The sequence below is a fragment of the Apteryx rowi genome, unplaced genomic scaffold (assembly GCF_003343035.1).
Source record: "Apteryx rowi isolate R43461 unplaced genomic scaffold, aptRow1 scaffold_9, whole genome shotgun sequence".
Taxonomy (NCBI): domain Eukaryota; kingdom Metazoa; phylum Chordata; class Aves; order Apterygiformes; family Apterygidae; genus Apteryx; species Apteryx rowi.
The window spans coordinates 6944398-7088576 of record NW_020451204.1 but is presented as its reverse complement, the minus strand read 5'-3'; the positions used below and the strand labels follow the sequence as shown (position 1 = coordinate 7088576).

General features: G+C 43.4%; 1 protein-coding gene across 4 annotated transcripts; it reads left to right on the top strand.

Annotated features, from left to right (window-relative positions):
- Positions 1 to 69439: 69439 nt before the first annotated feature.
- On the top strand, positions 69440 to 132110 carry FAM107B (family with sequence similarity 107 member B). Of its 4 annotated transcripts, XM_026091258.1 has the most exons (5): positions 69457 to 69512; positions 71473 to 71591; positions 121715 to 121898; positions 126737 to 126890; positions 128914 to 132110. In XM_026091258.1, the coding sequence occupies exons 3-5, from the start codon at positions 121771 to 121773 to the stop codon at positions 129028 to 129030; spliced, it is 399 nt and encodes a 132-aa protein (XP_025947043.1). In that variant the 5' UTR covers positions 69457 to 69512; positions 71473 to 71591; positions 121715 to 121770; the 3' UTR covers positions 129031 to 132110. The 4 variants fall into 4 exon arrangements, with proteins under 4 accessions (XP_025947044.1, XP_025947043.1, XP_025947047.1 ...); XM_026091259.1 differs by lacking the exon at positions 71473 to 71591 and having other exon boundaries at positions 69440 to 69512; XM_026091262.1 differs by lacking the exons at positions 69457 to 69512; positions 71473 to 71591 and adding an exon at positions 103725 to 103974.
- The last annotated feature ends 12069 nt before the right edge of the window (positions 132111 to 144179 follow it).

Here is a 144179-nt window from a genome sequence, read left to right as displayed (position 1 = left end):
CATATTGCTCAAGGAATCCAGATTGCAGTTCTCTCAGTGGCTGTGTCCTAAAGTCATGCATAGCATGGAGGGGACCCATGGGTGCGCAGACAGACACAGCAGATGCAAAAGTTGGTGGGTGCTCTGCAGGCTCTGTGTCCACAGAGACCATCCTCCTGCAGCTCTGGGTTACAGTCACCTTGGACATGGGGTATGTGTGAAGGTGAGCCCACTACCAGGTGCACGTTGCTTTTGAAAAATCCAACTTGGAAATTTAACAAGCAATTCCTTTTGCCCCTTTCCTAGAATAGCCAAAGTGCAAGATTAATGAGGCATACCCCTGTGAGAAAACTGAGAGAAAAGAGCCCAAGGAGTAGCGCTGCTGCTGCCTCAGGCAGATCTCCCCACCATGGGGAGTCCCTCTCGTTCTGCCCCACGCAACCCGCCTCACAGTTGGCCGGGCAGGTTCATTCTTTGCATGCTGCTTTTGACAGCTGCATTATTCTACCACTTTCCAAATCTTGCTTCTGAGTCACTGAGATCTCGGTTAGAATTTTTTTCTGTTTTCTGGTCTCATCAATGAGCACAGCATAAATGACTCCATGTCATTTCCCACCCCATCTTTGCACTGAGAAGAGAATCCTGGAAAATTACTTTTCATTACTTGGCTAATTTTACCAAAACAAAATAAATGCCAAAGGCCAATATAGAGGTTGGAGGCTAATCTATAAATTATCTTGTTTCTTTGGATGCATCAAAGAATTTGTAAAGGCATTTGGTAATGTCAATATTAACTATGTGAATAATTGTGGACTCTTCTTGAGTTTCCACTTGCAAGCTGACTCCAAGTTTCTCTTCCAGAAAGTAATCTTTTTTCATGAATAATAAAAAAGTAGTTATATGAATGCAGTCAGCTCAGAAACAGCTTTATCTTACATTATGCAATCAAAAATTATTTCAATGCTGGTCATTCTGCATATCTTGCTTTCTACACCAGACAACCACACCTCTATGGAGATAGTTTAGCACTAACAGCTATTCCTTCAGAAATCCTAAGATTTGTTTTGTCTGACTAACATTTTTGATATTTATGGAGGGCCAAGTTCTGCCACCTTCTGCTACTTGAGTGGTGGAATTTTTACTTATTCTTAAAACTTTGCAAGAGTGACATTCTGCTATCTTAGCACATAACCCATTCCCTTTGGCATTACACGCTTGAGGCATGTGTTTCTCTTTGCTTCTGCTCTTCTTATTTATCTCATAGCCTTAGGCTGAGGACTATTGCACACAGAGATACTGTAATACCTAATACACTGAATATTCTGAGGCGAGGTGATAGCACAAAATATATATCTGAAAGGCGCTGGCCTGACGGCAGCAGTCCAGCTCTACAGTGATACAAGCATTCAGCCTCTCTCCAGCAAACCTGCCTAAATAATCTAAATACCTTTAGAAAAGTCCATAGAAAAGTCCACTAGCTTAGAAAAGTCAAAGCCATAAGAATAAGAAGGAAGTTCTTATTTCTTGATTATTTTAAAAGGAAGTGCAGTGGCGGAAGCCAGATCATCTGGTCCATTAGGTCCCTTAATGAAACAACTGGGCATAGTCAGACCCACGTGTTTGAAGTGGCGTGTCCATCCCAAGAGTACTGTCCTTGATTTCAGTGCCACAGCGTCAGGCACAAAGTGCTGTTGTTTGAACTTTACAGGCTTCAGAACATGCACATGGAGCTATACTTTGGGTACGGAGTCTACACGGAGACTAAAACCTTTCCAAGAATAATGGCAGGTTCCTTTCATTTGGTGCCAACTATACATTTGCAATGGAGCCCTGTTCTGTCACCCTCTTTGCCAGACACCAGCGGTCACAGCTCTCCAGCTGCTCTGTTTGAATTAGTGCCTTCTTGTAACTCTTTAATTAAGCAGAAGAACACCACAACAAAAACAGAAGGGATTCTTAGCTTTGTTGCCTTGACACAAAGCAGACATATGCCTTGACTAACAAAACGATGCCTTCTTTGGGGACAGGATGGACTTTCGCCCATACAGCTGCCTATAGTTCTGTTGTTGTACTGGTTCCGAGAAAAGAAGTTATGCAAAGGCATATAACGGAGTCAGCAAATAACTTAGCAGGTAAAAGCTGCTGAATAATATTGTATAGATTCACATGTCATAAAACATGCATTCCTTGCTCCACAATTTAAGATCATAATGGCTGGGCTGGGTAAAAAGGTCTCTCTTTCTTTTATCTGACCCATTCTGTCACAGAATTTGTGTCTGTCCTTTGGCATCTTATTAAAAATAGTAGCTGGCGCCAGAAGATTCAATTCATTCTTAGGTACTTAAACTGAAACTTGGACACATATTTAGAAGTGCTGAGGAATGTTAGCCCTTCACTCAGCATCTGTAGAAAACAAACCCAAGGTAACCAAAATTGGGCCTCTAAAAGTAGTAACAGTAGAGGACCCTGTTTCAGCTTCAGACCTAAATTACATTCCAGAACCAACTAACAAAAAGTCAGGGTTCACGTTTTAGTTCTTCCAAAGCCCTAGAAGGCTCAGCTTATGGACCCTTTGGGGAACAAACAAAGAGTAATTAAATGCAGTGTGACAGTGCTGGCCACGTTTCAGCTCAGTGAGATTCCACACGGCTCACTAACTGATGTCTTCAACAGGAAAAGCAAGCACTGACATAAATCAGCATCAATACCAGCGCTGCAAGGGGCCCGTCCACAGCCAGAGCAAGGCCATTCCCAACGGCACTGGCTGGCTCAAAGGGGTGACAGCGTTTGCAGGATACTTTTCAGGCTCAGATTTCCTTGGGTGGATACAAACTTGTCTGTCCTGATGACCCGTGAGCATGGCCGTGCATGCTAGCCGTGCCCAAATCCCACCTGACCGTGACTCTGCTCCACATCCCCCTCCCTTGTACCTGAACCGTTCAGCCCTGCTCTCCCCACGAGTCCCACGGTGCTGCATTTCTGTAATGCCGCGCCAGCATGGGAGGCTGGACGCATTCGCCTGTTCTGGGTGGCTTTCTGTGCCGATCCTTTTCCAATATAAAGCCAAACTCTTTCTCTGCTTCAACAATCATGTCTAAAAGCTCTTCTGCCTGGTGCCAGCTTCCTCTGGGGATCTGCCAGTCTTCGACAGACCTCCCCGCTTTTATATGCAAAAACCTCTTGGTTTAGCTGTCTTTCTGCTGGGCATTTATGTGGCCTTCTAGAGGTTAAAAGTAAACATAAGTCTTACATTGTAAAAAACAGTTTCAGTTCAGCTTCTCTTTACTGAATTTCAAAAACTGAAGTGAACTTCAGTCCTTCATGTTGCATTTTTCTCTGCTATTGAATCCATACATAAGAATTTTTCTTCCAGTTTTGTTCCTATTATTCAATCAGATTTGATCCACATACATATATCTCTTTGATAGGAGCATCTAATATTCATTATATTGTTCGCATACAATTCCCATTATACACAACCTTCACCCTTTACAGCTTTTCTTAATTGTGACATTTGCAAATTAATAATTAAAAAACCCAGAAGAGATTTTTCTTCTTTCAACCAAATATAATCATGTACATAATTTCAAAATGTTGTAATCTCATAATTTCAAGACAAGTCTGTTTTCATTGCACAAGAATTCTACAATATATTATTTGGTATTATAGCTTTGTTTTACAGAAAAGTGAGTGAAATCAAGACCCAGATCTTGAAATCCTCTGGTCTGAAATCATTTACAATGTAAGGAAGGAAAGAGTGGCAATCTCATCTCTTGGGAAGTTCAAACAATAAACTGAAGCAATAAATGAAAATTATTTATACCGAACCATCATTCACTGGCAGAAAAGGAATGGCAGTAGGATTGGGTCTTTTTGCATGTGACTCAGAATGCTGAAATAAATAGATAAGTATTTAAGATCCAAAAATATTCAGAAGGTGATACATGATGGTAGATTTATAGCAGAGGTAGGAGAGGGGAAGAAGAGGAGAATTTCTGTGTCCCCGGGATCCTCTCCGGAAGTCACGATCACAATGCTAACATACCTCCTAACGTGATACTTGTTTGCTGGAGATGATTGGTATTTCTGGGCATCTTTCTGTAGCTTAGAAAAGGGGTAGAAAACAAAGAACTATTACCTCGGAAGATTCTCCTTCCTCTGGTTCTCCCCTGCCAAGGTTTAGCTGGCCCAAATTCGATAGCAGACATCATCCACCATCATGGCATGTCTGGACAGTTCTTAGGCTCTTTTCAAATACCGCTGTGGCCCTTCTTGTCTCCCCGTCAGGTTAAACCAATCCTGCTCAGAAGCCTAGAAGGGATCAAGCAGTCGCTTCCACTGGATGACCCAGCCTTTTGAGTTCATCTTTCCTGCCAAGGGCGTTCGTGTCTCCTCCTCTCCACCTCCACTTGCATTTGCCCCCACAAAAGGGGGGCAAAATACTATCTTCTTCTGGGCAACCCCCACCTCTTGTACCCGTGCGGGTTCGTCCCCGTTGCGGCCCTGGATAGAGGCCGAGGTGGGCTGGGGCCCTCTCGCTGACGGCATGTTGGAGACTGGCAGAGAACGCCTACGACTCACACGACCTCTGTAACCCATAAATAACCTCTTCTGCTCCTCACCTTTACCTCTGATTGCTTTTTTTCTTATATGATTTCTGGCATTTCTTGTGGCAAAGAGAATAATCACAGGTAGAAATTACCAGGTTTCAGGAATCCCACTTTGGATCCCGGGTTTGACTCTCTTGTGCTTTTCGTCTCCTGCCCTCAGTAGGCTGGAACGGGAGGTGTAACCATGATGGGCAGCATACAAGAGAGGGCTTGTGCACCCGAGAGCTCATCTTTTCTCCCCCACGCACCGCAGCTGATTTAATAAAAGCTATTACATCTCTCTACAAACCTCCCTTTGTCCTTAGGCCATCGCAGCTACAACAAAACCACAGCTACCACCTTGTTGAGACAGATCTTGTGTTTGCTCCCCGAGCCGGTCACCGATTTGGCTGCTTGCCCCTCGCTGCGAGATGTAGCGGGCCACTTTGTCTTCACTCACTCCTGTTTCCTCTGCAGGGGTTTTGCTGGGCTTGCGTCCCTGTCTTTGCCCTCCCTATCTAATCTGAGATCATTTACGGCTGTCAGTCATGCCTGATGTTAAGCCAGCTCCCAAGGGAGCTGATGGAGGGGGAGGCAGAGGCGCTGAGCCTCGGCCCTTCGACACAGATGGCCTGAGATCCTGGGATTTCCCTCGGTGTCCCCGGGCGGCTGTGATAGCCACAGATGCCCACACAAACCCACAGCTTTCCTCCGCAGACTCCAAGCCAAGCTGAGCTCTTTTACCTGCAGTGAAGCCAGCTCCCATGATTTTATCCTGTCCCACACTTTTGGGGGGGTTTTCTTAATGTCCTGGTGGTAGCAAGAAAATCCTTATTGTCTTTTAAACCCATAATGTGTTTCTAGTCCTCACAGATGCTGAGAAAAGCTGGAACACCCTAGAGGCTCCAAACACAAATAAAATTAACAGTACTTTAGTATCAAAGCAAATATCATTATTCTGAGCACGTCTGGCTTCTGATTTGAGGGTCCCTGGAGCCTCTCTCACACGCACATGTGCACCGGGCAGCATTTAAAGGCTTCCCAGGAGGGCAGGCAACGCTGCATCTTGCCGCCCCGGCCCTCCCGAGATGGGCAGAGGGGAGGGCAGGCCGTGGAAGACGGCTGTGCAGCCCCCGGTGCCGCTCCGCAGCCGCGAGGCGATGGCAGAGGGCACCAGCCCTGCCGGCAGCACCTGCCAGCCCTCCTGCCCTGAGGCGGTTCTGGGGCAGCAGGGTCGCGGCTATTTTGCACCCCCAAAATCCGTGGCCTCAGGCAACGCCCTGCTTTTCCCATGCTTGGAGTCTGCTCCTGCAGCTTTAATTTTTGGGAGGTTCTCCAGGTTCGTGAGGGATTTGTCCTTTCCGTAGGAGGTTTTTCTTAGAGGGCCTCGCCTGTAGTGTAGGGAAGAAGGCTGACGCCAGCAGATTTTAATTAAACCTTTCTTTCAGTTCCCCAGGCTAGCATGATTTAACTGTTTCTCAGAGATAATGTTAACACTTACATCGTTTTTATCATCATTAGTTTTGTTTGAAGAACTGCATTAGAGAGGACCCCCCCCCCGATGCAAATGCTCTTTGAACCCCAGTATGTCAGTTCCCTTCAGCCCTTAGCCGTTATTTCTCAGACCAAACGTTACCAGCAACGGGAAGGAGCTTGGCTTTCCAAAAAAATCACCAGAATTGCACACACACAGAACTGGCATAATGTCTCAATAAGATCTGTCTGGTTAGAGGTGTCATTTGTCAATAAAATGAAAAAAAAAAACAGAAAACAGGTATATCTGGCTGAAGGGAGTGAAAGGGGAGACCTGGAAATCAGTGGCATCAACCGTGGCAAAAAAACAGAGCAATGCAAAGTGGAGACGTGGTGAGGTGGAAGGGAGCCCTCTTCTCCCTCGCGGTCAACAGCATTAAGTCTCATCTCACCCACTTGTCAGTTCATTAGCAGCCCTGATTGCCATCAGAAGCAGTAAAATAAACACCATCACAAGTGGAATACTCTCGGATTAGCTGCTCAGGGCTCTCAGGATATGAGCTCATACTTTACTCAGCTCTAGAGAAAAGGCAGATAGATAACAAAGTATGGATTTAGTGTGTTTGTTTATCGTATTGCCCTCTAATTTGCGGAGGCTTCGCTATTGCATTTCAGAGGTTCACCCTTCGCTGCAAGAACAGTGCAAGACAGTGAGAATGTGGTAGCTCTCGTGAAGATGTTTGCAAAGCTTAGTTAGGTCTTAAGCCCGGAACGGGAGGAATGCATATATTAAGATGTAAAGAAGCATCTGGAGCCTAGCTTGCTGTAATGCAGTGCCTAGGAGAATTACTTCGGGTGCTAGACAAAGCTACAATCGTTTTGGTAGTTTACACTGACATTATAAAGTGGTGTCTCTCTCAGCCCATATGGGCATGTAACTGTAGAAGCTGTGCTGTCACTTCTCCATTTTACAAGGGGAAATTGGTGCGCCGTTCGCAAGCGAGCCTTGCAGGGCTCAAGGGTGCGCTTGCACCCTTGGGATCCTGCTCCGAAGGGCGGTCGGAGCAGCAAGGTCTGCCCATTGGAGGAAGAGCTGGGGAGCCAGGATTCCTGCGGTCATTTACCATTTCCTCACTGAAAATAGTCATTTGGTAGGTTGATTTCCTGATCGTGTACCCACCCGAGCCTGCCCTGTGTCCCCACTGCCTGCGCACAGCCACGCTCCAGCAGGGAAGGGGGAACAGTCGAGTCCATTCCGAGTTTTAGCATACCTATTTTAGGGCTTTTGCCAGTATAAGGAGTTTGTAAAAGAAAGGCAAAATCCTAAGCAGGTGGCGTACTAGAAAGCAGCTCTAGTTGCAGAAAACAGTCCCATCCGCGCTGAGCGACCGTATCGCGCAACGGGCAGCAGGACTGCGAGCGACCGACACCAGCGCGGCGGGCTGAATCCCGTTCTCCACGTTGGGTGTCTCCTGGGGAGGAGAACAGGTCACATCCACGCAGGGGGACCAAGGGGAAAAGCGGTGTCTCCACAACCTGGTCCCCGGACAGGGGGCTGAGGTGCAGGCAAAGTTGGTTTGTGGTGGCAGCCGAGACCAGGTGCCCTCTGCGTGCCAGCTCCGTGCACCGGCTCCGTGTGTGGGGCGCGTTATTCTCCCCACGGTGGGCGGGAGGGGACGGGCTTGCCATGCAACTGAGAGGCTCGCTGTTTCGGGGCGACGAGCCTCCTCGCTCGCAAGCCGTGCTGCTCAGAGTGAGTAACAGCTTTTTTTCCACTGGTAGAGCTATGGTGGGGACAGAGACATTACGATTGAAGTGCTGTTGTATGATGGTAACTGTAGCTGTGTTAATAATATAGATTATTTAAAAAAACTGTGCTGTTTTCTAGGATGCGCCAAGACATTAGAGGAAAGAAATCTGTATAATCTAATGCTTATTAAGTGTTTCTTTTCTATCCTGTAGTGTCACGGTGAGCCTGGCCCATCTATCCTTTCGCACACACCTTGCCTTCACGCCCTCGGCAGGCCTGCCTTTCATCTTTCATTTCTTCAAGATTCTGCTTTAAGCACATTTGCTTCAAAATAGTAATAAATCCTAACCTGGCCATCAAAATGCATTAGCAAAGCCTGTAGGATATCTAACAAGAAACGCTAAACACAGTATCTGGAGCAGTACAACTACTGGTATATTGTAGCCCCCCTCCCTGCAGAGGTGGCGAGGCCAGAGGTGCAGCACGAGCGTTGCATTAATTCACGCCTTGCAGAGCAAGGAGCACGTCTGCGAGGGGAAGCGCTCGCTGGAAGCTCTTTCCGTTCCGAGCGCGCACCCGGAGCCGGGCAGGGCTCCCCATCGCTCCCCGCGTGAGGGCATTTCCTCTTAAGCGATCTAGGAAATCCCGCAGAGGGAACTGCTTTGGAAGCATATTGAAAGAAGAAGTGAGCGGTCAAAACCCGTATTTGCAGTGGGACTGGGGAGATGGAGGGTGCTGGTGGTGGCCTCTGGGCAAGGTTCGGCACTCCCAGGGAGGCTGCGGAGCTGCACCTGCCCCGGACCGGCTCAGCTTCCTAAACGGGCAGGACGTTTCTCATTCTTTCAACCTGATGAATTTTCTGGGTTTAGTGAGGCAAACGACGCAGCCGCCGCTTGCAGCAAATAACTAACCATGTCCACATCCAGCACGCCCGTGCTAAGGGCTCCATGTCATGATTTCTCCCGGGGTTAACCTTGCCCTCCTGTGCCGCGGGTTGCTGCCTCCCTCGGCACACGGCCGATCGTAGGGCCGTGCTCTAAACTGCATCTGTGAAATGACCTGGAAAAACCCCGCTGCCACTTAAGACTTGCAGTTGTTGTTGCGTTTAGCCTGGGTCATTTCACAGATGTGGTTTCAGCTCAGTTCGGCTGGCGCAGCCGCGGGGGCGGCAAACTGCTGTGGGAAGGCGAGGACTGAGAACGAGGATACGTGTAGAGGGACACGACTCTCCCAGCCGAGCTCGTCACCCAAGAAATCGAAGCCTGCGAGCACGGCCAGAGGAGAGGCAAGCAAGGGGGAGGGAGGAGAGACGCCTAACGCTGAAAAACTGGGAACTAGGCAAGTCGTGCGAGGTTGCCGAAACTGGTCCTGCTCCTGCTCCTCTCACGTTCACACCAGGGATTTCCAGGGATTTTAACAGGAACAGTGCTGAGCTCTGGATATATTTTTTGCAGTTTCTGATTTTTTATTCATTCCCCAAAATAAAAGAATACGTTGCCTGAAATGATTTCTGTCTCTGCTAAAAACTTTTTTGTTGTTTTGGCAAACAAAACAAAACAAAAGCCAAGACAGAAACTTTTGATCGGCTCTAATGAGATTATTAATAGTCACCACAGCCGTGCATCGGGAAGCTATAGTTTCCTAACATGGTTTCCTAAAGTATTGTTGCTGGATATCAGTATGAATATTTCAGTTCTCATCTTAAGTCTTTCCTGGTTGTATCTTAAAACGTATCAAAACATTATGACACCTGCTAACCTCTAGAAATACCCAACCATAATGATGCTGGTGACTTTCTGTAAATGATCACTTCAAAAGCTTTTAGTGTATTTTGGACTTCAGTCATTATGGATTTATGGAGATGGCAAAGAGTAAAAAGATAAAGGATATACATTTTCGGCTGATATGCCTCACTCATAAATATACTGCCAGCCTGGTTTGTGCAGGTGGAGCTGGAGGGCAAGTACATGGTGCAGTTAAATTCCATGTTGGGTTTGGATGTGGAATAATAAGGAGCAGCTTAGCAGAGTTACTGACCTGCTAGAGGAATTTGGCATCATGTAGGCTTTCTTCTTACCTAAGGGAATGCGGTGAACATGTGCTATTAATGTTCTGGGTCTTTCAGGGGACAAGGGTAATCTAATAGGGCCCAGGTAAACTTTTTTTCAGGAATAAATTAGAGGTGAGCTACTCCGCTTTCCCTTTCACCTCTTCTTTATCCTTGCTCTTTGGCTGGCTCGAAGACGCGTGGGGGATGTGTGGGAAGGGATCCCTGCGTGCAAACAGCAGCGGTAAAAGCTACACACGTCACCTCATCACCGCTTCGTCTTTCATGCCCCTGTGGAAGTGTTACTAAGGCAATCCCAGTTTTCAAGGCAAAGCTCCTGCACTTTAGAAATGCACACGATCAGATATTTTGGAAAGCACTAACTGGAACCGCCGCGGTTTTGGGGAACTGGCTGGGTGCCCTTTCGTACAAGAATGTCTCCCAGGGCTTCTTCACGCACAAAACTGTGCTGCTTTAATTATAACAGCGAGCAGCTCTGCTAGTGTGGAGCAGTTTAAAAGGAGTTTTCCAGGCCGGCTGAACCTCCATCCCTGGCTCTCGCGGAGCCCCTCTCCGAGGCTGGTGCCCTGCAGCCGTGTCCCCGCACAAGGAGCCCCCCGAGAAGAGCAGGGAGGTGTTCGGCCGGTGGAGACCCCCCTGAATCGCCCAGACCCTGCTGCGGCCACGTGGTGCCCCGTCCACATGGGCAGCGCGTCGCAGCCGGGCGCGCGGACCCCCCACGCTGGGAGGCCCGACGCCGGCCGGCGGCGGCTTTGCACTGGCAGCCCTTCGGGGAGCAGCCCGGCACCTGGCGCGGGTGCTCGTGTCTCCAGCACGGCTGCGGTCTCCGAAGGCAAAGCGGGAGCCCCGTGGGAGCTCTTTGCTGGATAACGTGGGTGCAGGGACCTGGTGCAGGTCTTTCTTTATCGCCCGTGGTATCGTGTCAGCCTCGCTGTCAAGAGACTAGTGCGGGTCTGTGACTGATACCTTCTAGGGTCGGCTTAGAAACCCCTGGAAGTTCATCTCTGATTTCAGAGGGAGCGTGCTGGAGACATTTAGGTAATAATCCTTTGCACAGGAATGCAGAGGGGAGACGTCTCTCCTCCGAGGGACTGACAGATTTATTGCCCTGGTATCTGCCGGGAGCTCGGGCAGCTGTGGGGTCCCGTTTACTTGCCCGCAGAAGGCATTAACATGGTGTCAGCGCTTCCTTGCGGAGCGAAGCAAATGGTCGCAGCCTCCTCCTCCTCCTCCTCCTCCTCCTCCCAGCAGCTCGCCTCCCTTTCCCTTTCCCCCTTTCCTCCCCCTTGCCTCCACGTGACAGAGCTCTTGGTAACCTCCCCCTCCAGAAGTCAAAGCCCCCAAACCCAACAGCTTCATCCGCCTCCTGAGCAGCCTTTCCTGTCTTCTTGCTTCAGGGAGGTTCCTTAAACAGCCTCCTGCCTTTTGTGCACAACAAAGTCTTCTACAGCCTCTCTTTCCGCTCTGCAACTTCAGCGCTCCCAGCCTGTGCTCTACTGCCTAGGGTGACCGTTCCTTCCGGCATACGAGCTCTGCCTAGCTGACCCAGGCTTTCGCACCTTTACTGCAAGGATAAACTTTCTTCCGCTTTGTGACAGGCTCCTTTTTAACCCAAATTTCTCAAACCAGCGTAGGCAAATTGCATGAGCTTCAAATCTCAGCAGCTCCTTAGCCTTCCCTCCTGTCCAGCAGACATGTCAGAGCCTTCCTCCCCTCCAGGGCTCTCTGTTGCAGGCTGAGGACCTCAGGATACCCTAAGCATACTGTAAGGATAAGAAGGCATCCTATCCTAAAACAGTGGGGAGGAATGGCTTCACTATCTCTCTCTGCCAAGTACAGAGCAACCAGTAATGACTGGTGGGATCTGGGATGAATCCCACCCACACAGGAGGACTGGTCCATCCTTTTATTTCTGCCTTAATCCAGGATATGCTCTGGCAGGCAGTCTCCAGGTTCAGATGATCCTGTTGGCTTCAATCCCACGCTTGCATAAATTCTGCAAGGAAGTCTGTCAATATTAAAGCACCCAAGCAATGAATTTGTAGCAAATCCCTTTGATCTCTCGTGAGATATTTGCCTTTGAAATCGGACCATTGTTGGCTATTAAAGGTTTGCCCACTTCGTGTTCTTGAGACAGGAACTGCCTTCCTGTCTACATTTTGTACATTGGGAGCCTCTGACTTATGGCACTCATGTCCCTGAGGGATAAAATCAGTCATTTCTGCTGGCATGGACATACAAAATCCTCTGCAGAATTAGAAATCGCTGACTTTCTTCAGAATTTTGATGTAATAAAAACAAGGCACTCTAAAAGAAATACGTATGACAAAACGAATAGACTTTAAGGGCAGTAGGAACCTTTATGCATATCTAATCTAATTTCCCAAAGAGCAGAGCCACTGACTGTTGTATAGCAATATGCCTACAAAGATCAACAAGAAAATTCATCAGCATTTCAGCTTGTCTTTGCAAGAGATGTCCGCTTTACTCCACTGGTTTTGTGAGGGGCATTGTGTAAAGCTAAGAAGCGTGGTTCTCATCTCTGCTACTGGGAAAAAAAAAAAGGAAAAAAAAAGGAGGTGACCTTCTTGTCTGGGCTTATGGCTGAATTTATTTTTCTTCCTGGTCCAAATTCTGCAGCTTTTAGCCCCTTGTGGGCATTTTTGCTTGCTTAACTCCGACTCTTGACAGGAGTTTATGAATTGGTCTTTGGGAATGAAGGATGATTTGTTCGCAGCATCCTAATCAACACATTCCTGATGCGACTTTGAACCCATGGGAAGGAAACACCTTCCTTTTCTGGAAGACAGTTCTCTTGAACTGCAAGCAGTTGATGGGTGTTTGTGCTTGGAAAGTAGAATATGTTTGACAGGAATGCAACTGCTTATTCCCAGCCAAAAATCACACCTGTAAGCCTTTGATTCAGGGAATCCTATTGTGATGAAAAAGGATTTGTAAAACAGCAGTATGCTCTCCCCCTGCGAAATAAAAGATTAAATCTTGATCATTCTGCTGTTGACTCAACTGTTAGCAGTTGAAATATTATTTGCTCAACTCGGTTATGATCTGCAGAAAGGTGCTGTTGTTAGAAAGTCTCCAAAACACAATGAAGCTTAAAAATTTTCCCATTAAAAGAGAATTACTCTTATTTACCAAAGGGAAAATTAAGAGCAGGTTTTATGAACAGTTCAAGCCAATCCATTGCATGTCTGACAAAAGGGGCAGTCCTGCCTCCCCCTATTCCATCCCATCCCATCCCATCCCATCCCGTCCCATCCCATCCCATCCCATCCAAGCCATGCATTCCTGCCACCACCATTGTGCTAGACTAGCAGGTGTGAAACCACACAGTGAGTCAGGTCAGCCTGTTCATCTGGCTGAAAAATGATGCACCGAGCTGATCTGACTCGCTGCAGAGCTGCAGAACAGGTTGTGCTGACATAAGGGAGTGAACAGGAACTTGTGGCCAGGGCAGGGAGCAGACAGGACCACACCATTTGATGGCAACATGGTCTTAGATTGGCTTACACTGATTGTGAACCGCAGACATAGATGGAGGGATGTACCAGTGTTGGTCCTGGTCCAGGACAGTGAGGTCTCATTTCCCTCAGAGGGCTTACAAACAGAGTCTGAGACCACAAAATGTACCAGCAAGGGCGAGAGAAGGGCCTAAGCTGACTGTAACCAGAGCATGGAGAACATGGGCTGAGTGCGATGGGACCCAAACCCAGCAGCCTGGCCAGCGCCCAAGCGTGAGAGCACGTCCCCAGCTCCACAGCTGCCGAGGTTTCTCAAGGCCAGCAGCTGGTTTATAAAAGCCTAACCCTTTGCACTCGTATTGCTAGGAAGTTGTAAATGCACATGACAGCCTGTGCGAGAGGCATTGCTGTCTCCTGTGCAGACGGGCAGTGATGGGCTTGCGGGAACGGACACAGGGAACCCCCGAGCCCTTTTCCTCTCCTGAACTCCCTGTTGTCCTGCACACAGACACCAGAGGTGGATTTCCTGGGGAAATAAAGGGGGTGGTAAACCCCTCCCCATTAGCACTACCTAGTGTAACTTGCATTTTACGAGTCATGCAATGGTAGCAATTCTGTTCCCGCTGCAGCTGTATCCTCCCCCACTATGCATGTTGTATGGGCTGTTCCCGGCTCGCAGGCTTTAATACATCCTCAGCATGGGAATGGCTTTCTCCAGATATCGTTTCTGTGGTCTGTATTTTGCATGCTTCATACTGTGATGCATGCTGAACTTGGTCTCTAGCTCTGCAGCTGATGTATAGCTTAGGCCCCCCACCCCCCCATATGCCACCTGCACAGACAGGGGTTCCAGGAAAGTTGGAAAAAAATCACTAAGAGGAAGGAGCGTGCCTGTAAATGAGGGATGTGACAAACCCCTGTGCTAAGATGTCATAGAGCTGTGCATGTTGATTGCATTGTATTAAAGAGGAACATTTTCAGACCATATTTCTACCAACACCTGTGATGATTAGAGATGAAAGAGTTTTCCATCACCAGCTGAGAAGGACAGCCTGTCTGACCTGGGTGCAAAGGGTCCAGTGACTCCAGGCCACCACTGCTGCACCCTAATTCTGTGCCTGCCACGGCTGTGGGGACAGGGCTAGGACTAGGCAAGGGAATAGGCAGAGTGGCTGAGGCCCAGAAACCATCTTTCAGGGCTTCCACAGCATAAATTCAAGATTATTTTTGTTGTAGACCAGCACTGCCACCGAAAACGGCAGTCCATACTCTACCCGATTCTGGCTTCCCCTTCCTCTCCCTGCCTTGCCCTCCTCTCTGTGCCGGCATGAATGCTGCTGCGTTTACGCTGTGACCAGGAACGGGGACCTGTTCTGGGTTAGCACCGTTAGAGGGTTGCAATGCTGACGCTGTAAAGGTAGCAGAGAAAAGCTTCACCTTACCCCAGGTTGTTATTCAGGAGCTCACCTTGTTTAAGCACGCCTGGCTTTTGGGGCTTGCACTGGTCTAGAGGGGAAACAGCACATCCATCTTGCACTTAAGCCACCCCTCTCTGGAGCCCTCCCTCTTCCCCAGATTGTGTGGATCACTGGGTTTCGTGGATCGCGAGACCACGCAGTACCCGGATGTTGTCCTTGCCCCGTGCTGTGCTGTGTCACAGGCTGTAGTGCTGCTCTTGGCTTTCCACAGCATTCCTGCTGAGTGGCCTGACCACATTTATTATGCAGCTCTGGCTGCTCGTAGGGAGAGGATGAGCAACAGTCTAAAGAGTAAGACACACCATGGCAGCTGATTTCAATGCCTTTATATTGAACACTGCTTTGGAGACTCCACTTTTCCGCAGTAAAATTGTGACAGTGCTGACTCCTAGCAAGTGGGTTCAAGCCCCTTCCACTGATGTGTTATTATTGTTCTTAGGGGATCCAACCCAAAACTCATTCAGATCAAACTTTTCATCAGTTTTGACCTATCCTGTTTAAAAGGCTCTACTGTGAGCTTTCCATAGGATTTTTCTGCTAGGCACCATATTTGTTGTCAGAACTTTTAAAGCTGCTTTGCTGATACAGATCTCATCTCTCCTCCCCCTGAAATCTCCACCAAGTTCCAACAGAAGCAAAGCCTGGGCATAGAGGCTGCTGCCATTTTGCTCTTGGCGGGCCCATACCTCAATGTATGGTTGCTCTGGTTGCTGGGGGCAATTGCTCGATGATTCAAGAGGGTCTTTGCCGCTTGATGTTCCCACGTTCCTCTGCCGTCTGCAGGGACTCCGTTTGGTAGGTCCCTCCATATCTCACCTCTAACCAGCCATACAAGATCACTGGTTCCTTCTGAACTGAGGGGGCAAACTGCATTTTCTGTAGGACTCTTTCCATGATGGGGGCTGAGCTGAACTTTGTCAGGCTCTACAGAAGTAGACCATCCTACAAACTGGAAAGAAGAGAAAAAGGTGTTGGGGAAAGTACATGAGGGTTTTAATAATGCATGTGCCAAACACACCGATGCGCGTAAAAAGCCTGACTTCTTATTGCTGTTTTCATCTGATAGTCTCCAAGAGCTTCCCCTGCCCAAGAGGGCTGGCCCACATTTTCAGGCTTTGGAACCTGTGAACCTTGATCTGTCTTCTGTACTTCAGCAGCAGCAGACAGAGTTTACAGTGGAGAGTATGATCTGGAGGGAAATGGGGACACTTATTAAAGTGGTTTCAATTTGATAGTAGCCACACTTTCACAACAAGAACAGAGCACATCAGAGAAATCTTTATCCATAAGATCATAACACATTTAAAGCAAGTCAGTTTGGGGACAGAGTACAGTGAACCCTATCTAAGTGACTACCTAATAGCCCAGCACTGCAGTCATTAATTAATTGATAGCCTAGCACCAGTCATGAAAGAAAAATAATCGCCTTTCAGAGACCTTTATCTGCTCATTGTAAAGTTGCATGACTAGCTTGTACGTTCGAGCAGGCCAAATTGGGTATTAATCTAAGTCTAGTTTATGGCACTATGCACTTTTTCCAGAATTTAGTCCAATTCCAGCTTTTCAGCATTAATAGACATTTATGATTGCAGAAGTGAAGTTGAAAAGTAAACTGGAGACTTCAGAATGCTCTTTATCCTGAAAGTTTGGTGACTTGTGCAGGCCAGACAGATTTATGTATTTCCCCTTGTAAAGGTCACATATTTCTAGCTCACAGATAATTTGTGAGTTGTAGAAGAACCTGAATCACTGCACTCTGAAACAAAAATATCTGGAGACTTTTTAAGGTTAATTCTGGTGGCTAGGTCTCTTGCTTTGTTTTTTTAATTATTCTATCAATAGTGCATCACTGAGTGCATATGTTAGATCTAGACCTTGAAAACAAAAACAACACAGAGGCGTGTGGGTAAACACAAGTGTTTAAATAAGTTGGTAGCGTGGTGTTGGGGAAGGACTGTGCAGGGACCGAGCTTGCATCTCGGCCTAGCCCTGCACGCAGGGAGGAGAGGAAAAGTGGTGGTGCAAATACCAGCCCAACACCAACCACCTGGATTGCCCTGGTTTCCCCAGCCTGGAGATGTACGTCACTGCCATGACCTTCACTGCACAGGGCAGAGAAGGAAGGGGAATAGCCTTTCCTGCCTGTCAGAAGAGGGGTGAAAGGGCCAAGGCAGGGTTATCAGAGGCTGTGAGTTCGAGACATGTGCCACTTTCTGGTGTCTTCTCTGTATCTGGGTTTCCAGGCTCATGGGAGGTATGAAAATAACCCTGCTCCAAGGAATCACCAGGGAGAACCAAGTCTGCCTCTCTTCATCTCTGAATATACCTCCACTTACTACCACTAAAGTCCGGAGAGGCACGTGTGATGACTATCCCCTCTTCTCTGAATACGCTGTTCACAAGTGGGCTGCCCACGGCAGAGGACTTTAAGGCAACTGTATTTCACTGCACTGCAATGCTCTGGCTGAAAGGGGCTAAAAACCTTCTCTGCCCTGCAGTGACACCAGGAAACACCACCCTGTGGGCCAAACCTTCAGGGTGGTTTGGGCCAGTGTCATCTGAGCCTAGACCCAAGCGATAGTTAGCCTGTAATGAAAAGTTAGGAACCCCAAGAAGTTCACATGCTGTGACATCTTGTCCAGAGGCCATCCTGCCATCTTTTTTGCTAGTAATATTGCTGCAATACTTTTTGACCTGAATGATGTCTGGATTACTGTGTCACATGAGGACTCCTACTGCACCAGGTGTCTCGGTGGCAAGTCCAAAAAGTAATAAAGACTCAGGCTGAAAATATTCTCCAATAAAGTCCAGTTGGCTGTAGCATCTACTTTTCCTCTTATGTTGCTCTATAATGCTAATATACTCACTGGAAAGGCTTCTGCCTCTCTTTACAGCCTGCTAAGCAATGTGTAACCACGCTCACATCCAAGTACAGGATTAATCTTGGTTTAGATCAGCCTTTGGGCTGCTCTGATTACCCTGGGAGCTGAACCAGTCCCCAGCAACCCCCGGGTACTGCTGTCAGCGCTCTCCCTACTGCTTGGGTCCTGTGCTGGAGACAGCGTGGCAGGGCACGAGGAGAGAGTCCCCGTGCTGTGAAGCAGCGTGAGGCTCATCCCCTGTCCTGGCTGGCCTGCCCTCGCATGGATGCCCCTCCGGCAAAGGGGCACGTGAGGCTGAATCACGGCGAGCAGGAACCAAAATGCACGGAGCCGCTCTGCCGCGTTGCAGTTCCGCTTGCAGGACACACGCACGTATTTCTCCTTCACCATCCCGGAGCAGCATTCTTTCCATTACTGTAGCCCGAGGGAGATCCGCTGAGTGTTACAAAGGGGAAAATGAAAAGAAAAATCTCTCGCCCGTTCCACTGCTCTATGGGAGCACAATAACAGCTGCACGTGGGTTTAGCTCCTACCTTCTGGAAAAGGACTTAACGAGAAATGGTAAACATTTCTCAGCACTTTAAAACCCATCACGAGGCAGTTAGGAGGAATAACAGTGCTGCAGACTTCAAGCACTGCTTTTATAATCTGATTAAATTCTGCAGGATTTCTCTAGGAGAGGCCATGAAAGCAAACTACCTGTGTGCCCTTGGCTAAGTCAGGTCCTCCCGCACCTGGCACTAATACTGCCACTCGTCTGTGGGTGACTTCAGATCCTATAAGGTCTTAATTCCTGCCAGTGGGAAAATGACTGATTTGACTTTTCTAACAATTTTCAAATAGTTTCCTCCACGCTCACCTGTAATTCTCTGAAACCTCTGAGTTCGCTATCAAAATGTGAAGTGTAATATTGCTCCCCTCCACCCATTTCTTCCTTTTTATAGCAATATATATAACATATAGCATTATAATTATATAAGATATGTAATTTTATAGCAATGTATATAGCAATATATAATAGCAAAATGGAGGGCAGGAAGGAGAAGGAGAAATGTATGGGAGATTTCTTTGTTTTTTAAATAAACTCTAATTAAACCCTAATTAAAAAATAAGGGAGAGAACTCAGCTTTGTCACCACCTCTTCCCCCACTTCTATCAATCAATCAGCTCTGCTTGAAAACATCCCTCTTAACCAAGCGTCCAAGCTCTATTAAGCCAGTAAATCTTGCATAATCAGGGCTAGGGGAGCTTGCTGGCTGCGAGGGGTCTTTCAGCGCATCGCCTGTTGTCCCCGCGGAGCAGCTGTGCCGCAGACCCCCGGTGACTCCCCAGCCGCGAGGTGCCGGTGGTCTGAGATCGTACTCCTTCAGTTGTTTCTCATTGCATATTCTGGTCCCGTTTAAAACTAATAAACACAGAAGGAACGTGATTTGGCACAGAACATGTGTTCCTTTGTTCCCACACCTTTCATGTTCCTCCGCTTATCCGCTGGGTTTAAACGGCCGGGATTTCCCGCTTGCAGCTGATATGGGGACCGAAGGCGTGATTCATCAGCATGAATGCGCCGGGGGGTAAAAGCTAGCAGAAGCCCACGGTGGTTTGGCTGCTGCTGTCGAAGGAGGCGAACTACGCACCACGTGCACAGCCAGCCCCCGGCCCGGACCTTGCTCCGCGGGCTCAGGGCTCGTCAGAGGAGGGGCAGAAGGGGTGAGGGTGTGAGGGCAGCAGCGTGCCCCAGCGTGGGCAAAGCTCCCCCTGCCCCGCTCTGCCGTGGACAGGGAAGGTCCCTGACAGCTCCTTGCTGTAGGCGTCTCCTGCGAGTTTGGAGAACTGCCTGCAACCTGTGCCGGGGTGTCAGGCCAGGCGCCGGAGATTAGGCACGTGTGGCCTTGGCATGGGACCCTTTTCAGTCTTGGGTGTTCAGCTGCTCTCCTTAAACACAAAACCCAGCAGCTTCTGCTTTCTAAATCCTCACTGCAAAGCCCTTTGTAGAATTGCACAACTTGGCCACACGTCTCAGTCATCTGGCAGTATTGTATAAAGCATAAATATATGCAGGAGGATTTGCTGAGGGTTTCCTTTCTTTCCCTCCTCCTCCTCCCTCTCTGCTTTCAACTCTGTTGTTCGTTTTAGGCAAAGTCACTAAAGGAGCTGGTGTCATTTAACTGTCGTAGATACAATGGCAGCCTGTGCTCCTTAGGCGAGTACGATGGTTTTCTGTGAATGAGGCTGAATTTCCTTTTATGCTGATATCCAGTTAAAGGCTTTTTGGAAGCCGCTTCATTCCTGGAATCTGTGAGCTCTCCCGACACGGTCTGTGTCCAAGTCCGTAACAAATCCGGTTCCACGAGTAATATAAATCTTGGCGCAGGAGGGAAGCCAGCATAGGAACAATTTCTTGCACCTTGGTCCTTCCACTAGAGATTACCTCAGCCGCAGCTAAGGGAAGGATATAAACATGAAGTGGGGAGGCTGCTGACGGTGGTCTCAGCTGGAAATGCAGCAGAGGGACGGACGTGCTGAGCACAGCTTGCGCTCCAGCTGAATTTTCCCTCTGCACCAAAGCTGCCGCTACTCACGCACCAAGGGTGAGGGAAGAAAGGAATATATTTGTTTGAACACATTGTGTTCTAGAATACGTTTGTTAAATATCAAATCTTCTCTTACTGGCATGACAGCCCACTGGCAGAATCACCAGAAGTGATGTGGGAACCAACAGAAACTATCCCCAGAAACCGAACACCCCCAGGAGAAGATTTTAAGATAATTTTACTGAAAGTCTTAAGCCAGGAACACAAGTAAAGAATAATGCAACACAAGTATTCCATAGAAAAGATAGATATAGAATATAATAGAAAGAAAAAAAGCCCTTAATATTTAAAATTTTGCATTCTGAGAGTCTAATAAATGCTAATAGATAGCTAGCCTGTTAGAGATTGACCTTATCATGCTTCAGAGACTGAGGAGCTCTTCAAACATCCTTAGGTGACAAACTCAGCATGAGTGGTAGTTTAGTCTTAGAGAAATGAGAGCACAACCTTCTTAAAAGACCTGTTTACTAAGGTAAAGCTGCACTAACCTAAATGTGGCAAGCAGCTGTACCAGTTTTGCTGTCCTATGGTCTGAGTTGGTCAAACTGGCCTGAGTTTGTATGCTGTGGTTAAGAGAGATCAGGTTATTATTGTTGAAAATTTATTGCTTCTAAAATTTCTTGCTGGAGATCACTTCCCTTGTTCTACGTCCTGTGACAGCTTTTCTCCCCTAATTTTGACTAGTGGCTGATGTCTAGTGGCTGACGTAGCCCATGGAGCCTCACAAAACCCATTAAAGGCCTATTCAACTGAAGGACAAGAGTCTATCGACTTCTGGGTGCTTCTTTAGCACAGATGGGAAAGGATAATGTTTTTGAATTGGCAATTGCTGTTCAAAGGCTTCCTGATGGGCTCCAGTGTCTTTCCAAAAAGATAAATTTATCCTGCCTGTGTTTCTAGCCCAGAATGCTTATACTTCTCTGCGTGGAAACAGGAAGAAGGTAAATCGACTTATAGTGACTATCTATAAGCTTATTTAATATGAAGTAGGAACTGGTGCTTGGGGATGTGGAGGGAAGCCTGCATGACTTGTTCTTTGAGAAAAATCTGTATAAATATCATTATCGTGACAAATCTGATCTATTTTTAGCTCCTCTGTATAGAAAAGTATTTGTGTCTCTGCTACGCTCAGGTAGGGAGACCTAGTTCATGTCTTTGCCAATGTCCAGCTCCCATCTTAAATTTCTTCTTCCCTTTGCCCAGAAGCTCTGGTGCAATGGCTGCGCTGACATTTTGCTGCCAGTGTATAGACAGATCTGCTCTGCTCCGTCTCTGCCCCGCTCCTTTAAGCAGAGAAGGCTTTTACCAGACTCCTCAGTGACAAACTTTTGGTCATGTCTCACAGCCTCATTTTGCTTGACCTGTTTGCAACGTGTAATGCAGTGGATTACTGTCTCCTCGTTGGCACTGGACCCACTGTTGATTTTCGTGGAGCTTTATCCTCCCTTTCTGATTTGGGGAAAATTCATGACAGTTCTGTAAATGCCTTAGAAAAGGAATACAAAGTGATTTCCCTTTTGCATGAATCTTAAGCAATACCTTCCATTCTAGCCTCCTCTCTTCTTAACTTCTCAAGTTAATGACACACAACTTGTATCTCTCCAACACCTGCTACTCTCTTCACTGCTTTGGCCACTGCATCGTTACAAAAGACCTGGCAATTCCAGCGTATTGTCAGAAAATTCTGTCTTTGGGGAGCTGGATTAGCCCTTATCCAGTAGTTCTTGTGTGTCTTTCTGGTTTGCTTATAGAAGCAAATATTGCAGGACAAGCAGAAACTATGATAACAAAAAATACAGAAATCAACAAGTTGAGCCAGGGAACGTGCTGTGTCTTAGGAACAAGTTAGTTACAGATGAGCTGTCTGAAAATCAGTCTTTCTTGTAGATGTTTTTTCCTTTAAAAATAAAAATAAGCAAAATTTGATTTTGCTCTGAACTGGACCAACAGCAAGAGTTTTCAAAAATTTCCACAAACATATCCTGCGACAAGCCTCTAAAATGCCAAATCCCCAGAAGCTCCAGGAAGGTTTTACTGTGGATAACCCGGGTCCTTTTGAAATAACATACACTCCTTGGCCGTCAGAGCTGTTCCCCGGCACTCACTTCCCTGTCAGCTTCCCACTGCTGAGGTACTGCCATGTACCCCCGTGTGGTTGCCCTGGTCTCCACCAAGGTTGCTCAGACCTGTGGGTGGTGGAGCCATTTCGGGGCTCCCAGTTGGCTGCGCAGCCCCGTGGCAAGCTCAGGAGCTGAGGAGGGTTAGAGGGGCCAGCAGGTCTTCTCGGCTGGTGGCCCAGGGGCCTGGGGCACTTGTCCCCAGGAGGTCAGAAATGCAGAGCAGGGCTTCACAAACTGCCCAGAACCCCCCAGAAAATCCAAACTCTCCAGCCCTGGTCCAGGTAGGTCAGCTGGATGCTGCCCTGATCTTTGCCAAATCCAGCTCAATATATTCTCAGCTAACCTTCCAGATTTAACCAATTTCTCACTAGGAGCATTTCCCAGAATTACTGCTCTTTTGGGTGAGAAAGTGGGCCCGGAGGTAGGGTGCCAGCCTGACTTCCTACGTCAGCCTTAGCAAGTCACCAGTTCTCAAGGATTCAGTTCCCTCATTGCACAAAATAACACTTTTATGTTGTGTGCACACATATTTGTTGCAGCAGGTGATGTGTTCAGGTACAGTGAGAAGTGTGGAAGGGAAAGGACCCCTCTCTCTCACTGCGGGCACCGCGTGTACTTGTAACTTACCCCTTTGCAAGAAGCAAGGCTCCATGCAGCTGACGTCCTTTCAGTGCTTCTCTGGTTGAACAAGGACTGCTAGACTCAACCATAGAGATGCTGATTGATTCTGCTTTTTTTTTCCCTTTTCCTCTATTCATTAGGAGACCAGACACCTCTCTCTGCTCCTTGATTCAGTTTGAATCTACAGACTCCTCAGTTTAGAAAGAAACACAAAAATTGTAGACCCATCCTGCTTCGAGGGGCTGCCCTTGCAACCTGGAGGGTGAAAGACTAGGAATGATTTTCTGTTTTGACAAAAAAGATGGAAACTGGAATATGATCCCAGGCTGAAACATTAGTGTTAAGTGTTTGAGAGGCCTCTTCTATCTTGAGGTGGAATTAAAATTTGTTGATGCATTCAGAGCATTTTAATACAATCAAGAGGCTTAGAGACATCCAGAGTGAGGCTTTTATTTCAGCTGGAATGGTTTCTGCTCAAAGAAATTGTGAGAAAATGTTTCTGTAAGGAGACAAAGAGGTTTTCCAGACAGAAAGTACAAAAGCTGTTTATATGGCTTGTGCATTTGATCACAAAGCCCAGAGCAAGGTTTGAGAGAGCTAGTGACAAAGCTTTCTTGCTTGAAGAAAACCAGCAAGGGAGCAAACTACAGGAAGAGATCAGGTGAATCCAGTCTGACTAGCTTTAAAAGCCCCTAACAAGCCTCCCCTCTTTGTAAAAAGCCTTTCTACCATAAAGATGACACTTTGCAATGTTGGCATTCCCACTAACCTCATAACTCTGCCAGCTAAAAAATAAATGAGGTGGGGATGGAATCATCTCCAAACCAGAAGACTTACTCCAAAACCAATTTTGAGGAATATTATGTATTTTTCTATCTATCTATAAATATGTGTATTAAAAAAAGAGAGGGAAGCAACCAAGAGTCCAGAAAATTCCCCAGTAACTGTTCTTGCTCTTGATTTTATGTGGGAAGAGCTCAGATCCAATAGCAATGGGCAGCAGTATATATAACCCATAACACATCTGGAAGCTTCTTCTAGGACTGAAAATCAAGCGCCAAGAACAGTCTCTGGCTCCCACATGCCTTTTTTTGGGCTATGCGACTTACATTGTTTAAAGAAAAATGTGTCAGCCTTCGACCCGCACACTAAGTTAGACTCAAGGGGATTCTCTGCTTTTCAAGGATTTCTGGCCCGGGTGAGAGAAGGATGCAATGCAGGCAGGTGGCTGTTTTCTGACCTTGAGATCAGGCTGGAGGCTTTGAAAAAGACAGCACATGGGACTCAGTGTTGGTGGCAGACCACATACGTAATGTCTTCAGAGCAATTTTCCCACCATCAGGAGACTGCACGGTTGCCAGCGCACAAAGGCTGAATGCAGGATCAAGGAAGATAGCCACATGTGTCCCGGACAGTTTCCTTTAGAAGCAGAGGTGTAAGGAGGTGTCATTCAATGCCAGCACCACCCACTTCTGCACAAGAGACAGGGCCAAGCAATACCTTCTACTACTTCTAAGTGGACTGGAGACCTCTGAGAGGAGGAGATGGGGGACCAGATAGACCAGCACCTATTCTTGTTTTAAACACCTGGTGGTGTAGGTGAAAACTGTGATCTCTAGTGGGTATCATAACATACTGGAATGCCGTCCTTAACCTCTTTGCAAAAGAAGGTAAGAACCCGCTGTCATGGTTAAAGTCAATGGCTCAGCAGTCCTGGAAATCAGATTCATTTAGGAGGCCACCTCTGCACTATGAAGACCATCTTGAATTGCACAAAATTGATTTTTTAATTAGTCTTCTTCTGTAGAGGTACAAAACACTGCAAGGGTGGCTAATGCCCGAGTGTGCCAGTGTTGTTAGCTGCTTATAAGCCCTTGCACAATGCAACAGTCATGATGTCTCTCCTGTTTTTAACATATTTCCCCCCCTCATTTCTACATGTTTTAGGATTTCTTTCAAACTCACTTGTCAAGGCTCCTTAAGTTGCTTGATGGGAGGCCAAAGTGAAGAGTGTTTCCTAAAAAAATTTCAAGACTTTTTTGTTGAGGGAAAATATGGGAATTCTTTCAGTTTATATCAATTTATATATGTGTATCAATAAACTCAGTTATGACTAGCTCAGTAAATCCAGCTGTATTGTTCATCATGTTTAGGATAGTGTGTTTATTGTTCATTGATAGTCATAAATTCAGCTCTGATGTGACCTAGGCAAGAAGGGAAGGAACTTCACACAGGTGTGACGGTATTTTCCTTGGCAGAGTACGTGTGTTAATAACCCACTGCATGAATTGCAATAACCCATCAGCATGAATTGAATGTCTGGTCAAGCCTACAAACACCAGTCTCTGGCTAGCCAAATGCATACTTCTCATGGGTACAGCTTGACCCCCACATTCTCAAGGACCCATTAAAACCAGTTCTATCCCTGACCAAATCAAATTCTTGCACACATGTTTATCAGGGTCAATCATACAGAGAGCTCCAGTCTGGATGAATTGGAGATACTCAACTCTCCACCGCTTTGAAGGTGGGAGATTACATCTGACATCCAGAATGAGCCTGTTCCTATACCTTTTCTTAGCCTGTGGCAACCTGAGCAGCAGATTCCCAAAGGTCTATAGGCATTTCCCATTAAATCAGCAGGCGTTAGGCCTTTTTTGGTGCTGGCCTTAAGTGCCTGAAGCTCAGCGGTGACACCTACTAACAGTGAACTCCATTTGGGGCATCTGAATTTGGGTGATGCAGGGCTTCAAGCAGTTCACTTGGCTATCATTGAACCTAACTCCAGACATACTATTGAGGACTTCACTGTAGTGTTCTCCACACTTTATCGGAATGATGAAAAAAATCCAGAAAACAGCCAGATCTGGCCAGGTAGGTTTCCTACCCCTCTCTTCATCCCTTACCCCTTTCTTTGTGGAAATATTCAGATGATGGTGAGCCAATGTAAACAGCTGGTGCTATGCCTCACCTACTGGGTCCTGGGTTAGGGAGCATGGCTCTGCTTTTAGACACTTGTTGTGTGGTCCTTTGGGGCCCAATTCAATTGGCATGGACAAGAGTGATTCAACTAGTCTAAATTATTTGGAGGTCGGTGTAGCGATGATCTGTGCTGTAAACTAGGGATCCAGAATCACCTTCACAGTGGCATCTTCTTGCCACTCCAAGGACCGTGTCCATGAAGGGGCGAATCTGAGTCTGTCTGTGTCAGGCTTCACGGGTTTGGTCAGGAAGAGCCAGAAGGTCCATTCTCCTCTGGAGGAATAATTCTGTCAGCTCTCAAAGGAGGATGGGGACATTTTCAGGGCAGCTACTAATCTCCAGGCATCCATGTGAAAGGGCAGTGCGGTTCTGTGCTGGGATTTATGAGAGCCTGGGAGAGGAAGTTAGGAAGTGTGAGTGGGTGTGATATCCCCCTTTGCTTGTTCAGACTGAAGAAAATCAGCTGTCAGAACAAGTGTTCGCTGCTGGCCTGGTAGGCAGTTAAAAGATACAACAGACAGCATGTATGTGAACACCCATCCTCCAGCCTTTCTATGCCTTCCATTATCAACAGCTATTTCCGGATCCCCAAACTTTCTCCAAGCTTTACTTTTACCCCTGGAGATGTTTTTTTTGCTCTGTGTCAGAGACAAACTTCCTCTGAATAAGTAACCAAAGGGATACAATCTGTCAGAGAGAAACAAAAGCAGGTTTTCTGCTAAGGGGAAATGGCTGTGGCCTGTCCCTGAGCAGCAGTAGCACCTCAGAAAGAGATGGTGATAGAAGCTGAATCTGGCCAGAGCCATAGTCCTCGTTATCTGTCTGCGTTCTCTTGACATGGGCTCAGAGGAATGAATTATGAAGGTTTAGCAATCATTTGTTTGAGCTTAATGAAGGGTTATTCTTCTACCAGTAACTACATCCTGATGCGCCTTTTTCAACATGCATGACCTACGTGTGCCTTCCACAACATTGGTCCTATTTCTGGCAGAGACCTGATGGGTCTCATGTGCCTTGTTGCATCCAAGTATTTCTGAGCTACTCATGGAGAATAATATTTGAAAAGTGGAAAGGAAGATACTTTATCTGTGGAGGAAAAGTGCTGATACCTTCTAACCCAAAGGAAAATTCATTTGGGTTGAGGGATCTTTTGTCTTTGAAGAGAAACTGTCAACAGTGTAACTAAAAAAAAGAAAAACAGTTGCAAGATATGAGCATCCCCCCTAATCCGTTATACAAACTTTCCCTAATGTTTTGCTCTCTTAGCACTCCGTAACAAATCATAGGTAACTATTGCTTTCTTTTGGTGAATAATCAGGGTTGTGCTTCCTTCTGCTAGTTCCTTCTGCTAGCCATACCATACCAGGGAGCTCTCAACTTGAAGGAGCAGTCCAAGTGAAAGGACTCCCCCAGACCTACTATTTGTCTTAATTCCTTAGGTGCTCTTTCTCCCCTGCATGTTTGTCACTTTTTTTGCAGATCCAGCCAATAAATTGAGCTGATGGAGGGTTTTGGTAAATGTATGCATTGCAGAGCTGGGGTAAACACAGACAGATAGGTGCCTATATGTGGCAAGAACCATGGGATCTTCTGATTTGACCTCTAGGACAGGCCTAGGACTTTTAAAAAGATACTTCTTATTGTGTCTAAAAGGGACTGGTGAGACCAGCACCTCTCCAGTGACTAGTACCAGTGTCTAATTATCTCACAGCCAGAGCATCAGGCTTCATCACCAAATTGAATTTATCCAGCCTCAGCTTCTGATCTCTGAATCTTATTGTGTCTTTGTCCATGAGAGTGAAATGTTCCCAAACCTGAGCTGGGCAGAGGGGCACGGCCCTCATGTGACTGGGGGAAGAGTGGACAACAATAAGGCTGTTGCCACATTGCATAGTGCCAAGGAACAGCCATAACAGAGCTACAGAGTGACAGTGGGAAGAGAACTAAACCTAATGCTCCCCACTCAGTAAGCCCTCTGCCTGTGATGTTTTCCCCAGGCATTTTTTTCTCTGACCAGCCTCCTCACCTCCTTTTTTTGGGTTGAGCTGAACAGCTTAAGTTTTTTATCCCAAGGCTTACTTCTGGTCCGCAGGACCCTATCATTTTCACATCCTTCTTGGTGGGTAGGTACAGAGAGACCTACAACTAGGTGACCCTACTGGCCATCCTAGAAATATGGTGTACAGGGGTAGCATCACTCTCCTTTTTCTGCTAGGTATTGCCCTGTTCTGTAGATCTACAGGTCCTGTGTTAGCCGCTGCATGGTTTGTGCAGCTCAGGATAAGATGCCCATTTACCTTAGCTTTGCTAGGTTGAAATCTGCAGGGCTGATTTTGCAAACCCAGCTGAGCTGACCTCCAGTTGCCGTTTCATAGACTCCAGTCTTGCCAGGCAACCCGTCTCCTCCACCCCCAGGCTCGGCTGCCTCCTCTCTCCCCTTCCAGTGGTTCCCATGAAGGCCCATGTTGTTGCGGTTGGCAGGCACCGTGCCCACATCGCGCTGACAGTGGTGTCACTCCTCTCCCTGGGCACTTCATTGTCTCTCCTCCATCCTGGGGGGCTAAATGTGGGGACCAGCTGAGGCATCTGCATTGAATCTGGTCCCTCATGCAAAACCCAGAGTCTGACACAGCCTGAGGAGTTTTGTTGGAAAGAACATTATCCCAGTTTGTACGTGCATACGCACGCACATCAGCTGCCATCTCTCGGCACGTTACCTCTGGGAGATAGGAAGCTCTTGTAATGGAAAACACACACTGATCTGCTGCATGAGAACGGAGACAAGCCCTCACTGGTGAGCTCCTCCATCTGTTCAGCATGTAGCTTTGTGCCCCGCTAATTCTGCGCTCTCTGTTTGGACAGACAGAGGATAGCATGTCTGGCAGCATTAGGAGCAGATCCACAGTGAGTTTTGGTGTCTGCAGCTGAAACTCCTGCCTTTTGTAGGCTCCAGGAATCCACCAGGCTGAAGGGTTTCCTAAAACCAGATGCTGCTGCTTTCAAACCCAGATTCCTGAAAGTGAATTGCTTGAATCCACACGAAAGTGCTCAGATAAAAGTCAGACTACTTTCCTCTTTCCTCAGAGGTGCTAAGTCAATATTTTGTTTTACTCCTGAAAAATCAGATCACATTCATTTAAATCTTCCCCTATCTACCTTTGCACCTGTCCTGCTATGTACACAGATACCGTCATACACTCTCCAGTAGGTCTGTAACAGGAAAGCTGAGAGAAGAATTATTTTACTTTTCCACCTCTTATAGCTCCATGTTATACACAGATACATTACACTCATGCTAACACACAGGGAAGGGATCATTTACTTCATGTGTCAGCTTCAAAGGATCAGATAAGCTGTTGACAACCAAAGAGAAGGAAGTCCACTGTCCAAGCTTGACCCTGAGGTTGTAGATTTGCTGGAAGGTCTCCCTTGACTGTAGTTTTGGATTTAATCCACAGTTATGAGAGGCAGCTGAAGACACTCCCCCAAGCAGAGCATTTCCAGTCTCTCTATTTCTGTGGGACCAGTTCACAAGGGGCAGAGAGCTCTCCTCTTTGGGCTCTCACCTTACTTCATGTCTCTGTCCAAATGTTCAATGAGTTCCAGTTGCGTTGGAGCCCCTAGGAGAGGGATGGAGATGATGAATGCCTATTGGATAGATCCCCAAATTACTCTCATACGAGAAGGGTGCCATTGATCTGAGCAGAATTTAAACCAGGTGGTGTGAAACCAGAGTGGTTTACTAGAGGAGGTGCGTCAGGAGAGGAGAGGGGAGAGCAAAATGGCCAATCCTGATGTGAGAGAAGCTGCATCCCATTGCCAGGACTGTGGTGTACTCTCAACTATGTCATGTAAATCGAGTACAAGCTCTCCATGAGGGTGGTATAGCTGCACATTCTGTGGGGCTGAGGAGAAACACAAAAGGATCAGTTGTAACTGATTACAACCCAAATTACACAATGGAATAAGCTGATCATTTAGCTTGTTTCTCTGTCATAGTTGGCATATGAACCAAATACATGCATTTCTAAGGATTATGGGCCAGAAATGCAGATATTTTAAATCCTCTTATCTATCCCAGAAGGCCTGTAAGAAAACCTTTTCTTTTTATCTTAGAAGTGCTGAAATATATATGAAATGTTACTCACCCCCTGCACCCATAAATATGGCTCTTGCCTATCACTGCGTTTTCATTCAAGACATTATTTCATCCCTTCGGCATGTTGTTAACCACCCAGTTCCCTCCTTATCAGTCCACTTCAAACACGGAGGAGTGCTCATGTAATGCTGGGCCTCCTTCGTTTTTTGATCCGTTTGAGTTACGTATGTGCTCCAAGTTTCCCATGTCGTGGCAGATGCAGGCGTGAAGCCCCTGGTCCCACAGCGCAGAGCGGGCAGGGCATGGCAGGAGTCAAAGCGTACTGCTGTGAAGGATTAGGTGCTCTCCTGTTACTGATAGGCCCTGAAAGACTCACTGCAGCTGCTCCCCAGGAGCATCCAGCACCTTTTTCTCTGGCATATTTTCTGCCCTCCGCTGTTAGTGTGAAGGCAGCCAGCTGCAGATCCTGGCTTTAGAGAGAGTTGTCTTCTTCAAAGGCAACTGTGCACCTGGAAAGGCCTGCCTCTACAAAGCAATAGGCAGGGTTCAGTGCTTTCAGCCTCTAGAGTCTTCGATTCACTGAGAAACTTTATCTGGGGCCCCAGGCCAGGCTAAACCTTTACTCAGCGCAAGCATCAGCATAAGCATGGGAGCGTGAGCATTTTGCTCTATCTCAGACAGGTCCTTGGACCAGACCCTAAGCTGGCATTGGGAAGACGTTCACAGCGCTTGCTGGCCAGGGACTAGGTTAATCCATTTAGCTTCTCTCCTAGCTTCCCATAATTGCCTGAGGCAGCTGCTTTTCCAATAGATACAAAAAGTATTCTGCAAAAATAGAAAAAGTGACAGTCTCCCCTTGGATCTGCCCAGCGGCTCCTGACTAATAAGTCCTACATTGCTCTTAACTCCCACCAGCACTGTGATCCCACTGACAGTGGAAGACAAATGATGTGTGAAGCAGCCATAGAAAATAACAAGGAGGAAGGGCTTTTCCCGGCTGAGTGACACCGCACACTGTGACTGGGGTACTTTGCCCTACAGTACCAGTGAAGTGAATGGGGAAAGTCATGCAAGACCAGTCTGCTCATTCCTAGAAAGTAGCTTTTTGGTTTCAAATGTGTAGATGTGTGCTCATATGTAAGCAGCTTTGCCAGGAATCAATTATTCTTTTCATATGTTGTTGAAGTTGCATCTCCAGCAACATTTTCATGTATATAGCAGCAGCAGTGGAAAGCACAAAGGGGTATTTCTGGCCTCACTTGCAATTAGCTTCTTGCTGAGAGCTAACATGATGGTAGTCTCTTAATGATCCCAGACATAAACCAGAAGAGAAGGGATTTTGTCTCCTTGGGATGGCCCAATGCAACCTTTTAGGGTATTTGAAGAGGCTGGTTTGTGGTATAGCTTCAGTGCTAGTGCATGGAAGGTATGAAGTGCTAATTTTAGAGATTAAATAGCAGGGCCTGTAAATGCTACCAAGTTCCCTGGTTACTCCTTTGTTTTAAATACTTTACTGCTAGACACTGCATGTGAATCTACGCAGATACTATTTCTTTGGTGCAATATAAATTGAAATTTTTACTTAGCCATAACTTGTTAAATCCTGGAGCATAAAACTGCCCGTGTCTTTCTGGGGTTTTTAAGAACGTAGAGTGTAAGAAAGTCCATGCTGGTGTCAGACAGATGTTCGTCCAGCCCTGTATCCTCTCTCTAGCAGTGGCCACACACAGGCTCAGAGAAGAGTAAGAATAGGGCAAGCATATACGATATTTCCCATGTGCTCCCCTAACCTCCAGCTACAGTCAGCTCAGGGGACTTCCTGAGCTGGAGGTGGTTTTGTGTATAAGATAACCCCCTGTCCACTTCTTCCCGTGTATTTGTCTAATGGCCCCTTGAGCCCACGTGAAGCCACCCGTCCTTTGTATCATTCTCATTGACCTTCTCTGAACCATTTCCAATCCTGATATGAAAATATAAAATAGAAAACTTCTTCCATTCCTTCATAAAAAGGAAGTACTCTGTCAATCTGAGATATGTGAGATGGATTAAATTTAGCCAGTACAAGGTGGTGGGTGTATTTAGTGGTAAGCCATGTTTGTTCAGATGCCTTGACATGACATCTAGTTCCCATATAAAATGTCATGTGCTACAACTACAAGAAATGTCTCCCTAACCATGTATGCTCTGCTTTAGGGCTTTGGTTTTTTTACAACATTTGATGAATATTGTTATTGGTTTTCATTTTCTCCCCAAATAAAAAATTTTCCCCAGGTGATCTTTCTACAGGGAAAATGCCCTGCTCACTTCTCTCTCAGCCTTAGCTCAAATTGCAGCGAGTTAACTGTGTGGTCATTCAGGTGGCGAGGCAGCTATCAGGCAGCTGCTCTGGGGATGAAGGACGAGGGGGGGTGACGCAGTGGGGTCACGCACTAAGTGCAGGATCTCTGCCTGCAGATAATGCAGCTGTCCGCCTGTCCTTTTCCGTTGTGCTGGACACCATCAGCTTTAGTCGATTAAAGTCAGCGTGGCCAAGAAATGTTGCAGCAGGTGAAATTCAGCAGGCTGCACAGTAGACACAGCAGTGGGACCCAGGCAGATGCGGGAGAGAGCGTCTCCCTGGAGTAACCCAGGTCAAGTCATCACCCAGCAGTACCCCAGCAGTGTCACTCCCTCTTCCTAGCCTTTGTTTCTGCTGGCATTTCCTCTCCTCCACCCACATAATTGCCCCCTTCACTTCTCTCCCCTTCCTGCTCTGCCTCAGTAAACTGCTTTTCCTAAGAAAATGCAAGGCTTAATTCTCATTCATGGTCATATTTCCCTACTGCGCGATTATAAACAAACCTCCAAGCGGACGTAACTGTTCACTCCTTGCCCCTTGTGCAGTTGCTTTGTGTAGTTGCTGTCAAAACAATGCTGAATAGCAGCAAACTGTTCACAGACTTGTCACTCGAGAGGTTGTTGTTGTCAACAGGTTCTCCATAACCGCCTCATCCCTCCTCCTGCTACATTTGGTGGCTTGTGTGTGTGACAGATTTGCAATCTACACTGCATTTTTAATGAACCTGTTCTCCCTCTTTGGGTGTCAAAGGAGTCATTCTGAAAGCGAATCTCAGCATCTGACCTCTCTGAGCTTCCCTCTTATATTTAATCTGGAAATACTACTCTGAAAGCTAAATATAATCTCCTGCTCGCTTTATGCTCTGACAGCTCTTCCTTCACTTGCCAGCAGCTGCATTACATCTTGTCATTCCCAGTGCAGAGTCCTCTGGGCTGAATCACTTACACTTATTTCCATGGCCAGTTCACCACCAAATATCCCGACAGAGGTGTATGCAGGATGTGGAGCTTGCAACAGGGCTGTTGTTTCTTGTTTGTGGGTAGGAAACAGGCATGGAGAGACAAAGTGGTTTAGCCTGGTGTCACAGAGGAAGTCCGAGAAAGGGGGTGAAATCTGGTGCTTGAAGTCTGTAGGCCAACCACTGGAGCATGCTGCGCTTAGTAAAATAAGCTGGCGTGATATGTGATCCATGCTATATTCTTTTGCTGTTGCTGCTGAGAAAGCTTGGCTGCCGGTACTTTTGTCCAACTTGATAGATCGTATGAAATCCTACCTGTTTGCATTTCTTTCTGAATATCTGTCTGGCTGTATTTGCTGCATAAAGTCAAGCTGTCTGTGCCATGGGCTGTAATGAGGCCAAGCAAAGCAAAAATTGCACTTGTTATTTTAAATACAAGAAAATGATTTACCAAGGAAGGGGTACTGGCTGTGTTGCCAACACTGTTCTGAGTTCCTCAGAACAACATTCTTTTTCCAAAGTTGCAGCATGAAACCTGCTTCCATCTCACACTCAAATCTCAGTCCAGATCTCTCAAACCTGTTCCTCCTTTTCCTATTTTAAAGCACTTGGACAATTCTGACAAGGCATTATCCAAAGATCAGTTGAGAGTGCTGAGAGCAAATCTGAATTTCAATTGTCCTTCACTAAGGTAATTGCAAATTAGTTTTCATTGTATCTGGCTGTGGTCTTGCATTTGTGTGGCATCCATTCACTTCTCAGCACTGAACACATTTGTCTCACAATAGATGGCAGGGCCCATCTGATCTTACTGAAGTCATCTGGCAGCTGGCAGTCTGGCTCATGATAATCTCCAGTGTTCATCCTAAACTGCATCTCCAGGTTCACCTCACCTATCTTAGGTGATTCTCTCAGATGGGCTGGATCACCAGTTGGAGGTGCCTCTCTGTCACCAATGGCCAGAAGGAGCCTACAGGGCAAACTTAAAGTAGACTCCAAGAAGATTAAACCAAGGTGAAAGGAATCTGCCCTGGACCAACTTGCCCCAAACATGCAAGAAGGCAGTTGTGGAGCTAGGGACTTGCACTGCCACCTCCATAGCCTATGGTGATCCTGCATTCCCAGTCCCACCTTGGCCCCATTCTGCAAAGCATTATAACAAGGCTATTTCCATTCCGTTGAATGCAGCCGTATGTGTACTGAGCAGCCAGGATCGGAGTCCATCAGGTTACATAATTACTAATACGAACCCATTTATGGGAAATACTGGGTTCCTTTTCTCCACCAAACTTTAGGAGATCACAGGTCAGAAGTTTGGCTGTGACTGGATTTTTCCTCTGAATGCTGAAAACATTTGCTTCCCAAGGAGCAAATTCTCAGTAGAAAAAAACAATTGTGCCTGTTGCTTTGTTCTTCATTTGGTGTCAATGGGATTTTCAAATGAATGGAGTTAGTATTTTAATAAGGAGAAGCTGAATAATTCTAGTAAGACTTTGTTTTTCTTCTGAAATGGACAGAGCAGCGTAATGTCCTCAGCTGGAATGTGAGACAGGCAATACTAGGTTTTAATGCCAAGATTAAATCTTGGATTTTAATCTCAAGCCAACTCTACCATTCAAATGCTGGGTGGGTTTAGTGAAGTTTCACATGATTTCTGAGCTTCACATTCTCCATCTGTGTTAGTGGCATCATGGGGAAGTGACATCTGATACAGAGCTGTTAGGAGGCTTCCTTTAATGCTAGGCATGAATTACAAGACTGTTTGATGAAAGATCTTTTTGATGTAGTTTCACATTTCTATTTGTTATTAGTACTATTCATAATTCCCTGTCTCTTTTTGACAAACAGTATAATGATTTGCATTTTATCTCTTTTTTTTCTGATTTCTCTTTGGAAATGCAACATAATAGGAACAAGAAGAAGACGAGGAGTCACAGAAGGAGTTGGATTTGCCAGTCTTGGAAAATGAGCCTTTATCAGGTATAAGTGACATATATAGCTTGCTTCCTATCTGTGGTGCAAATTAAATCCTGTCTTTTCTAAATTAGCATGAGCCAGGATAATGTGATGATTTGTGATGTGATCATGGCAAATGAAAGAGACATATATCTACACTAGCAGACCTGTAATGCTGGGACCAGGGCTAATCCACCTACTACATGTCAAATAACCATAGAAGTAGCATCAAGTAGTTACCCTGCATTTACATGGCTTTCAGCAAAACTTGGAGGAAGCTAGAACAGGTCCAGCCATAACGTTCTTCTGTTTCCCATTTTGCCGTGACCTTCAGTGCTATATGAGAAGTGAATGCACTTTTCATCATTCTGATGTTCTTCTGAGTTGACACAGTCAGCTTTTGTCTTGCTTCCTCATCTTTATTCTGCAGGAATCATAATACTCAACCTGCAACTTATGGTAATTTTTGGAGAGACAGTTGTCTCTGACTCATCCAAAGACACCCAATTCACCAATACTAGTATGACAATTAGATCCTGTCTTTGTCAAAATTAAACAAGGTACATTACAGGATTTGACTCTGTTAGGTAACTAGATACACCGCATAGATCACAGATCACTTTATTGACATACGGCTACCAACATAAGGATATATCAGACCACACTGGGACTTGTTACATATCTATTATAGCCTCTCAGTTGTCTTGGGGTTTTTTCAACTTGTTAGCCCAGTGATTCTGTGGTTCCATAACAACAGGACAACCACTTGCAGCTAATGTAATTAAAAATGGCTTTGGCCTCATCCCTTGTAAAAGATAGTGGCTGTGGATACATGCAGTATTTGTTCTCTCCTGCAGTCCGTATACCCTAGAGGCATGTCCTTACACAGGGAATGAAGAGGAATTTGTCCATTTCCCCAACTTAAAAAAATAACAAGAAATGATGGGCCATGGAATCTCTGTATAAAGTTTTGGATATGAATCACAGCTGGGCTGAAGGTTGTTCATTGCAGTTTGGTTGAGCTGGTTGTTAAAATCATTGTCTGTTCCCAAAATATCTGTTAGAAAGATACCCAGCAATGTCTGTTCTCTGCCACTCCAAGTTTGTTTTGGTGGGAAGCTCCTCCTTCTCCTACTCTTGCCTACAGACTTGTTTCTGGAAGTCTTGTGCACCTCCCAGATGCTCTGGGAGAGTGGACTCCTGCTATTCCCTAAAAAGAGGAGGCTTCTAGCCTGCTAAGAGAGGTTCCATCATAAATACTACTGTCACTTGTCAGGTCCTGCTGTTGCATCTGTTTTATAGAGTCAAAATTCAGAGGGATAATTAGTCTGGTCCTGTGAACAACACAGGCCAGCTTGCATTTAAATTTGGGGTGATTTGGTAAAACTGTATGAATTCTGTTAGTCACACTTGATGTAACAGCTCACTCTGTGGAAGGAAATCTCAGTTAAACGACCTCCTCCTCTGAGACAAAGACTCCACCTGCCAACAGCGAGAGGGATGAGATCCTAAATAAATGTGACCCCAGATAAGTAGTTTTGGACACTCATGTTTCTCATATGGACTCTGACTCGCCAACCCTATGCACGTCCCATTATCTTTACAAGTGCAGAACACATGTTGATGTGGGAGCTCTGCCTGTGCTGGGTCCAGAGACATTATATCTTACCCTTATGGCTTTCTAGTTGAGGCAAAACAAACAAGAGGCCAACGCACATTTCAGCTGTTTATGGTCTCCTCCTCCTTTTCCTCCCTGTGTGGTTTGCTGTGAGTATAGTTATAAAATATAATGTTCTCAGCAAATCTGTGATTATATGCTCAAGTGGGGCCGGTGTTTAACACAGGCCCACCCAGAGTGCAAGCCAGAGATCATTGCTGGAAAAGAACCCTGGAAAAAGCTGCGGATGTCTCTATTTAGAGTTTTTAAAACTTTCTGGGCAAATGAATCAATTGGTTTATAACATCCAGTGCTGGAACGTAGATGAGCTCTAACCTGAACCCCAGTTTGTTGTTTTTAAATACAAGCCCTTGCCTAAATGGTTGCGACAAGCCACAGGAAAGGAACGGCCCCTTCTTAAGTCCTGTGACTGACAGAGAGGGGGAAGTTCTGCCGTGCTGATTCCTCAGTCGCTGTAAGTACTGTAAGCTGCCTGCTGTGCAGCGGGCGTCGAAGCCCCTGTATTGGGGCTGCCTACGGCCTTTCGGTGCAGAGCAGAGGGACAAGGCTGCTAAGGGCTGGTATTGGCAGCAATGTGGAAAAAGCGTAGGAACTGGCGATTTAACACCGTATTGTACTCAGGGCTGAAATCAAATGGTCCAGGCAAGCACAAGTTTGTCCATTCCTGCTCGCCAGTACCTAGCTTTGCTCCCTCAGCACCCCTCCTTGCATCCAGGGGGTTCGCCCTGAGTGCAGGGGTGTCTTCCTCACTCTGCAGTCTCCCCCAGCAGCCGAGGGAGCCGGAGAGGACGCAGCACCGTGCAGCGATGAGGGACGTGTCCTCCTTTGGCCCCAACACCAGCCCAGGGCCTGTCCCCACTGCGAGGTCTGATTCAAGGTAACACGGCGTGCAAGGAAACGACTGAGGGCTCTGGCCTCATGTCAGTGCTGGGTCTGCCCTGCCTTAACACGAAGGGTTTTGTGTGCGACGTCTGTACCACCTCTTGAAGGCAGCTTTGTGACGAACTGGGGATGGAATGAAACACTTTTGCCAGCATAATTTTTATCCTCCGTCAGCCGAAATCAGTTTCAAGGTTCCTTTTATTTTTTGTGGCTGACAAAAAAAAAAAAAAAAAAAAGGAAGCCTCCCAGCTCTTATTATTGCAATCCAACAGGCAAAATAGTGAGCAGGGATCCTCTGCGTAGCACAGAGCTCTGGGACTGTTGCATGAGGAGTCAACTGGAGATCAATACTGAGCTGAAGAGTTGCCCTTTGGATTGTGATATATCTACGTTCCACAAAAGAGATAATCTAAGCAAGACTTACTTAATTTTCTGGGCAAAAGAATAGCAAATATTTTCCACACAGTCTGAAAAGATCAGAAAATACTCTGTTACTGTTTTTAACATTGCTCACAGGAATGTGTCATTTTTTTAAAAATGAAAAACTGCATATTTTCCTGGCTTAAAAACAGGAAAGCATTGAAAGAAATGCAAGTTTGTGGAGAAAATACTCTTTAAAAAACAACAAAAGGGTTGTTTTTCGTAAATCTCTGAGCATAAACTAGTTAAGAACCAGCAAGATGCCAAGAGGAACTGGGAAGAGAGACTGAAGCTCTGACTGAACCACTTTTGATATCCAGCTGCTATCCATATCCATCTGTGAATGAGTGAAACACAGAATATCCTTTTCCCACCCAGACCGTCTGTGAGACGGGACATGAGGCTGATTTGAAGCTGTTAGGAAATACGCTGGATGGCTGTGGGGCTGCTTTCTGGGCCCTTCATGCTGTGTAGGTAGGATAGGAAGACTGTAATGAAGCTGAAGATCTCAGCCCCTGTCTTCTAGGTTGCAACAGTGGCTTTATTAAGGGACAATTAGTTCCTCTTAAGCACCAGTGTCAGGAGAAGAATAAACCATTACAAGCCTGAACCATATCCCACTAAAATGGAGTTTTCCCCTTTGCAGTTCCTTAGACTTACCTCTGGCTCTCCAGTGACAGGTCTGTTCTTAACTCTAAGCCATAGTTTAAATGTTTATGACCTAAGGATCAGTGCTAATAGCTTTGGCATAAGCCCCGTGCAATGTAAACAGCATGTTTCACTGGCCTTCTTTGCATCGTTTTGCAATTGCATCTTACTCACAACCCCCATCACGGAACGCTTTTCCCCAGCGCAGGCGTCAGGAGTATTGCCAGCGCTGGCTGTCAGTACCGAAGGAATGTGGTGTCCAGAGAAAGGTAAACACCACAGACCAGGCTAAAACCACCCATCCCACCTCTGTTAACCTTGAAAGCAAGTCAGAAGTAGGAAACCAAGGAAAACAAAGAAAAACAACATTCTGGCTTTTTGCTAAAGCAAATCCACAGGGTGGCTCCTCTCTTCTTGGTGCAGTGGTGTGGTTACACACTGCACCACGAGCAAACTGGTCCTGATCCAAACAAAGCACCGCAGAGTCCTGCTGCAGAAAGCTCATGTCTGAGCAGAACTCAAAGAGTTCACAGGTAGCAGGCAGGAGAAAGAAACTGCAATGTGTATGTATCAGCACGTGTGTGTGTGTGTGTGGAGGGGGGCAATATGATTAATTATTGCATATCATTTCCTCGTATGGTAATGCGTTCAGGAGCCAAGACACCAGGATTTCTGCAGCCACAGTGAAGCCTCTATCACACAATGGATGTAGCTACAATGGTTTAAAATATTAAGGGCTCCAATTGGACACTCCACACATCTGCCAGAGATTACCGCTTCTGTAACAGGGTTGGAGAATGAAGACACTTAATTTAATTTATACCAACTAAGGAGGTAGAAATACAAATGCTGGATGGTGAACTGCAGAGTAAGACATGGGAATATTTCTGCTAATTTTTAGTCCAGCCTGTGCTGCCTGTGGCATTAAAGCAAACATTTGCACCATGCTGTATAAAACGGAAATTACTCCCTACACCATGTATGTTATTAAGCATTTCAGAATGATTTTTTTAAAAATTCTTTCCTTAAGCACTGTCAAGACTTCCTTCAACTGCTGCAAGATCAGGTCACGGGTATTTTTAATCCGTGCTGAACCAACTGAATTGCAATTGCTCAGCTGTAAAACAGAGGCCGTTCTCCTGGCAGCTGTGGGTCAGCTGGTCTGTAGGCAGCTCATGACTTTCTACTGCTTGCAGGACTTCTCTTTGAAGCCACAGCTTCCTTTTTCAGTTACTGTGGAATGAAGTGTTTTGTCATCTGGGACTTCTTCCTTTTCTGAGGTAGCAACTTACCTGAGGATAACCTAAAATGACCAGGATACTTATATCCTTGGCAAGAAAGCTGCTTCAGGAGAAGGGGAGCCACGGGTTAAAGAGTGACAAGTGGAGCAGGGTCTAAAAAGTATATTGCTGAAATAACCCACTGGTGCCCAGCAGAGTTCAACCAGAGATGCATTTGGGTCTCGGGAATTGGAGAATTCATCATGTTTCAGATTTATCTACCTTCCACTTCTTCCAAGCATTTGCTACGTTTTCCTTGTGCGTGAAGGGGACCGTGTGACCAGCGCAGTGTTACTGATGTAAGAGCCAGTCGTGAGCTTGTAACAAAAGCGTGAGGCTGCAGGCAGGAAGACTTGGATTCTGTTTCCATCTTTTTCGCACAACATCCACATCTTTAGGGCCCAGTATGTTTGTCTCTCTGAAATGTCACATACAAACTGAAAACTGAAAATCAGAGAAAGTGCTGGAAACGAAGGGGGAGAAAGGGTGCAGAGTGTGGGGGTGTTTTTTTAAAAAGAACTGAACTCAGCATGGCTTAACCTGCACTAGCAAAAATTGAGCATTTTTTGCTCTAAGCATCGGCAGCATCACAATCATTCTTCCAAACTACGGCCCACTTGTTTATGTTGAGATAAAAATAAAAAAATTTTAAAAACCCTCTTTCTACAGAGTATGCAAATATACACCACACAGCTTGAACATGGCTTAAAAAAAGAAAAAAAGAACACGGCACTCGCGACATGATCCGAAATACAAATACCACGTAACACACCACATAACTGCTCAGAAAGCAGTTTCTTTACATGACTGGCAGCAGAGCTGTCCCCTGTCCTGGCCGTCCCGAGAGCTAGCGCCTTGATAACAGCTCATCCGAACGTGAGCAGATGGAGGAAGGGGTTTCCCTGGCGACGCAGCCAGATGGAAGCGCTGCCGGCAGCGGCTGGAACTCCTCCTTTCCGGGGTCCCTTTCCATCGTCCTCCTCTGCTGTCATGGAGAAGGTGCAAAGCATGAAGCCGCCGGCCGGCGCGGGAGCGAACCGCCTCGTGTCCCCCGCTCCGAACAGAGAGGATGGTTTGCAAAGTGCCCAGGTTGCACCATCTCCCTTCAGTTTGGCTGATAACCGAACAGGAGTCGGGGGATTTATTTGTGTTTCTTGAAGTGGCCAAATGGAGCTGGAAATCTTGAGGGATTTCTGGTATTTCCTACTTCTGGTCAGGCTAAATATACTCAAGGATGACCGTTATTTTGATATCTGAACCCTACTCTTCTAATCCTGATGTGAAAAACCAAACCCAAGAGGTTCCTGGAAATGTGAGATAAAAAAGGTGCTGGTCCATCTTTTTTCCATCTCTGGAAAGGGAACGCAGTCATTAAGAGGTTTGGCAGTTCAACCTGGTTATAATTTTATTCCATATAAACCCAGACCTCTTTAATTTTACTCAGTGAAGATTTCCTCACCTCCTGCTTTTTTATAAAAAGTATAAATCTTTTTTTTTTTTTTCAATTCCTTCAGGACCAAAAATCTCCCCACCCCAGCTCCCTAGATTTTTCTTACTGGTGAATCTGACACTCTCAGTTAAAATTCTAATATCCATGAAACAGAGTCAGTAAAACTTCTGACTGCTTAAAACTTTTACAGACTCCAGGGGAGCAATCTGTTGTCAGAATGGCCTTTAGGTAATATTCAACCTTTGGCAGACCTACTAGATAGAAATCCTCTTCTGGAAGATCCTCCAAGAATGGTCTTCCTTTGGCCTTTTGTACCTCATACATTCTTCCTTTCTAGAAATAGGTTTTCCCCTGGTTCAACAGGGAAATCAGCCCTTTTGCCACTATGGGACGTGGTCCATGTACCTATCTCTCACTTTGCATTCTCCAGCTCCAAGATAGCAGCATGGTTCCTAGAAAAACATTTTTTTTAACTAGGAGTTTTTGTATTAAAAATATTGTATGCCATGATATAATCTATAATTCAGTTCTCCCACTGGAGAGCGGGACTTTTGACACGTTCTTTGTGCCTGTCTGCCAGAGGCTCTGCCAAGCGATTGGCCACATCCCAGCAAACGTTGTTTCCTGGTTTCATTAGGGCCCTCTGGAATTCACTCTACCAATATCTTACTATTATCAGTGTTTTATTTTTTCCTCTAACCACCTCCTTTCTTTTAATTCATGCCATCAAGTACTATATATTAAGAAGACAAATTGATGCTCATATAACGTTTGTAGAAATTTGACAGAAATTTCTCAAATTCTTCAGTCCTGAGTGCCTAATTTTTTTCATCTGGAGATACAGGACTTGTATGAGACCAGTTATGGCAGGAAAGGCATAAAAAGACCTAATTTAAGGATTTTTAAAAGTAATCAACACTTCTGGAAGAGAAATATAATCCTCATAGTTAAGGCATATGCTCATCTGCTTTTGAAGCCGCTGGTGTTGGTCTTGGAGATGGGCTACTGAACTAACTGGACTTCGTAGCTGATCAAGTTTAGTGAGTCTCATGCTCCTTTTTAGTCTGCGTATGACAGTCTTTCCTGCTGAACTTTTCATTATGAGTCAGGTTTGCACCTACATTGGGTCTGGCCCAGTCTCTCTCTCCTTAAAATACCAGTCTGTAAACTGAGAGCGTGAGAAGCAGAAAACCTATGTACTCTGTGACTAAAAAACATAGTCTGCAGAGGAGGTTTAAGGCTTGACCCTGTAGCATTAGCTAAAGCAGCTGCTATGAGGAGAAGGGAGTTTCAGCCTAGGCCTGCCGCAGCTCAGCAGGACCATGTGGAAATCCCTCATCTCCGTAGCTTTGCCATACCTGTTTGGACAGCAGGTTTTTAAAAGCAAAGCCGCAGCTACGCTTCAGTCCCAGGTGGGGGTTTCAGCTGCTGCTGGAAAGCAAATTACAAGAAGAAGGAGCCATTTGCAAGCAGTCAGGGGATTTTGCAGTTGCTCTCACCCAAGTCAGCAGAAAAGAACGTCATTATCTTCCAGACTTCAAACGCTGTTTTTCAAGTTGTGGAGGTGGGACTGCGTGTATTAGTCAGCACTGGCTTTATTTTGAAAGGGGAACTGCAAACAAAGCTACAGCTCTTTTCTTTGGGAGTGAGGGAGACTGAATTTCCTGCCGGGAGGAAACTGGATAGGTGGTGAAAACTTCATGGAAAGATTTGTTTGCCAGCTGTGGCGAGGTGGGATACCTCCCAAACACCCCACCCTGCGGTGTCTGCTGCTTGTCGCTACATAGAGATTAAAACGTAAAGCCTCTCCAGGTCTGTACGGACTAGAAGGTGCCTCCCTAGGGCCAGAGAGATTAGAGTATTTCCTCCATCCACCCTGCAGAAAGCGTGTTGTCTCAGTCCAGCAGCACAGCTCCTCTTAAGGTCAAGGAAAAACAGTGAAAAATGCTGAGAGGTTACACAGAGTCCAAGAGTAATACTGAAAACTACTAAGAACCAGAAACTGCGAAATAGCTGTGATATCAGGACTGAGGGGACCAGAGAAAGCTCAATTTATATATTTTCTGTTATAGAGAGTTTAACACTTTCCACAGCACCCAGGCACCTCTCCCTTGAGCACAGGGCCAGAGCGCCAGCTTGTCTCCCAGTTATTCACTGCACATTAGCCCCCGCAGGGACGAAGGCTCCTGGTGCTCCGGGGGCCAGAGCAGGCAGGACCTCCATGTGCAGGACTGCTGCTGACAGGATTGGCGTGGCCAGGTTAAACAGTCCTGCACAAGATTTTTTGTGTCTTTTTCTCCAACCCTTTATCTGATTTCAGTGATAAGAGTGGGACGGGGCAAACACGATGCTGAGAGAAGTACCTGCAAGTTATCAAACAGCACTGATGTAGGAGTAAATAAAAGAGCAGGTGAATTCAGGTGTTGGGTTTTCCAGCTCATGCAGTGAGAGATGGTTTTTTCCTCAACAGTCTGTTGGAGAAAGGCCTCTCCTTGCTAATGGCTGGAACTGCATGAAGCCTCCAAATCCCGGGCTCTGCCTAGAGCGCGGTAAATGATATGCTCTGTAAAATATGGTCAGGTTTCGGTATTAGATCAGCTAAACATGCTTCTGAGGCAGCAGGGTCTTCTCTGTGCTAGACTTTACTGGTGCCTTTAAAGTAGCACCTACAGTTCAGCAAAAACTGCTTCCTGCTCTAGCTAAGGGCTCTCCAATCTGTCTGCTCAGGCTGGCAAAACCCAACAGCAAGAAGCAATAAGTCACAGAACCGTCTGGCTCCAAAACGCCTGCGCAGGGCAAAGCAGGGGCAAGTCCATGCGTCCAACGCAAAGGAGTAAGAACAAGAGTGATCCACCAAGGCTGATCTGTAGCTACTGTACTCCAGCAGAGCCCATATAAGGTGGCCACAAAGCAGGTCTACGCTTGCTCTAGTGGAGAATACCCCAGGGCATGCAGAAGGGAAGGAGAGGTAATGAGGCATCACGTCATCCTAGCTAACCATAGGAATATTAAAACTCAGAATACAAGTAAAAATAGCACTCAGCACTGTTGTGATCTGCCCCAAGGAGAACCAATCTCTGTGCCATGAGCCTCAGGCTGAGGAAGAGACAAACCCTCTCTCCTTTGCCTCTTTCTCAGACTCAGCACTCGTGCAGGGATGGATTTGGGCCCGGTTGCCTGCAAGGAGCACCAGGAGGAGCAAAATAAGACTTATATTTTCCTCTTTCCTGTGAGAGAAGTTCTTGCTGTGGCAGGTCAAATAGATCATGACTCTGCACTGATTTATTTAAAAATTTTCCTACATCAAGCAATAAAGTGAAAATCCTAGGCCAGTGGAAAGGAAGGGGCATAGGGTGGGATAGGTCCCTAGGTCCAAGGATTAGGAAAACAACCTGGAGACCTGTGTTCAGGTTTTTGGTCTGCCACAGTCTCTGTATGATTTAGGACTACTCTGGCAGCTAAACACAAACTGGAGCCAGATCTCCAGACCAAACTGACTCCAGTGTGGACCTACATACCGGGGCCACTCCTGCCCGAGTGCTGGAGACTTCCTCATGCCTTAGCCTGGGCCTGAAACAAGTGGACAGAACAGGCACATGCGGAGGGCCAGGTGCCTTTGTATCCAACACATGTCCCAAGCTTAGTATTTCCTAAGCACAAGAACACACACAGAAGGCACATGGGTTGTGAAGCTCAGCATACCTGAACCTCATCAGGCAATTTGTGTCTCAGTGGCCCAGCGTTAATGGAAGGCAATACCACTTTCCTTGCTGACAGCGACGTAGCGGGAGAAAGATATGCGTTGTTCCAGTAAGAGTACTTGACATAGCTAACACATAGAAGCTGAAGGTGCAGAATAAATCAAACCTAGTGGCAATTTATCTGATGCTTTCTCACATTTCCACTTGGCTTCCTCTTCTGCCACAACCCAGCTCTCCACCCCTTCACTGAATATCTCAGCCTGATTTCCCAGCTGGTAATCCTCAACTCCCTCCACATCCCCTCTGAATTTTGTCTAGACGGTCTAACTGTGTGTAATCCTGGAGCTATACTGAACACACCACATTCAGTCCTGCAATTCCCTGCACGCCAGGGATTTATTTACACTAGTCTTTGCCGGGCATTCAGAGCACGTCTTGTTAAGCAGAATGTCGGAGATTAAAAGGTCAGGGTGAGGGTGAAGATGCAAGCACACTCCTTCACAATGTTTGATAAGCAACTTTGGGTTGTAGTGATTTTTGCCTATGAAACACAAATGTTCAAGAAAGTCATGGCGTTATCGCAGAATATTTTGGTCTTGCTCTGTCATGATTCTTAACTTTGCACACTCTGCCTGCCTTGCTGAGGGCTGCGGTTGGGTACTTTATGGATGCAATTCAAAGCTGCCTTCTTATCTTCAGCTTTAGGAACTGTAATTTTTTTTAATTACAACCTCTTTCCCCTTTTTGTCTCCTACTCCTTGTTGATGAGGGGAGTGGATCTTCAGTAGGGCCATACCGAGATCGTACTGGGAGACCCAAGCTGAAGAGCTGACCTCTGAAGTGACAGCCCATCCTCTGCAGAAATAGTGTTAGACTAGGTGTTGTATGAAATTCCGGTAAGGGAACACGCTCTTGCATTTTGCACAAAGAAAACCTCCCTGGTATTTTGCTTAACACAGGCTATTTTTAATCAGTCTCAAGAGCTTGGCAGCGTGCAAGTTTCAAGTTTTGGAAAGTGTGAAAAAGAGCTGAATGAAATGAGGAAGACAACTTATCTGGCTTCGGGACAAAACACAGAGGCCAGATGCCTAGAGGTTACTGGGAAAAGAGGTTTTAAATGACAAACATTTATCTTTCAGTGCTCATAAGCATTCTTTGTCAGGAGGGATGGGTTGGGAAGAATAAGATGTTTTTATATCCTTAGAAGCCTTAGGAAAAGAGAGACATCGTTGTTAAGGAAAACAAACCTGCAAGACTTTACAGCCTCCTGCAGCGAGGAAGTGCTGGCAAAGAGGATGAGCAACTGAGAGAGTTTCTTGGCTGCTGTGAGTTGGCAGAAAGTTTCAGGGGAGCAACGCTGACGGGTAGCGTTGGAGGAGCTGGGCCCCAAAAGCACATAAAGGCTGAACGTGAACACCAGGTGTCCCGGCGTAAAGCAGCACAGCTCCATGCAAGTCCAGGGAGAGGGCGGAAAAGGGCTGAGCTAGTCTCCGGGCTGGGCTGCTCGAGCGCAACGGAGAAAGTGCTAGAGTCATCCTACCCAGGTGACAAGCCTTTAGGGACCCGTAAGTATCAGGAATGACTAAACCATGTCTCCTTCTGTAGAGAGGACGTCCTGGAGTAGATTTATGAAGTAGAGAAAGGCAGGCAATAAGGAACTCTCTGTAGCTGTAATATTGAGCTGTAACATAGAGTGAAAGGACAGCCAGGACATGCTCATGAGAGAGCTGAATCCTCACTCTTGACATGCACAGTAATTGAAATATTCCTGGTAAAGGTAAAGACGAGTTTCACTTTTTCCTTCCCTTTCCTGACTTTTTTTTTTTTATTTTTCTTTGCTATACCCAAAGTAAACATATTCTTCCTTTGACTCTTGCCCTGACGCAGCAAGTTGAGTTTGGTTTAATAGCAACCCATGTTTTTAAAACTCCAACAGATGAAGTGTGAAGAACTTCCAGGCCTGCTTTCAGGCTCACTCCTGGAAGGGTTAGCAGCTGGTGTGCGGAGCAATGCATTTCCTGCTCCATGGCAGCGAACGAGAGACGAATGGAGGAAACAGATGTGGAAATTCCCCCCTAGCCTGTCACTCAAAAGGAGCCAAGAGCAGATTCAGTCTCTCTTCCGGTGTGCTGCTAACTACTGCTTAGTTTTGCTAATGGAGAAGGGCTGCTAATCCTGAGAGTGGGGTTATCATGTTGCCATGCAAACAAGCAAAGGAGGAGGAAAACAGATTTTGTTTTGTTCTCTTATTATTTTTCCGGCTTGCCATCAGTCAGGTAAAGCCTTCACAAAACGCCTCAGTGGGTTTCCTAGATGCAGTCAATGGATGTACTGTACTGTTGTACCACTGACTACAGTGGCTGAATGTGACTACTGTTACTTGCCTCCTGGCTCCTAGCAATGACTGCTAAAAGGCTACGAGTTAGGTTCAGCCATCTGAAGTGAGCGGAAGCAGGTTTTATCATCAACAGAGGTGAACATTCATTGCAGTCATTTTGCATTGTCAACAGCTCAGCTCCCTAGAAGGGAATAAATACACCACTTGCAGATGCAGCGATTGCCTAAAGCCCAAGCCTGTAAATTGTGAAACCCTCATTGAACTCACCGAGGTTTCCACTGTAAATGAAGTTTGACAGGATTAAGCCTTTTGCATGCAAATTTCTTAAAGAAAGGGACTGCATTTTGTGCCACTCTGATCAGACGTTTGCTGATGCTTAGTAAATAGTATCTTATATGTTAAAACATATGCACATACTGTTCCTCTCCTAATGTGTAACATCTATCCAGGAAAAGCAACAGTCGAAATTCCTGCTATTCCTAGCTATACAGTTATATTTGGTTTTTATTTGTATTGTATCAGGAAGAGAAATCTGATAAGGGTTTGGGAGAGGATTTACATTGATCAAAATATTTTATAGAGAATAACAACACGAGGGAATATATAATGATTTCTGTTTGTCATATTAGAAGGATGGTGGTGAAGATTACTGCTGCTCCTAAAGGGCTAACCAGGATCCGAGCTCCCCTGTACGGATACAAATTAGGAGAAAATCCTGAAGATCTCACTGTCTAGTAAGAAAGGAAAGAGCAATCAACCCATTTTCCCAATGGCAAGTTCAGTCAGATGGAGAATAACAGAGAGACCCACAGACTGTAACATTCATTTGTGCAATACCTACAAAATACACAAATGCCTGAGGGATTAGGACCCAAAACTTGGGCCAGCCATTTTGCACACTTGGAGAAGTCATTTCTGCAGGGATCTATTTGGTTAAAACTTAGTTTGCAGGAAAACCTAAATGGGTAGAAAAGTCCTATGTAAGTCTCTTGGTTAAATATATGTGCGTGATCCCAAAGTACCCGCGTAGCTCTTGCTTTTGGTGAATTTCCCAGAGAAATCCGTATTAGTTGCTGTAATCTAGCCCAAATGCCTGGAATGCCAGAACTCTCCCAAGCAGTCGCTATTATGGCAGCCTTCCTTCCTCTTCTCTTTGCATTCACTATAGATAGGAGTTTTGTAAGCCAAAATGTAAGTGCCAGGGCCAATGGAGCTGGAATCCGCTGGAACTGCTGCCTGGCTCAGGCTACCAAACCGATAAATAATTACAAAACAAATTGTAAGCTCTGCTCTAGCTATCAAACCAGTGGAAATTTTATCTTTGATTTCATAGGAAACTGGATAGGCCCCTTAATCTTTGTTACTTAGGGAGGGATAACGGTGGGAAAACATGGCTTTTGTTAAGGAAAAGAAAAAGATGCAGATAATATGTAGCGTTTTTGTCAGGCCCTTAATTGTTGTTGCCAAGGAAATGTATCCTCTTGGGTCAGGGACAGTCTAATGACAAAATGCAAACAGCTTGATTCATGTTTACAGAGAGACGGTGCCAAATTCATCCCTGGTGCAACTGGGTCGAAAAGTGGAGATAGATTTGGCTTGTTATCTAGCTAGCAGTCCTATATTGACATGTTCTCCCGAGCTATTTTACAAACAACACCTAATATATTAAAAGAGAAAGTTTAGGAAATGTATTTTTCATGATTTATTGCTACTTGCCTGCCAGTTGATTGAACAAGGACTCCACCAGTCTGTTCTTTTTTGCATTTTTATGTGCTAAAACAAATGCTCTAGCTTTGGGATTTTGAATCTGCCTCAGAAAGCTTTTAAATCAACAGCAGTAATCCTTTCACCCTTGATTATCACTTATTTTTGCATATTTTTTACAAGACAACATTTCTAAAATAATCAGCAATTATTAAACTCCCCGTCACAATATTGCACTGAATATCTCAAAATACGTGAATACTTTTACTACTAGTTTGCAGTAAATCATCACTGTAAAATATAGTTACATTTTTCAAGCAAGGAGGTGTAATTAAAATACTCGTGAAGCTCTCGTGCATGAAATGTGTTTTCAGTCCCAGTTCATTCATGCCCTCATCCTACATAGAAAAGACCAATGGGCGCTTTGCCACGCGTGTAGGACCACGTACGCTGATCCAAGTCACGATCGTGAAATACGCTCCAGGTCTCTGGGCCTGCACAGGATCCTCTCGGACTTCGGTGTAGCCGCAGTCATGATTTAGTTCTTTTTTGTGTTTTCTTTGCTTCAGTGCTGGGTGTCTTTGCACTGAATTCCTCTTCTTTTGCTACACAAAGTGGGAAAATAGGAGCACACAGACAGCAGAGGCAAATGATGAAATGAAAATGATCCAATTCTAAATAGACATATTTTGATTCTTTGGGTTTACAATGAGCTCCAGAAATGCCTGTAGAGGAAACATTTGGTGCAGCAGTTAACAGGCTGGATTCTTACAACTCACATTGAGTCTTGATACAGAAACTGTTGAGATGGCTGTCCTCTGAAATGCTGGAGATGAAGCAGCTGAGGAAGAAGAGAGGGAGAGGGACGAACAGATCATTCTTCATGGAGAGCTTTTAGCTGTGAAATGAACTTGCAGTGCAGTTAGGGCTGAGCCTGCCTGCTATCTTTAGGAGTCAGGAAACTGGGAAGATTAATCTTAATCTTCCAAAAGGCCGTGCTGCCCCAGCAAAAAATGATACTGATTGATTGCTGCAAACTTGACATTCACTACTAATTGCCTCCACCAAAAAAGTCCATAATATTCTTGTAAAAGTTACAACTGGAAGCAAAACTAAAAAAAATCCGTAAAATAATCAAGATACACAAAAATAAGCTAAAGACTCCAATAAGTTCACTGGATACCTTTACATTTGCTTTATATTTAATGTGAAAGATGCTTACATGGTATAGAACCTGATGGCAGGTGAAAATCCTGAAAGATGGATGTGGTTTCCTGAAAGATGGATCTACCAGCTCTGTTCAGGATATCTTGGCTTGCAGCACAGTTGTTGTTTTACAGAGTTTAAGGAATCTGAATGTCACTGGAGTTTTTTTTACAGCTGAAGGGCATTTATAACCAAAGCTGGGAATTGTTGCTGACCTGTCCTTCATAATCACTGCAGAGATATTTTTTGCCCGGATGACCCTGATGCTGTGGTTTTTAAGCTGTTGTTTACCGTTGTGTGTTGCACAGGAACACTGGAAAAGTAAAATTTGAAACACTTGGCAGTTTTAAATAATTTGGGAAACCCAGCAGAGATCTTATTTTAGCAGTTTTGTTTTCAGTTTCAAGAAGCTGTTACATTTTGTAGGCATGTAATACCATATTTAAAAAAAATCCAAGATCAAATTAGGTTGGTCAGGGGCAAACCTAACAAAGTTTTTCTACTTCCTGTCAGACACACAGACTGTTCTGCTCAGGAATTTGTGCCTTTCAGTCCACATTTAATTTCATTTGCTGCCTGACTTCTATTTATAATGCACAGAGCAATATTATTTGCCAGTAATACTTTAAACAATGCCAGCAATATACTGCAATGTGAGCAGTACAGGAAAGAGGAGAAGGCATTCCTAAATAAGTTAGCTGACTGAATTTCTGTCTCATTTGGATGCTCAGGGAACCACAGGAATGAATTAAAAGTATTCAAGATTTGCAATGGAGCCTGACAATTCTGAGTTAATAAGAGGTTGTGGAATAAAGATTCTGTTAATCATGTGGTGGCAAGGAGGGGGGCTCCTTTTAAAAAGGGACCTTGTTTCCCTTAGTTTTCAGCATTCTTATGGTCTGTGACTTTTCTTAATTCTATGTGCACACTTGAATCAAACTATTGCAAACTGGGCTCAAACCAACCTAAATCACCGAGCATTAAGGTTTTTTTTTTTTTCTCCCTCCATCCCACTGTCATCTCCATCTACTGCTGCACTGTTGCACATGTGCTGTCTCCAGATCTCTTTAGAACCACTTATCCTCCCTCTTGCACAGCTGTTTTCCCGTCCTTTTGCAATATGGCCCTATACCTGCTTTCAAGCTTCCTCCCATTATTTGAGCATCCAAACATTTGTTGTGTGCCTCAAGGGTTACACAGGTAAAAACAAAGTTTCTGCTTTTGAAAGCTTATGACTAAATATCCAGGTCTTCAGGTGAACTCATCTCCAGCAGATCTTTCAGACACATTGATTCTTTCCCTCCTGGGAGCTAAACTTCAGATTTGGTTAGTGGTCAGAGGTGAACATAAAATGGGCAGCTAGATCTCTGCATCTGGTCTCAAGTACTTCATTCTGTCAATTAAACTGTGCTACAATGTGCACTTAAGAGAATCACCAAAATACCATTTAGCCAGTATAGTGCTAGACAAAAAGAGCAAGTACCAAACGAACAAAAGGAAGCAGCTCCTTATGCAACGTTCAGTCGAGCTGTGGAACTCATTCCTGCAGGCTCTGGGCTGCCAGCAGTTTCCATGAGTTCATTAATGGACAGATTCATAAAAGAGAAACCACTGAAGATCATTAAAATACAGACACCATCTATGGCTCAGCACATTCTTGTGCCATAACTTGTTGAAGACTGAGAAAGTATTCTGAGGAGGGAGCACTACTGCCTTGCCCTGCTCCTACACGCTTGCATATACCTTCACTGTTGGCTATTGCTGGAGACACACAATACACTAGAAATAATGACCAGTCTCATCTTTTTATGAAATATAATTGAAAAATACACATGGACTTCATTAAACAAAGCGTCATATTTTCCACATCCTCAGAAATATGAGGTTAAAGCAGTGGCATTTTACACAGGAGAACCATCCATCTTTGTTGATCTCTTAGGTTTAATGTTCAACAAAGTTACAGTAATTTGGAGCAGAGATGCTCACAGTCCAAAGCAATTAGCTCTTAGCCAGGAATTTCCCCCAATGTCAAGAGCGTAAATCTTCCAGCCCACGCAGAGTTTAACATTCCCAAAGCACATGGGGCCCATTAATGCTACTCGCAGCCCTCAGGAAGGGTAATGCTGGAGCTGCTTGACTCCAGTGCCTTTCAAATGCTATTTCTGCTCTGCTTGCCCATGGTCTCTTTGGGGCTATTTGAGTAGCTTTGCTCTTTCTGTGCTCCCAGCTGCATAGGTGCAGCCAGCAGGGAGCTTTGACCAAGGGAGCTGCAGGGTCTCACAGCCATGAAGGGACTGGCGGGTTGAGCACCAGCGTACCCCTGTGCTTGGGCATGAGTGTGTGTTATGCCCAGTTACAGTGGGGGTTTGAACCCAGCCATCAGCACCAAACCACAGACATCCACTGCTTTGGATAAATGAATTGCTTGAATCTAAAAATAACCATCACTTTCCTACTTTGACCTCTTGCAAAATACGAGCTGTAGAAATGCACAGTGTGCTCCTCTATTTGTTAGTGTATCTAGACCAAACCCATCAGCTAGTCTTAGCTGTCTTTGCTGGAAGGTATCTGTGCTACATCCAGTCTAATCACCTAAAGAGGACCAGGGCTAAAACCAAGCACCGTCTCCGGATTGCCTACGCTGTTTAAGCGTTAGCACGCTCCCTGGCACAGCTATGCCCCTGCCAGCTAGTAGGCTCCCTGGCACTGCTGAGGCACATCTGGGTATCACCCAAACAACCCCAGGGAACAAAGCCGCTTAGGGAGAAAAGCGGAAGGTTGATTCTCAGGGTGAAAAGAGGCCTTTTTTAAGGCCAGATGCTGTATCATGATGACAGACTCCTTGGAAAAGTGTTAGTGGGTCTTCTGCACTGACCCCAAGCCAGTGCCACAGGCTGGAGGAGGGGCTGGTAGCTCCTTTACTTTGCTACCTTTGAGGACAGCCACTGCGTTGAAGAGCTGAGCAATGCCAGCAAAGCCTGCGATTTTGCCTCATTATGTTCTAATAAAGCAGGGTGTGATGGAGATCTGATTTAGTGCTGTTCTTTTTCCAACAAGGCTGGCAGAGAAATGCCGTATTTCACTGAGAGAAGCAGCTCTGAGGAGCACTACACTAAGTAGTGTCCTGATTTAGATTCAGCCTGTTCAGATTAGTTCTTTAGATGAAAGCGGCTCTTACCACAAAAAAAAAGTCCTTCTGCACTTCTCACCCTTTTCACCAAAGCTCATCATGGTATTTGCAAATGGGCCAGGCCTAGTCTCCACTTTCACAGTGGGGGAAAGTGCTCTGATATCCAATCTTGGCCACCGAGTAGCACTCTTGAATCTAAGATCAGACATCCATGATGAGGGACCTGCGTGAGCAAAACCGTGTAAGAAACATCCTTCACCCCCTGCCTTGTCCTCATCTCCACACCTCAGTTGTGCGGCAGGGTGGGAGCAGGGGCACAGGGGAAGAAGGAGCACAGAGCAGAGGGGCAGACATCTCTTTATAGGTCTTGGTCACCAGATTTCCTGCAGCTATAGCTGGTCAGAGGTCATCTGTCGGAGCCCAGGCCAGCTTGGTTTCTTCACACGTTATATAACTACAGTCTTCTAGGAAGAGGGAAATGGATTGTAAAAGATAGGCACTGTTTTCTCACATGATAAAAAATGCATGCATGTATCCTTCTACTGAAAGAAATTAGGCAGATATGGACCACAGCCCCACTGCCTGTATATCTGGGCCTGCCCAGACTAAGCCTGCATGAATTTCAAGGTTATATACATTTATTACCACCCCTTTAAAGAAACAACACTAGCAAAGCTTTCTTTTCCTTTTTTCTCAAGCAGGTGGGATGTAGGGAGTGATGCGTAATAGGTGCAGAGTTTTAAAAGTTTCACTTTCAGCCTGAAGGGTTTGCTCTGAAGCCAGGCCTGTGGGCTTTGCCTGAGGACAGTTTCTCTAGGTACCTGCACAAGCTGTAAAGACTATTGGGAGCCTCTCTGCTCAGGGTGAACCCCTCCAAAGCAAATACCCAGAGGGAGACGATCGCCTGGAACCTCAACCTCATTTATGGTTGGCCAGAAAGCCTTGGACATGCACTGTTCAGGACTTTGCCCTGTCTAAATCAAGATCCAGAGGTGACCCGCAGTCTTTTATAGACTTAATAAGTCCTGTGACTACTGAGGCAGAGTCAGCTGGACTTCCTTCAGTTGAGTGAATATTTCAGGTGAGACAATTTCAACCAAAGACACTGAAAATCAGAATCAGTTATGTGTTCTGAATTACGCAAAGCAAGATATGACATTGGCTCCCACATCGTAAGTAAATGCTCTAAACTCCGAATTCTTGCCATTCTGAGGTGGGAAAAGCTGACTATGATGTTGTGTGTTTTTTCTCAGAAATCTTTCTTTGTTGAAACTGGTGTGAACACTCCCACAAAAAATCTCAGCTCAGGTAGATCAGGCTTCCCCCCACCCCCCAACAAAAAGCCAGCTCACTGGAAAATTCCCAATCTTCTCTAAGCGTTATCCTTATAATTTGACCCATGTATACATAATTGCAGGTGTCCTTTGCTGTCCGCAACTGGGCACAAATGAAGCAATGCCTGAAGTTTTGTTAAGCTTGCTGACTTGTATAACTGGTGACACAAAATCATGCCCACAATAATTTTCAGGTGCAAAAAAAAAAAAAAAAAAAGAAGAAGAAGAAGAAGAAAATTAATATGAAGCACCACTGAAATTCAGGATCTCAGCGGTTTGGCAGAAAGTGATTCTACTTTGATTTACACCCAGTTAATTTTTCATGAGGTGTCAGTCTGCGCAACAGCTGGCCATTTTGATTTGAACTGTGAAACACTGGCTCTGCTCAAACTGAAGCATGAAGCCCTCCTGGCCGGTCCCCATCATCAGCCTCTCCTGCAATGCTAACGTTTATTCTGGCACATCGCGTCACAGCTGCACGGCCGGGTTTAGCCCTCGTGTTCTCCCGCTGTGCATGCTCCCAGCGGAGTTCATCAGAGCAGAACTGCAACCGGGACAAGACCGTGGTTGGAGAAGCCAAAGGCCTTGTCGCAGGGCAGGGACCTATGTCTGCTAGGGTCAAATGCGCATTCAGAGTGTAAAAGGGCACAGTGGAATGAAAAGAGATGTGGGTGGGAAAGAGAAGCAGCTTCGTAAGTACCATGGGGAATCTAAAGGCATGTCAGGAAAGCAGGAAAGTGGGCAGAAAGAGGAAAGCAGGCTGACAAGATAAAAACATGGTGTGGGGGGTGGCGCAAGCTGATTAATGAACTCATTGTTGTTGATGTTTGCTAGTGACCAGAGAGGTCACAAGAACTTCCTACAGCTGAGCCTTTGTGCCTAGAGCAATTAAGTCAGATTTACTGTCTCTTTAGGTTTCTTTTGTTCTACTAAAATTTCCACTCCTTTTGACTCGTGACTTTTCCAATTTTGGGAAGCCCAGCTCCTGCATGACTAGCAAAGAATACATGTACTAGTCCCATGTGAACAGAGATGTGGAGTTTGACCTGAAGTGTACAGACTAAATCCAAGGTGGAGAAATCTATGATTGTATCATCGCATGTTCTTCCACACCTGTGCGAGTTTATATAAAAGGACTTATTTTGCTTTTGGGTTAGATAACTTGCATGAATTGTGCCCCACTCCAAACCGCTTAAGGACATGAGAAATGCGCTCCTGCTCAGATCAATAGTCCAGTCACAGGTCTTCCTCCTCCACCTTCTTCAGGTTCTAAAATGGGAATCCAATAGGCACAATAGGAGATACTAGCTAGAGAGAGCACATGAGCATGAACACTTTCTGCAATCCATTTCCCTCTCACTCTCCAGCATCCACAGCTACTGTTTTGGGATTTTAGAGGAGAACTCCCTGCCTCTTCTCCTTACTATCTCATTTTGGACCTGTTGTCTGTGAATTATTCTATCTCCTTTCAAACTTGCTGAGACCGTCTGCTTTTGTAACCTTCTGTGGCAACAACTTTCAGAATTTCACTGCCTGCTGTGTAAAGAGGTGGTTTCTTTTGTTTTGAACCCATCTTCTGCTAGTTTCACTGAGTGCTGTTCTAGCTCTAGGACTGAGGGATTGGTGAATATCCTAGCCCCTTGCATCTTACCCATTTCCTCTGTGAGCTGTCCAACCTCACTCATATACCTTCTCAGCTGCTATTTCTCCAAATTGAAGAGTCCCAGCCTTTTAGGTCTCTCCTTGCAAGGCAGCTGCTCCATCTGCTTGACTTCATTTGCCCTTCTCTGTACCTTCTCCAATTCCACTATGTCCTCCAGTGTTTTTGATACGCAAAAGCTTTCAGTTCACCACTGAAACAAACTGGGCTGTTTTTAAGTCCTGCAGAGCCATCTGACCTGTGTGACCAAGTTACACTGTACAAATTATGACCGCCACACAATCCTGGTTGAGACAATTTGAAGACCAAGAATTATCTCTAGGAAAAATGCAAATCAATTCTTCTAGTAATGAGCAAGCATTTTATTGTTTATCACTGTTTTAATTTTGCAATCTGTTCATGGACAGTTTATGAAATTGAATGGCACAAAAGAAATTATATGCTTGAAGTTATCTGCTCAGCTTTATGTTCACCGTGAGTTTCCTGCCCTTGTTTTAGTTAATTTCTCAGTTCATTTTAATTTTGTGAGTGTTCCTTGCTTTTAATCACAACCTTGTAAGAATCCCATGGAAATACATAGTTTACCATCCCTAGCAAACAGATCAGCTTGCAGCTGGGTTTAAGAACACTTGACGAGAAAAGCATTTCACTCTTTTGTCTAACTAACCCCTTCTCTTTGTTTTCTTCCACTGTGAATTTGCTAGTTAGCAGATTATTTCCTATAGCAAAAGAGAGAGCCATGAGGCCTTTGGTAATGCTCCAGCTCTGCTAGGTAAGCCGCTGTGCTGATGGACTGAACACTTTCAACTCCACCCTTTTCCTCAGTCCTTTTTTTGCCATCACTTCAGCACATTCCCATGATCCCAGGGACCCAAGTGGATTTGCAGACCTAAGTCCTGTATCCTGTAGTCAGACATAGAACCATACCAGGGGATTTATATATCCAGTAATTCCTTTAGATGCTGGTTTATTAAGGAAATTGGCTGAAACTATTGCATCATATACAAAAATATGCCAACCTCCTAACCCATGTAAGCAATTTCTTAATGATTGTTGAGATTAAATGAAATAAAGTGACAATATAGATAGATATTCATGCTCTGGAGGTCTGAATGATCTAAAATGCAGAAGCACTGAAATTTAGTCTGCTTCTGTAGTTCTAAATAGCTCAGGATTGTTATAATTGGGTTATGTATTTAGTTTAAATGAGCATGAGATGGCTCTAAGCAGTCACTGAATAATAGGATTAATGTGGGAGATGGACTGAAACCAGAACCATTTATCTAACTCTTCCCAGTCAGGGAGTTTTGATTAGACCCCTCATCCCTCAAAGTTCCCACTTTGGATTTTGTAAAACAAAGCTCATCCAGCACAGTATGTCCTATGCAAACAGGGTTTCAGATACGCTGCTTGGACTGGTAAAATCACATTCATGTGCAAGACATGGCATGTCCTAGGAGGGCTGGTGACACACTGTAAACTCCGTTTGTCCTCTCTGATCCCTTGATATTATGGTCAGGGAAATGAAATATGCTTTGGGCCAAACTTTTGCCAGCCTTTTCCCATCCACTTTATTACTAACAAAAATGTGTCTTCGCTCTGGATGCTGTAAGACCAGAATTATGAAATTAGTGGACAAAACCAGTGCACCATGAGTAAATGCTACGGAGCTTCCCTCGCCTCCCCAAGATCTGTAACACATACACAAGCAAAAATCAATGATTTTCTATTCAGTCTCTTGTGTGAAGGGACATATGGTAAAACACTGTGGCAAGCTGGTCACAGGAGATGAATGAAAAATCCCTCCATTGCCCATTAAGTCCAGGGGATACAGACAATGAGATGCTCACAGGGGAGGAGCTGGTTTTAAAGGCAACTCATATGCCACTTGTCCAGGGCTTAATGCATGGGAGGGTCCCATAAGCTACCCATAAGGAAAAACGAGGTGAGAATGACCCGTGTTACAAGGTCTGCCCAGGATCATTATAGGTCTAACATCAGCTTTTGTAGAAGAATATTGGTATTGCCAAAAAAAGTTTTTTTCCAGAAATGGCTTTTTAGACTAAATGGAAACATTTGTAGATAATATCTATATTTGTTAAAGGTTTTAGGAAGGCATGTGTTTTTTTGGTTAATAAATGGACAAACCCTGAGAAATGTTTCATTTTAACTGAAACAAAATTGTTTTCAAGTTTCCATTTAAATATTTTGCCAGGAAACCAAAAATTCTGCCTAAACAGCTCCTTTTATCAGACCAGAATCAGCTTGAGAAGCATATGTGTATTAATAAAGACATATATTTGCAACTCTGTAAAACAGGGCAGAGGAGTTTATATAAACAACTGGTAAAAAAAACCCAGCATGGTAACTATGCCCATCAAAGTGGTGCACTTTCCCCTTGTGATTTTCTCAATACAATGACATTTAGTCTGAGTAAAGATTAAGGACCAAGTGTTTTCTGCAGGGCCATGATGGTGATCGAATGTACTGGGAAAACTGCATTCCTCTCTAAAGGCAAGATGTTTACTGTTGCAGTTCCAGGACCGTATTTCTGTAAGGGTCCTTTTCTGATGTTTTCTAACTGCACTTTATTTCCATAGGACACTTCAGAAGTGAATTATTTCATTTCTATGCTTCCAGGAAAAGCTAGCAGGAAGCTTTTTGTTTCCCTTTCTTCCTCTTTTGTGCTTATGGGGATTTATTTAATACAGCTGGGAGGCCAGGGCCCCCTGAGATCTGTTTGTGTGTAACTCCACAACTGACTTGCATTATAAAAGAATGCAAATGCAACACATATTGACTATATGGGTCATAGTGACATGTCTAGTTCAGGGAAAGACTGAAGTTGTCTACAAATAATACATAAATAACAGAGTCCTCTTCATTAAAGTCTACTGTATTTACAGGCTAGTGCTGCGTTAGTTAATAGCTCAATAGAAAATAGCTGATCAAAACCAGAATACAACTGGTATAAATTTGAGGGAACTATAAGAAGATCATCCGGATTTAGATCCTTTGATAAAAAGGACCACAATATAGCTAGATGAGGGCTGTAGCCACGTAAATGAGAACAGAGCTTTTTATTGGAGCTATCTGTTTCTATAATTGTTTCTAGCATGGCAGCCCAACTCACCATTCATTAGCATTCATCCTTTCACGTTTCTGTAAGAAACACTCTGTAGCTTTTTTGAAATGAAATCAACTTTGTGACAGATTTGTCTAGAAACCAGAGGAGCATTGCAAACCCAGAGCTGTGTTTAAGGGCACTGGCTACTGAGAGGAGGTTAAACCTCACTTTGACTGAGTTTTAATTTTGAAAGAGACTGTAAGTATTTGGAATCACTTTTCTGGCAGGTAGGAATTGTGGGCCTAACTAAAATCAAGAGAGACTCTCTTGTTGATTTTAGGGGACATGGGTTAGACCGTATTGCTTAGATCCTGCACCAGAGAAGCCTGAAGAAGTTTGCCTTTATTGACTGTAGGATCGTGTTTCCTCTGGGGAAGATTGTACTAAGTGCTAGTGATTAATATTTACACAACGCATTTCTTACCATTGGTAGCAGAGTATCCTCTCCTGTGAGAAGACTATTGAACTTTGGAATTTCTTGCCAAAAGATATTGCAAAAGCTTACATGAATTTAAAGGGAGATTGGACAAGTTCATGGGAAAGAGATCTGTCTTGTCTGATCGGAGTTACCAAATTCATAGAAATCTATATCCAGCTCAGGAAGATGCAAGTGGCAAAAGGCTGTGAGAGTACCGGGGTATCAGATGTCTTTACCCTTTTCTTATTCTCTTCCCTGGGCATCTGCTTTTGTTCACCACTGGAGATGGCTCTAGCCAGATTTGTAATCCGAACAGGGCAGACTACAGGAATCTTATGGGCTTTTTGTATCCTCATACATGACCTATCAGAAGGAAGTGCAAGAAAAGAGGTCTCCAAGAGGAGTCCCTTGTAAAGATCTCAACATCTGATACTGCTTCACTAGGAAAGATGGTGGGGGATGCGGGAACGGGGGGAAGAAGGTAGGGCTTACTTCCTTTCAGAAAGAAGCCATAGGACTGCACCTGAAGGATCAGTGGATTGCTCCCTTTCCCATTTTCTGTAAAGGTGGCAGCATGCACTCATGCTTATGGGATAGCTTCCTAGGATCCTTCCTAAGATCCTCTGAGGCCTGTCTGTCAGGACAGACAGCACTTCCTTGGACTGGTAATGTAGGCCAGGACTGAGGAAGAATGATCCTGTGTAGTCCCACCGTGTCCTCACACGAGTGCTTCTCCTGACATCCCGAGCTGTCTTGCCCTCCTTAGTACAAGTTAATGATCTAATGAATAGCACACACGGATGTTAGCAGTGACAAGACAGCTTGTTCTTTTTCCATCAGAGAGGGCAAACTTCACTCCATATTTGGAGCTGGGTGAACAATAAGATCCTCTTAGACAGAAAGAAATGCTGTGGAATAAACGTAATCTGGGTTTTTAAAGCACAATTAGAATAATTCCTTAGAGTTACATTCAGTCAAACTGTCATATAACTCTTGGCTTGGGTTCACAGGCTCCATTAATTTGTTTGCCAGAGGCAAATTTGCCCCCTGAATGAAATAAATCCTTCTGTTTCTTTTTATTTATCCAGATGGGAATACAAAGCTGTAAATAAAAATAAGCTATCTACTAGTGCTGAAACATAGTGGTTACATTTGTGTTAAAGCAACAAGCAGCTTAACACTCTCTCCAATGAAAGGCTGCTCACAAAAGGTGAGGTTCAAGGAAAGCTACAGTTCAGGCAGGACCCTGGGAAGTTGTACATTTGTGTTATTATGTGCGGGGAAGGCAACTGTTAGACCTTGCAGCAGGTACGGATCCAACAGGAGGGCTAACAGGCCTTTTACTCAGTCAGGCAGTAGGGTGTGAGATGTTTTGCAGCTTTGCAGTTGCACAGTCCTCTCTTTCAGCTCTGGACTGGATCTGTTTACTTCACGGAGCTGTAAACTGGGCTAACTCATCCCCATCAGCACCGATGTATCCAATTCACCCTCTAACCCAAGATGTAAATTATCTGTCCAAGGTGCAAAAATGTCAAAATAAGCTTGTTCCTTTTCCATTTGCTTTCTGACATTCATTGGTCTTACAATCAAAAACAAGCAAAGTATTTTTCATGTATTTTGTATGGAGTATTTGTCTGGTATTTGTATGGAGTATTTGTCTGGAGATAAGACATCTCCCAAGGCTTTCTATTGCAGATCGGAGAGCCTAAAGCAAGTGATTTATACAGTACATTTTCTAAGGTGGTCACCTGAATTGTCACACACATGATTCTTGCAGACAAAAATACTTACAAGTTTTCTATTGACAGGTGTACGGACATCAATTTTTTAACTCATTTTTGTGGTGAAATAACAGTCAATATTAATAGGAGTGGTGATATGTTATTCAATTGGAAACCACATGGATATCAGAAGGAGACTGGTCTGGAGATGCTTAGCCACACTCTTGAGCATTCATGTTTATCCTACTTGGAATAGTTTATCTCATTTCAGGTTCACTAGGGAAGCCACTTCTTGTATTGTAGTCTCCAATAATTGAAGAGACATGCAGGATTAGATCAGGTTTTATAATGAGGGGAGAGCAGCCCTGAGGCAGATGCTCTTAAGCAGAGCTATAATTTACTGGCAACCTTATCTAAGATATGGTCAGTCAATAAGAAAGCCTCAGAGGACTTCAGGGTAGCCACAGCCTCAATCAACCTGCTGATTTCTTTCTAAGGAATGCCAGCTGGTTACTAAACCACAGGGGGTGGAAAACAAAAATGAAGAATTAGGGACAGAATAATAACTTATATCAGTGGGAAATCAGGAAAAATGTTGAAAACCTGTTTTTGTTAATCATTCATGTTTGTGTCATTACTTTTTCTTATGATTTGTATTAGAATTGGCGATTGGAGACTTGTCTGACATTGGGAGTCTATTGTGGTCACATGGTATCTTCACTACCCACTGTTGAAGGCTCTGATATGGTGTTTCCCATAGTCTCCTTGATTGTAGACAAGACACTGTTATCTGATTTTGAAGGCACAGCTAGAAGTATGGGTTACAGCCAAGGTTTCTGCTTTCCCTTGGGATGCTAACTTTACTTTGTCTCTTCAGTTTCTTCCCACATATTTTCTCATGTGTCTAGAAGAACAAGTCAAGTTCTCCCATGATTAATGACTCACTAAGAAAGAATCAGAGAGACTTTGAACTTATTTTAGCACAATTTCCCCAGGAAGAATGCCCCCAGAAGTCCTAGTGGCATGCAGGGCTAGATATCATGCAGGCAGAAGTTTGCAGTTCAACAGCTTAAGACATTTCTGAGCTAGCCAGAGTTGTTGCACACAGATGACAGTCACCGGAATCAATTCTGTCATGAGACAAACTCAAGTGTGCAATGTACCTGTTACTTAGACAATGAGAACCAGCAGCTCTGAATCTTACTCCCAGCATTGCTACCAGTGTGTTGACTCGGGCATCTCTATCACTTCTTTAAGTCATCTGCCATCCTGGGGCTTTTTCTGCATTTCTAGAACTTTATGGAAAAACAAAACATCTTGGCTGAGGTTAAGGATTTGTGGGTGCTCAGCAGCACAACTACTGTTGCAGTATCATAAGGTGAGTTGATCTGTGCACGCAAAGGGAGCCAGACACTCTCACAACTCGAATGCCCCCATTGATTCTGCAGAGCTTACTGCAAACTCCGGGATGTTGAGCTTGCACCAGGCTCACTGCTGTGTACAGCAACGATCCATGCTCGTGGATTTCTGCATAGGAAATCCTCCATAGGGATATATAGCAAACTCAACACTTAAGAGGTCAAACTCTCTGCTTTTTAAATACCAAATGCTAGCAGGTATGTTGTTGTTGTTGTTGTTGTTGTTGTTTTCAGATTTGGTGGATTCTAAGGCTTCCATTAACTTCCCTGTAACTGGAGTTGACAGTTCTTTGAAAATGAAGATCTTCCGTTTCCTCATCTCTAAAATATACATGCTTGTATATTCTGGTGCTTATATATTCTAGGCATGCTGGAAATGGCATAGTTAGAAGGGCCACTATTGATTTCTTAGGGTTGTTGAGTTTAACAAGCACTTTGCGATCCTGTGATGGAAAATGCTGTAAAGTCTTCATCTGTGCACATGTTTCTCTGCAAGTGTCTATGTGGCCCATGGAAAGTCATTGGAGTGCAATCATTACTACAGGACGGACAAAAAAAAAGCTGCCTGACATTTGCAATTTGCATGTACTTTATGGTTTAGAGCATGGAGGGTATCTTGTCTGTCTTTCCTTTCATGGGGAAAAGAGCACTTGATTATTTGCTATAGCGGGAAACGACAGGAGATTGCTGTAACCGTTGTAAGGCCACCCCCTGCACAATCAGCTAACAGCCTGTCATGTCTGGCAAACAAAACAGCAAGGAAATGAACAAAATAGCCCAGCCTGTGTTGCAGTCCAGATGTGTCCTGGCTGGAGGTGGGGACAGACCTCCTCGAAGGCTTTGTCTCACGCTTTTCTGCCTCTCCAGCTATTACAGCTGTATATTTATAGATTTTTCTGTGTCATCCCTGGGAAGACAGCTGGGCATGTCTTTATAGGCCCAGTCTAAGCAAAATTCCTTGTGATCTCCATGGGAGCAGGAGCAGCTTCCAAGCCTTCATCAGGGCTTGTTGCTTCATCTCATCTAGGAGGAAACCAGAAATGAGTGTTCAATCTAAATCTAAAGGCTGTGGCAATTTTAGCAATGGCAATTTAGCAAATCAGCTTTGGATAAGGCTTTCAGTGGCAGACCTGACTCTAGAGAACTCATGGAGAAATTCTGTTATTATTAATCACTGTACCTCAAGGGTTTCAACTCTATAGCAAATGCCAGAGACATGTTGTTTGAATCCGTTGTATGTTTTACATTACAATTCTGAGCCCACCTACTACCACATGTTTGAGGATCTGATTTCCCTAGAAAAGTGCCATGTAGTGTTATGCACTGTGTATTTGTAATATATGGGATGCACATTAGGTCCGTAGAAAGGCTGTGCGCCTTCAGGATCAAACTGACAGATCAGCTCAGAAATCTGGATTTCTTTGTACAAATGCCTGCTTCTCTCTGCCAGGCCTACCAATAAAATTTATGGTATTAGAATGATATAAAATTACTATAATACCATGAGAAGGCAAGCACAGTCTATGTACAGAGTTGCAAGATAAGGGGAGAAGGTGGCCAGAAAACCATGAGCCAAATGCAGGTATCATTTTCTGACCTAATCCTGTGAAACCTCTAGATTCTAGAGGACAATCTGTAATTTTCTCTAGAGATGAACCTCCTGTTTAGTGTCTTCTATCTGCAGATTTCAAATTGCATCAGCAAGGAAGTCAGTTATTTTCCCTGTTTTACTGGAGCAGAAACTGAGACAAAATTACATATTTCAGGTTGCCCAACCAGCCAGTAGCAGAGGCAATAAGAGAAGCTGGATCTTAAGAGTCCTAGTTCAGGAAGTACAGAGCAGTTTTTCAAAGGGCAATCTATAGGCAGGGATAAAATCAGTCTCTAAAAGAGCAATCAAATGAAATTCTGCTGTTGGAAGGTAAACAGAATCCCTCTTTTTTTCTGCAGCCTGTGGAATGAGCATATTTTGGATCCAACTGTGCAACATTAATCACAATATGGAATATTTGAGCCAAAGGTCAGCCACAGGGGGCCAGCTATTAACATATGGGATTTATCTGTCTCCTTCTTCCATAAAGATGCAGCACACTGGGTAACTAAACTTTGGAGTGCCGGTGTGGAGTGTATTCTGTTTTTTCTACTGCTCTTTGTGATTTGATCCAGAACTATTTCCTTTCACTGTATGCTCAGAAGAGGAAGCAAAGGTGGCATCCTGATCTTCATTATTAATACACAGCAAAACTTAGAGGAAATCCCTTTCATGCCCCTGGCTTTGTGTAAAGAAAATCCTGCAAACTCAAATGTCGTATTGTTCAGCTCCTATATTTATTTACACCTCTACGTGGATAGCAGATGTTTCTTCAGATACTTACCTGATGTCTCTGCAGAATTATGGTATGGAAAAATCTTTAGAGCAACCTACATTCTGGTTATTTACATTTATTAAATTAAAAATTAAAAAAAAAATTTTTAATTGGTATATTTGAACAAAAAAAAACACATTCCCATATGGTGCAAGTCAGTGCTTCTCCATGTTATCTGGAATAACAACACTGGTATACTATCTGGGCAGTGCTCATCTCATGTTTACAAAGGCAAGCAGGTAATGGGGAGGCATTTTGCCAGTTTGGAAAAAGGAGTTACATATAGCTCAAGAATTTCTAAGGAAGGCATCTAGCTGAAGCTTGTCAGAAACTGCCTTTTATAACCAGCAGAAGCACTTAGCCAATTCTGATACAGACACCTAAGGTAGGACGCCTGAATCTCCCTCTGACGGTACCTACCTCCCCCCACCCTACATGACCTGCTTAGACGAGACATCTATTTTCAGACAGCTAAAATTAAGCAAGGGGAATCCCGCAGTAGCTGACTCTCTACTCCACTTTGTTTCTGTCAAAAAAAGTTATTATTTAAGGTTATATTATGGTAACACTCAAAGGCTGGATATGGTCCAGACACAGAGTAATATGCAATCCCTACACCCACGAAGACAACAACCCAAGTAATTAAAGGATGATCTTGCTTTTAATTCTGAAGTTTGACTGAAAAGAAATATAAATGCCGACAGGCAATTAAAATAGATAATATGAAGATCTGATTCATAAGACATCAGAATGCCAAACTACTTACATCCCATGATGCTTAGACAATAGCATGACTATATACTTTTGGCTATAATGTTAATAAAAAAAGGATTTATCTTGTTAAGTATCTCCAGTACATCATTCTGTCTGAGAGCTGTTCTAAAGTGCAGCCAGTTTATTCGTAGTTTGGATTCCAATATATTGCTTTTCATTGAAAATAAAATGATAACATCTTATGCAGTGCTTTTCATCTAGAAAGATCCTTGAGGCTTCCTCAAGTGCTTTTTGGAATTTCAGCATCCACAGCACTGGCGGAAGAAGGCTTGTCATGAGTATAATGCAGCGGTGGCCAAATTTCCTTATGACATGAACCACGTACGATAATTTTCATATGGTCAGGAGCCATAAGGCACATACTACGTGCCTAAAAGAAGTAAGGGGAACTCCAGGAATTTGAGTGGTCCATGGAGGGGAGACAGTACAATCCTCAAGTGCCCCCTTTCCTCACTGTGGGATGGAGCTGGGCTGGACCCATGGGTAGCAACCCTTACTCACTCACTTCCTCCCCACCCAGAGATTTGGGACACATAGCAGCTCTTGTGCCAGCACAGGCCCACTGGCAACCAAATGCCACAGCCCCGTCCCTTAAACTGCTTGTGAGAGGTTTGACTCAGAGCTATCATTTGACCACTGAGTAAGGAAGTTAGACACCAGGATTGATCTCAGCCATCACTGATCCTCAAATGCGTTCTTGGTGAGTGCTTTGAACTTTCTGCCTCTCTCTGTCTTTCTCACTTATGTACAGCAATAGTTTTCAATTCCGTATACAACCATGGGGGTTGCAAGGCATTACAGTCATTTCATGCAGCACAGGCTGATGGTATGCGTGGGGAGGGACTTTGTTAAATCTGCACCTGGCATGGTCAGCAATACTACATAACTACACATGTAACTGAACGTAACACTGATACAAAGCAGCTATCACCATCAAAAATGCCTGTGCTCCTTTGACAAGCCATGGCAAGATACCCAGAAATTTTAGGTAACTTCAGCAAAGTGTTACATTCCATTTAAAGGTGTGGATATGCAGTATCTGCTGGAGGAGACAGTACATATCACAGCAAAAAAAAGCTGTCTAAGATCAGGAAGGGTTGGGAAACACTGATGTAGAGTGTCAGATTTCAGAGCAGGGACAACTGCGTGCGCAGCGTCTAATGCAATGGAGATAAAAAACTTGATTAGTTCTAAAGTCTCTTTAGAAGACAAATGGTTATGTACAGAAACGATATGGAGAGGTCAGTAAGGTCAAGAATGCAAAAGATAGGGAAAGCCAGTGTTCCAGCTGGCCTTGCAGCTCCTTTTCTTTGTTCGCTGTTCACAATTCTCTGACCATATACACTGTTGGCCCCCCGCAAGCTTCAGACAGAGGGCTGCTCACAGACCAGGGAGCCCTTCAATATTTATACTCCTCATTCATCTAGGCACATCATTTTACCGCATTTAATAAAAAATAATCAATTTTTATGAGGTTTTTCTCTCCATAGTATCCATGCGCTCCACATACAGGAACAAATATATCTCGCAACACTCCTGTGAAGGAAAGTGCGTCTGGGGAATGAGGCTGGCCGTAACCAAGGCTGCCACTGCGCACATTGACCGTGCAAGTGGGTGCCCAACTTGTGATGCTGCTAGTTACTTTTTGAGGCGCATGTAGCATTTTATAGCACTGTGCTTGTTCACAGCATAGCTCTGATTGCATCTGTTGGCGCTTGGCATCTGTAAATGTGATCCCCAACTGACTTAAACTGAGCCAGAACAGAGAGTGGCCACGCACGCTTTGGCTTTCATCCATGTGCTAGGTTTCACACAGGTATTTTGTCCTTGCCCCTTTTCCTAGCGATAACACAGCCTCACAGAAAGACCTGGGCAGGCTTAAATACATGCCAGTGCCCAGGATTTCTGCCTCACCCCACAGAAAACAGTAATTCTCTGGAAATAGCACCACCTGCTGAGCACCCAACATGCCTCCCACGGAGGCTCCTCGGGGTTGGGGTTTTTGGAGGGACGGGTCCACCTCCCAAGGCGAAGCGATGCTGGATGCTCGCACTGCTGAGCCCCCCAAGCCCAAGGGTCCAGCGTGTTTCCATCCCGGAGATGCGTAAAGACGCCGCTGTCACTTCGCTGTGACACAGCTCATCTGCTCCGAGGAAACTCGGAATAATCCTTGGGATAAATACACAAAAGAAGCTGATTAAATCCAAGTATGTGCAGGAACATATAAACATACATTTCATGCCCCAAAGGCCTTTTTGGGGCTCATTCCCAAAGCCGCCGCGCGTTTCCCCGTCGTTGCTCCCTTGCTACGAAACAGGTTTCGGGGCATCTCAGCGCCTCCACTTCGGACCGAGGGCCGAACCCGCTCGGACGGGCCCGGCTGCGGCGCGGGGCCCCCAGCGGGCGTTTCGTGGCCGGTGGAGACGTCCGCAGGGGACAGCGCGGAGCCACGACGGGGGGGGCGGGCGGTGAAAAGAGAGAGAAACACGGGAAAGCGTGAGATTTCTGACAGGAAGAAAGAGAAGAAGGAGGCACTTTTGCAGGTGGAGGAGGTCGGGCGCCCCGGCATGGGGGGGTTGGGGGGGGGGGGCTCCCTTCCTCCCCGCTTTCCGCACCGTCGCGCACCGCCGCGCCGGGCCGCGCCGGGCCGCCGGCGCGGTGACTCAGCGGCGGCCCCGCCCCCGCCCCGCCCCGCCGCTCCCTCGCGGAGCCGGAGCCGGAGCTGGAGCCGGGGCCGGCGCGGCGCGTGCGGCGGGGCCGCGCCACAAGTCAGTCAGTCAGTCAGGCAGACGGCGAGCGAGCGAGCGAGCGGGCAGCTGCCGCCCTCCCTGCTGCCCTCGCTGCTTCCCGCCTCGCCTCGCCTCGGGGCGCCGCCTGCCCTCGTCCCCCGCGAGGTAGGTGCCGCGCGCGGGTCTCCCGGCACACAAAGGAGCGGGGGGGACGGCGGCGGGCGAGGGGGCTCCCCGCCGGGGGGTCCCCCCCGCTGCACCCCCCCGCTGCACCCCGCGGCCTCGGCGCTGGGCGGGGGGGGGGGACCCGGGCGCTGGCGGCCGGTCCTTCAGTTTCTACCTTGCGGAAAGGGTGAAAACCGCAACAATGGAGCCCCGATCCTTCCCTCGGCGAGAGGAAGCACCGAGGATGCGCCGTGCCGGGCTGCACCCCGCGGCGGCCGGAGCTGAGGCTGCTCGGCGGCTCCCGCCAGGCAGGCGCTTAAATCCGCGCCTGGACGGGGGGTTTTTTGCAGATAATGGAAGTTTTTTTTTCTTCCTTTCTTTTTTCCCCCTCTCTCCGCTTTTGGCTCGCAAGTGCGGCGGAGCCGGCGGGGTGTTTTTGTTTGCCAGTCCGCGCAGCAACTTTTGTTCCCCGGTTCGGGGGCGGTTTTGGGGGTCTCCGCTGCGCGGGCGGGCGGGACTCGGCGCCTCCGTCGCGGCCTTTCCCCGGTGCCCGCCGCGGCCCGGCCTCGGGGCGAAACGGGAGGTGAAAGGGGAAAACGCGTTACTTTGGCACCGCGGAATTATTCCCTGTGTTTTCCGTCCCGTGAAACGTGAATTCGGAGCGGCGGCCGCAGCCGAGCGTCCGATGCGCGGAGGAGCGCGGAGGGTGGATGTTTCCTGACGAGACTTTAGTGAAGAAGTAGGAACTGGCCGTGGTGCGAGGCCCGGGGACCGGCCCTGTCTCTCCAGGCGTCCGCTCCCGCAACCGCCATCCTGTCAAAGTTTCCCCAGACGGCCCCGAGAGTTCAAACGTCCAGATTTTCCTATGCGCTGGCCGGTATAACTGCGTGGATTGGGAAAATCTGGGTGTTCGCTAGGGCTGGGGCTGCAACGCAGAAGGTCTGTGTAACTTAAATACTTGCTTGCTGCTTCCACTTACTTATTTATTGCAGCTGAATGAGCTCTGGCATATGTCAGTACTGTGTGAATGCTGTACACGGCCTTGGCTGGCGTCAGCGCGGAGTCTGATCGGGTAAATTCGGCGCGTGCTTGTAGCAAACTCGAGAGTGCAACAGGAACGTGCGAACTTTCAGTTTTCATTGAGAATTTGCAGGCAAACACAGGCAACAAAATGAGGAAAAAGTACTTCTGAGCGAGCATAATATGGTTGCCGCGTGTAGTTTGTGGTGGGAGTACTGTTGCATAACTTTCTGGCAGCAGTGCTGTTCTGCACTGGGATATACGTTTTTGCACCAAATCCCGTAGCACCAACTGGGATATTGAACTTTCATTGACTTGGCAGAGAAGTAGCAGCATGGAAGAACATTGTTAAAATGGGACCATTTGCTTGTGGATCTTGCAGGCGATTTGAGATGCAGTTAAACTGTCTTTAATCTGCTCTTGATAGGAACAGGACACTGAAAATCTCTTTCTTTATTGGTGGTTGTTTTCCTAGCAATATATGGACAGACAGCATGTACTACGAATGTGATAGCTGCTTGCTTACTGTCAGTGATATTTGCTCAGTAACAATAAACAATTGTTTGCTAGGCTTTATTAAAAACAACCGTGAATGTCCTGTATCTTCTAACACAAAACCTTTATTGTCTTAAAGCAACCATGGGCCGATTTCATGCTTGGTGTAGTTCCCCTGATGTCAGTGGAGTTTCGCCAGGGATGACTTTGGCAGGTGAAGTGTCGCTAGTGTATTTCAGAGTCCACAATATTTAAGAATAACGTTGCTATTTTATCTCCGGCACTTTAGTATTGTTAATTAAAACGTTGTGCTGGTAGGCCTGAAAGTAGGGCGTAGCGGTGGGAGAGTCGTCTGATCAGATCATCTAAATACTCTCTGCACTTACTTTCTCCTCTCTGTTTCAGTTCTTATGTCCCTTAATTTACGATCTTGCTTCTTTTTCAGTCTTGGCATCTTTTTTCTCTCTTCAAAGTTAAGAAGAAGTTTCTCTGAACTCGCCTGGGCCATTTAAAGTTTTGAGATTAGCTGTATTGAACTGTCCCACGGTAACAGTCCAGCAGTAGGTAAGTGAAGAACTGTGCGGCAGGTGCAGTTCTGAGGTCTTTCCTTCCTCGCACGTGCTCACGCCTCTTTACAAGCTCCTTTGGGTGGTAACCGCGCTCAGTGCGTTTGCTGAAGTGGCAGGTTGTTTGACAGAGTCGCATAGTGCAACAGCCAGGCTTGAGATAGATGGAGTAGATCGGGGTGGGCGTGGAGAAATTCACTGAATTTTTACATAGTGCCACACTCATGATGTTGAGAAACAGAAATGTTTTGGAGTGTGCCCCTTCATCATGTCAGTGAAGAAGGAAGAAACATCTAAAAAAAAGTGGAGCAGAAGAAAAACTGGTAAAGATAAAAGCAAACATTCTTTTTTACAAGCTGTGGGAGGAAGAGTGAAATTGTTTAACTATTAATTGGCTTTAATAGAACTTATTTGGCTCCATCAAAGTTTCAAAAATGATCTTACTGAATAGAACTGTGTTATCTTTGTATCCAGTTAGCAAAATGAAATACATGTGGCCAGCCCTTAGGCTCTTCTGACACTGTGGCAGTTTTAAACAGAGCAAGTTTCAGTGCTCAGCTTTACAGAATCTTTACTGAGCCCTTTTTGTTTCTGACATTTGTACACTGTACAGCTTTGGATCAACCTATTTTGATCTCATAAGTATGCAAAAAGAACATGTCATATGCAATTCCCAGCTGATACTGTTCTGGCATTTTTGGGAAAAGAAAGCATCAATGAGCAAAATCCACTCACCATCTAACTTTGAGGGAAAAAAAAGTGCTTAATGCTTCTTAAAATCAGTAACTAGTTTAAAGTTTATTCTGGTCTGGCCAGACTTGACATGTGCTTGAGTATCAGTGGAAGTATGGTTTGCAACTTAACGTGAAATTGCAAAGAGCCTGCAACTCTTCTCTCTTTACTTGAAGAACATGTAAGTTGGAGTTTAATATAAGCCAGCAGAAGGTTCAGCTGTGAAAGGGGAACTGATCCCATTCTACCCTGAACATAAAGGTGTAAATTTGATAGGAAAAGCTTTTTGTAATAGAAAGAAAAACTCTTTGGCTAGAACTACATTTCTCAATGATACTTCCTTTCTCCCTGTGTTGTGAATTGTCAGACTCATCTTGTGTGTGTTTGTTACATTAATGCTTCCAAAATCATGCTGAAGTGTCAAGGTGCTGTGTCTTCTCACTGCCACATTCCTTTTGAAGGTGAGAAAATTGAGGCACAAAAAAGTACTTTAAATGAACTTGTCCATGATTACACGGGAAAGGTGTAGTGGTGCAAGAACTCGAACTCATGTCCCCCAACCTCTTGGCTAGTGCTGAAAGGAGTGGACTTTCCCCTGCACAAGCCACGTGGAGTGAAGAGGCAAGGCACGATCCAAACTGACTGTACAGCGGGGTATGAAAAACAGTTTGGTTACCTGGTTCCGTGCAGTTAGTGGGCGACTTCTTCCATCAACAACAAACGCTTTATGTCAGTCTTTGTTAAGACTATAAAAAAAAACCACAAGTTTTTTGCAGTGGAAAGTGCTTAAACAAAGACACCAGCATACATAGGAGAGAGAAGAAAAGAATAGGGTGCATTTTTCTTCGCCTTACTACCCCTGCCTTTAAATAGATTGGTGCTGTGTTTCCAGATTGGTCTCTGGCTGGATCTTTGGGGAGGTCCTTCATCTGGCCTGTTGTACAGTTGCGTGTAGGCAGGTGCCAGCACAAGGGAAGCGAAGGCTTTGCACAGCCAGCAGGGTTGGGGCAAGAGCAGAACTGCCTCGCTGCGCCCCCTCCGGTTAGGTCAGATGATGTGACTGTAGATCCCCACTCTGAGAGACCAGGCTCTTTTCCTTTTAAAGATATTTTCTAAAACAGGTAGGGGAACTACGTTTACTTTTGTCATGCACAGTTGCTTATGTAGCTGCTGTTTTCACCCAGCTGCTGTTCCACTTCAGTGTGTTGGTGTGAAGAGCCGTGTGTGTTGCACAGCAGTGGGGAGTTAAGTGTGGTAGTTCTCTTGTGGCAGAAATCATCTGGGGAATATATGAACAGGGAGTCTTGACATCTGTGAGAAAAGGAAGGATGTGGTCAAGCAGAACCATTTCTTCCTCTTTCCATGTAACCTGAAAACTTACTTGCTGGAGGGTACCTGCTACCTCTGTGTTTCATGATGCTGAAAATACTGAAGTCTGAAGTAACATTCATAGTTACAACACTGAGGTTGGTAGTTGACTGTTTCAATTGCAAAGTCTGTCGTAATCTTAAGTGTTACTTTCAAAACATGTTTCGAGCTGGCGGCTTACTTCTTGTATTTAGGACTACACTATAAAGCTTTGTGGAGTTTGAAAGGCAGGAAAGTCACAGGTAAGGGAGCAGTGGTTCCAAGTAGTATCTGTAAATGAATAAGCCGCAAAGACTTTGGGGCATTTGTGTGCAATCATCTGTCCACTGGCCCCATTATATTTTTAAATAACACTTCAAATCAGCAGTTACTCTAATTTTTTAGTCTGACTCTATAGTTGGCAGGGCAGGGTTCATAGTGGCTTGGTGCAACTTGCATTTGAATATGGAACTGTTCAGCCTGGAGGTAATCGAGGCTGCACAGGTAATCAGGTTTGCACAGATGGGACAAGAAGCCTAGTTTTATGATGAGAGCAGGGAGTACAAATGCAATACCCTTTGCCTTATTTATTCTGTGTAATAGCTCCTGGATTTACTTACATTTATTAAATTTCTCTGGCAACACGAAGCCAGAAGACTGTCTTTTATGTAAATACATGCTCTTCTTCAAAGAGAGAAATAATGGAGTCAGTTAGGGACAGAGGAACAAATTCCTTCTATTCAGATGAGGTGTGTTTCTTTCATTATTTTACATTTATGCTGAGATTTCAGGCAATACACTTGTTTGCACAAGAAATCCGAAATCCTCTGTTCTGTCCTCTGGCATATTTTAGGCTGTTACATTTACTGCCCCTCTGTACCAGTTGCGCTAGAGAGCTATCCTTAGAATGATCAAGCATGAAACGTATCCTTGTTATAAGGAGAGGTTTAATGTTATGGCCAGCAAGCTTGCTGCTTGTTTTGGTGGGATCGGTCTCAGTTTTATCCTCTTCCCAAGAATTAAAGTTGCCTTTCCTGTAAGTTAGAAAGCTAAAATCCACAAATTCTTCTGAAGGAGAAGATGTCCTCATATTTGACTTTTTGGTAGAAGTGGTCCCTCATCTTTGCAGTATAGTATACTTTATAGAGGGGAAACTGAGTCTTGAGACTATTTGGTATAGTGTAAAGGGAAACCTGCATTAAGTTACTTTTGCTTATTTGATTATTAAGGGTTCTCCTGTCTGTCTCAGAAGGACATTCAGTTCACCGTGTTTGTGCCAACTGGTGCTAGCTGACTCGCAGAGTCCAGTGGCATCTGCTCTGAACTGGAGCCAACGAGCCACTGCCAGTCAAAGGTATTTCTATAGCAATGGCATTTTGTGGGTCTTTCGGTGGGTTGGTGAGAGGGGGATGATGATGGGAAATAACAGAATGATTCTTTTCTCTCCTTGCATGTACAGTGAATGGGCATTCATGAGACCTCCCGTATATACACAGTCCTTTGTTCTAGTGCGAATAATAAAACGGAGTTAACAGCTCTGGGTATGCAAGATGATGTGACAAGAAGTGGGTCAAGACTGTTCTTGTGTGCATAAATCCAATGCCTATGCTGGATGCTTCCAAACAAGTTGGAAAGATTTCAGAGGAGTTGGAGTTTGTGCTGTCAGATGGGTGAAGTGCACCTCTTGCTGAACAGAGCGCTTAAGGATGAGGATCAAAATGGATGTTCTTGTGTCACTTTGCATGTTGGTACGACTGTAGGGGAGAAGCTTTATTGTTCAGTACCTCTGGAGAACAAGGAGTTTAGTTGGGGCCAAGAGGAATTTTCTTTTTACTGGCAGGATGAGTTGCTGAGCACCTGTGCTGTTTCAGCTGACATACTGTTTCAGTATGTCTTCTACCTCAGTTTCCCTGATGACACTTGCAAAGAAAAAGATGCCTTGCTGAGTGTCCCACTGCATTGCTGCTGCTGACGTCCTTCAGATTTTCTGCTATAGTTGAGCTGCTGAGTGCCCTTCAAGGAAGAGTGCATGTGGCTACCTCTGCCTGTGCTCTCCTGACTAAACAAGTCATAAACTTCTTATGCAAACATATTTTTCCTTCTTTAGAAAATAACTTCTAAAAACTAGCTTTAGAATTAAAGACATTTCATCTCTCTGAGAAATAGAAAGTGTGCATCTCTGGGGCTAATGCTGCATCCCATTGAAAAGATTAACAAAAATATTTATCTGAAATTCCAGCAACTAAAAATTCAGCCCTAAAACTTGTTATGAAGACTGTAGTTCTTGAATATCCATGTCAATCAGCCTGATGTGGACAATTTATTTTAAAAGGAGTATTACACGGCGAAGCAGAAGTTAGAGATGCTGTTGTACCAGAGCTCTCTTTTGGGGGAAGCTCAAGGCTGAATTCTTGTGCCTGTCTTGCTTTCTCATTAGTTAGTGACTGATGAAACTGAGTGAAAAGAGGGCAAGGCTGGAGGCATCAGCTGGCTGTGCTATCCACCAGAAGTGACATACCTTCAAAGTTCCCTTTATAAAAGCAGGTATTTACTGAATGTTCAGTGACTTTTTTGTTTGTTTTTTTGCAGTGTAGTTGGTAAGCAGAATCAAAGAAATTTCTTTGCTTGAGGATGTAATGCCAAGTTAGTACCCCGAGTTAGAAAATAAGTTGGCCAGCTATTGTTTTGTTTTCCAGTGGCCTGAGGACCCTTCCTGCTGAACCGCTCTTGTCCAGCCACTCCTAAACAGACAGTCTCTGCCCCAAAGAATTTACAGTTTAAATAGGGAAGGGACAGTGAGTGAATGGACATTAGAGATGCAAAAAGGTGAAGCATCTTACTTTTTGTGACATTAGTTCAGCCTGTTTTTGCAAATCCAGAATAAAAAGGTTTCCTGCATCTGAGATCTACAGTTTTGCACTGAATGCAACTCTTTGTTGGAAAGTCAGATTCTTCTGAAACTCCAGTGTGGATGTAGTTTTATGTATAAAGGTACCTTATCACTCATATTTAATGCCTTACAGGATAAGTTTTTACTCATTCAGCTGCCTTATAGGGGCCTATATACATTCCAGCTAGTTAAGATTTACATTTTCTCTGTAGAAGCACTAAAAAAGACATCTCCTCTACCTTGTTATCTGCTTCCAGGCAACAAATAGGATATACAGATCCAAGATGACATGGTCCTTTAATTAATGTAATCCATTTGCTAGCTTCTCTTAAAAATTTACTGCAGGGAGGAGGAGCACAGGCAGATACCCTAAGTCTCATTTTCTAAGAAAACTGGGCTTAAAAAAAACCCCTAGACCAGTGCTTTTCACTAGAAAACCTCTGTAACTGGTGTCATTTTTATAGTGAAATTTTTTAAGATTCTTCTAAAATGGGGGCCAGTTCTAGGTGCTCAGTGAGAGATTGATAGTCTGTCTGGTCAGTAATGCTGGTTTGTGTCACTTTTCAGTGTTTCTCTGCATCAAGGGAAGGCTTTGCTTTAATGTTTAATTCTTTTGACTGCCATCATCTAGTAGCCTACAGGGGGAGGGCTGCATTTGTAAGGAATTGTTCTGTGCCCCGAAAGGCAAGGATTTACTAATAAGCTTTAAGGTAGAGAAGTGTGTGATTTCAGAGGAGCTTCTTCCTTCCAAACATTGGCTGAAATTGAATTAATAAGTAGCCCATCAAATGGGGTGTAACAAGCACTGATAAACTGCGCTTCATTAAATGACTGTTCTAGGGGATTCTTCCAACTCCTTCCTTCCTTTTTATTATTGGATTTTAATTTCTTTATTGCAGGTAACACCAAGACTAGTAGAATAAAGTATTAAAAAAGAAGTTTGAGTCACAGTGGTCAGTTCATTTATTCATTTCATTATCTCTAGTGATGAAGAAGCCTCAGTTGATTTCCTAATCAGTTTGATGATTCACAAGACTTAAGACTCACCTCTATCTGCAGCGTCGCACTTTAAGGATATTTTCCTTTCTTTCTAATAGGAAGTTGATTAGTTGGCTGCTAAAACAGCCACAGATGTGCTTAATTTACTTTCTAAATGCAGATGTTTAAAGAGTGCCATGAAGTCCAGCAAAGATTCGATTTAGAAAGTACCAGATTACGTGCACTAGTCAACAAAACATTGTGTGTCAGAGATCACTCATTACTGTAAAAGCAATGAAATGAGGAGCTTCTGCTGCCATTCCTGGTGGGCATTTCCCTGCAGGAAGGGGACTGGAAAGAGTTCTGTGCTCTAAAATACGACCATTCAGATTCTTAAGATTAAATGCCTTGGTAATCAATGTGTAATTTTTTAACCTCCATAGTTAAATGCCACAAACCCAACATAAAATATCATGGTTTGCTCAAATGGGAGGCGCAGAGGTGTATTGTAAGACATGGTATCCTTTAGAAAGGAAAGGATATGAAAGCTTAGCAAACAATTTACCAAATTATAATCACTTCAGTTAATGAAGTTAACCTAGGTACTTGCTGCTTAGAGTCTTATAGAGCCATTGTGTATTTAAAAAACAAACTAACAGGGCAAACAAATTCTTTCAGTGTCTGTTTGAAGTAGATAAATGTTTATTATTGTCCTTATTTTACTGATTGGGAAACAAAGGCTGAATTGATGTGCCTTCAGCTATAAGCAGTTAGTAGCGAGGACAGAATTTGAACTCAGGACTTTGAACCAATAAAAACAAACAGGTTGAAACATTTGAAAAGGGAGCACAATGAAAAGATAACCTAAACATGTAAAGCTGTATATTTCAAACATAAACGTGTTACCCCAACATAGAAATCATCTTCCTATCAAGGTCTTTAAGCAAGTATGCAACCTAAAGAGCTATTTCTTGCTAAAAACAGGATCTGGTTAGACGATGCTCTCTTCCTTACTTGCCAGTTCTGTGCCTCTTACTTTGCATCTATGGAGTTTATTGGTGCTGAGAAAAATCCTAAAACCCAAATGGAATTTAAATTAAACTTGCCGATAATTGAAGTTCAAAGAAGGAGCACCAGGCAAATTCCACTTTGTCTTGAAAACAAAATCATGCTAGAGATTTCTTTTACTTCTCTTCCAGACAGATTATTTGTGTGAGTCACCCAAACCAGCTGCATTAAATGTGGAAATATAGCTGACTCAGAGACAACTGATTGACATCTTTGTATGGGATGTCAGATACAGCAGTTTAGGATAGGAAATGAAGAATACTTCATTAAATTGCATTTTTCCCTCTGTTCTGGTCAAATATTAATTTTCATTAGAATTGGACTGAGCATATGATAAACATCTCTTTATGCTTTTGAAAAGCTCTTTGGATCATTGAAGGGCCATGACCCTTACTGGTTTGTTTTTTTTAAATGTAAATATTTTGGAATGGTGCCAATGCTAGTTTTCAAATGACTTGGGGTTCTAAGGTAGTTCCAATGGTACACTGTATTTTCATGTTTAATTGGAATGAATCATAGGACTATTTGTGACCTTTGTGAGAAGACTGTGGTCCTGTAACAGAGTTTGGGATTTTTTTTTTCTTTTTCTGGAGAAGCATTTGGAAAGTGTTTACTTCATTGCAGTACCTAGTGTTTTTAGTCAGTGAGTTTGCATCACTGATGAAAATGGAGAGACAGGGAGTTTTTAGTGGCACTTTTATATAAATTTAAGCAATTTCAGACTTTCTTAATGACCATTTCGTGTTTCTAAACATACTTGGTTAAAAGGCAAAACAACTTTTTCTTAGTTTCCTGGGCTGCGAAATATCTTCAGTCCTGGCTGCTGTTTGAATCAGATTCCTTTGCCTTAACTGTCTTGTGCTCTCTGGTGCTTCTGCTTCATCTGAACGTGGATTAACCATCTCTTGACTAAGGGAAAACCTAAAGTAAATAAGTGATAGTGCTCACCAGAGAATCCAGAGGTCCTACAGTGAATGCATGGTGCTCTTTAAAGCAATTTAAAAATATCTCTGTAAAACAATTGTTGATAAAGAGTGGATGAATGGAACTTTAAAACCTGAAATTATTAAAGTTTGGGACATTTAAAGTCCAGATTAGATGCAAATAGGATTAGTTTGAAGCCCTTAAAGGAAGGGGAGTAGAAGAGTGTGTCAGAGAAGTGCTTTCTTTATCTTTACTTGGGATTTATGACTGAATCTAGGGCTTGAAGTTTACATCAGTTTGGCACTGGGGCAGAAGTATCAACCTCCTGCTCAAGGCCAGTGTAGTCGGTTCAAATGATCAGATTTTTCTGCTGTCTTCCTCTCAACCCTCGAACAATTCAGTCTGTACCCTGAGTTGTTTTTTTTTGATGCACGCATCTTATAAGCCTCTTTTATGGAGAGGTTTTAATTTAACTGCACAATTCCTCTCCCCACTTCCCTGGAGTAATTTTTTTTTTTTTTTGTTAAGAATATCAAACTTTTTATCCAGAGCCAGCTGTTTTGAAGCTTAAATCCTAACGTCAGACGTTAAAGGCCTTGGGCTGAAATCCAGCTAAGGTGCACAGATGTGTGTGCACTCAATAAAAGCGAGCAAAAATCTGCCTTGCAGCTGCTGCTCGTGGTGGCACCATGCTTGTCTCCTCCCAGCCCCATTCTGGACTCCACGTGTCGCTTTTGATAGGCAGGGCACAAAGCAGGGTGAAGCTCCGTGATCTGCTACAAGCTTGTATATATTTTCCAGCGTCAAATAATGGTGCTTGGACTGCGGATAGGTTTGTGCCTGGTTCTACTCTAGGCATGAACACAATAAGCAAGGGGGCAAAAAGTGAAGTAGACAGTAACTGGGAAAATCTTCTAGTGATCTGAACTTGTCCTCAAGTGAGCAGCTGGCCTGGGATTAAGCTGGGTTTTTCTTTGCAGCAGAGTGAGGCCTTGTTGCATTATCCAGTATAAGATAATTCGTTGAAGTGTGTGTGTGTNGGGGGGGGGGGGGGGGGTTAAGGATAAGAGTGAAATGCTTCCGAGTAAAGGTGCCAATTATGTAGAGAGTAAACCACAGCAAGTTTGTAAAGTGACCAAAAGCGGTTCTGGCAAAAATCTGAATAAAGTTAATTGAGGTATTATTAAGTAAGAGCAGAGAGGATGTTAGAAGATTTTGAATGACATCCTTTATAACGATGGTGTGTTTCCTTAATAAAAGAGGCCTTTATCCTTTAAAGCTGGATTTTTTTATTTTTTTTAATGTGCCAGAGAAGTCACAGGTCTCATACAAGACACCTAATTTCAGGTGGAAGGCAGGCAGGTAAATTAGAGCTGATCTTTTCTTCATCATGATGTTTGATTAAATTTTGACCCAGTCTCTGGGTTGATGAAGAAGATAGATCAGATTATGCTACTACATTATGCTACTAGACTGGAAATAAAACAACGTGTAAGAGAATTGAAAAAAAAAGTCTTTGTGGAATATGTTTGCACCATATGTATTTTCTCTGAAGCTGTAAAGTGTCTAGCTGAGCTGCGCGAGAGAAGCTTGCATGACTTTCGCTCCAGCATCACAAGCTTGAGCTCTTCTGTGCCGCATAACTAAATACCTGTTGTCATCCGGTTCACATGTAGCCAAAGTGGGGAATTCGCCAGTCTTGCCTACCAGAAACCTTGACTTTGTTTCCTTGACACTTAGCTTCTCATTGACCCAAATTCCTAGGTTTTATTATTTTTACTTACTTATTTTTTTAAACCTACTTCCAAGGACTGTTACAGCTGTTATCTAACAGCCTTGAAATCATTTACTCCTGGCTGGAGTCTTTCTTTACTCAGCCACCAGTTTACATGAAATGTTGGAGAACTTCATATCGTAGAGGCTTCAAACCCCCTGAAAAGTTGGCTGAAACCAGCCACAACTTGAGTCGTATGTGTGTACACTGAATTTATTGTATAAACAGTCTGAGAAAGTCAGTTATCTTAAATAGGAGATCCAGCATGGTCATATATATGCTTCTTGGTTATCAAATGGTCTCTCTTTCTGGTTGTGTCTTTGCTGCTTACTTTTGCGCCAAGAGAATTCCTTAACGTGGCTCTTGCAGCCTGGTTTTGCTAGAGTCATGCTGGTTTAACTAAAATGTTTGCATCAGAATAGCGGTATAGGTTCTTTCTCCATTGTTTCTAAATGCTTTACAACATGGTTGCTAACTTTAAAAAAAAGCCTCTTGTGCAAGCAAACCACACTAATTTCCTTCAGTGCTATTTAACTGTCATTTAGTGGGTAGCTGAGATGGGGAATACTAGTTCCGCTTTCAATCTCGCTAGCTTTCTGAACAGTAAGCCACATGAAAACTTTGTGAAGCTGAGGGCGGAGAAAAAGTACATATTTCTGCCCCTCATTCTGTTACAATTATGAATATAAAATGCTCATTTAGTGCTTCCTTCTAGAAGCTTTTTGTAACTGAGTGAGCTATTCCCGTAACGCAATGACATGTGCGTAGCAGTCTGGAAAATTAGAACGTATGGGAAACTCTCTTGTTATTTCAAATTGTTACATGTTTGTAAACTTACTTCAGATCTTTGGGCTGAAAGACTAAGCACTGAATTAAACATGCAGCTGAGCTGTATCACAGGAAAATAAATCTTGAATTTACATGCACTGGAAATTTAGGCACACTGGCATGAAACTCAGTAAGCTCACAGTGCGTGTACATTTGAAGTTTCTTAAAAAACTGCAGGCAAGGATAGCACCGGAAAGCAATTTCTTTGGATCATTGGCCTGTCATATCAAGTAGGATCAATCTTTGCTTAAATAGGAAATACTTATTAAGGAAAGCTGCTGCAGACCAGAGCTTGTGTTCTAACCGTATTATCTCTGTTGAACAGTAAACACATTTTTTATCTGGTATTCTTCCCAGTGCACAAACATGCCTAATGAGTAATACACTGCAAACAAATATAACAAGGGTTGATACATTTGGCCAACTTGGAGAATATAAGGATTTATTTTTTTCCTAGTTCCTGCCTCTTGCTCTTTTATTCTAAGTTTACCTTTTTAATACAGCCTTTTCCCCTGAGCACCCTAGACAAGGTTCTTTCCCATTTTTCCTGCATGTTAGTCTTTCTGTGGGGATAATTATGCTGAATGATGAATTCAGTTTCTTTTCTTTTTTAAAGTAGCTTTTTTATTGGCATCTTTCAGGGAGTTACGTAGATAATTTTTCTTAATTGTTTTTATTGGTACATAAAAAGAAGGCTAAGGGCAACATTCTACCGGAGAAGAAAGGAGGAGGTCAGAAACATACCACTTTCAATAAAACTTTAGTTAACTAAATGCTTTGTCTGGCCTCTTGCCTATGTAATAAACAAAACTAGAGAGACTCTCCTAAGCCATTATTACCTGTTTTCAGAAATACTGATTTACATTAACATCCCACAGGGAGGCTGAAGAAAAATTGGTTTGCAAGTACCTATATGCAAAGAAATCTTGGTTTTTCAGGTCGTATGGATCCTGGCATTTGCATCGAGGTTCTGAGGAGTCATCTTTATCAGGCTGATCCATATTTAAAACCACCTTTATATATGTAAAGTATGAAACACTGTAAGACTCCTGTTGACTTCACTCGTAAGGGCTGCAGAAAGTTGTCCTGAGTTGTTATAATATATGGGATGCCATCTGCGCAATTTCTTGGAGAGGAAAATTTCTGTTTAGCAAACTTTGTACCTTGTACTTCCTCCGTATCCTATACCATTAACCTAGTCATCGTTGATACACGTTCTCTTTCCAGATGCTACTCAAGCCCAGCAAGTCAGGATTTAAACTGTCAGAGCTGAATTTGGACAGCTAGGCTGCCTGTAGCCAAAGCAGGCAGCAGCTCATCTGCCCCAGCAGGGAAGACTGTCCCTATTCCAAATTTGCACAAGTTCTTCTGTAGTTCTGAACTTTTTGCTGGAGACTGGAAGGTCTGTCCAAGGCTCTAGACGATAATGAATCAGTGTCAACACTGTCTATGAGGTGCCTGTCCGTTGAATTAATGAAGAGGGGAAATAAGAACTCCTATTGCCTTTGCTTGTTTCTTGTTACTGAATCTCCCATTTTTTGTCTTTAAGCTTCAAGCTCAAATTGTTTAACTGCAGATCCTAATACTGAGCTTAGGCAGAGAGGTCCACAGACTTGTGTAAGCTGTGAAAGGGAGACTTGCATTTAGGTCCTGCCCATATCGCCTGAGAGGAAATGGCATTTTCTGTTCCCCGTGAGGAAGACTGCGTGGTACAAAAGTGAGGCCCTGATTCAGACGGCTCAGGACTGCGTCTTTCTAGAGCACTGAGTGCTGGAGCTGGAGTCACGATGGCCAAAAACTTGAAACGCGAGCTGTGTGTCACCTACTAACAGAGGTAACCAGGCACAATCCCATACTGCACAAGGGCAGAGTGTGATGGCAGCATCCACACCGCATTTTAAGCATGGTTCTGAAACTAAATGTGAATCAAGACTCTCACGCATCTAGGTTTTGTGGATGCAGGCCTGCCTTTGGCCGCAGGCGTAGTGTGAGCCAGGGCGCTCTGCCTCTCCCCAAGTCGTCTTTCTGTGCGATGTCATGCGGTTGTAGCGACCTTCTCTACGGGGCCCCGCGTTACCTGCTGCAGGAACAGGTGGATTACGCTCAGGTCACCCTTGCCCTCTCAGACCCCTAAAGCAGCTGAGGCATACTGCACGTCGAGTGTCTTGAGCTGCTTTACGGCTTTCTCCATGTCCCAGAGGGGTGTTTGCAGCAACTGTTGGCAGCCTTTGGTGATAGCCAGCAGAAGGGGGTAAGAAAACATCATCTTTAACTCCCACTCTGCAGACACAGAGAGCCCTGGCAGCCATTAACTGGGAGCAGGCACTGGCAGCACAGAGAGCAGGGACTTCCCAGAGCTGCTCCTTGGGGGGCACAGGAAAATCCATTGCTTTATTCCAGTCCATTTTTTCATTTTCTGGTTCACCACTCAACTTAAACTTCTTTTAAGTGTTGTTTACATTTGCAGCTTTAAAGCTGTGGGAGATGCTCTCTCATGCAGGCTGTAATATCGCGCTGGCGATTGTTTCAGAGGTGGCCTCTGTTTTGCCTCTTGCTGTCTCATCTGTCATCAGTTCCCTCCTGTGTTTTGTGAAATTGTTGTTTAGCTGCAAATTTTTGCTTTGCTGCTGAAGTCCATTGCTGATTGTGGCGTGGCAAAAAGTGATCTCATGTGGAGCTCAAATTACTGTGGAACCAGTTCAGATCTCTTTAATGGAAACCTTCCTTCTCCAAACCCCTTTTGCAGTCATTTTACTTAAGTCATAAAACTTCTTCTGTTTGAGCCTTACGAAAACAAACCAAACCCCTCTTCTCTGTTAGTTACAAAACACTTTGGTTCCTTTCCCTGTTTTTCTTTCGTATTACTTACTTAAGTGCTGTTGGAGGAGCTTCTTGGGGTAAAAAGACACTGCTTCTTAGCTAAAGCATTTTAATTTTTCATAAAGGGAGATGTATAACTGAACTCTTTGTAAAATGAGTTAAACATCCATTCCAGCTCAAGCTTTAAAGTGGAAGCATGGATCATTTCAAAAGCCAGGAAAATTGGGACATAATAGAATATGGATGTGATAATACTTTTCAGCAGCTGTGGAAATAAAGGAAAATGTCTGACTGGTTCTGGCAAACACTTGCATAAATTTATAATTTAGGGTGTATACATATGATCTCATGAGACAAGAGTGAATTTTTGCAACCACATGTAACACTGCGTGGTATGTGAACATCAACCCATATTTACAAAATCCTGCGGTAAGTGTCTTTTCAATTCTTTTTCAAGGCTGAGATGCGCCGGGATCTATTGTAGACCTTGTTAAGTAAATTCCATCCCTCCTTTTGTATTCTTGTTTTGCTTTTTGGCTTTCTGTGCTACTGGCTAGTCTGTTAGAGATGCTGAAGTTCAGAATAACCTCAAGTTGCAAAGTCATTCATGTGAAAAAATGTTTATGTGCTTCCGACTTCTCTGAGCTCCTTACATTTCCCTTGTTTTCTGAGATGGCTTGATATTGTCTAAGTTATTCTGGCAGGTTGTGAAAAGCTTTTTAAAATAGTGACTCTGGTGTTTATTCAGAAAAAGCATCGGTATTTTCTGTCTTTAGAATATCAGTGAACCTGTGATCATTGTAGAATCATTTGAACCTGGGCTTTTTCTAATTGTTGTGTTTGACTTCTTCCATAAGAAACTTTACATGTTTTTAAAAATAAATTGATAAGAAATGATAAAATACTTTAAGGCTACAGATTCAGTGCTCTCTACGCGTTCAGCAAATGGCTCTCACTGAGATCAATGGTTTCCTGTGTTTTATTAGCACTCCAGTTTCAGGTGGTTCTATAATCTCACATTTCTTTTCATAACTATTTTATAAGGAGAAGGACCCAGTTAAACCAGTTCAAGTTTCTCTGTTACAGTGCTGTTATCCTTTCTCTCATCATAACAAAGCTACCTTGGCTGCTTGTGCGCTGTGCTTTGCAAGCCTCTGGCATGTTCTCCCGGCAATCCTAAATTTGCACTGAAAGCTTCTATAGTCATTGATGCAGCCGTATCTTTGTGACCATCTCTGCCTCCTTTTATTCTAATGTGTACACAAAAGCACGCAATCCATTGTTTGTTTTGTACTTTTAGCGAGCAGAGGCCTGGATTACAAAGTGGTTCCACCTCGCTGTGCGAGACTCTTCTGGACCTTGAAACTTCCCAAAGCCGAAACTGTGCGCTCCTCATATCCCCTGTGCAATTATTAACTCTTTCTACTTTTCAGTAATGGTGACAGCGAGATGCACCCTCTTGTGCCAGCCCGGAGAGCTGAGCTGATGCGGGGACGTGTGAAAAAAGGAGGGCAGGAAAGCGGGTGGCAGCTGCTGCAGGTAGATCAGGACAGCTTCTGCTATATGATCTCGAGAGCCAGGTGGTCTCTGTTGTTGCCAGCGAAGGGGAGGATAGAAGGTAGGCAGGAAAGAGGGGCCATCCTGTGTCTGCAGCAGCAGTTGCTCACGTGCAGATAGCTGGGCTGTAGCAGGTGGACAAGAAGAAATTCAGCTCTTTGGCTTGTGTGCCTTTTGAAGACCTTTCCAAGGAAAAGTCATGGGCGGAAGAATCACGCAGGTCACCAGAGCCTGAAGACTTTCTGTTGGCCACAGAAGTTTTAAAATGAGATTTCTAAGATAAAACAGCAGCAAACTCTCCATGAATCTGATACTTCTGTGGGTACCCAGGGTGTGATAAAGCTGCACTGTTGTGTTTTCACTGCTCCGCTATTTAATGAGGTATGGACACCTCTACTACATTGCACTTTCGTTTTGTTGTGTAAGCGTCCTGCCACCGTGGTGATATGGGAGCGAACTTTATCCAGGATAAGGTCAGGAGAGCGTACTTTATACCCCCTGTTGGGGATATAAGTCTTTAAGGCTCATTAAAGTCAAGATTGAACAAAACCTATTGTAGGGTGGAATGTCCAGCAACTTTGGTGTGTCTGCTTTGAGATCTTGCAATATTTTCTTGAATGTGCATAAGGGGTAGGTATCTAGAACTGGATAGATCGAAACATTAATTTAAATTGGATTAGAAATAGAATGGGGGGGGGGAAGAAAGCCTTGTTTACAAGTAAGTTTAAAATAAATTTAAAGTGTAGCCATAATGAAAAATCTAGCCTGATTAAATGTGTCTTGTCCCTTGCCAGTTTAAGCAACATAGGATTTAACTTTCTGTGAACATTTGTGACCTGTTGAAATTTGCTGGTTAACAGGTTGGAACCAGTTTTTCTTTGAGCATTAAGTGAAATTTGACAGCAGCTTTTCTATCTAACTCTGAGAGACTATATCCTTGATTTTATTTTGTTCCGTGAATTCAATAACTAGCTCTTTCAGTTCAGTGACCAGTTCTTTTGAACTAGAAAGGGAGATTACTTTATAAACCCTTCATCACTTTCTAACTAAAGTCAGGAATATGTCTAAGATAGAAAAGGATAAACTCTACTAGTTCTGAAATCTGGAATCATGACTGGAAATAATCCAATTGCTAACTTTAATAATTCATTTGTTTTATAAATCTGACCTATGAACAAAATGTGTCTTGTATTTTTTCCCCACCAGACTTCAGATGATTTTATTTAACTAATTAAAATCAGTTTTAGTCTGCCTTCAGTTACTTTTCTAAGTGCAACTTTGATACAAATAACAGCTGAAACTTTGTTCACTTGGAACTTGGAACATTAGAATTGAGTAATTTTCCATGTTGTAAATAAAGAATTTGAATAAATATGTTAATATATACAGCCCATTTAATTAATGCTTCTTATCTGCTTGTTTAGCAAATAAAAGGCTCCTGTTACAGCAACCCTTCCGCAGAGAATAACTGAAACATAGAAAGTGCTGCAAACATTTTATGATCAAGATTTCTGCTTAGATCATTTTGATTTTTAGAGTACATTCAGCTCTAGAATGCAAATTAACACCGGTGTTTTCTCCTCTGATGTGTCTCCATGAATCTCTTTTAGCTGAAGTGAAAAATGGAGGCAAGGGAATATTGTGAGTGTGACATGTAATTTGCTCTTGATGCAAAATACTGAAACTCACAGACTCCAAGCTTTGAATATGCGGAAGTTGCCTCTGGCCATGCAAGGAGATATTTATATGTGCAGGTCATGAAGAACCTCTGTGGTCTTCCAAGGAAAGACTATGTTGGGTAAAAGCAAGACTGAAGATCGAAACTTGCTATGACTTTTCTTAAATCTAATAGGTAGCTGGAGAGAGGGAACTAGTCATACTAAGGGAGTTTTGGAACTGGTTTGAATTCGATTTTAAAGGCAAGGGTATGCCAGTGCTTTAAGATTTTGGATTACTCACCACCACCAAAGTTAGTAAATTGTAATCTAACATCAATTCTGGCGAGATACTGCCTGGTCTATAACAGGCCTTACACGAGTTAGAACAGATGTGGTTTGGGATCGGCTGAAGCGTATTTAGACGACTTCCGCTGTGCATCTGCGGCAGGTGAGGGAACGGTACGAGTATAAGAGAGGACTTGTTCTCACGGGCGTGGGATTGGTGTAGATTCAGCTGATAGCGGGGCCATTGCTTATACGTGTTTTGGCAGGTCCGTCAAGACCGAGTTAGAGAATGTATGTCAGCTACCTCAGGGAAGCCGTGGTTTCTGAAGGATTATTGCTGATGCTATACCAGTGCCTCCCTTTGGGCTTCAAGAGCCCCATTTGGGAGTCTTCTGCATAAGTCCCTTTCCTGGCTCCCTTAGGCTTTGAAGACTATCATTTGATATCCGTTCGCCCATGGGCAGCTGTGCAAAAATTATCGGAGGATGGCAGCACTAAGGGAAGCAGAAGGGTGGTTGCTCCGAGGCTGTGCTTTCCCGTGTCGCCACAGGTTGACATCCCACGATGCACGCACAGGTGCACGCAAGATGGGAGCACAGCAGCTGCCTCTGCACGGGCTGCTCCTCAGGCACAGTGACGCGATTGCCTTCCCTTTTGGCTCCCTGGGGGTGAACATGTGCTTCTGTGCATGTTTGCTCAGTACATAAAGGAAATAGTTTGTTGAATATGTATTTTTTTTCCACCCTGACAATCGATACGAATATTTGATATTAACAAAATCACAGTACTTTAAGTAGCATTTTCAATTTCAACTTGGTGTTTCAATTTTAATTGTTGCCAGGCAGGATTTGAAAGTGTTTATATCTAAAAGGAAAACCAAACCAGTGGGAGGATGGTGGATGTTATTGCTAGGCCCCTCTCCATYATCTTTGAAAGGTCATGGAGAACAGGAGAGGTGCCTGAGGACTGGAAGAAAGCCAATGTCACCCCAGTCTTCAAAAAATGGCAAGAAGGAGGACCCAGGGAACTACAGGCCAGTCAGCCTCACCTCCATCCCTGGAAAGGTGATGGAGCAGCTCATCCTGGAGGCCATCTCCAAGCATGTGGAGGAAAAGAAGGTGACCAGGAGAAGTCAGCATGGCTTCACCAAGGGGAAATCATACTTAACCAATCTGATAGACATCTATGATGGAATGACTGGCGGGGTGGATGAGGGGAGAGCAGTGGATGTTGTCTACCTTAACTTCAGCAAGGCTTTCGACACTGTCTCCCATAACATCCTCATAGACAAGCTCAGGAAGTGTGGGTTAGATGAGTGGACAGTGAGGTGGATTGAGAACTGTCTGAATGGCAGAGCTCGGAGGGTTGCGATCAGCGGCGCAGATTTTTAGATAAAATTGTAACTTTTTTTCCTGTTAAACAAAATGATTCTTTAAAAAGGAAAAAGCTTATGTCACAAAAGAGTATTTCAAGACTTGTTCTGGATTTGTTTTAAACTTTGAATCAAACAATTTGATTACAACATGATTCTGTACAGTCTTCCTTTTAGCTTAAAGCTGGTGGGTTGTTGTTTCTTTTTTTCCCCCCCAAATGAAGTTTTGTCTGAAAAATGTTACCCAGTTTCCCTCAGGAGCTTTCAATTCCCATTAGTGGTTTAAAGAGCCCATATAAGGAACAGGACATGAATGCTGGATTTTTGGAATAGCTCGCTGGATTGTGAGCAGTTTTAGAGGAAAAAATGTTTCACAAGGTTTTTCATGCATATCTTGCAGTTTAATTCAAGAATATGCCTAGATCGAATTGGCATGATGCTGAAATTCAGGCATTTATAAGGCAAGGTATTGGAAAAAAGTTCCCTGTTGTATGCACTGCACCTATTCCCACGTCAGGAAGATAGATTTTGGTTAAATTTATTAATCTCAATGAGTGCTTTTGTTGTGTTGAAATCCTTCCCAACCTTGAAGAGCGCTAAAGGAAGATCCTGGACTGGAACCTTGGCTGCTTTACGTTGGTACGGGCCAATGAAAGTCAGTGAAAATTTGTATATACTTAACATGAAGCATATCCTAAAAGTGATTTGTGGAGTGGCATTTGGGCTCTTGATATTTATGATCAGTGCAAATGTGTTAGCATACTGTGGGGGGAGGAAGGATAAGGAAGGGAAAAACCATGCAACATACTAACTTTTTTTTCTGGGAATGATGTAAAACAACAATCTGCTCTTTTCTGTCTGTATTTTGGGTTACCATCTTGTTTCCCATGCCTTGCACGTACGCAAAAGTGCCATTGTAAGTACAAACAGAAGTTTAATTCAGAGGTGGAAATCTCTGAAAAACCAATGTGCATCTAATACAGTTGACCACAAGGGGTCAAGATGAAAACTAAATATAACAGTATAAAGTCATACTTCAAAACTGTGTCTTAGGGTACCACAGTGAAGTTCTGCGATTTGTCTGACGTGTTACCTGGTTAAATAAGCAACAGAGATGTGCATACTACGTTGGAGCTATAGCCAAAATAGAAGACTATTTGAAAACTTAGGCTGCATAAAAGTATATTACTTTGCTCTAAAGCACAAGAGGCCTTATGGTGTACCAGAGCTTCAAGGACTTTGAGGAGGGCTGTTGGGACACCAGTACTGTTCATGTGGCCATGCTAAGTCAAATGTTGTAGTCCATGTTTAAACTATATAGTAACTGAATAAAACAACATGGAAGGGGGAGGAGGAGAATCACACATTTATGCAAAAAGCATTGTCCTTTAACTGTTTAAATTGTAATGTGTTATTTTTCAGTATTGTGTCACTTCGGTTCTATCAGCACCTGGCAATTTCTTTAGTGTTTATATAGACCTAAATTCATCCCCTCTAGCATTACACATCTGACTGAAGTGTCTCTGTCTTCCCTTGTTGTCAGTGAGAAAGATGCTTTTAGAAGGTGATTCAGAGTGAAGCTGAGCCGGGCAGATGCCTCCAGAGGGTGGTACCGCTCCAGCTGCAAGTGAACTTGGCTCACCAGGTTCTGGGGCACGTTAGGTGCCCACATCAGGTGGGAAGAATTCGTGCCTGTACCAGCGGTGTTCAGTGAACACCACTGGTATCCTGTCTCATCCTAGGCTGGCTTTGGATAAGGCTCTTGATTGCCTTTTGAGGACACCAAGGGCTTTTTAAAATTTTTTTTTAATTTTTTTGGTCTTTGAAGCCCTTTGAAGGGTGTTTAATAATGTACATGCTTTCTCCTCGGAGAAGTCAAGGATCACTGAAAGACAAATTAACTAATTAACCAGGCTTATCAGATGAAAACATAGTCTAATTTGCTTTGTGATTTAAAGCAACAGAATATGTCAGCATGTGTAGCACCCATCTATTAAATGGCTTCAACATCAAAAAACTTGTTTTGTGGATAAGTTTTCTTTTGTTTTACATGGTTTATGCTGCATTTTGGTTCTTGAGTTCTGCATATGGCTGTCTCCTGTGACCTTTTTGTAAAGGACCTATGCATGTTTCTGCTATTCCTCATATATGTACTTCTGTGCAAGCTTCAGCTGGGGGAAAGTCTGTGGTGGTAATTTTTTTTTTTTCCCCTGTGCTTAAGAATAAATCAGTCATTATTTTAGGAAACTTTTACACAGTGATGGAACCTATTAAGTGTGAAGTGTTTATAGGCTATCCATTGGATTATTGATCTTTTGGGTCTTACTTTTGTCATATCAGCTTTTTCCTGTTACCTCGTTTTATCATTTCGTTTTACGGTATGTTGTACATACTCTGCAAACACAGAGCAAATGGACTGCCTCTGAGTTGGAGGATGTTACAGTATGTTCCTGATCAGATGAGGTCTCCTGGCTCTGTGTCATGTAAATCCTAAATAATCCAGAGAGCTTTAGGTTCAAGTACGATTTTAATAATAATAACTTACCCTGTGCTAAATTCCTGGAGATCTTAGTCTTTGTAACAGCAGTCCTCATAACTGTTCAGATTAAGGTTATTGTTAACTTTCAAAGGTTTACTAAGGCTGAGTCTGGTTTGCTTCTCTTCAGTATTCCTTTACTGATTTAGTAAAATATATTAATCATAGCATTGTCGTATCCGGACTTCGCCTTTGTGTACAGAGAGGAGCGGTGATTTACTGACGCTCGTAACTCCAGAATGACCAAATATTGTGCTAAGTGCAATGGCCAGCATTTGCTGGAGTTGATAAACCGCCCAAGTGGAAGTGGATGGTGAGTTTGATAACAACGAAGGGACGAGAATGGCAGGATTTACCGGTTCGGAGAAACAGGTAGGTGTTAATGTTAAGCAAAGAATAACTAAGCATATAATGGACAACAGCGGAAGTAACCTTCCTGCGCTCGCTTCTCTTCACAGCGATTTTGTTCCCGTATTCTTCTCTTGATCGCAAAACCGGATCCCAACTCAGTGCAGAGTTAATCTTCCCCTGCCCCTTCCTCATTAGCGTGGTGATGGACACAGCTGCGGGTGGTAATGAGCCCCCATACGGTACAGCGCCAGGCGAGACTGCAGGTCGCTCTCGGGGTGCCAAGCCCCACGTAACACCGCTTCTTTTGGGAGTGTGCTGCAGTGGGGTGTGCGTTCTGTGATGGTGATAGAGCCCGTTGGGTTTTAACAAATGCATTTTCCTTCCAGAAGAATGATAGCGTTTTCATGCAGCTGCGTGCTGTGCTTAAGGTTTTATCACCGTTGCTATTGTAAAACCCTTGTTTCCGATATCTATGCTGTGCAGTGCTGCTGTTACAAAGTACTTAGCAGAAAATGGTTTTGCTGAGACTGAAAAGAAAAATTATTCTGTCCCTTCTAATTTTATGTTCACCGAAAAATACTGGAAGGGAGGAAAACCTCCTTGGGCTTGAGTGAAATGGGCTGAGATGTAGCTGCAGGTGCTTGGAACGAGAAGCATGCCTTGGCATCAGTGTGGGAGCGTGGGGAGGGGTGAGAGGAGAGCGGGAGGGCATTTTCAGGAGTTAGGGACTGCTAAGTTATTGGCGTTAACCTAGAGCAGTAACCCAAGTGTTAAGGAGGCTTGTGCGGTAAGCAGGGGAATGAGTGACTGTAATATCATTGCACTGCAGTTAATTGCCCCAGTGCAACAGGGCTGATGCCAACAGCAGGTTCTGGCTGAAGAAGTGGAGGAGTTAGCTGGCAGAAGCTGGACGGAGGGGCTGGTCTTGCAGTTTGCATTTTTTTCCAGTCCTGTATTGCTATATCCTGTGAGTTTGAAAGCAGGGTTGGCAGTCTGTTTTCACTTCAAACAGGTGGTGTTGCATATAACAAGAAATTAATACAATCGTAGTCCAAATGGGTGAGAAATTGAAACCTCACCTCAAGGGAAAATGGGAAGCAATTTATCTATGTTGTCTTTTTTTTTTTTTTTTTAAATGTGGTTATGGAGGGGGGAAGGCAGTGAAGAGCATCTCTGGCTCCCTTTATTAGGCTTGGTGCTAAAGATGTTTATTTTGTGTTTTATTTATAATTGCCTCTTGCTTAAAAGTGAATCTCTTGGATCTCCGCTGGTGGCATATTTATGTGACTTGCAGTAGCTTTTTCTGTGACTTTGGACCACATAATTCACAAAAAATGTAAGAGGAAATTAATGGAACATGTGAACATACTCTTTAAATGTCAGACTTTCATTTTTACTTTCTTTACCATAAAGTTTTCATGAGCTCTAAGTTAAACCCTGTTGCAGTTATGCTTTGTCTAGGGTGAAACACTGACTTGCCTTTTTTTTTTTCCCTCCTTTTCCCCATTTTTTAAAATGTTTCCTTTTGCTTGGTTTGCAAAACTGTAATTCCTAGATGTTGCATGAGACAGTGTTTGCTTGCTCACGTACTCAGATCTTAACTCAAGGCTCCCTTTTCCACTAAATTGAATCATGAGTTTATCAGCTGTGTTATAATTAGTGGATGAAAACTTTATGGCTTTATTGACAGACTTGTAGTGCTGGCCATGTAGACTGTTGCAGCAATTCAGCAGTGTGCAGTAATATCCAGGTCATAATTGAAAGTCTATTAAAAAAAGAAGTGCTGTCTTTGCTTGACTTCACTTCTGTATCATCTATATTAATTTCCAATTTCCTTTTTTTAATGCAAATTAAATAAATAGTTGGGTTAGGGCTAATAAAGCAAATGGTATGTTAGATTTTAAGAGCAAGAGGATGCTAAACAGACTTATGTCTCATTCAGCCTCTCTCTTCACTTTTTGGCAGTCAGACTTTGTTTTTTCACGTTTTTGGTAATAGTTTATGCTTTTGGTGGATTGCTTATTAGAGGAATTGCTATGAAAAATCAGAGGTGAATCATTAAAAACCATTTCAATTATTAACAAAGGCAATATAGTTACTTTTTTAAAGACAGCAGGCTTCAGGCTGTAATCACATACAGAACATAATTGCACTGTTCTTGGCCACGGATACAAATGTACTGGCCTTAAAAGGAGAATAAATAGATGCAAGCAAGAGAGACTCTTGGGATTTCTCTTTCCCACCAGAGTTTTGCGATCTTCTTTTTGCAGTGATAGAAATTTCAGTTGTCCCCTGAGAGAAATGACCGTGAGTCTGGAAGAGCAGTCAGTGGTCAGATGCGGGAGGGCGAATCCCTATGGTGCTTGCTGAGACTTGCGTGAGTCACTTTAGTTTCTGGTTCCACCTAAGCTCTTGTAAAGCTTTGGGCAAGTAGCTCGATTTCTTTGCACGTTTCAGTTCCCCGTTGGACGAAATGCGGAGGTTTGATCCCTGCTCTGCAGAGTGCTGTGAAGGTAACTTGGCAAGCGTTAAGTGGCCAAATGCAGACTTCTGTTCCTAAATTAACCCTGGGCTGCCGTTGTGGCCAGCGGGGTGCGGAGAGGCATCTCCAGAAGGTGATTCCAGTACGCAGTCATTTCCCCCGTTGGGCACTGCTGAGTGTGTATGAGGAAGCGAATGTGCGTTTTCTGGGAGCGGTGGTGTATCCCAGCTCTCCTCCCGAGTGTTACAGCCTTTCTCCGCTCTGTTTTGCGTGTGCAGTGGTGCAGAGAGGCGCCTGTGATCGCATCCAGGCGCTGGCATCGCCCAGGCTGAGGCTGCACGGTTTTGTGCATTTTGTCCTGTATTGCTGTGGTGAGACCACCTCTAATTGCTGAAATAGAGATATCTGTGCCAGCTTTAAACGTGTTATCTGTAAACTTGGGACACATTTCCTACTTGCACGTGTGCGTGGGGGATATGTACAGCAAACCTAGAGGCCCTCCAAAGAGGGATTTGGCTCAGCACTGAGTTGCCATCGCTGTTGCTAGCAGTGACTGGCCCAAAGCACAAGTCCACGCTCTATATTACTGCGGTTTTCTTTCCTTGAAAATGAATCACAGGGCCTGAGCTTCCTTGCAGACGCTCAGGGATTCTGCAGCACTTTATCGGAGCGGGCGCTTTACTCAGCCCTTCGGCTCTTGCCTCTCTGCTTCTGCTGTTTGCTCCTCCAAGGCACTTAAAAGATTTATGTGTTCATGTGAAGAGCATCTTTCGTAGCTTTTGTGTTGGAGGCTGAGCTCTAATATATTCCTGTGGTGCTACCAGCTCTAACAATAATGTATTATGAATTCCTTTTTTGAACCTGTATTCTTGGTGTGTGTATGTATGTATCTCTATCTCTCTCTATAAATACATATATTCGTATGTGGGGGGGAATGTGTATGCATACACGTGTGTATATATACACATACACACAATGTGAAGACCTTAATAGGAAGAAGAGGGAATAATAAGCATGTTGCTTGTTTGTCAAGGGAAACCGTCCTGAAAGCCGACTACCTTTTAAGAGCAAAAAAAGCTCTTAAAAATGGAATAAATCTGCTGTCTAATGAGAAGTTCCGTGTTCATTTAAACGTTCAGTTGACCTGAATTTGTTTAAGTAACTGTGCGAAAGCGTGCTACCAAAGCCGCTTTTCTCAAGACCTAATTGCTTTTAAGTCTTGAAAAATGCATCTTGTGCACGCAGGTCTGCAATTCTAAACGTCTTTAAGATAAATGCAGATTAATGAAGTGGCTTGAGTGTGCGTGCCTATACGTGCACTGAACCTACGTGCATGATGAACGGAATATATGAATGCTTCGTTACAGGGAGACGGAGGCGTGTCTAAAGCTTTTAATTTGAATGAAGAAAGCAGGGACTGGCTTTCATATGTGTCCAAATTGCGCTCGCATCTCTCCTTGCTGGGATTCTGTCATGCATCGACAGGCTGAGCTCATTCCTCTCCAAGGGGAGCAGATGGGGATTCTTGAGCTTGGATCAAATTCCTAGAAAGTCACTGCAATGACATTTTATAAAGGTGTGAGCGGGAGTGGGAATTTGGATGGCAGAGGGTGCAATAGCAGAGAGAGATGTAAGAAAGAAGCAGCAACGCTTTTCTTTGCTTTGTTCAACACTGTGTTGATGACTGCGAATATAAAATATTTCAGCGTGGTAGAGTAAATTCTTTTCTCCCTTGCTATCTAGGCTCAATATCAAATGAATCTTCTTTGGTTGATTCCTTCCCCCCCTCCCTGTAATTAGTTCAGCATTCTAATTCTTAATGGCACTTCCAAAATGGGACATCCCAATATCTGATTCTTTTTTTATTCCCCCTAATTCCTATTTGTATGGGAATTTTGGAATTTTGCAGGGGTTTTTTTTGGCAAGGCCTATAAAAAAGATAGGTCTGAGAGCTGCGTGCACACGTTTCCCGTTCCCCTTCCGCCCCTGCTCATGTCTGCCTGTTTTCCCGTGGTTTCAGCATTGCCGCTGCCATCACGTGGCACCTGGGAGGAAGCTCTCCCGAATCCCAAGTGATGTGCGAGTGCGCCATCGCGTTCGCACCAAAGACCTCAAGTGTTTAAAAAGTTCAGGCAAGAAGGTGACTTTGGATATCGTTATCAATGTACAAAGGGAACAAGCAGAGATATGCGTGTCTACTACTGTAATTGAAAGGTTGTAGGAGAAAAATAATCTCAGATGTTTAGTAGCAAGAAGTATAAAACTTTCCAGGCGGAAATATGATTCCTCTCCCCCTCCCCATCTTCCCCCGTCGTGCTCCGTTTAGCAGCCTATTCCCACGTACAAGCCGGAGCGGTGATCCTGCTGCCCACAGCTTTTCTGACTGACTTCCTCTGTCTTTGCTTGAGGGGTTAGAGATTTTGCGAGCAACCCGGCAAGTTGGTTAACACTAATTTAAAACATGCAGTGTTTAAGAGAACAGCGTATGCTTATGGTGGAATAGCTCCTAAACACAAAATTCTCTCACTTCTCTTAAAGCATTAAATAGTCACACCGGGAGGTGTCTGGTGCCTTTCCTTTAAAATGTGCGGTTTTAGCCACGGTGCCAACAGGATTTCGTGTTAGGCAGAAATTGCAGTATTATATCAGAGTAGAATTTTCTCTTATTTTTCTTTTAGACCTCTATTTGCATGACGGGCTTTTCGAGGGAAAGCTGAGCATGTCTTTTGTTCTAGGTGGCATTAGCTTCATATGTGCAAAAACTGATTGTGTGTCTCTGTGCATAAAACCACCTATGCTGAGTTACTGCTTTGGAAGTGATTTGTACTGGATGAACTTCAATATTGTGCATGTTTTTTTTCCCCCCCCCCCAAATTTCAATTTATTAGTTTTTTTTGCTGGAACAGTGAAACAAATGATCAGATATTGATTATTTATTTATTAACGTGAATCTTGTGGACCAAATGAGATGATGTAGCAGAAGGCTAAAAGAGGAAAGGGAATTATTCCTAGTGGGCCACGAGGTACGTGCTGTTCTTTAGTATCCAGCAAGAAAACTGGCAGATGTGTAGTCTGCAAACCTGGTGTCAATATAGCGCAGGCTGTTTGAATTATTATCCGTAATACCCCACTCCGACAAGCATGAGCTAGTCTTGCCTGCGTATCTCTAGTACATTAGTCATTTGCTGAATGCACAGGCTTGTGTGTCTTCCCGATGCCTTCCTACCTGGTGTTTCCTTATGACAAAAACACGGGAGCAGGTAAGTCATCAAACATCCCGTTGCATTGCCTGTTGTAGCCAGCGCAGAGGGTGGCTCAAGGGCGACGCTGCTGGCACGAGCGTGCTGAGCCCCATCCTCAAAAAGCTGCTACAGCTTCCGGACACCCCTGGCACCAGGGCAGCGCTCCGGTCCCTTCTGCAGCGTGTGATGGGAAGCGTGTGCCATTTGCACCAGGCGTTAATTCAGCCTAATGCCACACTGGTCCCGAATGAAACGCTTTGCCATTTGGTATTGCTGTGTCGGAAAACCAGTATAGCAATATAGCTAGAAGACGCATCAAAGAACACGGGAGGAATAGTCAGCTTTGCAAGCTAAATGTTCAAGCCGCGCCAAGCAGCTGCTTTGGAGCTAGCAAGCCTGTCTGTTCCTATAAAACTAGTTCTCTGTGCGCAGTAAATTATAGTACCTGTTGTTGCTGAATCTCCTTCTCCTTTGCTTGTAAGGAACAGACCTCCGCAGTAATTTCTCATGCTTCTTACCCCTGTTTTCAGGCCTGCACATGTGTCTGTAGTGTGTGGGGGTTTTTTTGTTTTTTTTTTTTTAACTGTACGGAATAATTCCTGTTACGCTTCTTAATTTAATTCTTCTCCCAGAAAGGTCCTCTTGTCTGTTTTACGCAAAGCATATGCTGACATCTACTCAACTCTTTTCATCAAGTTTTTGGCAGCCTAGTTGTTTGTGGAGAGTCATTCAGGCCGTACTGACTTATACCTGCTGAAAGATCTGGCCCACAGTTTGTATCCCTCCATGGGTTTTGATTTATTCAGCGTTTGGCAGATATATACAAATATTTATGGAGGAAAAACATAACCATCACTGTTCAAAATCTGCACTTGATTCTTCATTTTTTAACCATAAGGGTTATATTTAGTTGCTAATACGAAGACACAAAAGGTAATCTGCACTTGCTTATATATGGTTTGAATAAAGGATTTAAAAGGGTATGAAAAAATTCATGTGATAAATGAAACTTTGGAAATTTTAGGATTTTGGCAACTGAGAGGCGAATGGTTCATGACTGGAAGCTTTGTAATTGCTTCCTGTCATGTAATTCAGCCTCGGGGAACAACTCCGATGAAGGAGAGTCCTTGGATGCTGCTTGTCTTGTTGCTTTGTTCAATGGCAGGTCAGGGCCTAAGAAGAGACGGCCTGGTATTTTTTTAGCCTCTTGTTTAACAGAGGTTTCACTAAGAGCTGATGAGCTGTATTTTGCAAGTTCGCCCTGGCTGGCTATCCGTGGATGTTTTGTCCAAGACTGAGACAATGAGCAAATAAATAGTTGTGTAATTATTCTCCCTATATAAAGTATGCTGCTGAGGCATGGGCAGCAGCGGGAGTTGAAGCTGGGGCTGCTCTTCAACTGAGTCGCTAAGCTCCCGAGCCCTGGATGCTGTACCGCTGCTTCCAGAGACGGGCACCGGAGCCGCAGTTACGGAGGAGCTCAGCGTTCCTCCAGCTTCGAGGTCTTCGTTCTCCTGTTTGAACTAAAGGAACAAGAGGCTGACGCAGCGAGTGAGCGAACCCGATACGCAGCGAAGAGCTCCCAAGTGAAATTAAAGGCAAGACTTCTGTAACCAAGATGAAGAAATGTCACCGTTTCTCGCTTGCATCAGCTGGGGGGAATCCAAGAGTTGCAGCAACTGGCCGTCGCTGGTAGGAGCGGGGCGGTCGTCGCTCGCGTTGCAGCTGCCAGGGTCAGAAGGGCCGGATCCTCAGGAGGGATGAACCCACGCGGAGCCCCTCGGCTCAGCCGGGGCGCCCGCTGCCGCGCGAAGAATAAGGGCAGGTTTGTCAGAGGAGAGCAGGGAAGTCCTGTGAGCTGGCAGCTGCGGGAAGGGGCTTGTGGAGGGTTCACGGCCCTGGCCGGAAGGCCGCCAGCGTAACGCCCTTACCGCAATGAGGACAACACCTCTCGCACGGGTCGCTGAAAGAATCTCATGTTTGTCGCTTGAGATATTCTACACGTCAGATGCACAAAAAGGAAGCAGAGCTGCCAGAAACACTCCTTGTTTCTTGCTGATTATGTGATTTACTGAGGATTTCTAATCCAGAGAACAAAGTTGTTCAGTTTTATTTTATTTATTTTTTTATTACTTCTAAGAAAATGCATTGCAGGTCTCCATCTCATTAATGCTTTTATTCACCCAAGCAGATGGACAAATAATAGAATTTAATGCTATTACTTTTTATTCGAGAACTGCACGAATGATGTCAAGTTAAACTACTTAGTTTTTTGTGCTGCTTTTTGCAGATTGAACTCATTTTGTGACAAGTGACGTTAGTTTTCATACAGTTCTGGAAGAAGAAAAGCTGGATATCTATTTCTAATAGTTGCTGTTTGGGAATATATCATCTGTGTAATGCAGGGTAGATTGATTAGACTCATTATGACATGAAATGAAAATGTCAGAGCACAAAAATAAGCAATAGAGTTGTTACATTTTTTTATTACATTTTTTGCCTTGGTTTTGCATAATTGAAAAAGGATCATACACAAAAAGTAATCTTGCCCTGAAAAATAGAGCATCAGAGAGGGGGGGAAAAAAGCTCTCAGTTATTGGAGTAAACCGAGTCTCAGGAGACTGAGAACTGCAATTTGTTTGAATAATTGCATGCAAAGAAATATATGGGAAAATACCAGAAATATCTGTGCCAGTTTAAAATCACGATGAGAAGGAGACTGTGGGTTGCGTCTCCTTATATGCACTAAATTGTTTTGCCAACTGTGGCAGAAGCGATGAAAACTTTTCCAAATGGGTCCTGGCGATGCCATACTGTGAAAGGAAAGAAACATTCGCAGCAGTGGATTATTTTTTTAAAAATAAGCTGCAGCACCTTGTTATAAGAATTGGTGCCTTGCTTTAATAATTTAAAGCTTTTTTCTAAAGCTAGGATCTGATGTCCAGACTCATCTCCCTTTACTGTAGTAGCACTGTCCATCCTGTGTCCTTCTGTGCTGGTGGGGACCCTTGGAGTGCTACTTTTGCAGGAGAGCACATCACGTAGTAGCTTTCCTTCCCTGCCAGTCTTCCCTTTCCTACCCCCAAAATCCATCTCTGGATTTGTGCCTCTGGAGATTTTGGAGGGGGGGAAGTAAAGAAGCCAGGAGCTGGCTATTCTGTGGGACTTCTGAGCCTGGGACTTTCTGGTGGGAAACTGGGGGGGAGTCGGTGCTGTCTGAAGGGCTGTTAATGCAGATGTGCTCCTGCTGTGCCATCAGCTGTGCCATCGCAGGGGGCTCTGACAAGCTTTTAAGGGCTGAGGGATGGAAAATGAGCTCGGTCAGAGCAGTGCTGGAGAGAATAACCCTGCCTGGGAACAGAGTGGCCTCTGCTGCAAGGCAGGGGGAGGACGTACCCGCTGCCACCTCAGGGCCTTGCTTTGGAGGGGAGGCTCGAATGCAGATTTTCCCATGTCCTTTGGGTTCTTCTCCAGATGTGCTAAAAATATCTGCTGCAATGAGAGTCTGTGGAATAGATTTTTTATTTCTGCTATGTTTAACTCTTGTCCTAAAAATAAGGGATCCTACCTGTTTATATCTTCCGCTGTCCCTAAGTTAGCAAAGAGCTCTGTATTCACCGCTGCTTACGAACTAGCCAGGTTTTGAATTTCAATAGCTTTATTAGCATTAAAGGCCCAACATGTAGTGCTTAAAAAAAAACCATGAATAACCAGGTTTAAATCAGGTCTTGTTTTGGATTGAGATCAAGAATGAAATGTTTTGGCTCAAAAGCTCCCAAGGAAGGAGGAGATGTCAGGAGGGTTTAGGCATGCTGCAGCTTGCCCCGGGGAAGAGAAGGGATAAATGGCCTCTTGAAGTTCCTTCCAGCCCAATTTTCTGTGATTCTGCAAAAATGTGATTACGATTGTTGTTAGTTTTGCAAATTGCTGTAGATAAATTGCTTTCAGCAACTGGTATATGTTTTATGATTGCTTTCATAATTTTAGCCGATGCGCTTGTATGGGAGAAATCTTATGTGTACGTTCATGCAGGTCTTCAGCGTCACGCTGCCGCGTGTGAGGGTTACCCAAGGCCATTGCCCCGCGAGCTCTTCCGTCTCTGTGAGCCCATGGTGATCTGTGATACTGACAATTGGGCTCATTCCCCTAGTGAGTCAGATAAGCTGAAAAAGATAAATTGATTTTAGTAGATTTGCACCAGTTCACACCAGCTGCGAGTTTAACCTTCTGCTATTTGTGGTAGCTTGTAATCTCAGTGTAAAAATTTGAAATTACTTGAATGTATGGATCTGATTTTCCTAGCTGACCTGTAATTTCCAAGCTCCTCAATTCTTTGTACCCAAGTTGAGCTATATTTAAAATGGCCTTTATTTAAGAGTGCAGATGCTTAGCTGTTTAAAAACAAGCAAAAAAAAAACAAAAAAAACCCTCGGAAAACAAAAATACAAGCTTTAAGTATGTTGGGTTGGTCACCTGGGAACAGAGAGGTCTAAAACACTCTTTCAAATTCTTTCAATTTAATATTGGGAACTGTGTGTTCCAATATGCTTTAATCAAGTACAGTTGAACCTCTGGGAACATCAGTGAAAACACTGCAAGTATTTCCACACAGCCCTATTTAGGTAGAATTTATTTGAAACTCTTCTTTGTTGAAAAACATCTCTGGGCCAGATTTATCCCTAGAGTAATTTTCCTTGATTTTTAAAGCATTGCAGGAAGGGTGAATTTGGCTTGCGTTTTAATTTATAACACAGGAAATATCTACAGCTATAGCGCGTCTTCGCCCAGGGTATGGTGCACAAGGGGAAAAGATGGATGATTCTATCAGTACTTTGTTAATTTAATTATAACAGCGGATGCAGCATTTAATCTACTCGACTTTTGTTATTGAGTTACTAAATCCTACTCAAAGAATATTTTTATTTTCCCCAGCTACAGCATTGAGTAATAAGCCTAACAGCTTCTTGAAATGTTAAGCAGCTTTGCAGCTTCCCCTCTCTCTGTCTATCTCTGCATCAATAATCTAATATTTTTGCTGATAGCACTTTGTTTTGAAACAAGGAGATGTAAAGCTGTTTCCTTTCTGCTTGTACCACCACCTATTTCCTCCTGTGTTCGTGGAATGAAAAATGCCACAAAAGAGATCGTCTTCCTCTTTCTTTTTTTTCTTTTCCCTTTTAAGTAAGAAAATGCTCAGAGTTAAGTTAAAAACACAGCTCTTTCTGAGACAGAATTTAGGCACGTTTATTTTCAGTGGTGTTTGGTATGTGTTCAGAAAAGCTTCCAGTCAAGGCCATTCTTGACCTAGAAACTAGAGTAGCAAAACTAGAAATAAAACTAGTAAGTGCCACTTGTGTTTGGTGGCCTGGAAATAACAGAGATTTCTCTTGGTGTTTCCAGCAGTGCAACTTATATATTGCTTTCAGAAAGAAACCTGTGCTTCCTGCTTCATCAGGATACACATAAACGGGAGATTTCCGACCATGCAAGTTAAGCCCGGTGCTGTCGTACGACCGTAGCTTCTGTTAAGGAGAGCGGTAATTCTGCCCTAGGGGTTCGTTCGGTTGCAGTAGCGCGTTTCTGGCCGGGGTTGTGGCTTGGGGAGAAGTGGCAGGGTTCGTCCTCTGCCCTCTTAGCGCTGGGGACCCATGGGGTCAGCACCGAGTTGAACGTTTGAGTAGACTAGAGGTCTGCGTTCCTTCTGGGGACTCTACGTAAGGGACTAAAAAAGAGCTCTCACCATATAGCACTTACTGTATACTAATTTAATGTAGCGATTGATAAGATGTTCTGCCTCATGATTGAATCTCAGGCAAAGGAGAAAACACATGTGTTGTACTTAATGACCGTTCTCTCCTTTCTTTTGAGCAGTTTATCTTCAAGGTATGGAGGCCCTTTCCGCTCGTTTCTTTTTTTCTAATTATTGGGACTTTCCACAGTTGCATAATTGTTTATTCACCTTTCTGTGCTGGTAGGAAGGGAGTTTTGCCACCCATACGTAGCACCTAGGAGGGGTTCTTCCTCCGTTTGACTTATTGAAAATTTCCTGTCTTACTGCAGTACCTCGCAGGAACACATTGCGCTGGTTCTTTAGATGACTACTCCAGACTGACAACATTAATGACACTTGCAGTCATTTTATTGTCTAGATAATTAATCCACAAGGTATTGCAGACAATGCAGTGAATAATACAGGAAATGATTAAACTGAATATTTTTGTGGTTTTAGGATACCCAGTATATGAAGCTAGAGGCAACTGGTGTCCTAGAGGTATTACAGAAAACTGTGACCGGTTTGATTTCTTCAGTATAATTGTAGTTTATGAAACTTGAGGAGGAATTTCTCACTATTTTGATTTTTGAAGGGAGCTTTCCCACTGTTGTTAAAAAGCCAGCTTGGGAGTCTAGGCTCCCTGGACTCTGTTTAACCCCAGTGGAGAAGTGTAAGTGTCTCTAGAAGCCGATTCAGAGCTATGATATTTGACAGGAGTGCTCAGCATAGCTGCTTTGATTTGCCCTCTGCATAACCATACTAATGCTATAAGGAGCTTGCTTTCCTAGCTTAGCAACAGCAGTTAAAGTCCTAAAGGTAAGTGACATGCTTCCATAAATATGTATATTTTAATCAAGTCATTGTTTGCAGTTAGATAATATCATAATGGGATAAAGAAGGCTTAGAGTGGGACCTTTAAAAGGTGTCGAGTGAGACAAAGACAAGTGGGGGTTGTCTTCAGTCTTTAGGTGAAGCCTTGGGTAAGACTAACAGAAGGTGTCCATGGCTGAACTACATCGATTTGTCTGAAATATCCCTCGCCTTGATGCAAAGAAGGGGGGACAGAGTCACGGGAGTTTGAATGCCTCCCTGAAATTCTTGTTGCCTTGCGTCTTGCTTGCATTCGCCTTATTTGCTCAGCATACTATGTCCTCCTGTCTCTCAAAGCGTTTGTTAGAGTAACGCAGCTGTCTCGTGGGAGCTTTCATGATGGGATATTAAAAGGACATATTCAGAGGTTTTCTCAGAAATGGACGTCACCACCCTCCAGCAATAGAAATAACCCCCAGCTGAGATTAGAGATTAAAGAGCTCTGAAATCTTGCATAAATCTCTTTCCCCTGATAAGAGCCTTTGCTCAGCCCTCTACAAACTTCTCAGTTTTGACTGGAAACAATTAACAAATTTGCTGATCTCACTGCTGGTGAGACTGGTCTGTGCGTCCTGCTTTGGGCAGTGGACGGGAAGCGTATGTGTGGTCGCATTTGTTGGCCCTCACCCTAGTAAACCCACTACTGCAGACTTGCAAAGTTCATCCATTTACTTAGATCTTGTAATGGTCTTACTGTAATTCTTTTCCATCACTCTGTGAATTTAACTAAACATTGTTTTCCTGGAAACACTGTTTTCCAGGGTGGTAAAGGTTTATGTCGAATAGATCCGTAAGAAAACACTGAGCACAGTGGGACAGGAATAAAAATTAAATTGCAGACGTGTTCTTCCTTCCTCAGTCTGGACCACTTCAGAACCACTTAGACTTACTGTTTGTTCCACCAGGCCCTAAGGTGTATGTTTGTTTGTGAGAGGGAAATGGCTTTTGAAAGGGGGTGTTTAGCCTGAAAGTGTGGAGCTACACACAAAATGATGCTGTGTTACTGGACCTTGGTGGAGGTGACAGCTACCCAGCTCTAAAGAACACGCAGTATACCATGTCCTGCAGTGTGCCCTTGTAAGCAGACAGGTTTGTTGTGCTGGCAAGGTGAAGTTTTGGAATGAATGTGATGACCGACACATATATATATATATATATATATAACGTGTGTGTGTATTTTTACTGGAATATCTAAACTAAACAGGTAACGGGCCACTCGCATTTTACTTTTCTTTGCGAGAAAGACAAGCTGAGAGTCCTGTCTCTCTGGAAGAATTGACTGAAAGGAGAAGAAAAAAGTGCAATTTTCAAAAGTTCTCCTATTCTGTGAGCCCCAAAGTCCCTTGGCTTTCAGGAAGATTGAGGGTATAAAAAGGGGATGCTGATACAATTGTCTCTGCACAGAGTGTTAGCTTATGAAGCGTAATAACTCTCTCAAGCGTGTGTGGACAGTGAATTTGTTCTCATTTTGGTTCTAGTTGCTGTTTGTAAAATAAATTTATAACATGACTTCAAACGAAATTCAAATATTAACAATTGAAATCTTGTCATCTCAATCAGCCTTCTATAATTCCTTTCTAGTTGCCTGAATATATCATAAAAGATGAAGAAGCTGATTTTTTCTGACAATATCCTTAGAGGTATTTTTTTTTTTTTTTTCCACCTACACTTTCCAGACTGAACTTAACTGTTGCTAGAATTTTATTTAACTTTTTTCTGCAAACTGTCCTGTTTTGCCTGTAGGGTTGAAGCAGTACAGCTCCCTGCACTAGCTGATCGTCTTTATGCTGGCACAGCTGTTCCTAGCCTGGAGTAGCTTTGCTTGATACCGATACAAAAGGGTGCACACAGTGACTTTCTTTGCTGTAACGCGTTGGTAAAAGTTGCACAGCCCCAGCTGAGTGTCTTGTTTCTTCTGCAGTTTTGCTGCTTTGCAGGGCCTATTTGATCGTGCGGGTGCAGCACTAGCGGATGGCAACTATAGAGCTTCGCAGAAACAGCTGATTAGGGACGGCTGGAGTAAGCTGTCATCTGCCCGCAAAAGTTATTAAGACACATATCTAGTCAAGCAGTACCATGTTCAAACGTGTCCCAGGCATGGGGTGGCACAGCTGGTACCTCCGATGTTGCTGCCTTTGGCAGGGCTGGGAAGCTGTAGGTGAGAGAACAAGAAATATTAAAGACAAATCTGTGCAGGGGAAGGTGCCTGGATGGCTTGTGATAGCCTGCTTCCTCTTACAGCTGAATGTGTTTCCAAACTGGAAATGGATCCCGTTGCTCTCCGGCAATGAAAATGCCGTCTTTGTTGTGTCTATTTGCAGCTTTTTAAATTGCTTTAGTTGGATCAATGTTAAAGCAGGGGGGATAACATCCTGCGTGCAGACAGGCTGCGAGGTTAAGCAGAGTGGGTAGGAATTCTTTGTTTAACACATCATATATCTAGATGATCTGAAATTAATAAAAAAAAAAAAAAAGACTGATGTGTTGCCATCCTTTAATGTGTAACGTTAATGCTCTCTTGGTGGAATGGGATGTCACTGTAGTAAACGTTCAATATAATCTTAAACACTAATGTATATGATAAACTCACATTGATGTAGTGTCTGAAGACGCAGTATTTAACCCCTGGTGAGCGTTGAGACTGTTGAAGAGTACATGCTGTTTTAAGGAGGACAGATTTTGATAAATGAGTCTCTGTGTTAATACTAACATGCTTGAGAAGAACGTGCTGTATTCACTAGCGAGGGATTAAAACCCTCAGGCTCCCAGCCTCTTATTGATGGCCTTTCAGTGTGGATCTTAATCTCAGACTAGTTTCTTAAAGCGTGTTTATTAGTACAGCTCACAAAAACATGTGTTAATGTGTGTCTCTTGTTATTTAAATGATAAATCTGTAGGCAAATGGTAAAAAAGAAAAAAATCTGGAGACTCTTGTAATAACTTGGGAAGGAAGAAATTCATGAAAATGGACTCAGAGTGAAAATGGCAGCATCAGTCCTTCAGGCATAAAAATCATAAATGCATTGCATTTCTTTGTTACGAACTCTAATCTCTTTTCTTAATTTTTCCTGTGTATGTGTTTACCCATAGCTTTTAAGTTTGTTTTCAACGTTACCAATTTTTTTTCTCAACTGCTTTATTTTACAAGTTACCTATTTAGATTTTGCTTTTTGATGCTAAAACAAAAGAGTTTTTTTTCAATCATGAAAAGGTACACTTAAAATGAAATTGCTCCAAAATTTTTGGCAAAATGCTACCTATGGTGGAACAAAGCATAGCATTGTTGTAATTTATGATGTTTCTTACTGATCTTCTCATCCAAAAAAGCACATTTTGCGCTCTCAGCATTTGGTACCCAATATGTTGTCTTGTGCTGACAACCACAGCCTTCTCCAGATTACTTCAGGCCTAAATGACTTGCTCAGCATCACAAATCCGATTTTTGTTAGAACCAAGAATAGAATTTCCCTCTTCTGTCATGACTCAGTTCCTTGCTGTGATACCGGGCAGCCTTTCCTTGAGCTGCTGTTGTAACCAAGCCCATTATAACGATCAGGTCCTACTTTACATTTTGATCGATTTCCCCTTTCTGAATATTTTTTGCTGTCTTTTCAAACCTGTTTCCTCAATAAAACAGGGTAAAAGGTGGTTGTCTAATTTAAAAAAAAGCAAGCGTTAAATTTCTGCTTTAGCAATTTGGAGTTTTCTAATATTTGCTAAACAAGCAGGTTGAGAAAGTGATTATGTTGCAAGACAATGGGCAAACTGTGATAGACATAGGAACTTGGGCAACTTGGGTTAAAATGCTTGAAAGTATTGTGGAAGGTCAGTTTAGTTTGCTCAGATTTGTGGGACTAGCAACAGGCCAAGAATTTACTGTAAAATAACGAGGCTTCCCCCCACCCTCACCTTTATTAATAGAAATGCTGCTTACATTTGCAAACCACCTTTCTGCAGTGTGAGAAAAGAGGAATGCCGTTAATTTGGTGATTGGATGCAGAAGGCAGCGGTCACCATGATGTGACACTGCATGAGGCCTGCAAGGAAGTGCCCAGAGTGTTCATTCCCCTGTGGCTGTTTGTTGCAGTGACTTTTGGTTGCAAGAGTTTTGCAAGAAATGATGAGATGATTCCCTGAGAAAGAGCAAGTTAGTATGGATTGTCATTAAAACTTTTTTTTTTTTAAACAAATGGCCCATTTAGCTATTGAGGGGGAGCAGGAATAGGACCGCACAAACGTTCCACCATTTTTTCCTTCATTCTACAAAAAAATGAGATAACAAAATGATTGTCGTCTTAAAAATGTCACCATACTGTCTTCCCTAGAGGCCCTTAACTTCCTTTTTTTTGCCAACTAATAAAATTGTTGGCCAGAAAGGTTCCTCTTCAGTCGCCTGCCCACCGTGAGCTACGAGCCCCCTGAGTTGTCTGTTCAGAAGAATAAAGAACCGAGCTGGCTTTAGAAGAGAAGAGGTGCAGCTGGCGATTGGCAGTCAGGGTTGCTTATCAATAGGTATTCATCGTATTAATTAAGCTGTTATTGTTAAAACTGGAGCTTTTCAGCCTGTCTGTTATAAAATCAGCCGAGTCACCTGTGCTACAAAACCAGTGTTTTGGAGAGGGCTCGGAGGCTGGCGAGAAGGCTTTCTGCACACCCTTTTCTCTCCGGGCTGCGGCAGGGCTGGCAGCAGGGGCTGGCAGCGGCACGGCCCCCTGCTTGCCTGCGTGTCCGTGCCGAGCGCCGTTCTCTTCCTTGGAAGCTCTCTACGCTGCTTCCTCACACCTTGACCAGCGAGAGCCACAATATGACCTACTGCTGGTTTTTGTTCTCCTGCCGCAGTGTGTTTAGGCAGCGGGGATTGGACAAGAAAGACTTTGAGCCCCTTTCTTGGCTCTCCACCCCCCTTGTTTTGCAGCCCTCATTTCTTTACGGGTTTTTTTTCTTCTTTATTTTCTCCTGTGAACATGAAGAGACCAGAATACATGCATTTTATTTTCCCTTATCAGACCGTTGTGAGGTAGTGTGTGATTTTTTGGGGTGCAAGTCGTTGTTTTTTATAGTTTGGAGGTCCCTGCGGTGCGTCTTAGGACTGCTGTTTTTTGGGGGACGTTTGTCCAGTTTCTGTAGCTTAAGAGTTCTTCCAGTTCAAGTTCAGGTCCAGTTCAATTCCTCTTCGTTAATGCACATGGCAAGTGAGCCATCGTCTCAAGAAGCCCCAGAGGAAGGATTTGGGGGGCCCTGCCAGTGTCGCTGGCCCCCTTCATGAGCGATGCCAAGGAAGGACAGTCAGAGGTTTTCCTCCAGGTGCTCCGCCAAGCAGAAAGGTAACAATTGTAGGAAATTCCTTTCCTGACACCAGCTCACGAACTCAACAGACATTCTCTTTGTGGAGAAACTAGGGTCGCTCCTCTAGTTTCTTATAGAGTATTGGAATTTGTTCCTTTTCGGAGAGACTGGGGAGTGATGGTCTGTTCCTCCCTTACTGAACCTCCACAAGCCTTTCCTAAGAAAACTAAAAAAGTAAGTTTTGTAGAAAACATCCTAGAAAGGGCCCAGTATCATCATACACTAGTTAATTTGTTCCGCCAGAGTATAACCTGTGGTTTCCCTTGTGTACGTGCTAAGCTTTTGTGACGGCTTTTGTTTTAAATGTTGACATTCTGGGCTCCTCATTGAAGGGAGGCTAAAAGGCTAAAGGCGACTCGGTTTCACGAGCGACATATGAATATGCTGTTCGGATGGAGGCACGTTGCTTAAGAAAACAACGCCCTTCCGTCTGAGGAGCGAGGCCGGCTGCCTTGTCCTTTCATCTGTGCCTCCTGGCTGATGCTGAGCCCTGCCCAGGTGTCGGAGCTTCCTGATTTATGAGGTTGCGGTAGGAGCTGTTGATTGTGGCTCTTTTGTAAAGAGCGTGTAAAAAAATTACCAGCTTTCACGGCTGTGACCTAGTATCAACATGTTTTTGTTTGTTTTGTTTCCTATAAATTCTTGTTCTTCAAAACTCATTTCTTCCATTCAACAGTGAAAAGATGCTGGTTCAGTAAACGCGCTGGGACACGGAGTGTCCTTTGCAGGTCTCCTGTAGTACCTTTTCTGGAGACTTGTCCTGACTGCTGTACATCCTTACACCCACTGTTTCCTTTTAAATCCATTAGGGCCTTGCACCTTTGGTTAAGATAATGAGCAAGCTGTGGAATTACCTTCTCTTTAATTTCTTGCTCCCCTTCACTTTTGTAAGACCAGGTCATCACTGTTAGTGGCCTCCTTATTTTTGCCTTTTCCTTCAGGTCTTTCTTCCTTGCCGTTGTAAGTGGTGTCCTTTTTAACTGAGATGTATTTTAAGGATGTGGCTCCCCACTGCATCTCTAATAGTTGAGACTGGATAAAACAGGTTTGGGCGAGGAAGGGTGTCTCTTTGTGGACACAGTGCAGGCTGGAATGTGCATAGAGTTGCCTAAGCCAAGACTAACTCGTCTAGGTGAAGGTCGTCTTTCTTTCCTGTAAGCTGGGTGTGTACTAGCTTGGAGTTCTGATACATTTAAGAAAATGATTTTTGTTTTCTCTGTGTTTAAGAAATGATACTCCTTTTTTAAGAAATCAAAATAGAGACTGTATGCTTGTTGTGAGCTATTTGTCACCAAAGAGAGAACTACTCCAAAAAGCAAGCTTTACAAGTGCAGATGTGTACCTATAGCTCTATCTATATATAAATATATATTTTTAGCTAGGAAGGGGTTTCTTCCTGGAAAAGGAAGGGAACTTGAGTTGCTGAGTTGGCAGGTAATTGGCTCATATCTGCCTGGTCTGAAGAAGTACTTAGCTTTTACATAGCTACCTCCGAATACATTTAGGAAACTGGCAAGCTGAAGTGGACTGTGTTTTTCATTATGTCAGTGTTTTTAAATTTGTTAACAACAGGCTGCTTTTTATGGGCAGTAGAATTTAAATTGCCGTTCAAAAAAAGCGTACACCCGTTATTATTGAGGGGAGGCGCGACAGCTCGGTAGATCGTGCCGTGCCACAACTCCAAACAGGATGTTGGTGTGCCCTGAGGAACAGCACGTGGCGTGAAGCAAGATTTGGAGGTTCACCAGCACCGTGATGTTCCAATAGGCAAGATCCAGGGTTTTATAGCACCAGTGTAACTCAGGCAGCATGTGAAATTCTTAGCTCACTTGGCCTCCTCCTTGCTACTATGCCGATTTAATGTGCAGCTGCCCAATTAATGCAGAGATTTTTATCTTCAGAGTCCGTTGCAAATGCTTATTAATTACATTTACAAATTTATAAATTTGTAACACTAGAAGGGATAATTATGATCCTGTAATTTGGTCTCTCTGTGAAATTAAACATATTTTGGAGTATCCACAAGACTTTTAGTAAATCCAGCGTTTCATTTCCCTCACTTTTAAAGTGTGTACCTTATTTTAAGAATGTTTGTCTAGCCTCAGTCTCCAATCATTGAATTTTGTCAAACCATTGTCAAGAGTTTTGCTGATCAAGCTGATTTTTTTTTTTTTTTTTTTTTTTTTTTTTTTTACCAAATGGACTGAGCTGTTTTGACTGCCTCACTATAGGGCACATTCTACAGTTCTGAGCTGTTGTTCTTCCCTTTGCTTTTTAACATCACATTTAATTAAAAACAAAACAAAACAGTGCTTGCTGTGCCAATCATATTTGCATGGGTGCCAAGTAATCTACCTCCTGTCTTTCTCCAAAATTTTCTTATATGTATCAAGGATCACTTTACCTTTTTTGGCTTATAGCTGGCATAGACTTCTGCCCGGCTGAATATGCACCAGGACCCCAATCATCATCATCATCATCATCATCATCAAAGCATCCAGCAGAGGTTTCTGTCCAGGGAGCATGACCTACATTCTTTGCTCCTGGACCTTGCTTGGCCTCACTGGGACACACATTATTTGGACCATTCTCACAAGATCTTGGTGAAAAAATACAGAACAAATGCAAAAACAACCAACGTGTGTGTGTCTGTCTCTCTCCTGGATGGAAGCTTACTGCTGAAGTCTTGCGAGCTAGATTTTAGGAGTGTTCAAGACTCACCAGTTTCCTTTTAGGCATCTGAACTCAGATGTTGGAAATGTTTCCACCCTCCATATTGAGGGGCTGCTGCTTGTTTGGGATTTTTTATTTTCCAGAAATGTACCTCTCTAGCACATAGCGTTAAACCTTTTTGACATTGAAGAACCACTGGCCTCTGATGCTGTTATTTTCAAAAATAAAGTGACTTAGAAGTAAGACTTTTCTGCTAAAATGGTGTGGGTTTTTTGTTTGTTTGCTCTGAAGTATAGCAGTTTTGTATGAAGACATTGATTTTTGTCACTGTTGTGTCCCCCCCCAAAAAAAAAACACTACTCTCTTTGGTGTTAGCTTCTGTTGCTGTCTGTAGGAAGCCCTTTACCACTGGGTGACACTGTTTGATAGTTCTTAACACTTGCGGCAGTAAAGCCCTGAAAAAACTGTCCTCTAATTCTTTGGACTTCTGATTTAGAATTAACACTGTGTTTTCAAATGAAATCCCATATGTTGATTTATTTAGATTTGATTCAACCAAATTTGCCCTGATTTTATATTTAGTGGTCCAAACTAACTAGTCTGGAACATTGATGTTACCCTATAGCTACCAGCAGTACAAACTGATCTTGGGTTTTCTGGGGTTTTTGTTTTTGCTTTTATAACCTTAAAATGACCTTAAAATGTGTCATTTCAGAATTGCATATGAGTCACTGTTGACCTACATGTCAATGAATTGCCAGTTACTTTTTGGGAGTAACCCAATTGCAAAATAATCCTGTACAGTTCATCTCCTGGGAAGCATAATTTGAATGATCTGCTTCTCCTACAAGTCATGTTTACTGTGGTGTGTAATAATTATCTGTGTAGCACATTGATGAAAGCCACATATATATTCAGTTGCATGCCTTTGCTAGCCACGATCTATTCCTGTCAAAGGAATTGCATTAGATTTGATGGAAGGGAGGGTGTGTATGCACATGGTTGTCACATCGATGCGTAAAGTATCTCTTATTCCGCAGAAAGACAGCGATACGATTACTGAGGGCCTTTTTGGTGCGAGGTGTACAAAATACTTCCTTGACATCAAAATGGTTTTCCATCTTGGGATTTTGATAATCACAAGGACCCTGAGCAAAATGAGTTTTGTCTTCATCTGACAAAAGGGGGACCTAGTCACTGCCCACTATGGTAAATGTAGAGATCTGCACTTCAGAAATCAGAGACTGGTCTCCGATTCCTTCTTCCTTCCTTATCCTCTCACGCTTCCCTGGTGTAGAGATCTGTTTTTACAGTAGGAAAGGAGAGGCAATTTCTTTCTCTCTTCCTCAACCTCTAATTACATATTTTCATTGGTACCTCTTCAGCTTTTTAACTGAGCCAGAGAAGAAACACCACTATGTAGAGATGCTACTTTTAGCTGGTTTCGAAACTGCTGAGCGAGTGTTTCATCACAGATCTTGCAGCCCCTGGGAAAATTACTTTGGATTAACAAAAATTCCTGTTCATTGGTTCTGATTATTTCAGTGGAAGATGAAAATATTCTTAATATTCTTTTTCCACCTCTATTTTCCAAATAGACTGGAGACCAAGAGAGACCAGCCGTTCTGTGCTTACCAGCATTGCTCTTTAGCCCTCAGACTCTGGGGTGATATAGGCTCTTCGCTTAGCACCCAAGGCTTGACTGAACTTCAAAACACAAGAATAGAGAATGTCTGGTGGTGTTTAAATTGAATGACAGCCATAAGCAACTCTTTGCATTTGAGATTTGTAACAGCACGGAGCACTGCCCCAAATTTTGCATCGTCTCCCTTCCTTTAGGTGTCTTTGCCAACACAAACATCTTTAGGATGGCCTTCTTCCTTCTGGTTTCTCATCTAGGGGATGTTTTATCTGTGCTTTGTTGACATTTCATTCTCAGTAGTACTTAAGGGAAGAAAATGAATGTTAACTGGATTTCCTTGAGATTTTGAGTGGTTTAGTTCATGTTAATATCTGCTAAAGTGACTATAGTATTTTCAGTAGCTGGTGAGGCCTGCTTCTCCCCGTATTCCTGACCTCTCTGAGATTGCTTTGCCTGCCCTGCTCAAGAGAGGGGGAGCTGAGCCATAGTTACCGAGAGAAGGCTACGTGGGCCTTCAGCCTTCTGGCAGCCACGTGAGTAATGAATCCATTAACTGCTGATAGCATTACCTTGTTTCCTAGATTTAAGGCTGGAGCCCAATTGACCCTGTTCACTGCCACTCTAATCAAGAAAGTGTTCTGAGATAATGTGATTGTGTTTATGTCTTGGGCATGGTTGGCCTAATTGCAATGTCATTTATCAAGGCTCATAACTTTTTAAGCACGCTGCTTCAAGACCTGTCGTCGCATGCAGTGAGTTACAGGAGGAGGATGCAGCTGGGTTAAAAATAGGTTTAGCAGAATTTAGCCATTATCATTTGCATTTAATAGTGCTGTTAAGATAAGGAGGTTTTTCTTGCTGGTGTATTCCAGTGCAATAGTCCCAGTGTTATGCCACGGGAGAAAGTTTACCTGTATTGAGAGACATTATACGTTTCCTTTTGTAAGGAGGGTGCTATTTGCTGAACTGTCCTAGCATAGTATGGACAGAAGCTTTTCAGGCTTGCTACTTCTTTCTGTCTGCTGGGATCTGAACCTTTTGAGGTACATGACAAACAGCAGTGAGATTGGCCTTGCAGAAGCTCCTGGTGGTTACAGGGATGTTTTTATGTTGTGTGTAAGTGAGCTGCAGTGCACAGAAGTGAAATAACTTGCCCAAAGTCAGAGTAAAGCAAGGCCAGAACCAGAAACAAAAAACAGGTACTTGCCTAAGGGTTAAAAGTCTGGTGATCTTCACTTTGTGTGAAGAATGGTAATACAGTAAGTAATCTGATAACAGGAGGATGTTGAATGAGTGATCCCCATGGCATGCTAGGTACACACTGCCCTAAAGCTGTTCCAATTTGGAAGTAAGTGAAGACACTCTTTAATGACCTAGAAGCAAAATTGTTGAAACCTGAAAGTGGCAGCCAGTCTTCTCGAATGGAGCATGAGGGACAGGGAGGTATCGAAGCCTCCAGCTTACCCCTCTCTGGTTCCTCCCTCTCCCCTCCATAAGGGCAGTCTTTTTGTGCTTTGCCATGATCCAAATCTCATAACCACTTCTAGCTGCGAAAGACAGTGCGAAGGAGAGCCAAACTCATTGGAAAGCTTTAGCATCTTTGCTGGGAAGAATCTTTCTATATTCTGCTTTCAGGAACTCCTATTGCGAATTAAACAGTGAAAAAACAGCCATGGGATGTTATAAATCATATCTATAATCAAGAATTAATCAAGTAAATCTCTCTAATCAAGTGTCTCTTACTATGCTGAGAGCATGTAGATAAAAACGATAGTGGTGTTGAGCTTTTATGTGCAAATGGTATTGAGATGGTCATTGGAAAGTACAATGTGAATGTAAGGAGCTCTTTCAGTTTCCATCCAAGCCTGGCTGTGCAAGGCGTTGCTAGTTATAAAATGTTTGGGCAGAGGCATGCTGAAGAATTTTTATTCTAATTCCTCTCAAAATCAGGAGGAGGAGAATAAAACCGTATTTCCTCTCAAAGAATGCCTTTGGGTTACTTGTAACAAACCACAAGTCTATGCAGTAGTTTAAAAATCTAAAAATGTACGTCTTAAAAAATAGTGGTTGATGGTTTACAGTACAGTTCAGAACAGATGTTCAAGCTTTTTCAAGAATAAAATTTTACTTCAGGAGGTATTCAATGCTTGAGCTAATGCTTCTGTGCAAGATATTAATTTAAGAAGCTATTAAAGCAAAAAGGAAATCATGTGAATTTAGCTCTAGTGTAATTTTTGGAGCCCAAACTAGTCTATTATTTTGATGTTAATGTGTATTTTTTGGTATTTATTTATTTGGTTTTTTTAAGGGGTCTCAACTCTACCTCTGCTTTCACAGCTGGAAATAATTGCAAGAATCATTTGAGGGTGAAAATGCCCTATATATGCATAATAATATAAATATATGGTGTTGCTCAGGAATTTTTATGTTCAGATTCTGTATGTAGAGGGTGATCTCTGGTATGAGGAATACCAGAGGGGAAAATAAATGCAATTCCCCAAATGCCATATAAACACTGGGGTTTTTTTGGCATAAGCTTCCCTCTCTTTCCGAAGCCAGGGGAGCCCTGTTGGAGCAAAAGCTCTGGCAGCTGCTAAATCCTTAACTCGATGTTGTTAAGATCTGCTTTGAATCTGTTAAAAATGCTAGGAGCTCTCTTTGCATGAGTCTTTCCAGTGTTACTACCATTGAGGGACGTTGCTGAAAACCCCTCTATAAACAGTATTAAAAAAAGAAGAGCATTAGAAGGAAATGTGTTTGTTGGAGGCGTTTCCCCAAATGCAACTTGTGTCGGGGTATGGAAGCAGCGTGCAGTTGTATGTATTCATTATTAGTTCAAAGGGTCTCGACTGATCTCACTGAATTTACTTGCAATTCGCTCATTTATTTTCCTTGGAAGGCACGTATGTGACCTCTTGGTGTCGGCTTTCCAAGACTGAGGTGTCAATGTGACACTTCTTGATTGTTCTAAAAGCATCTTTGTGAGGAACAGAAATATGCGGAAATGTGAAACCTCTGTCTGGGGGAGCGCTTGATAATCAAGTGGTTTTGCTACGGAGAGATTTTCTTTGTCTAGTGCGATATTGAAATAGCTTTGCAGTTCTGTTTGAAGAGTCAGAAATCCCTCTTCCACGCAGGCTCACCAATCTATTCTCTCCCGATTAAAAATCCTTGTGTATATAAGGAGTCACGGGCGAAGTTTATGGGAGAGTTGTTCAGGCAGGACAAGATACGGTAGATAAATACTTTTGTGTTGCTTGTGCAGCAGCAGCTGATACAAAAAAATGCACTGAGGAAGCACCTGCCAGATTAGTGGGCATATAAAACTTAAAAAAAAAATCAGCTAAAACATCCCCCAAATCTGTCTCGTCTTTGTTTTGGAGTAAGGTAACAGCAGGACGCAGAAATGGATTGTGTGTTCTCAGCTGGTCATGTAACAGTAGCCGATTTAAAGGAGCCTCTCAGATGCTATTAAGGCATCATATTCATGTTAAATGATTGTTTAGATCGAGGTACAGAGAAATTTGAATGCTTCATCTAGATTCAGTGAAGCAGAATTGCTGGTCGGAAGAGACCTTTCTAGTGAAGCTAATAGCAATGGAGAAGCAGTTCATGTCGCACTGTTATATCCAGTGATGGTTTGAAAGCAGCTTGGTGGGCTGTGACTTTTGTAGTGATGAGCCCTAGAGACTCACAGAATTCTCATTTTAAAATTTTTATTATTTGAACCTTGATTAAGCTTTGTTTCAGGACTTTAAGGGATTCTGCCATCTAATCTCACTGATTTGCTGATGAGTGTAGTCTGAATTTCCGAAACCCGGGGATTACATTTCCAGCTCGGTTCCTGCCGGCTGTTGCATGGTGAACCCCTTCTTTTGTCCGTGCCTCAGTTTCCTTCTTTCTGAAAGTCACCAGTGTTTTGGTGAAGTGCTCTGATGTAAGTGTGAGAAACCACGCTACACTTGTTAGCTGTGCTGTTTGTGTGTAACGTTACACAGAGACTCTGCAGAACTGGACCGGTGACCTCCAGCCAGGCTAAGATTTGCAAAGGGTATACAGGGATTCTTTGAATGGGGGAACTGGGTGCCCTATTTCTTTGGCTCCGTTTTTGGAAATCCTAGTTGAAATCACTTACGGCTTAATCACACGTGGAAAGACTCCTCAGTTCCTGAGGGAATTCTATTCATTCAAGTTTGCTGCTAGTAATAGTTCATGTTACATTAGGAAACCGCGATTCCTGACCTCAAAGATTTGAATACGTTTTTAAAAATAGAGATGGGACAGACGAAAGAAGATTTCATTTTAAGTGTTTGCCAGAAACAAATTTACATGCTGCAAAATATTACATCAAGCTTTGAGAAATGATTGAATTAAATTGTTTTTCAGGGGCTTGTGTTTAAAAAAAAAAATAGTACGTTGTTTGTGACAGATTAGTTGTAGGTATTTCAGCATTTTTCATCTTGCCTAAGCAAATAGGAGGTTTGTCTTAAAGAGGCAGGAGGCTCTTTTCTGATTTACTTTAGTGGAGAATCATAGATCATAAACGCTTTCTAAAAGACTCACAGCCATAATCAATAATCTAGAACTGATAGAGCAATACGGAAAACAAATGTAATATATGCGCCCTCCACTTACTTTATATATGGCATGCAGTTGAACAGCAAAGGATTTGAGAGATCAGTTCAGTGGAGGACCACAAAGGCTTGTTCAGCCTGAAGAAGAGATGGCTTCCAGGAGGCCCAACAGCAGCTTCCTCGTACCGGTGAGGAGCTCATCACGATGGAGCCAGGCTCTGCAGTGCTGCATGGTGGGAGAATAAGAAGCAGTGGGCATAACCTGGAAGAAAAGAGGTTCATACTGAGTATACGAAAAACTTTTTCACCTTGAAGATAGTCAAGCAGTGGAACGGGTTGCCCGGACAGGTTGTACGCTCTCTGTCCTTAGCGGATTTCGAAACCTGACTGGGTAAAGCCCTGAGAAATTTGATCTGACCTCAAAACTGACCCTGCTTTGAGGAGGAGATTGGACTAGAAACCTTCCAAGTCCCTCCCAACTTGATTTTTCCAATGTTCCTCTATATTTGGTGGATGTGGCGATAGCTGGTTGCTTGACTGAAGTAAGGAGGACGCCAAGGGGGTAGTAGTAGTATTTTTATTGTACAATCAATGTCAGTAAGCGATTTCGGTCATGTACAGCAGTATGCTTGCCCAGTTCTGAACTGTTGTCACCACTGTCAGCAGATTTTGTATTAGTTTCAGGGGTTCTTGTGGGAACTAGCATCCCCCCAGAGTTCAGAACCTCTATATACACATCCGTCCTGGAAAAACTAGATGTGAAGGCCACCCTGGGAGTGGCTCACACTAGTAAGCTGTTCCTCATAGGATTTGCTCCATAAAATCTTGATGTGTGAGGCGCGGAGCACCAATAAAATACAATTCATGTTATCTACTCAGATGAAGAAGCTGGAAGGGCTAGGTCTGATCCATTAGACATACTCAAATCCAGAGTGATTTCCCTGCATCCATGGAAAATTTAGCCCTATTGTTTCACTGCTACTTCTGTAACTACACATGCAGCCCAAGTGGAGTTATCCTGTATTAACGTGCGAAGGCATTACAGCGGACATCTTTCCGCTGGGTCAAACAGACTTCAAACTGGGCCTTCTGAACAGCAATACGAGCTTCCTAACATAAACAAAACAAAATAGGTTAGTGAATAAACGGAGACCGAAACTTAGACAGGTTTTACAGCCCATTGAGTAACAAAGCAGGAAAGGGTGGTAACACTGGGATCCAAATTAAAGTGCATGTCCAACTTTTAATGGAAAATATGTGGCAAATCCCAGCAATTCTCCGTTTCTTTTCATAGCTCCATGCCATAAGGTATGCAGTATTCAGCTGCTCTGTCAGGCTAGTGGAGGTCTGCATTTTTATTTGTCTTTCATGTCACATTGATTCATCTCTGTAAAACCCACATGCTGGGAGGGTTTTGTCTGTTGAAGGACCAATGTTTGTGTCATCAAACCGATAATTGCAGCGTGCCAGTTTCTGCGTGCAGGTTTCTGTGACAGTGAATGGAGACAGAATTGCTCTGAAGGTGTTTTGTTTCAGGTGCTGAATTCTTTGTGACTAAAGCTCTTTAATGGAAGGAGGTATTAATGGTCATGTATAAATTATTTGAAAAACTATAGTTTACTTGTCAGCTGTTCATTAAAAGTATTGAAACTTGTTATATAGATATGCTTTCTACAGTAGGATAGGAAAATACCAGAACTTCAAATGATATAAATCCTGGATGGTTCTGTTGGCTTTGCACATCAGTGGGGTTCTGTGGATTTTTTCACTAGGCAAAGGATGGCCTTTAGGAAACAACCTCACTCAGCCTTTTTCCCCCACCTCTCCACTCAGAAATTCCACTTGCCACCCCCACATTTGAAGATATGGCAATTTTCCCTTGAAAGCTCTTGCTTGGTGGTGTTATAATACACTTCAGGACTTATCCACATGAGGTATTTTCCCTGTAGTTAGCATGAGACTGATGGGAGAAAATGAGAATCTGTATGGTTTTGATACACATTATCAGTATTCAATATAGTAATTATTTAAAATGTCTTTTGGATCTGAGTATCTCTGATGTAAAAATGCTTCATCCGAGTAGACTTACTAAAATCAATGGGGCTTTGCTTAACCTAAAGTATGTGTTTAGTTGTTCTTAAAATGGGGAGAATCCGTATCCAAGTCAACAGGACGAAGACTTCTGGAGATGATAATGTTGTAAAATTGTCATCCATTTCAAAAGATGCTACTGATGTTTGCTCTGAGGGCTTGTACTTACTGGAGACAAGATTCATTTAGAAAAGCATAAATTTTATCAATGTGATATATTTCTACTGCCTTTATCTATCTAAATACATCTTTAAAAGGTCTTTCAGTATGTACTTACCATACTGTTATTTTTCTTCCCTGTTTTACAGATAACTTGAGTGAGGACACCGGACCCAAAGATCCATATCCCATTCCAAGAAAGATTATGGCTGAACCAGACTACATAGATGATAACAATCCTGAGTTAATTAGACCTCAGAAATTAATTAATCCTGTGAAGTCATCCCGGAATCATCAAGATCTCCATAGAGAGCTGCTTATGAACCAGAAAAGGTAAAAGTCTTAACATAGCTCTTTTTTTAACTCTCTCCTTGAGTGCTAAGTTCAGCAAAATGATATTTTACCTAAAACCCAGCAGACACTTTTTGTTGATTCAGATCTTGCGGACAGGACAACTTTGTGATTCTTAAGCTTGTTATTTTTTTATGTTTGAGTTTCAGTTAAGTTGGTCTAACCCTCTTTTCCTTGATAATTTTATCTTCTTTGCAGAACTTAAATGTTTGTTTTCAGACAACCCTTGCTATCATTTTAATATTGGATCATCATTTTAAAAGCTTTGCCCATGTTGTCTGCTGTTGTCTGCTGTTGTGTTTATGTGCTGTGTAGTCTGTGGTTGACCCTACACCAACCGGCAGGTGGGATACTTTGCAGAAGGCTGACTAAACATAAATAAATCAATATAATCTGCAAAATACTGTAATAATAGTTGTAAGAAAGCTGAAGTCTGCCCCACTGTTTCATCTGTGGGTATTGACCTAACTTTAGGCCTTCCACATCTGTTCTGCTACTAGTCAAAGAATATATTGAGGAAGTTGAACACAAAATCAGTTGCTGATCTTGCAGTGAAGCTCTGCAAAAGCATGCTGTAAAAGGCTTTTCACTTTGTTCTTGTGAATAGGCATTAAGGGTAGGTTTTAGGAGAAAATGGTTCAGTTTTCTCCTATCATGTTTCTGTATGAATCACAAGGCAGTATAATTTGTCTTGGGCTCTTAACTTTATCAACTACTTGACAAAATTTTCTTGTTACCAACAGAATCTGGTAACAGATAAAACAGGTTTTACGGATAAAATTTGTAAGTTTTTACCATTCACAGCAGACTGAGTTTAGGGGACCACTTTTAAATCAAAGAAATCATATATTTCATTTCAGATGAAATTCTTCTTTATTTACTTGATCTTTCTTAAAATGCAGTTTGGTAGTCTGATGCCGGCTCTGCTGCTGCACAAATGTTTCTTTGTATGTTATGCAAATGCTGCTTCCTTCATTCTGGGATGGGATGTGCGGCTGTTGCTTTGTTTACTGCTTTTGAAAATGTAAAGATTTGGAGCTTGATTCCATCAGCTTCAGAGAGACAGGGACTTGGCCCAGAGGTAGCTGAAGTTGTGTTATTAAATCTCTTCAACAAAGGAGGACTCATTTAGAAAACATATTAAGAAAACAGTCATGCAACTGCATGAAGGAGAAAAAGCCACCAAACCCATGAGACTTATCAATTAAACAGAAACAAACTCCGATTTAAATTAGTGATTTCGTGGAGATACCCTGTGTTAACTTGGCATCAAGAGTGCATGGCTATCCTAATGGGAGTAAGTTAAGATTTGATGTCTTCCTGCCCATTCTGGGAAAGATTAATTGGAACTTGCTATTCAAGACTCTTATTTATTAATCTGTTACAAGATCTGTAATTTTCATCCTAACACGGGCCTTGGAACTCATAATTTCCTTGCCTCCTGACATCTGGTACAAGCATTTAATCACTGTTTTTGCATCTCTTCCATTGACTTTGTTGAATGCTGCAAGGGGATTACAATGTGGACACCGCTATCTCAGGGAGTGGCTTGGACCTCCTTTGTGCCCATCTCTTTGTCCTCCTTGATTTATCTATGTCATGTCTACTGTTGTGACGTTTCACTTACCACTACAGTAACAGATGTATCTTGAGTATCTTCTTCTCCAGACTGTCTACAGAACAAAGAGCACAGCTCTTTGAGTTGAAGCCACCCAAAATGGACTTTTCATAGGCAAGGGTGTGGGGATCCACAAAACAAAAGGAGAAAAACAATATTTCAGAGTGCACTTGATAATAATAAAGTTATCATCAACAGCCATTCAGGCTTTTTGAGACCAAGGACCTTGATAGAGGAGATGATGCAGCTATTGATTTGGCTTCTCCAGCATAACTGGATTTGTATATTTTGCATTAAGAGTCATATTCTGGAAGTTTCTCCTTTTTGCCTTTGACATTGTATTATTTTGAGGAGAGAAGAGGGTCTTTTCTACCATGTAATAGCAAAATCCTCAGAAATGCTAGGTTTAGATACTTAATTCTAAATGCATTGCACACACAATACAGCATTCATCTAGTGATGAAGTCGAAATGTTTTACAGAATACCAACTGAATTGGAAGAAACTGTCATTTAGGTGTTTCTCCTATTTTTCATTAATGGGATTAAACTTCAAAGTTAGTTTCTAGCACCACAAAGTTTATAGTCATTGAAATAAAGATAGTTGAAGTTTTCCGACTTAGGAACTTATTCTAAAGCTTGCAGAGGCTGCACTAAATTAAGACTACTTCTTTTTTTTTCTTTTTTTCTTTTTTTCTTTTTCTCTTTTAAAGTTTATAAAAGCATTAACTGCTTCAAAATAGTATGAAGTTCTTTTCTTTTAGAAGAATATCCTATTACATAAAAGAGTCGTGGTGTCCTCAATACCCACTCTTTCTTTTATTGTGATGCTGATTAGCTGCAGCTGTTAATTTTAGATCCTTATTTATTGATGGAGAAATGAAATATTTTGGGAGTTTTCACCAGCAGAGAAACTGGTATTTTGGAAAGAGCTGGGACTCTGTGCTTCGTGCCAAAGTACTACTTCTAATAAGAGGCTTTTCTATCATATAGATATTAGGCTGGTGTTCTGCTTTGTTGCTGCGAATTGCCATATGCATGAAAGAATTTTAGTGCTCTTATGGAAGTGTTGCTTAACACATGCTTTACTTCATCGTGAAGACTTGGTGTAGGTACCAAGAGCTGTTTGACCAGTCAAATCTGAACAGTGTTTCTGGATCTTAAAGTTGTTAGTGCTGATCCGATCACAGTCTCTGTGCCTAATGTAAGCAGTGTCCATTTTGTCTTAAATTAATAGTTATTTGCTTTCAGAAATGGTAGTCATTTTGAACAAAGATGAAGGTAATGGTAACTCTAGGCATTGATCACTTATATTAATGTATTTTTACTTACTAGGAGTCAACCTTAGCTCTTCAGGCCATTGTTCCTGTTCCTTCCAGACATTAACGCTGTCAGCTAACTGGTGTTGATGCACACTTTGCTTAGTTTATACCTAAGTTTTAGGATCTTTTATTTAACTAGAACAACCACCAAGAGGCGATAAAGAAGCCTGTTTGTTGCTTTTCCTTTTTAAATAGGTTGGTGAAAATGAGATTGAAGTTACAGTTGTTCTGTCACAGATCTGACTACCAAACCCATGTGATTATGCTGAGAGGTTGTATTTATTCTTATTTTCTGCAACTGGTAGTTGTCTGTCTTGCTACAGCACATCTAAACCACTCTTGTGCCTCTGCTTTGTTACATGTGCAACCTTACCAGAGAAACCAGGAATGAGCAATGTTACTTTGCAGCTTGCATCTGGTTCCTTGCTATCTTGGTCGGTGTTCACTAGCATAGAAATTTCCATTGACTCAGCTCTCACTCACCCAGTATTAATGGTAAAAAGGGTCACTCCAGCTTTTCTCTGCTTGTCTTAATTTTTTATGCATTAAAATGGTACTTAAAGTAGCATGAAACATAAAACATTAACAAAATCTTGTGACTTTTGTTGCATTCAGACCATGAGATATATTATGAAAAATACAGAAGAGCATTTGTTGTTGCTAAATATTTGATCTTGCTGTCAGTGTATGTACAAGGATAGACTATTGCATAATATATAGAATCATTTGTAGATGTCATGATAAAATGACTTTTTAATATATTATTGGACATGCTGTCAGATAGTCATATTATAGAAGAATTAGGCCACCACAGAAATCTTAAGTAGGGAAGGGTAAAAATCTGCTTCATGGAAGTTAATTCATATTATTGAATTTCTTAAAGTTGAAATTAAAAATGGCTGATGTTAAACAATGCTGAATGTTTTCATGTACTCGTCTTCACAGGGAAAGGGTCAGTAACAAAGGCGAATTTCAGATCTTTCTTCTCTGACTTAAGTGACACTAATATCTGAATAGTGGGGGTATCTCTGAATCGTATAACAAATTTTGAAAAGTTCATAGCGTAACGGAGATGAAAGAAATAGCTGAAGTCAAAAAAATAAGTGTGTGTGTGTGTGTGTGTAAATAGTCATTTATCTTCCCAAAGAGTAAACTTTCTCATTTTAGAGTAGTTGGCTCAGAAAATGGTTTGCACTGAACAGACTTGAAAGAATCAATTGATGTACTGGCTAAAATCTTGCGGGGGGGGGGGGGTCCGTATTCTGTATTTTTGTTGTCTCAGCCTCTTTTTTTGTGATTTTGAGTTTAGCCTGGCAGTTCTCACCATTCTCAGTGGAAATAGCTTAACGGCCAGTCATAACTACAGTTCTCAAATTTCGAAGGAAGGACAGAATCCTTGATGTCCAGGAGCAATGTGATAAAATCCAAATGGAGACCATTTTTAAGTTCTGCCCATGTGAACTTTTCTGGACGTAATTTCTCCAAATTATTGGCCAGCAAAGGATGCAGTTTTTCCCAAATTTTTGTTTCTAGCTCTGCCAGCATCTTCATTTGAGGTAGTTTTTAAATCTGTTCCTCTGGAATGGAGAGAACAGAGGGAAGACTAAAGATGAGAACAAAACAGTGAATTATCCAGGAGAAGTACTAGCATGCATGTTGAAAGAAAATATCCTTCAGAATAATGGGGCTTAAATTCCAACCTAGGATTTTGGTTAGAGACCACTAAAATATCTGCATATTTTTTTCCCTTTTAACTAGTGTACCTAAAGAGGCATAAGTTGATTTGAGAAAACCTGCCTACAACTCTGTATGAATTTCTGCTTATTAAAAGTGATTTCTTTCTTCTCCATTTCCTCCCCCCTCCTCCCATTTGAACCTGAAGGGGTCTTGCACCTCAGAACAAACCAGAGCTGCAAAAGGTGATGGAGAAGAGAAAACGAGATCAAGTTATTAAACAACAAAAAGAAGAGGAAGCACAAAAGAAGAAGTCAGACCTGGAAATAGAGCTACTGAAACGGCAGCAGAAACTGGAGCAGGTGAGATGGGAAATAACACTAACTTGATATGTCTGCGTCTGAGCTAGTCACCTCAGGCTCCCTTTGTAGACAGGAAAGAAGCAGCAACTTGTTCTATAGCACAATTGGTCTGATCGAATGCAGACATCTCTTTTAGAATGAGTCAAATCACATTGAGTGATTACCCATTTCTTTCTGATAATGTAGGAACTGCATATAGATGTCTGCCTTTGGTCAGATGAATCCTGCTCTGGACAACAGGAACATGTGTGGAGTGCTGACCATATCTGACCATTGAAACTGTGGTGAATTATTCATGCTTTGTAGCCTTTAAATTAAGAGTTGTTCCACTGAAAATGGATGTTACACTGCTGTGCATCAGAACTATATGCTTAATGAATAAAAAGTCAATTGATTCTTTGCCCTGGATTATGTCAGAGACTAGGTGACTTTAAACAGACTTTTTGTAGCCTTATAAACTGTATGAGTCTATTGGCAGACTTTTTCAAATGGAAAAAAAAAAAATCCTGAGACCATAAGCACAGAGATGATGTGGAGCTGCAGTCCATTACAGTGACACTTATTGCTATGTATAGGGCCAGCCAAAGGTCTCTGAGCCTCTTAAGGCACTTTGTGTACACACGAGGAAAGATATCCACAGTGAAAAAGCCTCATCAAGGAAGTCACTCTGCAGAAGCATTGCATTTATATTTAAATAAAAGAATGCTTTAAAACAGTATCTACTGTTTCTCTTAACAGAAATCAGTTAAGCCAAATAATTATCCTATTAAAAATGATTTATAGACCAATCATTTTTTAGGGTTTGGGTTTTTTAATTATAGTTTTTTTTAATTAGGTGTAGAAATATTTTTTGGGGGGAGAAAGCTATTGTAATTTCAAGAGTATCCTCCTCTGCTTTTAAAAAGGTGAGGCCGACTTCAAATCATTTCAACTGTAGGAAGATGCCCCACTTTACCTCGAGCCATCCAAGGACATATGTAGAATAGACAATCCTCTTAGAAGAGGAAAAGCTTGCCCGTTGCAAGCAATGTTGTGACTTTGAAAGCATCGTAGGAGTGACATTAATTGACAACGTGACTCATGGAAGAACGTTGCCATGATTTACTGTAACAAGGCATGTGCCTTGTCGATGAGCCAAAGGAGAAATTTTTTAGGTGAGCAGTACACTCTGTCCATTAATCAGGGAGACCTTGGTGTGTTCATAGGAAAAGCTCCTTTCAGGATTACTTTCACTCTTAGTTTTTTAAAGAGTTGTTTCTTCCTTTCTACTGACTTATTTGCCTTCACCGAGGATTGCTAAGCCGTCCTTACTCTGTGCAATGTGAGCGATGTTCTGTGCTGGCACCGTATAGCCCTGCCCCGCAGAACATAGTGTCTCGCTTAGTTAACTTTAAGTGTCTGCATGGGCAGGAGCTCCAACTGGGTCAAAAATGTCAGCGAATGGACTCGGAGCTGAACAACCAGTGCGGCCAGGAGGTTTCTTATTTGTATTGATCTTTGTGATAGACAAAGCAGATATACCAGAAGATGCTTAAGTTAGATACCTAAATCCATACCTAGACACTCAGAAATAAATTCAGTAAGTGTGCTCAGTAATAACTGTTCATGTGTTCTCCCATGAGACAGATTTTTCTTGTCCTGCCCTGATAGCCAGAGAAGGGAGTTATTGTTGTTATCTCTTTAATGAGGATGTCTACGAATTTCTTCAAAAATGCTTTACCTTATTCTCTTACTGAACCAGCAGGGTTTTTGTCCATCTGGCAAAGGTGTTTGCAGTCCTGGTGGAATGAGCTAGAGCCAAGGATTTGAAAAGATTGATAGTTTATGAGAACAGATACTCCCAAAGAATTACAACTTTATCTTTTCAGTGATGGGAAGAAAGGAAGCAATTTAAAATATGTTTTGCACAGCCAGTTATTGAGGTCAAATGTCTCTGTCTAAAATGAAATCTCTTTTTTGTCTTGTATTTCGATGATCTATTTTATATACAATTTTTTTTTTTTTTATGTGAATCCATTTTAAGCTGGAACTTGAGCAACAGAAGATGCAAGAAGAGCAGGAAAACGCACCTGAATTTGTCAAAGTCAAAGGCAACTTGAGGAGGACGGTCCAGGAAGCAACAGATGCACCAGACTCCTAGAGCCAGCTCCTGCTTAGACTTCCAGCGTTCCAGTGGTGGTTGCAGAGAGGCTTCTGTAGGTTGTCTCAGATTTGCCCCTCAAGAGGGAGAATAACAGAATCCAGGTGACACTTGCTGAAGAAGAGATTTTTTTAAATTCCTGGGACGTATGGATTAAAAAGACTGTAACATAAACAGATTGACTTGCCAAACGCAGTCCTGAGACCAGTGGATAAGGAGTCCCTTTGTCAGTTCGGTGTCGTGGACCAGTCTGAAGTGCTTACTCGGAGATTTTAACCAGGGATACTAGAGAAACTTCTTCAGCGTTGCACTGCTTTATCTCTTGTGATCCTAGTTTAATGGAGATACCCAGATTATATTTTGCTTTAAAACAAAACAAAAATCCTTTGCTGTGCCCTGCAGCTTGTGTATAGCCCACAATAATTCACATTTAATTCAAATTTGGATCAAATCTGGGAGGAAGTGAGGTATGTTGATCATCGCTGCCCATCCGCACTGGGATAGATAGGTGTGGGGGAGATGAGAATGCTTAAAATTCAAACAGCTAAGCAATATTAAAGCCCAGTTCTCCCTGTTGACAGTGTAGAATTCGAGCTATGAAAGAGCAGAAATCTGATGATCCTCCCACTGTGGAAAATCCACAAGCTGATTTCTCTCTGTCTTTAAACTTTTCCCTTACAATATTGTGTACAGGCCTGGGCAGTGCTACCTGTGAATTTAGCTCTGTCATTTCTCAATGCAAAATGATCCATCTTCTAGTTTTTGTTTTGAAATCCTACTTACTTTGCTGTTGTGGCCTTTCTCCTCCAAGGACATGCTGATCTGAATACAGTGTTAACACATAACTTGGTAGTGTTTAAATTTATTTACCGGGTTTGAACAGAGATCTGATTCTGTCATCGGGTCCTACTAAGCTCTTGCAGGAACTTGTTGCAGTTCCTGCAACAGAGCAGCATTTAAACCAGGCCAAACTGATCATTGGAATCTACTGAAAGGGATTTTTTTTTCCTAAAGTGAGGCATAAAATGAAATTCATTTTATCTCATCCTTCCTTATGCCTCAAGAAAGAAGGGAAGTGTGTTATCACTGAGTCTTCGGGTCCAATTCTGTCACCTTCTGCCTTTCTACAAGTTGCCTTTGTGACTTGCCTTTGAATAAAATACTACTCATCTTGCATAGGGATGGCAGATCTGATCCTTCATGCTTATGACTACTAGTTACCCGGGAAAGCCTGGGATGAGGAGGGGGGAACAGATTATTCATGTAGGACTATAGAATTGGATTCTTAATTGGTGCGAGTGGGTGCAGATAACTTATCCTGAGAAGCTGGGGAGAAATCCTCATCTTCCTTGAGTGGCACATTCCTAGCTCTCACCAAAGCTGTGTTCATCCATACCAGCTGAGGATCTGCTCATAGTCTTTGCCTTAGGATGTTAAACAAAATAATTTCTACTTTGTAATTGCATTGAACGTAACTGCTTGAGAACACTTTTTATTAATGTCAACAGTGGTGTGTTTGTGTTGTAAAGGTGATGGGGGAGGGTTGATTTGTTTGTTTTTTAGTTTCTTTTGCCTTTCTGGTAAATATTGGACATTTTAAATACAATTTCAGCTTAGCGCTTGGAACAATGCTCCCAATTAGTAATGTCTCCTAGATACAGCCTTCCATTTGTCAAGATCCAAGCTTTTCTTGTGAGGACACAATCAGATTAAGAGTAAATTAAATTGTGATAAGTGTATTGCCATTGACTTAGATTTGCAGTGTGACTCACGTCTAGAAGATTAAATGTGAAGACGGTTTACCAGACTGTTCAGATTGTGGACATACGAAAGACAAAGGCCAAACATAAGACTCTTCTATGTGTTTTCTCAACAAAGGAACACCTTAACTGCTGCAGATCTCTTCCCTCCCTCCCTTCCTTCCTCTGGAAGGAGAGGATCTTCATTTCTGGCAGCACATTGTTCAAACACTTGCACTGATTTGAATTTGTTTCATGTTGTTGATTGTTGAGGCAGCACTGTATGCTAGATTTCCATACCACTATTGTTTTATCTTAGCCATTCCCTGCCTACCAAACTTCTTAATATCTGTTGGTTTCCACTCTGCAATTGCCTTCCGTTCAGTGTGGAAATCTTTGGAAACTGGGGAGAAATCCTCTTTTGGCTTGTTAAGACCATTTCTTAGCCGTTTCCCCTCAGTGAACATGGCAATCCTCCTGTGCATACACAGTGAGATGAATCAAGTTGGGTGTAATCCAGATGGCACCGGAGTCCATGCCGGGGGGGACTGCTCTTCGACTTCTGTGAGTGTTGGATTGGGCCCTTTAATGATGAATGCTTTCTGCTTTCTCTTCATATTGGCTTGTGATTCAGGGTAGACTTTCTCTTTTTGAAACATAGGAAGCCAGAAAACACCCTTGTACATACAGTGTGAAGTAGATTCTTGTTTTCAGTTGCAATTCTCTATACGAATAGGACATCGTGTTTGTTAGAGCACCTTTTCTGCTGATCTTTTAGTCTAGGAATCCACATCACCTTTGTGTTGATTTGACAGGCAAAAGCTTGTCTTTAAAATCAGGATTGGGCTAGAATGTGCAACCCTCAAATGGGTGGTCAGCTAGTCACACCGCAAGTGTCCTGTGCGGCTACTCGAGTAAGAAACTGCTTGCCAGCGAAAGCAAGCAATTGTTGGTCTGTTCTTTAGCTATATGAATTTTGAAGCAATCCTGCAAATACTTCAACGAGAAATCTTCCTGATTTAAAAATGGCTCACTTTTACCACTTTTGCCTCTTAATAAGGCAGTACTTTTTTAAAACTCTCTTGCTTTTGATAGTATAGTAGTAAATTTTTAGAATCTTTGTGACTTTAACCTTCTGTTAATATCTGCACTTGTTTGAGTGTACATATATAAATATATATAAATATAAAAAGGGAGCCTTAATGGATTTGTTTTCATAATTTAATATTTTTTGTATTTGCTCTTGTATAATTGTTTTTAACTAAAGGTATTACAAAAATGAGGGTTGGAGTACTTAGAACCAAAGTTATGCTTAATAAAATCTACTACATGCTTGGAATATGCAGTGGTGTCTGTCATGTCCTGCTGAAAACAAAACCTTGGGGACTGCAGTGAGTTATCCAGGTTGTTTAAAATTCTGCAGTGCAGGGGGAAGTATCAAGATCACAATGACTCTTTATTCCTTAAAACTTCACCTGTGTTTGTATGTGCAAAATTATTGGCAAATCATTTTTAGAGAGGCAGAAAAAACTTTCTATTATCACTTGAATATTTTTGTCACAGAAAATTTTTAAATGGACTGTGTAGCTGTTCAGCTGATGCAAGGTAAGGCAGTGTGAGGAAAACATATGATGGGATTAAATAATTGTGGAAATCATTCCCCGTTCTGCTAACTTTATTAAAATGCACCAGGCAAAATTCACCCTTGGAATCACCAGCACTACAACAACTCCATTCAAAAAAGGCAGTGAGAAAATAGTAATGAGCCTGGTCCTGGGTTCAGTCCTACAAAGGTGCTTTTAGTTTAGCAGGCCTGTGGTACTAGTAGGGAAACCTGGATATGTAAAAGCAAGTACATGCTCAAATGGTTTGTTGGATTAGGGTCAGATTGTTCCATGCCTTACAAAATTGAACCAAGAGCAAAATCCTGTGTTAATAGCAGACTGAGGAAACGAGCAACGGGGGGAACAGGGCAGGAAGAGGCGTGGGTGATGAATTCTCTCTGAAAATGCTTAGCTCTTAATGATGAGCCCTGGTCAGCCAGGGACAGGTGTTGATGGAAGGGGAGGCAGAGAAGTGCTAGGGTGAAATGAAGTGGGGGAGGAGGAGAGGAGCAGTGAATTCAGAACAGATGTCAGGAAATGCTTTTTCCTTCAGAAATGGCTCAGCATGTGGAATGGATCCTGGCAGTACTGCTGATGCAACGATGCTGGACCTGCTCCAGGAGCTGTCAGATGTGGGGGAGGTAAGAAAGAATAGGGAGTTAATAAGGGATAGGTTTCTATGGCCTGTTGGAGATATTGCCCTGTGCTCTCCTACCTCAAGCGTGTCCAAATGTGTTTTGAATTATCCTTTGATATTTCACTCCAGCTCCAGAAAGAAAACAGAGTGGAGGACGTTTGATCTGCTTTTGTAGCAAGTCCAGCAAAAAAGATGATCTCCCTTTTGTATGCTTTTTTGGATTGCACTGATCTAATACATTGTGTCATGTGGCTTTTGCCAGCGCGGGTCTGCTGCACAGGGGTCCTCACGCTGGGGGCTTTGTTTGTGCTCCCATGGCCATATGCAAGTTGGTTGTGTCACACCATAGCTTTGTGGAAAGAAGTACCTTGGCCACTGTTACAGGGGCCATAAATTGTCATTCATAATTTAAAATGGCTTGATTAGACTTGGGGTTATCATTTGCACTGCAGTAATGAACTGAATAAGGTGGCTGGATAGGAAATGACTTCAGTAGTGCAGTTTCTATAGGAACAGTACTAATATCTGTGGGGTGAAGAATGGGAGGGCGAGTTTGATTCTCAGCACATACCAATGGGAAGAAAGCTCAAAGTGGATGAGATCTGGAGAAGTGGAAACACAAGGTATCTTTCCCCTGCCACCTGCACTTTCAACTATGTGCATAAAACTTGCAATCTTTCATCTGACAGGGCAAAATTTTGCAGTGCTTTTGTAAATATTAATGATGCCTCTCTTCGGAGACGATGGAAGCTGTGGCCCAGAGGACTTATTTAGCGATGGTAACAGAGCACAGATTTCCTGATTTCCACTCCTGTGCTCATCTTTCATGGCCCATTTTTTGAATTGATTTAGACCTCGTTAAAGGCTTCGTTCACTCCCTCACACTGCGACTTGCTGCCTCCATTGCATCTCTGAATTTTCATAGGGACTATTTCTATTACTCTTTGATTGGGTACCTAGGGGTTCATTCTGCTGAACCTCAGATGGATACCTTTGAGCTAACCATCTAGATTTCATTTATATCAGTGCAGAGAAATCAACCCTCTGGAGTGCAGTTCCTTTCCTTCTACTATAAGGGAACCTGCACGCATAACTCGGAGGGAATGTCATCTACATGGTAGGACTCTGAAGCTGGGTGATTTGAATGCCACCTCTAAACACCCATTAATTTTTTTTTTTATAGAATTTTGCACCTCAATAATGATTAGGCACCCAAATACCTTAGTAGATCTGGCTCTTAATCTTTCTATGCTTTCTAAACAGAGATAATGATCCCTCCCTCTCCATTGCGCTTGCCAGCTGTTTGTACAGGCTCTGGTGCTTGCTTGGAGCGGTGGAGTCCTAATTCTAGCTGAGCCCCCAAGGTGCTGGTGGAATAGGTGGCCTGTACAAAGGGCTGGTGGGAAGGGACCTGCAGGGCTCTCACTATAGCTGTAGTAATAATTATCAGAATAATAATTTTCTGTATTATCTTCTGTTTTATACCCTAAACCTAATTTCTCCAGTTGATGGCATGAGCAATTTAATACAGATTGAAGCTGGCACAGGGAAACTTCAGACTGATTAGGTGGGAAGAAAAACGTACTACTTTCCCCCTCTTCGACTGCTCAGAAACAAATCTTTCATAATGCAATTGAAATGCCAAGTCTGCTTCATTGTGCTTGAAAATTAAAGAGCACCCAGCAAGCCTAAGCCCCTTAGCAGGCTTCACTTGAAGCTTGTATCGCACAGTATGAAAAGGCAAAGGAAGCGGCCTGCAGAGCACTCCCCTTGTGTAAGCCGAATCCCACCTGTTCTGGAGTTAGAGCTCTGCACATCTGAACTCTTTCTTTCTGAAAGAGGGGGTTGCTTTGTTTTGTGGTGTGGGGGCTTTTAATACTGAGTCCAATAGGATATCTTCCTTTGAACTCTTTTTTGGTAAATGAAGCCTAAAAGATTCTCCAATGAAAAGCTGAACAGGAATTTGCTTTCTTCACTAACAGAAGGAAAAGAGACTTTTTGCAAACTTATGCTGCCAAACCTGGGAGGCCTTTCCTCACAAAAGTCATGGATCGTAATGAGTAATTTTCCTCAATGTGTAGTTTCAGTATTTGTCTTCAATCAGTTTCTTTGCTAATAGTTTAGGTGAGTTGTCCTCTGGGCTGGGTTGTATTTTAGGGTCCCATTATAAAAAGTTGAACGGAGGTTCTGTTGGAAAGGATGGCTTTGGAAAATGTGCTAGTCTTAGTCACAGTGCCCCCTACTTCAAGACTATTGGTTCATTAGAGAAATTTTCCTCCCATTTGTGATATATTGAGAATTAACTCATTAAATACCAGGGAGCAAGTTCTCTTCACAGCAGAGCTCTTGCATTTTTGTCATTCCTCCTGTGGCAAGAACTCCGTTGGCTACGTAGTGGTCAGGAAATCTTCCTGATCCCCAGGACTAGAGGCAAATAGCAAACTACCGACAGCTTTAAAGGCCCCTCAGGAGGAAGACCCACTAAATTCTGATGCTCGAGAATAGGTATGCCCACTGTTTGGGGAGGGGAGGAGAAAGGAGGTGATAAAAGGAGGACTGGACAGTGGAGGAAGGTGAGACCCCAACAGGTGAAGAATCCCTCTCCTTATCCAATCTCCTTATCCAAGTCTCTCTTGAAGCTGAGTATGGGATACAGCCCTGTGCATGATGTTGTGTGTTCCTGCGTTCAAATCTAATGTATCATATGTCTTTTTTTTTTTTTCTGAATCCTCATTGTGCTTTTGATTCCTCTTTATTGTTTCCTTTCACCCCAAGCTTTTGTTGCCTATTCAGGCCTCCCTGCCCTTGGATTATTTCCCAGGACTGGTTTGTAATGAAAGGTGTTTAATTAGTTAGGAATTCTTGGGTTGGAGCATAAAATGGGTGTTTGAGGCTGACAACCACACTGATGTTCAGGATGAAGGGAACCCTCGGCATGTTGGTGTCAGGAATGGAAAGGAGAAATATTATATATGCAGGGGGAAATAGTAGATAGGACTGAAAAAAGGAGGGGAAAAAAATGAGAAATCGTATAAGAAGAGTCTGGGCAGCCAACGGTAGCATTCAGCCCAGGAGACTGGATGTCTGACAGAGCATAAATGAGCAACTAGTATAGCCGTATCTAAGCTTTGTCTCAGAACCCCACTTAAAAGCCTGATGGGGATGAGAAGGTGGATTTAAGAAATGTGTTGTGTGCTTAGTAATAAGCCCAAAACACACAGAGAGAAGCAATCCTGTGGCAAATTCAAATTGTCCTGTTTAAAGCAATAAGAAGGCTCTCTGAATTATTTACCATCCAGATTATTTGCCTCCTGTACACTAGAATCAAGAGCGGCTCTTTCCAGGGACTGTTGAGACACGAGGAGTACCTGTATGCCTCAATTCCTGATTTTCACGCGGTACCCGGCTCTGCGGCGCGCGGCTCAACTCGTACACGCTGCTGCCATCTCCTGGGATGAGCGGCGCTGAGCGGGTATGTCGCAGGGCAAGGTTCGCCTGGGACCTTGGGGGCAGCCCTCTGCAGACACTCCCAAAATCTTTCTCCTAAAATGCATCGGTGTTGAGTACTTGAGTCTTACTGTATTACAATCTGGCACCTTCCTGGGGAAATGTGAGATCCGTCCCGTGTTCTTTTCATTATTTATGTGACGATCGCTACTGTCCCATTGTGCTAAGATATCATGCTAAAAAGCCAAGACTAAGCTTCAAGATTTCATTGATTTGGGAGCCTAGACTTGCAGAGATTTTTGGTCCCTTGGTTTTTATTAAAATACCCTTTCTCCCTTTGAATTCTGCTGTGCCAGAGGGGCTAGTTTTTCACGGAGAGGTCTGCGGTGGCCCTTGTGGACTCTCCAGGAGCGTCCTGCCGTGGCTGATCACCAGAGGGATCCAAGGTGTTATCAGGATGCTCTGGAGGCGTAATAAGCCCAAATGTGCCCAGGTCGCACCAATGAAATGCATCTCCAGGGGCAGGTCCTTTATCGTAAGTGGCAGTGCCTACCACCCTGTCATCTTCTCAGATCACTGTAGATGATTTTCTTAGTGCTACAACCTAAGCAATGTGCATGATGTCCCCTGTCCCCCTGCCCCTTTCCTGCAGGTGGTCCTGCTCATCCTCCCACAGTGTCCGTTCTCATCTCCAGGCTTTCAACTTTTCCCTCTCTTTACCCAATTCCAAATTGCTTTCTAAAAATCTTCCCCCTTCCCCATCCTCCATCCTCCCGGCTGCCAGCAGGCTCCTCCTGTTGCTATAACAACGAGCAGAAGCCGGGCCAAATTGGCCAGACCCTGCCACACTTCTCTGCCTTCATCAAAATCACCCCCGTATGTGCGAAAACACTCGCTTTCTCCTCAAGTCTTCGCCATCTGGCAACAACAGGGAGATGTGCCCCACACATGAAGGCAGCGCCCCGGCCGCATCTTCTCGTCTCCCTCTTGCTTCCTCCTTGGACACCCTTTCCCAAAGGGCCTTGAGGCAGGAGAGTGGACAGGACATCTGCTACCAAAGCACATGCACATATTCTAAAGCGTAAATTGGTTTTTCAGAGTGAGATGTGAGTAAAGTGTGTTGGCCTCATGCAGGGAGTAAGCCCTGTCAGCTCACGCTTCAGAGACTGTCTGCTCCACCAGGAGACTTCAAATCCCTTGGGACCCTTAGAGATGGGCATGTCCTTGCTGGTGTCAGTGCACATTGCTCGAAGTGTCGGGAGAGCGCGTAAGGCATGATCAGCCCCTCACCAGCGCTGGCACACAGAAAGGCAGAAAATGTTGTCCTCAGGGACGTCTGCTGACCTTCATCCAGGTCTGTGGCAGCGAGAAGCATGCCTCCTTGTGTCCTAGGGAAGCCCACAAAGCTTGTGCAGATTAACTGAATACAGAGACCATGAAAGTGGGAGGATTGCTTAAGCAGAGGTGAAAAATGCATGCCCAGGGCTGTGTCCTGGCCTGAAAGCTAGCTGGCGTTCAGGGTCTGCCTGTCCAGCACAAAACAGGTCCGCAGAAGTGCAGCGAACAAAAATCTAAAGCAAGGGCATCAGTTTTCCCCGCCCTGAGGTCTCCGCCTCAAGTGCAGACTATGGACGATCTATTTGTGCTGGGTAAAACGTGTCTGTTATTGCAGACTGGATTGTAAAGTGTTGTAGGCAGAGATCCCTGTTCCTGCAGAGGGTGAAAAACAGCAGCCGTGCTACCCTGGGTCTGCTGTGGGTGCCCTACAGTTATTTGTGGTGGCTTTTCAGCCCTGGATCGTGAGCCCTACTTATAAGCCCTTTTTCTGATCCCTCTGGCCCCTGACAACAGCGTACAGGAAGAACAGTTTTGTGTAATAATCCAAAGCTATATATATAAAGAAGAGAACTTATATTGTGGCTGAGACCACAGAAACACCAAAAGTATCAGTAGCTAATACCAATATCGGCATTAGCAGATACTTGGCTCGCTGATTTATATAGCACCCTTATTCCAAAGCTACTTATCTTTTTTTAAACAGCTCTTAGGTGTAAAATGCTTGTGAATGTACTTTGGTCCATTTTGCTTTTGAATGTACAGAGGGACTTTTCACAAAGTCTGGTTTTGACATTTGGGGAAAAGTGCTTGAGATGAATTTGAGATGCTGCTGCGCTCTTATGTCAGGAGGAAGCAAATGTTCTTCAGATGACCACAGGGAAAGTTTTCCTTTCTCCAAGGAAGAAATGAGGATGTCTTTAATGAACTATTAAATATTGTAGATTCCCTTACCAGACAGAAATTTACTCCCATGAATGAGTCTGAGCTGCCTTTTTTTTTTTTCTTTCCACAACTTCAGACATTTCAACATTTCTTAAGAGCCTTGTGTTTTCCCGCAGCCCAAGGCTCCTGGTTTCTGTTAAGTTTAAGAAGTGCCCATTTGATATCATGACTTTTGAATCACCTGTTCATGCTGATAAAGTGTTCAGAGCCTCATGTTTGGGGTCCTGCATACTATTTCCCATAAGGATACAATCCATAGAGCCAAGCTACAATTCTTGATTAAGACAGTCTTGGGCTTCGTCCTCTATGAATCCATGGATCTCCTATTTTTCTTTTAAAGCTTTCAGTCCAATCCCAATCAGATTAACCTGAATATACTGTCTGTGGATGGTGCATGATTTTGCAATCTGGACGTTAGTAAAGACCTCTCAATTTGTGATATTTTTCAGGATGAATCGGAAAGAATTTACTTCCAGACAGAAGTTACCCAAGTCTCACATACTATTTAATACCACAAATCACAGAACAACGTCTCTTCAGATAATACCAGGGTACATTCAGTTGTGGTTTTCTAAGACAATGTTTTTTCCTCTACCAGTGTTTAACTCTCCAAGACATGTAGGGCTGTAGGAGCTTAATGGGAGTCAAGCCTCGATAGCTTATAAACCAGTTTAGTCTTCTTGCTGCAAGCTTTCAGATCTGAGCAATGCTTCAGAAGAGCCGTTCTACAGCCCTTATCAAATAAGATGTGTCAAGGAAGCTCTCCCAGATCTGCTTGTTCTTGCCTCAAATTGAATCTGTGTTGTCACACATTCAAGAAAAAAGAAAGTTATTTATCAACATACTCTAATTCCCCAAGATTTTTACAAAACTTCATGTATTTTATTCTTGATTCTGGGCTTAGTTTGTAGTTGGCTAAAAAAGTTACTCTGTTACTGCTGTGTTCATATGGACCAGTAGTGGAATCTCTATGCTTAGAGGAATTTAAAATTGAAGATATTTGGAATATCTGAGCTTCCAAATAGGAAAAAAGTATGTAAGAAAATGCCTGCATAGTTGGGCAGTGCTATTCAGTGAAAGCATTTTGTACATATAACTCCTTTGAAGAAGCTGTCTTCATAAAGGCTAATGTTCAGCCAAGAAAGTTTCAGAAATCACTCATTGTCCTGAAAATGTCATGATTATCCCAAATAGCAAGAATCAAAATAAAACATGCATGATTTTTCTTCCAGCCATGACTTACTGATTACTGTGTTTCATCTTTTGTGAGCCAATTGTTAGCTTATGGAGAGATCACTGAAGTCAGTTCAGAAATATCTCAGTTGCAGTCTCTGCACTGTAGGCAGTGCAGACATCAGGTTTTCAGAACCTGCAAGGAATGGTGTCGGAGATGCTTACAGCCAGTGCTCTGAGCACTTGTAACGTCAGCAATCTCCATTGTATCTGAATGTGGCTTGAGTCCATAGCAGTATAACGACCGCACAGGCAGAGTAAGATTTTTTGTGTGTGCCAGGGGAAAACTGCCTCAAGATAATTCATTAATAAAAACAAAGTAGAGACCACTGTTTGGATCGTTTCATGTTTGTAGTTTATTCTTTTCCTTGTGTTTAAAAAAAAAAAATGCTTTAATGAGTGGCTTTGTATCATGAATGGTCACTTCAACAGTTTCTTCTGTTATAAATTTAATAATCCTTTTTGTTTATTTTAAAATTCCTGTTTTGGAAGGAGGGAACATGGGGATAAGCCTCACACGAAGTTGTTTATACCCATGCAAATCCTACAAATGCCTCAATCCCAGAAGTTCACTGTTTTAATGAATATTCATATTGCTTTACCAAATAATATTCTGACCTATGTCTTTTTTTTAATTATTTTTTGATCTTAGTTTTCAACCCTGGTCTTCATTTGTGCAGTTCCTTTTTTTTTTCTCATGATTAATTGTATTCAGATTTGGTTACCTCCTTCTCCTCAAATATTTTCACTGTAGGTTACCTGATGCACCAGTCACTGAATGCAAAGATGTGCAGACCATCTCCAAATAACACAAAACGGTTGAAAATGAGTGTCCTAGTATCATCCCCTGGTTTTCTTCACTGCTCTTAAATGAAATCACTGGAGAGAGGAAACCTGGTTTTGCGACCTGAAGAGGAACAAAGGGTTTCTGCGTTTTATTCTTAGTGCTCTTTCTAACTCATTCTGTGGACTTGGTCTACTCTTTTAGGCTTCGATTCAGCAAACCATTCAGCTTTCTGCTCCCATTTAGACTCTCAAGTGCTCACTGAGTTTAGGGAGAAGTTGGGAGTCTAAATGCTTTTTTGAATTGGGGCCTTAAACTTCTGCTGTCAAGTGTACTAGTGTTAATATATTATATATATTATGTACCTGTAATGAAAAAAAAAAGAATTTGAATGAAAAAATGAAAATGAATATACTTACATCTGGGTTTCTCTTTGCTGTTTGTAATAGTTCCAAATGCAAGAATTAATGAGGTGTAATTAAAATGAAAAAGCAGTGCGAGAACACAAGTCCAGAACACCAATTAAGCTGACATTTTGTCTGCAGCAATGAGAAAAGAGATGCCATTTCAGCTGATGTATTGTGGATTTAAGTGGGGACCTGCAGAGTTAACGACGCTGGTTGTTTTACCCTAAGTTAAAAAGATGGAGATCTTTAGCTGGGGGACTCTGATATTCTGTGAGGAACTGGCGCTTGAGGGAACTGGTAACAAAAACTGGGTTAGTCACAGGGCCTGTTCTGGCCCTTTGCACAGGACTGAATTCATTCAGAAAGCAGAACACGAGTAGTGAGCATTCCTACGTCCTCCAGGCACTCCTGAGATCTTCCCTAGATGTCTGCAAAGGAAGTTGGTTCCTTAAGCAAGAAAGCTTCAGACTTGTTCCTGCACCCAGAGTTTTCCCTTCTGGCTTGTTCTTTGCCTGGACAAAAAAAATGAGCTGCCTTCAGGTAATGATTTAAAGTTGTTCATGGTGATTTAGAGATGGAAATTGTGTTACTTTTTAACATGATTTGTCTGCCTTTAAGTGCCACTTTGAAAATATATCCCCTAGTGATTAAAATTGATTAGGTAGTCTAGAAGAAGGAAAATGGTGTTCAATATTCCCTACTCTCTGATTTTTGGAAGCTTGCCTGGAAATATTTCTAAGTTTCAGGTGAAGCTTTCTGTGAAAAATATGTAAAATTGAAAAGCAAGAGGAGAGTTCAAGTGACATGGATTATTTCTACGCCTAACCAATGCAGATCAAATAAATATATTTGTTCTTTAGCTGTGATTTCTCACTGGAAAATCAAACCCTAACATGACACTAGGTGAGTTGTATACTTTGGATCATTCCCTTCCCATCTTTTGGCAGGGCTAGAGCAAGACCTGTAGTCAGCAACCCCAGGATCCAGTCTCATGGTCTGACCTGTGGATCTCATCATGCCCTAATCGGTCTGTGGATACATGAGGCAATCTTACCAGTTGCTTTTATCTGCTTAGCTTCTCACTGGGCTACATTTGCATTTCTGCAGCTGGTCCATGCTACTGAGCAGTTTGTACAACCTTCCTCTGCCCTTTCTGGTGTTTTGTTTCAGATCCTACCTGGTAGTATGGACCCTGTGGCTTTCTGTCATCTTGGCCATTGATCATAAACGCGTAGAACAATTCAGGTTGGAAGGGACCTCTGGGCATCTCTGATCCACCTCCTGCTCAAAGCATGGCCAACTTAGGGGAGGTTACTCAGGGCCATGTCAAGCTGAGTTTTGAATATCTCCGAGGATGGGGATTTCACAACCTTTCTGAGCAACTTGTTCCAGTGCCACATCACGTTCTTTGCCTTTCAGTTTGGTACATCTGTTGCTTCTCTGTGTTCCCATTTTGGGCTTGTTTAGATAAGAGCATTGGAGGATTTGAGTTACATAAACATTGGTATTTAATCTCATTTAAGGTACCAGTGAGGATCCTGCTTGGCCTCCAGGAGGCCATTTCAAACATAATTGTGGCCAGGCAGATATGACACAGGACCTATGGGAAAGCTGCACCTTTTAGCATTGACAGCTGGAGGCATGTGGCTTACTCTGGCGCACTGAAAGAGCACTAGACAGTGATATGTAGACACCTGACCCCATCCACTGACTTCCACCCAATCACCTGCATTGACAGAGTGTCTGTAATAACATCATGCTTGGCAAAGTCATTTTGTGGCTTTAAAAAATAGGCCCTGGAAATGGTTTTGGAAAGGGAGGCTGGGGAAGGGTTGAGACTCTGCCTTAGTGTGGGATGCTTTGGCAGCTGAGCATGGCAGGCACATGGGAAAGGCCTGCAAAGGGGACTGGCACCTGAGATAACATGCTGGAGTTGGTTAGCTGGAGGTTATGTGGCAGCGCTGGCCAAGAAAATGTTCCTGGTGGAGGCCTCCGTGCTGTCTGGCTGTGCTTCTGGAAAGGACCGGTTTGCTCAGCACTGCTGCCATCCTGGTGGTGCCATCCTTTTGCGACACTGCTACCACGGCAGGGCATCCTGTGCTTACCAGCAGTGGTACTGCTCAGCATAAAGCTTGGCTTTTCTGGAGCCATGGCCTCAGGAGCAACAGCAGCTGGAGGCAACATGGTCTTCAAAGGAGAAAGCAACTCAAAAGTGTCTTCAGTTAGTGGATGCTGGTGTGCTGGCATTGCACAGATGCTTAAGGCACACAACAGGAGAGCATGGGTTGAAGGCTGGTGGGACACAAAGTCTTGTGGACAGCCAAGGATTCAAAGGAATGTTGCACCATTGGGTTTCGTGTCTGCAGCAAAGGTGTAAGTGTTTGTGGCCTCGCAGCTTGCCAGCTTCTCCATACCAAGCAAGAAGCAAACCTCCTTTCACAGGAGCCCTGATGAGCTGCACTGCCTTAACCATGTGGCTAAAGCTGTGCTTGGGTTCAATCCCTGCAAAACTGGGAAGCTTGTCAGAAGAGCTTATAGCACAGCTTGTATAATATTAGATTAGATAAAGGAGATGCTGACAGTTCATCATGCTATGAATCGGTAGAGCTGATTTTATTTTTTTAACCAATTTAAGGTATGGTCCATTATGACAGGAAGTCTAGTATAATCACTGGAGTTACAATTTGAGCAGGACATAATAGTCAAAACTTCTTTGCAAAGAGTGCTAGAGACTTAATGTATATTATATATAGAGAAAATTTTTGTAAGCAATATGTCATATACATATTTAATGTTTAATATTAAATTTATAACATGGCCAAGGGTTTATTGTCTGATATATGGCATCCTCAGCTGTATCGTGGGCTGAGGATATGGAGCACGATGAATAGTCAGATGAGCTGCAGGATACAACCACAGTCAGGGGAGCCATAAACTTAAGCTCTTTATTCTTTCCTGAGACCAGCCTACAGTGATTATATACAAATGTGATATAGGCACTTACTCTACCTGAAAAGA

Bases quoted from the DNA above. Each gene is read 5' to 3' on its own strand.
- FAM107B (XM_026091259.1), top strand. From the start codon at position 121,771: ATGGCTGAACCAGACTACATAGATGATAACAATCCTGAGTTAATTAGA. The intron at 121,899-126,736 runs GTAAAAGTCTTA...TTGAACCTGAAG, and splicing joins CTGCTTATGAACCAGAAAAG to GGGTCTTGCACCTCAGAACA. The intron at 126,891-128,913 runs GTGAGATGGGAA...ATCCATTTTAAG, and splicing joins GGCAGCAGAAACTGGAGCAG to CTGGAACTTGAGCAACAGAA.